Consider the following 144,179-nt stretch of genomic DNA (forward strand, 5'->3'; position numbering starts at 1 on the left):
TAAGGAAATGTGACTCTAGCATTGAAACGGTTTGAAATGGTTTTACAACTTTAGAGTCTTGTACGATTTTAAGCAGATCACTAGGAATGAAGGCTTTTGTCACTTTCTGTCGTTTTTCAATCAAAGCGAAATCAGAATCGCATTGCAAGAAACTGTGGCCGCTGAGAAGGAAACGTTGTTCTATATGCTCAAATGAGCCAATGGCAACTAAAAAGAGACACATGAAAACCATTACACGATTTTTGTTTTCAGCTGCACAGTTATCAGATTCTTCTTGTTTGTTATGTCCATATTCATCAGTTTTAGTACACACGAGGCAATCTCATTGGCACCTCTACTCGCGATGCTTTCGTCCCACATACTGTACACATGTAAGACTGCATTGTATAACATGCACAAACTCCAAAGTTATAACGTGAAAGCTGACATCTGTGAAACATTTCGCTGTGTGTAAGTTTGGGCACAAACATGACCTGTTGAAGATCCATTGGATTCTATGATGCAGCTCAACAGGGCGCTTACCGTCTGAAACTGCATGGTGCTGGCAACGTAACATCTGAATATCTCGCTTAAGAAACACAAGTGGATGTAGCCTCTTTCATACATCATCCTCCTAGGTACATTGCACTTTTCTGCATAATAATTTCGATTTCTATGATTTTGGCACTTTGCACCTTTCTACTTTAAAGTATCCAATTGCTTAGTAAGTTCTTTTGTATCAGTTTTGCATTAAGACCTTATTAAACGACATCTGAAGGTTGTGGACTTGTGAGACATTTGAAATCACTCACTTGTTTATATAAATGAAACGCATTGAAGGCAGAAAATTACACAGAAACAAAAAGCCTATAAACTGACCTATTCATGGTCATAATGTCCATCATCATTATACCGATATGTGACTGAATGCAATTCACAGCATCATTATGTAAGAATTGCATCAAAGATTTCATATCATTAAATTTCTTTTCACTTACAGGAATCTGGCTTTTGTAAGCTTTCTTGGAGGGAATTACAGGTTTTGCATTAGGTTCCAATACCCTGAAATATTATGGCATAATACCACTCGTTGTGGTATCAACATAAACTTCATCAACATGGCCCCTACTGAACCTGAATCGCTTGTATTTTGTTACACTAAACTTGTCTTTATTTTTGGTGACACTGCTCTTAAAAATATATTAGTTAAATTCTGAAAATTAATTATTTTAATATCATTTGCAGTATAAACAGGGAATTTCTCTTCAATTAACTGAATCCACCCACGTAAACAAATCTGCTGATGTTTTACACGAAAAGCTAACGAGTGGAAAAATGATTTAACAACTTTTGTGCGATATCGTGCGTATTTGCTTGGTTTCCGCACAAAACCAATCCGCGGAAAGTCTAAAATTGCCCATTCAGTATTCCCAACCTAACACACATAGCAATTTCCCTCTTCTTACCGCTAAAGTGACATATTGATTTTACTGCTTTAGGCTTTTAATATATTATTTTTAGAGACGTTCAATATAGTAATAATTATAAATTGGAAACTTACCACTGCAATTTCACCTAAATTGCACTGTTAATTATTGCTTTTAAATATTTGCAAAAAATTAAGTAAACTCTACAACTCCACTAAAGTTACTTCATTCGTGATGCAAGTAACATTAAGGAAGCCGTGAAAAAATCAACAAGATTCCAGACTCGTCATAGACTTGGGGAAAAAAAGACAGACGTATATCATGGCTGCTGGAGTATAGTAAATACAGAAAATATTTTAAAGCAACAATGTTGAAGATAGATATTTTTGTTTTGCAAATTTGCCGTCATTGAACAGAAACCAAGATGGAGATTTCATTGCAACTAATTAGAAATTCCTCTTTCAGGTATGTAATAAACGATCTTCGCACAAAATAATGTATGATACAGGAGCGGTATGTTTTCTTTCAATTCTCGGAACTTAAAAAAGCTCAATTACGTTTTGCTTTTTCAAACTTTTCCTCGAACATGAAAACTTCAACATACTGCTCTTGTAACGCATTTTACTATTGTATCCGCTGCAAACAATGGCAATGGGAAAGCTCTTGAAGCGTCTTATCGCGTTAGCTACAGAATTGCTAAAACTGCAGAACCTCATTCAATAGCTGAAGATTTAGTGCGGCCATGTATAAATGATGTAGCAGAGTGAATGCTTGTAGAATCTTTCATAAAAAAGTCAATATGGTACAACAATCTAGTATGCAGGATAATTCAGACCACTCGTAACAGTCATTTATTTCAGAAACTAGTGCATTAAAATTTTCGAGACAAAAATATTTATCACTAAAGCACATGTGAACTTTCACTTGAGCTTGATTTCATCAATGAATCTTGGCAAAAAGTAGGATCAGTGGAGTATCACTTTAAAATTTCAAATGGGAGTAGTGGTCAAATATGGTACCATTTAATAGAGCTCTTCAAAACCAACAACTTTCAGAGGAAACGTTTTTATTAATTCCTACTCTTTCAATGAGAAAACGTACGAAAAGACAATGCCATCAATATTGAGAAATGTTACAATACGAAAATGTAAAAGAGACAATTAATGTTGACAGATGTTACTGAAAACTGGGCAATGCCATTAATTATTACAAATGTTCAAACGTCTGCCGTTCTGAGCAGAACACATCAGTACTCTTGTTCTAACACCGTCAGTGACTCCTAATACTTCGGCGTGGTCAAGTGACTGGCAGGCCTCTCGTACGTTTTCTCATTGAAAGATTAGGAATTAATAAAAACGTTTCCTATGAAAGTTGTTTGTTTTGAAGAGCTCTACCAAATAGTACCAAATTTGACCGGATTCCCATTTGAAATTTTAAAGTGATACGCCACTGACCCTACTTCCTGTTAAGATTGATTGATGAAATCAAGCTGAAGTGAAAGTTCACGTGTGCCTTAGTGATAAATATTTTTGTCTCGAATATTTTAATGCACTAGTTTCCGAAATAAATGACAACGGTGGTCCGAATCACTCATTGGTTTTTTGTACATTTTCTCATTGAAAGACTAGGAATTAATAAAATTGTTTCCTCTGAAAGTTGTTTGTTTTGAAGAGCTCTATCAAATGGTACCATATTTGGCCACTACTGCCGTTTGAAATTTTAAAGGGATACGCCACTGACACTACTTCCTATTAAGATTCTTAGATGAAATCAAGCTCACGTGGAAGTTCACATGTGCTTTTAGTGATAAATATTTTTGTCTCGAAAATGTTAATGCACTGGTTTCCGACATAAATTACTGTTACTGGTGGTCTTAATCACCCTGTATACAGTCGCGAAGCTCAATACGTAGTAAATATGCAAACATTGGATAGTTGCTCACTACTAGGATCGCTAATATCTGCTCATTACAGACAATGCAAAATAGAATCGTCACAGTCTATTGTTTCTAGCACCCTCAAAACTGAAGCTTCGTGACTATATATAGCAGACTGTGACGGTATTATTGTCCGACAATACGATCAACTTTCGAATTAAAAACATAGCAAATTATGTCGAAAATAAAATTTTGGAAAGAGGTCATGCCAGTCCTTCTTTTGCGGTTCAACTTGACGAAACGACTGATGTTGCCAATTTAGTCATTTTTTTACTTTTCGTTTGTTATATTAATGGGGAATCTGTAGAAGAGGAGCTACTATTCTGCAAACCCTTAAAAGACAGTATGTAGTACAGAGCACGCTTGAAGAATCTTACCCAAAAAAATTCAATGTGGTACCATTGTCCGACAATACGATCAACCGCCGGATTAAGGACATGGCAAATTATGTCGAAAATGAAATTTTGGAAAAAGTTCGTGCCAGTTCTTTTTTACCAATCGACAGTATATTACACTAGTAGAAACGATCCTCTTTAATTCAATTACATATTAAATACAAATCAGTAATGGAGATGTTTTATTTGGTTATTTAGCGACGCTATATCAACTACTAGATTATTTAATTGAGAAATTAGACTTATTAGGAATTAAAGGTAATGCTTTAAACTTAATGAAATCGTATCTTAACGACAGAATTCAAACAACGAAAATTGACATTTATTCAAGTGAACCTTCAATTATTAATATAGGTGTTCCGCAAGGCACAGTTCTAGGCCCTATTCTATTTTTAATATATATTAATGACTTATTAAAAATTGACTTACAACAATACAATGGTGTTCACTATTCTTTTGCAGATGACACAGTTTTACTTTTTGGTGGAAAAACCTGGTATGATGCATATAATAATTCAAATAATGGACTTAAATTAATAAAAAATGGTTTGACATAAATTATCTTTCTATCAACGAAAATAAAACCATAATTATTTCATTCTCATTATCTGAAAAATATAACAAACCTCCTACATCTATATTTAGTACTAAATTACATAATTCTTATTGTTGTCTTATACAGTGTAAATGTCCGATTGTTAAAGAGTCCTCTGAAGTTAAGTATTTAGGCATCATTTTCGATATTCATTTAAAATGGAACCAACACATTAATTACCTTTGTAATAAATTACGTAAAATAGTATATTAATTTCTTTTATTGAGGAAATACTTGTCAATAACTTTATTACGTACAATATATTTCACTTTATTGCAATCGGTAATTATGTATGGAATTATAGGATGGCTAGCTCATTTAAATCCAACTTTAATCCACTTTATTTATTACAGAAGAAAATAATTAAAATATCTCTTCATAAACCTATTGATTTTCCGTCTCAAAATTTGTTTCTCGACTTTAATGTACTTAACGTAAGACAAATTTATTATATTTTATTAATAAAATTCATACATAAAAATCGAAATAATTTTGAATTGTATTCTCATAGTTATGAAACAAAATGTATGAATTCTTTAAAATTGTTTGAACCAAAATGCAACACTGTTACAGTATTTAATCATAGTAGTAATTTAGGCCCAAGAATATATAACAAATTTATATTTAAATATCCTAATGTTGTCAATTCTAATAGTTCTAGTATTAAATTTAAAAAGTTATGCATGGATTTTATAAAAATTGAAAAATTATAAATTTAAATTTATATACTATAATTGCATAGTAGACATAAGACAAATTGTATTGTATAATTATTAATTTCAATTCAGGAATCCGCCACTGAGCAGGAGTTCTACTCTTTCAGGGGCGAGCTAAAATTTTTCGGTATATAATATATTTTGTGTTACAATTATTAGCAAAGTAATAAATAAATAAATAAATAAATAAATAAATAAATACATAAATAAATAAATACATAAATAAATAAATAAATAAATAAATAAATAAATAAATAAATAAATAAATAAATAAATAAATAAATAAATAAATAAATAAATAAATAAATAAATAAATAAATAAATAAATAAATGTGGGCGTCAACGGAATTGGTGATAGCGAGATGAGGACTAGGATTCACTACAGATTACTTGACATTCGTCTACGGTTGGGAAAAATCTCTGGAAAGAACCCAACCATATAATTAGTCCAAGCGGGAATCCAACCCACGCCCGAGCGCAGCTCCGGACCGGAAGATAAGCGCCTTAGCCGACTGAGCTACGCCGGTGTCTATTGGAACTTATAACATCGAAGATATTTAGGTTTTGTTAGAAAGTAATGTTTATTTTCTTCATTTCTAACCATACAATTGCCACATTATCTATGATTGTCCACATTTATTATTTTTCGACAACTGATCCACTTATAGTAATTTATTTCGTATTATTAAGAATATAAATCGAAAGTGTATTGAAAATTTTAAACTCCTGTATACAAATGAACTCTGTAAAAACAACAATTATGTGAGCGAGATCATTCCTCTGAATTCTTAAATATTTCTGATCAACGGTTGCAGAACAATATAATTAGACTATTTTAAAATATACGATTGACTAAAATCAGAAACATTAAAATCTCCTACAATAATAACTACCGGTACGAACTGGTTTTGCTTTTATTGTGTTCCACAAAGTATGAACCACCAATAACTTCTTTAAAAACCTGGCTTACGTGTTCTAGTTATAGGCTTAAATGTTGTAACCGGTTTTGTTCAGTGCCCGTTTTATTCCATTCAGAAGATATCTTTTAAATTAGTTATCTATTTCCAAGGATATTTCATTAATTAAAGAATTACACGTGCCGTTCATTTAAATATACAGTAAGGCCACCAGCTTAGAGTTCAGCGACTGGACTCGTGCTTGGCGAGGGTTCAACTCCCGCCTGGACGCGTTGCAAAGTAGGTACTCGTATATTTTAGGTGTTTTCTTCAACTCTAAGGCGATTGCCATAATGGCCTTAGACTCATCTCGTCGAATATCTCCTCGCTATTAATGGTAAACCTCTAAATATGGCCCCGACTCCAAATATAATCGCTCCTTATATATTTCGGCAAATATGTGGTGCAATCTTACGGTAAACGTTGGGACTACTACAGTTGGATACAATGACTATTTTTATTGCGTTGTAGTGGTCTTAATAACCTGTTTACGCCCTTGGTAAAGCATTACATTTTAGAGATATAGGTGAGTTTTTGTATGCATCATACTAATAATATATACATAACACTAGAAAAAATGTCCCAACTCTTTTGGCAGAACCTAAATGCCACACTACAGCTGGATTAAGACACAGTAGGAATTATGGACCAAGACTATACAATTCAGTATTGAAAAATAATCCAGACCTAAGCAAGTTACACATTCTTAAGTTTAAAAATAAAGTGAAAATGTTTGTATGATATTTGGAAAATTGTATTATTATTTTTTAAGTGTTACTAGCATTATATGGTACTAATTTTTATTGTATTTATCTGATGCATGTGATCTATAAGATAAAATATTGTAATAAATACAAATAGATCATTTTCTTAATTAATAACAGTGTATATCTCCAATAAATGATTTCTTAGCATCGCCACAGATACACTTGATTGTACTTGTCACTATCTCTTGTCACTAGAGAGTTATTGAAATTTATATTTTCCCCGTCATTCATAAAATATTTTTATATGATACCTCTTGCACAAAAGGGGAGATCTATAACTGAAACTTGATTAATATATTTCAGTATTATTTGTATTATCCTGGTAATAATGAACAGTTTGACTCGTAGACATTTTGTTTTTGCAGCATTAACTTCCCATGATTGTACGAGAAGATTCGAAGAGAACGGCAGTAACGTAGACTTTCAGCTCCCCACTACTACCAATAATGCACAACACAATGTCAATACGGCGGTTGCTGTCGTCTGCGATACAACGAACTTTTCTGTTGATTTTCGAGTTCGTCATTTTTTCCGGTTATTATATGCTTATTTAAGTTGTGTTAACTCTCGCTAGTGGTTTTATATTTTATTTTATCCGTCTTAGTATTTATTTTATTATTGTAAATATTTTTCTTTTATCGCTATTATCATCATTATTATTATTATTATTAATATTATTATTATTATTATTATTAATGAATTATTTTGTATTACAATCTTTGTATTATTTCCGTCACGATTATGATATTATTATTATTATTATTATTATTATTATTACTACTACTACTACTATTATTATTATTATTAATGAATTATTTTGTATTACAATCTTTGTATCATTTCCGTCACGATTATGATATTATTATTATTATTATTATTATTATTATTATTATTATTATTATTAATGAATTATTTTGTATTACAATCTTTGTATCATTTGCGTCACGATTATATTATTATTATTATTATTATTATTATTATTATTATTATTATTAATGAATTATTTTGCATTACAGTGTTTGTATCATTTCCATCACGATTATGATATTATTATTATTATTATTATTATTATTATTATTATTAATGAATTATTTTGTATTACAATCTTTGTATCATTTCCGTCACGATTGTGATATTATTATTATCATTATTATTATTATTATTATTATTATTATTATTATTAAAGAATTATTTTGTATTACAATCTTTGCATCATTTCCGTCACGATTATGATATTATTATTATTATTATTATTGTTATTATTATTATTATTATTATTAATGAATTATTTTGTATTACAATCTTTGTATCATTTATGTCACGATTATGATATTATTATTATTATTATTATTATTATTATTATTATTATTATTATTATTATTATTATTTCTATCATCAGCATTATTATTTGATCTCTGTAAAATTTATGTAGACTACTGGACTGTACCCGAGCACGAGCATATGCTCATTTCGGGTATCCATACATATGCTTTCATTTCAAATGTAAATTGGAAATAAATTTGAATTTTAAAATTGCATTATATTCATATAAAGTCATTATTTAAAGTAACTACTCGTTCTGTGGGACGGTTTATCACAGCACCTCAATATACAGTTAAGCTGCTTCAGTGTATACAGACCATCGCAGTGAACGCAGAGAACCGCCATATTGACAATAGAGAAGTGGCCCGATTACTTAATATTCATTTTACATTATGATTTCATTTATTTGAGATGTCGAAAAGAAAGTAATGGGATAATATGCTGATGATACTGTTTCACTTTTTAGTGGAAAAACTTGGACTGATTCTTATTATAATGCAAATTACGGCTTAAAATTCATAAAAAAATGGTTCGATTTAAATTCACTTGTAATTAATAAAGATAAAAGAATAGCTATCCCATTTTGTTTAAATAATGAAGGTAATAAACCAATTTCATCTATACTACAAATTAAAATGCATAATTCTGATTGTTCTGATATAAATTGCAATTGTTCAGTTATTAATGAAGTTAATGAGGTTGAATACTTATGTATAATTATTGTTAATCATTTAAAATGGAATAATCATATTCAATATATTTGTAATAAATTACGTAAAATATTATGTTACTTTGTTATTCTAAGAAATATTTTGTCAATTAACTGTTTACGTGTAATTTATTTAGAGTTATTTAAATCTATATTTACTATAGGTTGGGGTGGAACTTATAAATCCAACCTTTATCCGTTAGTTTTACTACAGAAGAAATTATTAAAAATTTGTTTCAAAAAGTAGAAAGATTACCCAACTGAATTGTTGTTTAAACATTTCAAAGTTTTCAACATTAAACAAATGTATTATTTTATTTTGTTAAAATATTTTCATAGAAATTTTAATAACTTTGAAAGGTACATAAATAAATATAGAACTAAAAATATGAATTCTCTGCGTTTGTCTGAACCAAAATGTAAAACCAATGCAGCTTTATATCATAGCGTGAGTCAAGGTCCCAGATTATTAAACAAATTTTATTCCAATAATATGTCAATCACGAATCCTCTCCAAATTAATAAAACAATAAAAAAAAATTGTATTGGATTTATAGTTTGGGTTTAAACATATTAAACACTATTTAATCTGTACTCACTATCAGTTTTAATTTAATTTTTGTCTGTATTGGAATCCCCTCCTTAGCACGAGTCTTACTCATTCAGCAGTGGGCTAGTTTATCTTCATTGTATTTATTAACTTGTATTCATTTCAAACTTACTAGCAATTAAAATAAATAAATAAATAAACAAATAAATAATTAAATAAAAAAGTAAGTAAGAAAGTAAATAAATAAATAAGTAAGTAAATACGAAAATAAATAAGTAAAAAAGTACATAAGTAAATAAGTAGGCCTAAATAAGTAAGTAAGTAAATAAGTAAGTAAGTAAATAAGTAAATAAACAAACAAACAAATAATACGCTTACTGCAGTTTAAAGAGAACTGGAACATGCCAGAATCTAAACAAGTGAAGGAATACTACTTCCAAAGGAAATGGGAATATGATTATTTTGTTGCTGAAGACGAAAAATTGCTTGTTTACTGTGTCCCATCCAATTTATTTCCACTCGTCATTTCAATATTAAACCACATTTCAACAAAGTCCATATTAAGAATTATGGAATGCATAAACTTTCGGGTAAGTTCATTATTACGAACTGTATATTGATTATTTATTTATATACTGTAAAATTAAGGACGTCACTCGTTGTGTTCATTTTGAAATTAATAGTGACTTTCAAGGTTAATTACTTAAATGCTATAAATTTATGTTTCCGTAGGTGATGATAGGAGGAAAGTTTTCTAAAATCTAAAACAGGTTAGGTGAAAAGAAATCTCAAAGAAACTACCGACAGGAAATCTAGAATAATTGTAAACCTCGAAACGAGATAACGCATTATAAATACAATGAATTTATTACAATCCTTTTTAAAAATTATATGCCGCCACTGATGGACCTTTGACGACAAGAGAAGGTAAATAATCTTACGCGGAAATCGATCATCCCCAATAGAAGTGAAGTGAGGCTGACGTCATATTTCCCCTCCTTACGAGTTCTGTAGGTCTGGATAAGTGTAACATGTAGTGCAGCCGTGGCGAGAACGTGACTCGCGAGACATTGTTGCATTGTGATAGCTGTGCATTTCGTTGCTTCTAACCTCCGCCAACCCCCACCCTCTCACTCACTGGAGTCAAACTCCGTTCCATTTGTATTTGTCTCTGCCCTGCGAGTGGCATATATCTCTCTCGAAACCATATACGAAAGTTCCAAGTAGAATGGGAGGACGCATTTTTTTGCTGTCAATATGATGAGAATATTAAATGTATGATTTGTTCACAAGTATTACGAGGAAAAAGGGTTGTGTAACATAAAACGGCATTATACTACATGTTACTCATGAAACATTAAAAGGTTAAGTGTTATTGTTGTTATAATCATCATCATCATCATCATCATCATCATCATCATCATCTCTGTACGTCGACCCTTTTTCAGCAGATGCACGAATAATGCGGTTAGCTCTTCAATTTGAACTCACTGATTTACAATGTGATGTCAAATGAAAGCTAGATGTAAGGACTTGACAAATGTTGAACTTTCAAATCTTTGCCAAAAAAATAAATATCTGAAGCTTCGTTCTTTCGCTTGCTCTGTTGAAGCCATGTTCGCTACAACTTACGTTTGTGAAAAATTATTTTCAGCAACTAAAATAGTAAAAACCAAATTTAGATCACGACTGACAGACAAATACCTTCGTGATCAACTACGACTGGCAGTAAGTGACATAATTCCTGATTTTGAAACTCTGTCGCAGAGACATTCTGAAGGCAGTTAATTTTAGGTTGTGATATTGTTCATTTATTGTTCATTTCTTTCTTCGTTACACGTACTAAACATTAGTTTGTAGTCTTGTACTGTATAAAATTATATGACGTAAGGAAAATGAAAATCCGTTAATAAGTCAGACAGTTGCTTCACTTCCCCTTCGGGTGTCCGCCTCCCTCCATAGGTGCTATGCACGTTGCAGGTTACACAGTGGCTCGGCGGACGATTACATTTTCGCCACGGCAGATGTAGTTAGTCGGCGAGTGTGCAATGGAAGGGAAAAGGAACTGCAATTCTATCCCATTATTTTCTGGCTTAGTTGCCTCATGAGTGGTGTCTTGTTGATATCAGTTGTGAGGTTCAGACTTTCCTTCGGACAGTTCACTAAACAAGAACAGAGGTGTCCGCAGTTAATGATAATTCTGAAATTGTGTCACGTAGACTAGATTGCTCAAGTGTCTGTTCGCTGTAAAAACTTGTATTCGCATGCGAAAAAATGAACTGTAAAACCATGTCGCAGTCATTGTGCTAAATGAGACCAGTATTAACCAACAAGATCCCTGGATACCAATTAACGTGAAGGATTTGTTATGTGCGTGAAACGAAACATTTTTCGATGCATATTCACTGGATAATATACAACCACCCGTAAGTCATTTATTTCGGAAATTACTGCATGAAAATTTTCGAGACAAAAATATTTATAACCAAAGCTCGGAACTTGGGGACTTGTGTCTTTGAACGTGGCTAAGCGACCGGACTTCAATGTCAACTAACTCCCGCTTCCAGCACAGAGGTACTGTCAGGTCTGCTATAAAAGTGGTTCCTGGCTGGAACAACATAATGATAATATTATGGTAGGTTGAAACAAGTAATTTTATATATATATATAAATAAACATGCAAAATACATCAAATTTACAGTTCTGCTCTGTATATTTTATTACAGTGTATGACTACATACATTCGAATATTTTTCTAACCCATACCTTCTTCGTCTGTTAGTTAAACATGATTTGAAACGAAAGAAACTTATTTCCACGTCACATGAAGTGACGAGAGGAAAATTAATTTTCTTATTTTATTTATTTTAACTAGCTACCTACTGAATACAAATTGCATTTATAAAACAAAAATATTTCTAGCCACTACCGTAAGAGTCAGGCTCGTGTACGGTGTGGTCTTAGTCAATAATATAACATAAAATTTACAAGGACAGTTTACTAAATACAGTAAGTAACTTAATTGAAACAAATAAATACAACACAAGAGCAAGAATAAAGAAGAAAGAGATAAAGAGAGAAAAATACACATTTAATATAAATTGACAATCAGACAGAAGCCAGTGATATTCTAATAAAAACAAGAATATAGTAGACAGAAATAAAAGGTAAAAAAATGCATTTGTTAATATTATATGATATCGTGGATAATTTTACAAATTTATTTCTTAAAAGCTTCAATTTAAAAAAATTTCAAATTTGGAAAATGATTTGTAATTGTATTATAAAGTCTTAGGCCGAAATAAAGTATTGAATGTTTTCAGTGTCACTGTTTCCTGTTCGATTTTCAGTAGTTGCTAGCTGATCTCGTATCTGAGAAAGATAAGTATCCTAAATTTGTGTCGAAAACAGTTTTCAATTTCTATGTCACTACTAGGGAAGGTTCCACTACGACTTGATCCATGGCTATGGACAAATTTTCCACCGATTTAAGGGACTGCAATGTATTTCAATGAATGCCCGTTTCCAATCTCTAGTTTGTGTTTGACACAAGTTACAAAATATAAACTCTCCATTCGAAGAAAATAATGTATCTCCTCAGAATTCCTCCACGAAATTCTGTACCTAAATTTTAAGAAATATATTTTCAAACGTATACAATACCCATTCGAGTAATACGTATTTTCTTATTTTCAAACAGACCGTTTACCTCTAATTAATTATCTGAATGTCATTGGCTTCGACACGACACAGTTTCCTCGTCCGTCTTTCTGTCATTCGATGTGACCAATTTCTTAGCACACACGACTGTCCCTGAGCACTTGCAGAGTGAGCTTTGTGTACGTTGTACCTGTAACCTTACTCATGCACACGACACACAAGTCCCCAAGTTCCGAGCTTTGTTTATAACTGAACCACATGTGAACTTTCACTAGAACTTGATTTCATCAATCAGGTCTAACAGGAAATAGGGTCAGTGGCGTATCACTTTAAAATTTCAAATGGAAGTCGGGTCAAATAGGGTACCATTTGATAGAGCTTTTCAAAACAACTTTCATAGGAAACGTTTTTATTAATTCCTACTCTGCCAGTCACTTGACCACGTCGAAGTATTAGGAGTCACTGACAGTGTTAGAAGAAAAGTACGGGTGCGTGCTGCTCAGAACGGCAGACAGTTTGAACATTTGTAAAAAAAAAAAAAATTAATGGAATTCTCCAGCCTTTCAGTAACATGTCAACTTTAATTGTTTTGTTTACATTTTCGTCTTGTAACATTTCTCAATATTGATGGCATTGACTCTTGTACGTTTTGTCATTGAAAGAGCAGGAATTAATAAAAACGTTTCCTATTAAAGTTATTTGTTATGAAGAGCTCTATCAAATGGTACCTCATTTGACCCCGACTCCCATTTGAAATTTTAAAGTGAAACGCCACTGACCCTACTTCCTGTTAGAGCTGATTCATGAAATCAAGCTCAAGTGAAAGTTCACATGTGGTTCAGTTATAAATATTTTTGTCTCGAATATTTTCATGCACTAATTTCCGAAATAAATTACTGTTACGTGTGGTCTGAATCACCCTGTACAGTGGGGAACATAAGTTATCAAACGGAAGCCACATTTAGTGCGGCGTTGTATTTAAGAAAAACGGTGTGGTAGAGGTTGGATAGTGCTTCATCTATATTCATGAATCATAGAATCTATGATATTGTGTAAACGTCTGTAATATGATAATATTAAACTGGAAAACACAAAACAATATTAAAAATTGACCTCTGCTCGCTATGCAGTAAGGATCTTATCATCTAATAGGCGATATAACCACTATTAAAATCATGTAATTCGCACATTTATTCTGTAATGAAATACGAATTAATATTCTGAGGCAATTTGTCTGGAGCTGAAACATATTTTACTTTATAAAAATACGCCTTGGTATTAATGATAAATGTGCATAAAAGAACTTCATGTAGAACGATTTCTAAAAAGGTGGACATTTTGACCTAACTTTTTTGAATAGGCTACATTCTTCCCTAATGTACTTTTATGTTAAAATCAAGATACAGTTCGTTCTAATCAAAATATTCCAATTTTATTACTATATACAAGTCAGATCTACATTTAAACTCTGTTAATCTCAGCAGTTATAAAGGTGAGTTTAATATCTTATTTTAATAATAATAATATTAATAATAATAATAGTAATAATAATAATAATAATAATAATAATACAAATAATAACAACGAAACACTTGAGGTATTTGGTTACTGTAAGCAGTAACATGAGCTGCTGCCAGGAAGTCAAAAAGAGAATAGCTATAGCTAAGGAAACTTTTAATAGAAAAAGGAGCATCTTCTGCGGACCTCTGGAGAAAGAAGGAATAGACTAGAGAAGTGCTTTGTATGGAGTGTAGCATTGTATCGGGCAAAAACATGGACATTACGACGAAACGAATAGAGGCAATTCAAATTTATCTACATTTTTTATATTTATTTATTTAACCTGGTAGAGATAACGCCATCAGGCCTTCTCTTCCCCTCTACGAGGGGATTACAACTAAAATATTAAGAATACAAGTACAATTATAATTATAATTAATATTAAATTTACAAATACAATAGAAATTAAAGCACAGTACTAAAACATTAACTTATTAATAAAAGCTAGACAGTTTATTGTAAAAGTTAAGAAGAGAGAAGCATTTCTTTTATTGATTAAGTAAAAATTAAATCTACTCTACGCAGTAAGAAAATGCTTAATAAGTTTGCTTTTGAACGCTACTAAATTCCGACAGTCTCTGATGTCACTGGGTAGGGTATTCCACAAGCGCGAGAGCGAGATTTTGTATGATGATGAATACGATGATGTCTTATGTGTTGGTATGGCTTGTATGCGGCTATTTTGCGTGCGTGTGAAGAGATGATATGATAACAGGTAACTCAAACGGGAGGCAAGGTAGGTAGGTGTAGAAGTGTGAAGGACTTGGTAGGTATTAGAAAATTTTGATTTTCAGAAATGTACTCCGCACCTCTCATTAGGTTAAAATTTCATAGTTTCATCTAAAGGACAGAAACAAAATTTTAATTTGTTGTCCAGTGTAATAAAAGCTGTTTTCCCTGAAATTTTATAAATTGCATTAAGGTTTTTAAATTATGCGCATGCTCATTGCATCAAATCTGTGGTACACACGAGGTCGCTTTGACTGTTATTGATATTCATTTTACTTCGATTCTTGTAGTAAACCGAAAGGCATTTCAAAGCTGTGTAGATGTGTGAAGGACTTGGAAAAGGAGAACAAGAGAATGAAAATTTATACGTTCGTTAAGCCGTAGCCAGTTTAGAGTTCGGAAGAATTGGGTAATGTGGTCAGCGCGACGGACATCGCAGACGAAGCGAACACAAGAATTATGAACACGTTGTAATTTTTGCGACTGGTTGACATTGAGGTCAGTCAGTAGAAAATCACAATAATCGAAGTGGGGCATTACTAGTGTTTCCACTAGTATTTTCTTGAGTGATAGCGGGAGGAATTTTCGAATGCTGTTTAAGGAATGTAGTATGGAAAGCACTTTTTTGGTAATATGGGTTACTTGGTTATTCCAGTTTAAATGCGTATCAAAATAAACTTCAAGGTTTTTAACACAGGAAGCAAAAGGGATTATTGTGTCGTTTAACTTGACTGAAAGAGCAGGAGTAATATTGCATAATAGACGTTGATTTTCCACTAGGATTGCTTGTGATTTTCTTGCATTGAGAGTCAAACCAAACTTTCTGGCCCTTAAAGATATAGATTCAAGGTCCTCGTTCAGATTGCGAATTGCTTCATTTAGTGAGTTAGGGGTTGTATGAATATAGATTTGAAAATCATCTGCGTAGAGGTGATGCTTACAGTTCTGTAGAGTCGAGGGGATTTCATTTACGTAAATAGTGAATAGTAATGGTGATAGAACAGATCCCTGTGGGAATCCAGAATCAACGATACGCCAACAGGAATCCGACTCTCACTCCAAACACACTGCTGACGTTCGCTGAGATAAGAGGAGAACCAAGAAAGTGTGCTTTCTGATAGTTGGAGTGATCGTAATTTTCTCGTCAGTAAGTCGATATTTACAGTGTCAAACGCTTTACTGAAATCTAGTAGTGTCAGTATTGTAATTTTACGTTCGTCCATACCCTTTCAGATGCCTTCCGTTACTTCGTTGACAGTAAGATAGAAAATTATTACGTGATATAACAGGTTTAGAATAAAGTAATGAATAATCGGATTTATTTAAATATGTGAAGATGTAAATGAATACTGCGTTCTCATGTTCCTGTTTCTGTCGGAAACATATCACTGCTTTACGAGCCAATTCCATACCGAATTGTTTCACAGGTTAATTCACGAGAATTTATGGCCATTTACGGAATATGTCCAAAGATATTTTGACCAAAAAATTTCATATAAACATGTATCTTATTCACGATATATTCAGAGTTACACTAATTTGAAATTCTTTGTAAAATACCCTCATTCTTTAGTTCTAAGGTTAAAAGAATCTTAAAGATAAATAATGAAGTATTCAGGAGTAGCATTGCCTTAATTAGCTAGTATTGTGAAGCTAAAAATGTGTTTGGATTCTACAGCTGCTTTTTACAGATTTTTTTCGATTTTTAAATACAAATTTATATTTTTCTTACGCACATATCGCAACAATTTTTACATATCACGTCACTCTTGTAAATTACTTAAGATTGTACATTAGGATGCATAATTAAACTGTAAAGGATCAAATTCTAAAATTTGTAACAATAGTTGTGATAAGTGCGGAAAAATGATGTAATTTTTAATTAAAAATTGAAAAACAAAATCTGTACAAAGCAATTAACAAAACATATTTAGTTTCAGAATACTAGCTAATTAATAAAAATGACACTTCTTAATAGTTAATTTTCTGTTTGTAATATTCTTTTACCCTTAAAACTAAGGAATAAAGGTATTTTACTAACAACTTGACATTAGTGTACCCTGAAAATGTTGAGATTAGGACAAATGTTTATATGATATCTTTTTCTCAGAATGTCTTCGAAAATAAACTCCGGGCCACCGGTGTGGCTCAGTCGGTTAAGGCGCTTGCCTGCCGGCCTGAAGTTGCGCTCGGGCGCGGGTTGGATCCCTACTTGGGCTGATTACCTGGTTGGTTTTTTCCGAGGTTTTCCCCAACCGTAAGATGAATGCCAGGTAATCTATGGCGAATCCTCGGTCTCATCTCGCCAAATACCATCTCGCTATCACCAATCTTATCAGCGCCAAATAACCTCGTATTTTTTTCTTATTTAATTTAATTTATTTAATTTATTTATTTACATTTAAATATACAGAATAAAGAATAAAATTACAAACGAACAAGAGAAATAGAAATACAATAATACTAACAATATAAACCAGGAGATACAGTAGTATTAACAAAATTTGAGACCGAATGAGCAGCGCTCGTGTTCGGTCGCAGTTCAGATATAATATTAATAGGCCTATAAGACAATATAAAATAAAATAAAATAAAATAGGAAATAAAATTAAAATTACAGTTACTGAAATTATATAATACAATATTAATATAAGAGAAATATAGAAAAAAATAAAAATAAATAAGTAAAATACAATCGGAACTAAAATTTAAATAACAGCGGCAATGGAATTATATAATATAATATTAACACTAGAGAAGAAATATATATATATATATACAGGGTGTTTAAAAATACGGGGCATAATTTCAGGTATGTATTTCCCACATGTAGACAATAAAAATAGTTCATTACAACATGTGTCCGGAAATGCTTCATTTCCGAGTTATGGCCTTCACAACATTGAAATTCACAAGAACGTTTTTCTTTCCGCAGGTCGTTGTCATTACAGAAGATGTTCAAAATGTCCACCTCGTGCTTGAATGCAGACCTCACATCGATGTCTCAATGACCTTGCGAACACGATCCCAAACTCTAGGAGTAGCTATTGCGCATGTCCTTAGAACATGCCACAATTCGATTCCAAAGGGATTCCAAATCAGGCACCGGAGACGAATAAAGCAATGATTTTAAATGGCCCCACAAGTAGAAATCGAGAGGGTTCAGATCAGGTGAGCGTGGAAGCCAAGCAATTGGGCCACCTCTACCTATCCATCGATCAGGAAACCTCCGATCCAAGTACCGGCGAGCCGTACGACTGAAGTGTGCAGGAGCGCCATCATGCAAGAAGTGAATGTGTTGATGATTGATCAGTGGAGTGTCTTCTAAAACATGAGGTATGGTTCCGGTGAATTTCAATGTTATGAAGGCCATAACTCGGAAATAAAGCATTTCCGGACACATGTTGTAATGAACTATTTTGATTGTCTACATGTGGGAAATACATACGTGAAATTATGCCCCGTATTTTTTAAACATTCTGTAAATATATTTCAAAATTATAAAATACGGATATAATATAGGTTGATTAATTCATACACATAGGCTATAAATTTATATAATCAAATTGAAGATATTAACACGTTTCTAATTTTCTTGTTATATGTTAGTGGGTTACATGTTAGAAGTTCTGGGTGTAATTTAGTTAAAGTATTGTACAACCGAGGGCCAAAATTAATGCTATGCTTTAGACCAGCAGATGTGAGACATTTAGGTTCTACTAATGTTGAATTAATATTTCGTCTTGTGTCAAAATTATGTGTCTGTAATACAAACTTATTACGATTTTTATGATAAAATTTTAACAGCGTATACTTATAAATTTGTTCAATATTAAATACATTAAATTCAGAATAAATTAATTTAGTTGGATAATCAAAACGTTTCAAACGTTTGATACAGTGTCTTTAAATAACCAACTAAAAAGACTCTATAAAAGGCGGTAAATCCTCGTGAATCACCCTGTATATTAGGACTACTTTTGCGCGTTTGGATCTTTAGAAAATATGACAACTTCCTCTGAAGCTGTGAGTGATACTGACTGCTCAGTACCATTCTGAATACAAACACGATTACGTAATGAAGTTTTCCAAGTCTGTTATTGCTTATGAAGTACCTGCGCTATTTATTGCCTTACATCTACGTGTAATCAAGTTTATCACATTTTCATATCTGGAGTTTGCCTTGAAAATTACAAGCAATACACGTTTATAAAATCCAAGAAAACCTTCCCAATGAGCTTAATTTGCATAATACACGTCACTGTTCGTAACAGAAAACCACAATTTAAAGTCACACAGAGTTAGTGTGCACTCAAATGTTGGTTGCTTGACGGTTTGTCAGCCCACTTTGAGGTCTGTGGATATAGAGGGAAAAATTGGATCGGTGTCGGGTAGAGTTCCCGGGTAGCTCAGTGGGAGAGCGTTGGTACGTTTAACCAAAGGTCCCGGGTTCGATACCCGGCCCCGGAACAATTTTTCCCCCGAAATTATTCAAATTAACTTTACAGGGAGTTATTTCTGAAAGCTTAATTTGCATAATACACGTCACTGTACGTAACAGAAAACCACAATTTAAAGTCACACAGAGTTAGTGTGCACTCAAATCTTGGTTGCTTGACGGTTTATCAGCCCACTTTGAGGTCTGTGGATATAGAGGGAAAAATTGGATCGGTGTCGGGTAGAGTTCCCGGGTAGCTCAGTGCGAGAGCGTTGGTACGTATAACCAAAGGTCCCGGGTTCGATATCCGGCCCCGGAACAATTTTTCCCTCGAAATTATTCAGATTAACTTTACAGGGAGTTATTCCTGAAAGCTTAACTTGCAATATATGAAGAGTTCGCGGTAAAAACGATGAATGTCACTGTTTCTTTAAGGTTGATGTCATTATCTAATTCAATGGAAACACTACGAAATATAGTGCTGTTGTTATGAAAAATGGTAAAAAGGAGAATTATCACCACGAATACAATAACCCTTTCCTTTATTTTCTATAGAAACAGCACTACATCTTGCAGTTATAGACTCAATTAGATCATTATCTAATCCTTAACAGAAATGTGACATTCGTTTTTCCCGCGAAGTCTTCATATATAATCAACTATGTTCATCCTATCACCTATTGCGACGTTCTTGTATTCATAACAAGTATATAGGCCTACATCGTAATGTCGCTGCACATTACATATCTTACAGATAATGTGATTGCGGCTTGAAAGTTTTAATAACCAACCTTCACGCTAAGATTGAATAACACTAAGTTATTGCTGATTCTAGAACTAGTAGTGCGATTTAAGTGTCAGTTAATAGCCTTCATATTTACACTGATATCGCTAAAGTAATATGGATCAACTTCCCATAAATAAACATATATATACAGGGTGTATCTAAATTGGTGTCAGATATTTCAGGGACGTGTTCTTAACATCAAAACAATTAATAAGTTAATAAGAACATGGGTCTGAAAACCATTTGTTAGGGAGTTATTACAGAATTTGTCCCTTCATTGACCGCTGATTAATGGTTTCATGTTTGTTTATATTTTGTAGACCGAAGAAATCAGAAGAAAATGTATTCTGTGAGTGAACAGAACGAAATGATTTGAATCATTTAATTGATGATGTGCTTCTGGACGTCATCCAACGAATGTGTTTTAACACGATGCTGCTTCAGCTCATTTCAGTCTGATAGTTCGTAACTTTTTTTAATGATCGATTTCCCCAAAGATGTATTGGTCGAAGGGGATTCATTGCATGGCCTGCTCAATCGCCTGATTTGAATCCAATGGATTTCTTCGTCTGGGGACATTTAAAGTCCCTGATTTTGCGACGCATGTACTTAATGTTCTTATTCTGAGGGCGTATCCAAACTGGATTTCACGATATACGAAACACTCCAGGAATTTTCAACAGAGTACGCCAGAGCATGTAACGCAGGTTTAGGGGACACATCGAAGCAGGAGGAAGCCATCCGAGCAATTTTTGTAACATTAAATTTTGTCTTGTAACTCTGAAATAAATTACTTTGAGACCAATGTTCATATGAACTTTTTGTAATGTTTTGGTGTTAGGAACATGTCCCCGAAATATTTGACACCAATTTAGATACACCCTGTATATATATATATATATATATATATATATATATATATATATATATATATATATATATATCTAAAAGTGTTGACTAATTCTTCCCATCACTTCAACTAAATAAATTACACAAGCCATCATGTTGTAATCGGCAGGTACTGTGAAGCAAGCAATCCTGTATTACCAGTGTAAACCTACTTATTCGTTCCTGCCTGCCCTCTTGTAGCGAAAGAGGGAAAAAGTGTAGGCGCCCAATTGCACGAGTGCCCGGAAGTACACGACGAGCTACTGCTGACATGACTTGCACAATATTAACCATCATGAAACAGACTCTCTTTGTGTTGGTTGATTCTTTGCCCTCACATTCCAGGTCTCACCTTCTCAGCCATGCGTTAATTTTCAAAGTACCTGTTGTACACTTCCAAAAAAATATTTTCCATTATTCACTCAGTAAAGCGACTGAAGCACTTTCTTCCTGATAAATTAAAACTAATCCATGTACAGCTGTCAAAAGAAAAAGTGGCCGCTCTCCTGGAACACAGTTCCCTTCGGGTATCTTCGCTATAATTCGGAAACAGGCGATGTTACATGTTGTTGGACCACGTTGCCTGATATCTACAGTTATAATTGAAGTATTCTCTCTGTGATTCGGTAGCGTAATGGTAGCGTTCAGGCCTCTTATTCATGAGGTCCTGCGTTCGACTACAACCTCGTGCTTTTTATGTTCTTTTTTGTTATGTTTTTGAGAGAGACAAACTATACATAATGGCTCCTTTCTCTTTTACGATTATTTTAGTAATTAACATCAGGTTCATTAATATATTATGCCATGACTTTATCATTATGATATTGTGGCTGCAAATGGAAAGAAAAAAGATTTTATTCTCAATAAAAATATCTTTCGTGGCATAAACAAAACAAATTTACTGGCGTCGGCCTTAAAACATTCAAACAATTAAGCGTTCAAAAAATAAAACAAAAAGCCACAATTCAATATTTAGTCTATCTTCCTCTTATCTCGATCATCTTGCAGTCGAGTGGGCATGGAATCAACTAGTCTTTGCAAATAGCGACTGTTCTTAGACACGATATTCCAGGCATTCTGAACATACCCACATACATAAGTGTTCTGCCCATGGGCAGGTCTTTCATTGCAAACCCAACAATCTCCAATCTTTCCTATTTTCTGCCTTCCTCTTAGTCTCCGCATATGATCCACATATCCTAATGTCTTCTATTATTCTTTTCAACCAGAGACCCAACCAATTCCTTTTTCTCTTTCTAATCAGTTTCAGCATCATTCTTTCTTCACTCACTTTTTCAAACACAATTTTATTTCTTATTCTGTCTGTCCACTTCACACGTACCGTTCTTCACCACAGCCACATTTCAAATGCTTCAATTCGTTTCTCTTCATTTCGTCGTAATGTCCATGTTCCTTCCCCATACAATGCCACACTCCACACAAAGCACTTCACTAGTCTCTTCCTTAGTTCTTTTTCCAGAGGTCCGCAGAAGATCCTTCTTCTTCTATTAAAAGCTTCCTTTGTTCATGTTTGCAGCTTTTCTTGGGAAGGATAGGCCTAAATGCGGTAACATCCAGTTGCTTTCCGCACACCACTATCTCTTTCGCATCGTATTAAATTCCAGGGGACCCAAGCATGGAGATGAGGAGAGTGGATTTGACTAATTGGGCCCTCCGGACTTCACCGAAAGTCACGGCAAGGGTTAAATATTAATTCTATCAGGATGTTTGACCCGATCAGAGACCGGGAAATCTCAATTAGCCTTTGCCCCCCGCATCCTGGACTAGCTTCTACGAATCATCAGAAAATCTTAGAGTGTGATTGGGCCAATTTTTCCGAAAATGTTTCCACACTTTTACCCTCGTAGCTCAGCGGACGAACGTCGAAATTTAGATGTCAACGTCTCAGGTTCAATTCCTCGTTACTCCTTTTCATTTTATTGTGGTTCAAGATAGTATAATGTAACAATACAAGAAGAAAAACTAATACCAGTATTATGCAACTGGATTTTTCCAAACCTAATATTAAATTTATGTTATTTATATAGCTAAAGAACGATTGCAATATAAATAACTTGAATATTATTTATACAGTATCACTAAACAACGATAACAGAATATAAATGATAAATATCGGTTTGTTTAATTAATATAAGATATTATATAATACTTATTTAATTATCTAAATAAAATAACCTATTGTACAAAGAAAGATGGTTATTTGTGTTATAATAATTACTTACATCAAATACAGATTATTTATATTGCGAAAGATCAATAACAATATAAATAACTTGAATATTATTTTATAATGCTAATGAAGGAAAACAGAATATAAATGATAACTTGAATATTATCTATATCGCTAAAGAACGATAACAATATAAAAAACGTGAATATTATTCATATCGGAATTTCACAGATTTATTACAGATATATTTAAGAAATTGTAGAAGAATAGTAATTAGTAACAGTGTCCTATTTATTCTTCTTGGAGCCAAATTTGTAACTTTTAAAAGTGTGGTTATTATGTTGAAGTGTATGTGTTGTAACGGATGCTTGATTTGTTATGTATGTGAGTCAGTTATGGGATGCTTGATGTCGTCGCAATGTCGTAATTATAGTTTGATTTTGTTTGTGTGATTATTGTGTATTAATTTATGATGTATGGTACGGAAGGCTGCGTATTTGTGTTATAGAAGTGTTACGTATGTGTGTTGTTAATGTTTTTCTATGTTTCAAATTGATACCTGATATTTATTTTGCAATCGCAATGCCTAATTTACGGTTTGTTTATGTTTTGTTTACATCGCGTAAGCTAATTTAATTTTCTTTTCTATTTCTCTTTATGCTTATCTTTTTTGTGTATGAAACTATGGCCCTAACATACATATGTAAAATAAGGCTAACCCCCATTGGAGATACAATAATAATAAGTGTTATTCATATCGTTATAAAACGATAACAAAATACAAATGATGACTTGAATTTTATTCATATCTCTTAAGAAAGATAACAAAATATAAATAACGTGATATCCATAAAGAACGATAACTGAATATAAATGATAATTTGAATAGCATTTACATCGCTAAAGAACGATTAAAAAATAAAATGAAAACTTGAAGAAGGCCCGAACCCACAACCTTTCAATCATTAAACAATCACTCTACCGCTGGCCTACGAGGCGCAGACATGGAACACTTTCATAGCTCGGGAACTGCTTGTACAAGCACATGCATCGTGTAACATCGCCGCGACCCGAAGTGGACTTTGAAAATGTTCGCTGTTCACGAGTGCGGCCACTTTTTTTTTTGACAGCTGTACAAACACTCGTGATGCACACTTTGACTACTGCTTTATGATATTAAGTAACCTAAATGCAAAATTGAGCAACAGGCTACAACGTGTGCATAATGCGTGCGTCCGTTATATTTGTAATATTCGTAAGTATGATCATGTTTCCCCGTCTTTCCAAACTCTGTCTTGGCTAAGGCTAAGCGATCGACGGGACCTGCATTCTCTTGTTCTCCCTTTTCAAATTCTGCGCACCGCTACCCCAATCTATTTGGCTTCTCGTTTTCAAAATTTATCCGCATATCATCAGCTAAGTACAAGATCTCATCATAACAATTTACTCATTATACCCTACCACAAGACATCTTTATATTCTTCATCCTATACAGTTTCAGTTGCTAGAAATTGGAACTCGCTTCCGAGTGATATAAGGGGTTGTTGGACAATAACTTCATTTAGGTCAAAATTAAATAAATTCTTACTTAACATATGAATTGCTGATTAATATTTGTTACTTATAATGAAACTAACATCTGTTCATTCTTATTTTATTATAATTAATTCCTCTAAATAGATTTGCAAAACCTCTAATGGCAAATACATTAATATTCTCATTATAGAAATATATTTTAGATTTATATATATTTTTTTCTCCATGTAACATAGTCCTAGCAAGCTTATATTAATTAATTTCCATCATTTTACTAGCTATCTCAAATCTCAAATTAATTATAATTCATTGAATTAAATTAGCTCATAAATTAAGGTACTACTTTACCTTATAGATTTATCTAAATTTAAATAAATGTGTAGTGAAGAATATTGCTGGAGAACCTTTTAAGTGTAGTGTAAATATTTGTAATTTAAATTTATGTATTGTACTGATTAAGGCTGGTTGAGTGGAAGAGAAGGCCTTATGGCCTTAACTCTGCCAGCGAAATTAAAACATTATTATTATTATTATTATTATTATTATTATTATTATTATTGTAGATCCTTGAAACGCTAAATATGATATAATTTATTGGAACAGATGCATTATAGGACCCACCCTAAATATAAATAGTACATTATGAAAGGAGCCTATAATGATAGTAATTAAAAATCGAGTATGGATATTTATGAAACGAGCGCAAGCGAGTTTCATAATTTTCATACGAGCTTCTTAATTACCATTATAGGCGAGTTTCTTACGACTTTTTATGCTCGACCATATTTCTAACTTGAAATTACCGGTATTCATATGTATACATATTATTTGTATCTGACAAGATCGGAAGTGACCTTGTTCTAGGTCGCGAATTGTGAGATGTGCGCAGACACGAAAGTATTGATTTTTTCCGAGGAACAATAATGTCATTGACCTTGACGTAGTCCCGTTAAACTTGATAATATTATAATATTATAACCTTGATTATTGAATTCGACATTGAAAAACGAGATGACAAATTGAATTTATTTGAATATTATTTACAATTAACGCTAACTATTATAGTAACAGAACATAACCTTCTGCGACAGTATTGGATTTCCAGCCTCCGTGACTTTTCGCTAATTCTCTTTCGATTGCATATCCGAGAATAATAGATACTTGCGATTTTATAACGGTACAAAGCTGGCTTGTCATTGGCTGAACACATGTAAGCTGAGTTATCATTGGCTGAAAACCTGAACTTTAATGAGTAGGTGTATTTTAATGACATGCATTAAAGGACTGCTACCAGGTGTATAATTACTACATTTCGGCAAGGTCGAGCATAAAATATGCAAAGCTACAATAAAAACGTCAACGGAAGTTGCGTTTCGATCAATTAAATGATCGATATATATTGTTTTCATTATGTTGTCAACCAATCAATATTGTTGTAAATTAGTTTGATCATAATCATGGCGGAAATTTCGAATTCTATATTTAAATATAAAAAAGAAGTGGATCAAATTCTCCCTCTTGATTTAAAATGTAGGACTCGAAATGGAAATTATGGAATTATAAATAAGCTGTAAACTTTTTAGAGCTTTATCCATGAATAAAGACATGTAGGCTATGTCTATGGTTTTTTTACTTAGGAGTGAAATGTTTTGCGAAACATGCAATCCTGGGATGAGACTGAAGAAATTTAAAAGTAAACAAGATGAACTGCTGTGGAGACGTCATTGGAAATTACAAGGTCTTAAATGATAAACACAGGAACGCCGTATCGTAGCACTTCGTGAAATCACTCGGATAACGGAGAAGATGAAACGGAACATCTCCAGTGAAGTCGATGGTAAAATGCTACTTTCACACCAATTTTGTTTTTAATATTTTGGTCCAGGTAAAACACTAGTAAAAATGTATTTCTGTGAAAGGCTAGTATTTTCCCTGGACCAAAAATACAGTATAAATAGAGTAGAATTAGTATTTTATAATAGCCTACATTATAACGATAACTAATATGAACTTAATTTTATCATTGCATTAATACCAATGTTATATTGTTTGAAAGTTTAATTTTACTGTTTTTAAGTTTAGCTTTGGTTTGTTTGTTTAACTGTACTTTGAATACAATTTAATATATTGTATAACAAAGGTGACTAATATGAGCTTAATTTCATTGTTGTCGGTTTCATTAAATTATACATGTTTATAGTACTATGTTTTTAGTTTTGTTAAGATGGCATACTTGATATAATAAACGAAAATATACAATATATAATCGATACTATGGAATACCCGGGGTGGGTCCTATAATGCATATGTTCTAATTTATTCTTATACATTAATGCTATACACAGGAGTTCAAGACTATCAGTCTGATATCGCACTCGACGAATATTCTCCTTGGAATACTGAATCGACGTTTATTTTCTGAAGAGGAAGGACAGTTGGAAGAAGAGCAGTTTGGCTTCAGAAAAAGCAAAGATACAAGGGATGCAATTGGGCTACTACGAACAATCGGCGAAAGATACCTAGAGAAGAGTAAAAAGTGTATATACTATTTGTAGACCTAGAAAAAAGCGTTTGACAGAGTGGCTTGGAACGAACTGACCGACATCCCAAAGAAAATAAGTGTGAATTGCAAAGACAGAAACATGAAACAAGTCAAAGTCAAGACAGGAGAAAAAAATGTCTGAAGGACGTGCAATATGCAAAGGAATACGACAAGGATGCCCTTTAGTGAGGAACTGTTTCAGAACATGGGAGTCAGAGTGCTGCATTGGAGTTAAATCGCTCGCTTGAACTCGGTCGAGTGTCGCACCCTCGAGTGAGATACGATCGGTCATGATACGCTCGTAATAAATAGAAGCACAGTACAAGGTCATCTCATCGACATGTCTTATCTTGTATGGAAGGCGACAGATAAGATACACATATGTTTTGCTCACACGGTAAAAATAAGGCTTTATTTTCTGCGTTTATGACAAACGTTTAATGGAACAGTCAATGGAACGTACCAAAACAGGAACATGAAGTTATAAATAAAATAGTATGAAAAACTACGATATACAGTTATTATTCATAATTAATAATTATTCAATATTTGATATACCACATATATCATATAATAGGTCCATACATAATGTTCCGTCTATATACTGCGACAATGTAGAAATGTTTTACAAAATATTATTGATATAGCAGTAGATTAAGGGAACGAAAAGGTGAAAAATGTGGAAAAATGGAAAAAAATACAAATTTTTGTTTTTATGTTCATAATTTTATTTAAACCTTCTACTTTCATAATATGGCCTCATTTTTTATTTGCGAGCCCTTTAAACCGTGTCACATGACGTTTAAATGTCTGCTTGCACATGCTTCGTTGCCATTTAAACGAGCTGTCAGCTCTAAAGTTTATGTTGAGCTTTGTAATTTGAATAAAGCGGGCTAGTTTTTTTTCTGGTGTGTATCTAGTGAAATTAAGTTTGTTGTCACTCCTGAATACACTATCAGCTTGCCTGTCAGCCCTGCAAATACTTTGTTTTGAAACTGTGAACGGCAAAAATATTGTTTGTGGATCGTTTCTTCTCGAGTTTGTGCGTTTGTACGTGAATATTCATACTTGTTTTGCTGATTTCGTGTTATTTAGGATGTTATTAAAGTTTTACACTAATTTTGTATTCAATTAGTTGTATATATTAGTGTGAATAAGTTAGTATAAGTGCATTAGGTTAGGAATCGTCACAATAACATTCAAGACCAAGTGTATAACTCAACATTTAGCATTTTAGGCATAGTTTTAGTTTCCTAACATGAATATACTAAGTGACATTCATAATAAGGGCAAGAAACGATCAAAATATGCTAATAGGGCTAAAAATTTAGCAAATATAAGGTGGAAGAATGCCAAAACTATTGTGGAATGTGTGCAACAAGAAAATGTGTTAGGCCTAGTTGGTGATAATGAAGATCAAGTGTCAAAAGAACCAAATAATAAACAAAGTGCTAGTGAGATAAAGTTGATAAAATATGGCAACTTGCAGGAGAATTCAAATATAAGTGCCCCCCAGTGTAGTGAAGACTACACATTAGTGCATGTAAATTTGTGGAGTGAACTGTATAAAGGAGTAAAATGTGGTGAATGTGGAATGGATAGTGCAAAAGCTGAGCTTACTGAACCATCAGGCTTTGCATTTAAAGTGATAGTGAAGTGTTATAATTGCAACACAGTGTTGAATGAAATGTATACAAGCCCTAAGGTAGGTAACACTGAGTCAACTCGACCTCCCTTCGATGTAAATAGGAGAATGGTCAATGCCTTTGTTACCATGGGAAAAGGACACTCTGCTATGGAACAACATTGTATGGCTATGGGTATGGCAGGTTTGAGCTCACCATCCTTCAACTCTCACCTGATAAAACTGACGGAAGAAAACAAACTTGTTAGACAACATGTGTTGAGAAATGCTCACTCTGCAGTTAGACGAGCTCACATGGAAGTGGACAGTTCTATTAGTGATAGTGATGTTATAAATATTGGTGTGTCATACGATGGCACATGGATGAAGCGTGGACATACATCAAAGTATGGTTTAGGTTTAGTCATATATATTTTAACAGGGCTAGTGTTAGATTTTGAAATAATGTCAAAATATTGCAGTACTTGTGAAAAGACAGAAAAAAAAAATGGATGTTGCAAGTGACGAATATAAACAGTGGTATCAAAGTCACAAATATGCTGGTGTTTGTGAGAAAAATTTTGATGGATCTTCAAATGCCATGGAGATGAAAGCTGCAGAAATTCTTTGGACCCGGTCCATTAGGTTGTGTAATATGAGGTACACAACCTTATTGTCTGACGGGGATGCAAAAACACACCATCACCTTCAGCAGCTTTAAGTTTATGGTGAAGGCATTGACATTAGAAAAGAAGAATGTGTGAACCACGTTGCTAAGAGAGTAGGTAAAGGTCTACAGAATATTGTTAGGGAATGGAGAGGGACAGATTCCTCAATCGGAGGCAAAAAAAAGGGAAGTCTGACTGCAGAAATGATACCTCGACTGCAAAATTACTACAGAAAGGCCATTATTGATAATATCCCCGATGTAAACAAGATGAAGAAAGCCATCTATGCAACACTTGACCATGCAATGTCCACGGATGACAAGCCCCTGCAGTCAAGATGCCCTAGTGGTGAAAAGTCATGGTGCTTCTTCAACCGGGCCATTGCGAAGCAAGAAGCTGTTCCGAAGCATGACTTGAAAACCATGAAGACAGTGTTGCGACCTGATGTTGTGGCTAAAATCATGCCAGTGTACTGTAGACTAGCTAGTGATGAACTTCTTAGCAAGTGCACTGCAGGAAAAACTCAAAATGTGAATGAAAGTGTTCATAGTGTGATATGGCGGAAGTGCCCAAAAGAAATTTTTGTATAAAAAAAAAAACTTGAAGTGGCTGTTACTTCTGCTGTGACTGAATTTAACATGGGTTGTACAGCAAACATTTCCATGAGAGATTTAGTGTCAACAGTGAAATTATCTCCTGCAGCATACAAAATTGGCAATAGGAGAGACAAGCGTCGACTGCAGCAAGCGGCTACTTCAACCAGTGAGAACTTCAAAACAAGCAGGAAGAAGCTACGTTTGTCAAAAAGTGTCACTGAAAGTAGGAAAAAGCAGCAGGAGGGGTCAACATATCAGGCAGGAGGGTTTTAAGCAATTTCCATAACATGTAAGTACTCAAACATAGTGTTGTACTTTAAAACTTGATTTTCTCCCTTTTAAACTTTATTACATTTTAACATGTTCAAATTGCTCCATATGATGCATTTCTTAATCAATTGTGATGAAATTTTTACCACAAGCCCACATTACCTAAAGGAAAAAGACTGTCACATAGATTTTTAAAATATTTATTATTTGCCAAGATATAAATTGATTAAGATGCATGAAATTAATTTTTTTCTTTAAATTTGGCACTCACCCAGTTTTGAATTTTTTTCTCAGAAACTAAGAAGTGCTAATTAAAAATCATGTGATAGATGTTTTATTATTGTTAGAGGAACTGTTCCATATTTTTTTTAAATTCATAATGTTAAGCGTTCATCATGCAGCATTTTTTAAATATTAATTAGTATTAATTGGTAAATAATTAATTTCTTCAAAACTAATTAAGATACATTGATGAAATTTATAGGGATGTTTTAAATACATATCAGCACCCTGTGGTAAAAATTTCAGTCCATTAGCATCACAAATGCATAATTTGAATATTTCACCTGTTCATTCCCTTAATAACAATATTAGTTCAGAGATAACGTCACAGAAAATATAATAAAACGAATAATCATGCTGCACAATTGTTACAGACGCAAATATTGATACACTAATTATTAGATACTATTATTATTATTATTATTACTAGAAAACTTGATACAGTTCTTGCATTATCGTGATTGTGTTCTCCGTTTATAATAATTACATTTACATCCAATAACATCTATCAGATGTGGCAAAAACAAAATCACTCCTGTGTGGGGAAAAAAAAATCATTTACCTACAACATTTATATTACATTTTAAAGGTAGTTTTTTTAGTTGTACTATGGAGAGGTTAGTTAAACACTGCAAAGTTTTGAAATGATAAACATCTATGATGTTACTACAAAGTTTGAAAAATCCTCAATTTTTTCTGGTCATGAAGTCATGGAATAGGGGAGACAGCCTCCAGATATGGACGGTAGATACGAAGATATTGAATAAGCAGTCTCGGGCAGCCTATAAGGGGCGGTCCTCCAGCTTGGGCGAAGGGCTAACAACTCATCACCATAAAAACAGCTTGTTACGAATCCTTCAAATAAGCCTCGGAATGGGACTGATTCACTTGCACGACCACAGCATTACACAGATTAAGGGTGTTTGAGAATAAGGTTCTTAGGAAAATATTTGGGGCTAAAAGGGATGAAGTTACAGGAGACTGGAGAAAGTTACACAACGCAGAGCTGCACGCATTGTATTCTTCACCTGACATAATTAGGAACATTGAATCCAAACGTTTGAGATGGACAGGGCATGTAGCACGTATGGGCGAATCCAGAAATGCATGTAGAATGTTAGTTGGGAGGCCGGAGGGAATAAGACCTTCGGAGAGACCGAGATGTAGATGGGAGGAAAACATTAAAATGAATTTGACGAACAGGGATATGATGGTAAAGACTGAATTAATCTTGCTCAGGATAGGGACCGATAGCGGGCTTATGTGAGGGCGGCAATGAACCTCCGGGTTCCTTAAAAGCCATAAGTAGGCCAAAGTAATTAATTATACATGTTGAATCTTTCGTAAACTACTTTTAACACTTGAATATTAATAATTCATTAAATGGCGATCTAACTCGTGTTAATTATGTAAGCATGTGCGCCTTACAGCTGTTTCGGTGTTTCTTCACACCATCCTCAGAGCCTACTCTTAGGCGCCCCCATTGTCGTTTTATTTGCTCGGTTTATAGACAAATTTTCTGAACCATAGGTTAATAGTGAGACAGCTAACGTATGAAATTTTAGTTGTGTTGAACGTTGTGTTTTATTTTTTAAGGTCCTTCGTATTGTTCCACACATCTGTTTAAATTTACTCATTTTATTTTTAATTTTTTTTAAGTACGATATATTGCAGCCTAAATGGTTAAATGAGGATACCAGTTCCATGATATCATGATTTAAAACTATTTTGTGCGAGATCGTGTGTATTTGCTTGTTTTCAGCACAGAACCAATAAGCGATAAATTGTGAAATACCACATTCAGTATTCCCAACGTAACACACATAACAATTTCCCTCTTCTTACCGCTTATGCGCGACATTCATTTTACTGCTTTAGGCTTTTAACATATTATTTTATAGAGACGTTTAACATAGTAATAATTATAAATTGGAAACTTACCACTGCAATTTCACCTAAATTGCAATGTTAATTATTGTTTTTAAATATTTGCAAAAATTAAGTAAAGTCTACTACTCCACGAAACTTATTGCATTCCTGATACAAATAACATTAAGGAAGCCGTGAAAAAACGAACAAGATTCCAGATGCGGATGTTATTACTGCAATATGTTACATAAATAAAATTGTTAAAATATTAAAATTAAAAATAAATTATTACATAACCTTACCGTTTGCTTTAAGTTCGCATTTATAGACTGGGGGGAAAAAAAAGACAGACGCATATCACGGCCTGCTGGAGTATACTAAGCACATAAAACATTTTATAGCAACAATGTTGAAGAAATATATTTTGGTTTTCCAGAGTTGCCGTCATTAAACAGTAACCAACATGGAGATTTCATTGCAACTAATTAGAAATTCGTCTTTCAGGTATGTAATAAACGATCTTCGCACAAAATAATGTACGATACACGAGCGGTATGTTTGCTTTTATGTTCTCGGAAATTAAAAAAGCTCAACTACGTTTCGCTTTATCAATCTTTTCCTCGACCATGAAACCGTCAACATACCGCTCTTGTAACGTATATTACTATTACATCTTCTGTGATCAACTCCTTCAAAGGCCATTGTTTTTCTTTTATGATTAGAAATTTTAAGGTTACATTTTTTAATTATTAATTGTAGTTGATAAGCTGCCACCTGTAAGTCATCCTCCGATTCTGCCATCAAGATCGGATCGTCAGCGAAAGCGTGGACTTCAATAATGTCGTGCCTATATTTATGCCGGTTGTTATTTTATTTTGCAACTCTGTCTATATGTTTATTTATTTATTGAATAATGTGGCAGATAGTGGGCAGTCTTGTTTAACACTTTGATTTAACTTGTCTTATTTCCTATCCTTACTGATATCCTTGTCTCGTATAAGATTTTAACAGTTTTCACTAGATGTGTTGGATATCCTTCCTTGTACAATATATTCCATAACTTATTTCTTAAAAACTTATCAAAGGATTTTTCGTAATCCACGAACATTATTATGTTGGGAGATTAAATTCTCTTCTTTTCTGGATTATTTGTTGAATCACAAACACACAATCGGCACAGGAACGTCCATTCCTAAGTCGACATGGAATTTCATCTAATTTTGTTTCTCTAATGTTGTTCAAACGACGAGTAATCATTTTAGCGTAGAGCAGTGTTGTCAACTGATGCCCATAGGAGCAAGCGCGCGCTTTAGAGCCCAGGAGAGCCTGAGCGCTTTACAGCGGAAAGGAAAGAGACAGACGAAAGAGGTAGTATATGCCGCTTGGTCGAGCTATATTCAGGGATGGCCAGCACAGATTCAATGGATAAAGGGAAAAGAACTTATTAAAACTGTATCCATGGTAATTTTTAGATTTGTCTGAGAAAGTTTTCAGATATAGTTGTACCTTACAGGTACTAATACAATGTTTTCGTAAATCTGATATATCGTAAATACGTATTACTGAAGACAGTGTATTAAAATGTTTGAAAATATTCGCATGGAAAATGTTTCTAAGGAAATTAATTAACAAAGCAAATACTGTTACATCACAAACAAACGATATGTGTCTATATGTTGGTAAAACTTCAGCTCTATAGCTTCAGCAGATTTCGAGATAATTTAATATTCTGATAACAGAAAGTTGCGCACCAATATCACCTAAAAGCATAATGCGATAAGAGTTTTATTATGTAATATTAATTACAGTTAAAACATATACCTAGACAACATTGATTTGTACTATAATATTGTTTTCATTACTTTTATAAGGCTAAGGATACCATCAATATCAATTTCAACTTATGTCATATTCAGTGTCTTTCCTTATGAATGATGTGTTTAATTCACTTAGTACAGTATAGTTGTAGTTATTATGGAATTTGTGTGAATATTTCTTCTGTACTCTTTATTATGTTATTAACGTTTAAAACACAACTGCAATATTAGGGTAAGAAATAGGTATTAGTGCTTTTGTTTTACAGACAATATAGAAAATAACAAACAGAAAGAAGCCATATAAAAATAACGACATAAAATGTCACGTTCCGTTTGAAGTTTGTGCACCACTGTTTTCTTAATCCAACAGGCTGCTTATTCCTCCTAGCATACCTAGCGCTTGATGCCCGCGCACGACGTCAAGGTAAGAAAAACGCGCTTGCTTTGACATAACTGGCGTAGAGTTTGTAAGTGGAGTTCAATAGACTAATGCCTCGATAATTATTGGAATTTCCGCGGTCACATTTTTTATATATTGGGATTACTATTGCTTTTGTCCATTCTTCTGGTTTTTTTAAATGTTAACGAACAGATGTTTAATATATACAGTAAGCGTTGTTTTATTCCCACTGGGGTATATTTCAAAAGTTCTATATCCAAATCGTCGCTACCTAGAGATTTATCATCAGATAAGGATTTCAGAATTAGTTCCATTTCTTCATATTTTATAAGATCAATATCACTTACAGGTACAGTAGTATCTTTTTCCTGTAAATGATATAATATTGTGTCGGAATGAAATACTGATCAATGTGACAAACAATCATGGCCTTGATTCGGTCCTGGACATTTGACGTCAATCGCAGTACAATTAAGTGTGGCGCAGATTGCAACAAAGTTGTGTGCGGCACTGAAGGAGAACAACATATCTCATTATGTCCAGTTTTTCTAAAGTTATTCCGCTCGATATGCTAATTTTTTTCTCGTACGCTCATTGATTTATATACTTCATTTATATTACAAGTTCGTCATTTACTTACTTACAAAAAGTAGCGGGAAAGTACCGCAAAACTGTTTTAAACAAAAATATCTACCTTAAGAACTTAAAGGGAAAACACATTTTTAATATATACCATACGAAATTATCCTTCAAACACGCGATTCTTCTGTGCATGTGCTAACAGACATTTATCCTCACCTACCACAAGCATTCGTGGTTTCAGAATTAATGCAAACACCTGTATTAAGATAAATAATACAATACAATATGAAATCTATACTAATAATAAATCTGTAGCCAAAATTTTTCTGGTAATTTTCGATTTTCCAAAAATAATTGGAGTTAACATGTATAATTAATCATCCTGAAACCGAAAATCGCTTTTTTGAAATTTTTGTTTGTATGTCTGTCTGTCTGTCGGTCTGGATGTTTGTTACCTTTTCACGCGATAATGGCTGAACCGATTTACATGAAAATCGGAATATAAATTAAGTTCGTTGTAACTTAGATTTTAGGCTATATAACTTTCAAAATACTTTATTTTAAAGGGGGGTTATAAGGGGGGGCCTGAATTAAATAAATCGTAATATCTCGCTTATTATTGATTTTTGTGGAAAATGTTACATACCAAAGTTTCTCTAAAAATCACATCCGATACGTTTTATTCCTTGAAAAAGTTTGATAGGACTGATATTTAATGAGATAAATGAGTTTTAAAATTAAAATAAGTGCCATCTAAGGCCGTGTAATGAAATAAAAAAATGACTTCGTCTATAAGGGGCCTTGGACAACAACAATCGAAAGCTATGAAAGATAGCCTACAGAGAATGTTTCTGTGTTTGTATGAAGTAATATCGGAAGCTAAATTAACCGATTTGTATAATTAATTATTATTTCACTATTGGAAAGTGTAGCTTATCTATAATGTTATTGCAGTAACTTCTGAGTGAATCGAGGACAGGTAAGATTAAAATAGCTTCTTATGCACAGAAAACTTGATACGCTATTCTGTATATTCGTTTCCTGGATTTCCTAAAATAATTTTTATGAGCAAATGAGTGGTCTCTGGACCAAAATGATCGCATTTTAATTATTTAAATACAATTTAAATTAAGTAACATATTAAACGAGTTATCCTTCTATCAAACACGAATGTTCCCTGGACCAAACGTCCTACTTTAATTATGTAATTACTTTATATTTATTTCTAACGGGTGCAGCGGAGCACACGGGTACGGCTAGTAAAATAATATAATATACAAGGCATATCAAAAGTCCGGTAACACTTTCAATATTTTATTACATAAAAACTAGTAATGATAGCACTTTCTAACAAACGTCAGTTTAAAGTCAAATTCCCAAAGTTCTGTTTACATCTTACAGAGATGCAATGTGTGAACCACGAGTGACTCGGCAGATGTCCAAACGATAATCAAACTCTTCCCATACCCTTTTCAAATATCCTCTGTGACCGTGGCGGCAGCTTCTCGAATTCTGGTTTTTAGTTCCTCTAAATCACGTGGCAAAGGCGGTACAAACACACGGCCCTTTAGTACCCCCATAGAAAAAAATCACATGGAGTCATATCGGGTGACCTTGGTGGCCATGTCATGAAACATCTGTCCCTTACTCCAGCACGTCCTATCCAACGACCAGACATCTCCGTATTCAGGTAAGCACGAACTGCATTGTGGAAATGTGGCGGAGCCCCATCTTGCTGAAAGATGAAATCGTCATCGAGATCTTGTCTAAGTTGAGGCACCAACCATTGCTCCAAAATGTCCAGATATGAATGTCCAGTCACAGTAGCCTCAATGAAGAAGAAAGGTCCGTACAGTTTTCGTTGTGACAACGCGCACAAACATTCACCTTTGGTGAATCACGCTCATGTTCAATGATTCTGTGTACCCCAAACACGACAGTTGTGCTTGTTAATTTTCCCACTCGTATGGAATGTCGCTTCGTCGCTGAAAATTAAGCGGCTGAATAACTTTGAGAGTTTGACTTTAAACTGACGTGTGTTTGAAAGTGCTATCATTAGTAGTTTTCGTGTAATAAAATATTGAAAGTGTTACCGAACTTTTGATATGCCCTGTACTATTCATTCATTCATAGTGTTCGGCTCGAGGGCAGGTATTCACTGCAAACCCAGCATTCTCCAGTCTTTGCTAGTTTCTACCTTCTTCTTCGTCTCCTCATGATCCATATATCTTAATGTCGTCTATCATCTGATATCTTCTTCTGCCCGAACTCTTCTCCCGTTCACCATTCCTTCCAGTGCATCCTTCAGTCGGCAGTTTCTTCTCAACCAGTGACCCAGCCAATTCCCTTTCCCCTTTCCGATCAGTTTCCTCACCGTTCTTTCTTCATCCACTTTTTCCAACAAAGCTTCGCTTCTTATTCTGTCTGTCCATTTCACGAGATCCATCCTTCTCCGTATACACATTTCAAATCCTTCTATTCGCTTCTCTTCACTTCGTCGTAATGTCCAGGTTTCTGTCCCCGTATAGTGCTACACTCCACACAAAGCACTTCGCTAGACTCTTCCGTAGTTCCTTCTACAGAGGTCCACAGAAGATGGTCCTTTTTATTTTAAAAGTTTCCTTTGTATTGCTATTCTCCTTTTGACTTCCTGGCAGCAGCTCATGTTACTGCTTATAGTACACCCTAAGTATTTGAAGCTGTCCACTTATTCCTATGATGAAAGGTAATGTAATATAACATAACATGCTATATCATCATCATCATCATCATCATCATCTTTAATACATTCTGGTATGATGCATATAATAATTCAAATAATAGACTTAAATTAATAAAAAAATGGTTTGACATAAAGTACCTTTCTATCAACGAAAATAAAACCATAATATTCCATTCTCATTATCTGAACAATGTAAAAAATAGTCACTTGATAGTATTGTGCCCAAAGGCAGGTTTTTCACTGACAACCATACATTCTTTTATATTCCCTATTTCTCCATTCGTCTTAGGAGGGCTGCAGACTAGGGCGATACGATGCATTTCTAAAGGTTGTAAGCAATACGCTATACTAATCTTAGACAAAAGGCATCGCTTGTGATAGTTAAAGCTGTCCTAAAGTAACTAAAAGGTGCACCAGTACGATGACAACATCTATCGTATCTTTGTACATCAGTAAGGCATCATCTATCGTACCGCTGTGAATCAGTACGATGACAACATCTATCGTATCTTTGTACATCAGTAAGACATCATCTATCGTACAGCTGTGAATGAGTACCATGACAACATCTATCGTATCTTTGTACATCAGTAAGACATCATCTATCGTACCGCTGTGAATCAGTACGATGACAACATCTATCGTATCTTTGTACATCAGTAAGACATCATCTATCGTACCGCTGTGAATCAGTACGATGACAACATCTATCGTATCTTTGTGCATCAGTAAGACATCATCTATCGTACAGCTGTGAATGAGTACCATGACAACATCTATCGTATCTTTGTACATCAGTAAGACATCATCTATCGTACCGCTGTGAATCAGTACGATGACAACATCTATCGTATCTTTGTACATCAGTAAGACAACATCTATCGTACCGCTGTGAATCAGTACGATGACAACATCTATCGTATCTTTGTGCATCAGTAAGACAACATCTATCGTACAGCTGTGAATCTGTACGATGACAACATCTATCGTATCTTTGTGCATCAGTAAGACAACATCTATCGTACCGCTGTGAATCAGTACGATGACAAAATCTATCGTATATTTGTGCATCAGTAAGACAACATCTATCGTACCGCTGTGAATCAGTACGATGACAACATCTATCGTATCTTTGTGCATCAGTAAGACAACATCTATCGTACAGCTGTGAATCTGTACGATGACAACATCTATCGTATCTTTGTGCATCAGTAAGACAACATCTATCGTACCGCTGTGAATCAGTACGATGACAACATCTATCGTATCTTTGTGCATCAGTAAGACAACATCTATCGTACAGCTGTGAATCTGTACGATGACAACATCTATCGTATCTTTGTGCATCAATAAGACAACATCTATCGTACCGCTGTGAATCAGTACGATGACAACATCTATCGTATCTTTGTGCTTCAGTAAGACAACATCTATCGTACCGCTGTGAATCAATACGATGACAACATCTATCGTATCTTTGTGCATCAGTACGACATCTATCGTACAGCTGTGAATCAGTACGATGACAACATCTATCGTATCTTTGTGCATCAATACGACATCTATCGTACAGCTGTGAATCAGTACGATGACAACATCTATCGTATCTTTGTGCTTCAGTAAGACAACATCTATCGTACCGCTGTGAATCAGTACGATGACAACATCTATCGGATCTTTGTGCATCAGTAAGACAACATCTATCGTACCGCTGTGAATCAGTACGATGACAACATCTATCGTATCTTTGTGCATCAGTAAGACAACATCTATCGTACCGCTGTGAATCAGTACGATGACAACATCTATCGTATCTTTGTACATCAGTAAGACATCATCTATCGTACCGCTGTGAATGAGTAGGATGACAACATCTATCGTATCTTTGTACATCAGTAAGACATCATCTATCGTACCGCTGTGAATCAGTACGATGACAACATCTATCGTATCTTTGTGCATCAGTAAGACAACATCTATCGTACCGCTGTGAATCAGTACGATGACAACATCTATCGTATCTTTGTGCATCAGTAAGACAACATCTATCGTACAGCTGTGAATCTGTACGATGACAACATCTATCGTATCTTTGTGCATCAATAAGACAACATCTATCGTACCGCTGTGAATCAGTACGATGACAACATCTATCGTATCTTTGTGCTTCAGTAAGACAACATCTATCGTACCGCTGTGAATCAATACGATGACAACATCTATCGTATCTTTGTGCATCAGTACGACATCTATCGTACAGCTGTGAATCAGTACGATGACAACATCTATCGTATCTTTGTGCATCAATACGACATCTATCGTACAGCTGTGAATCAGTACGATGACAACATCTATCGTATCTTTGTGCTTCAGTAAGACAACATCTATCGTACCGCTGTGAATCAGTACGATGACAACATCTATCGGATCTTTGTGCATCAGTAAGACAACATCTATCGTACCGCTGTGAATCAGTACGATGACAACATCTATCGTATCTTTGTGCATCAGTAAGACAACATCTATCGTACCGCTGTGAATCAGTACGATGACAAGATCTATCGTATCTTTGTACATCAGTAAGACATCATCTATCGTACCGCTGTGAATGAGTAGGATGACAACATCTATCGTATCTTTGTACATCAGTAAGACATCATCTATCGTACCGCTGTGAATCAGTACGATGACAACATCTATCGTATCTTTGTACATCAGTAAGACATCATCTATCGTACAGCTGTGAATGAGTACCATGACAACATCTATCGTATCTTTGTGCTTCAGTAAGACAACATCTATCGTACCGCTGTGAATCAATACGATGACAACATCTATCGTATCTTTGTGCATCAGTACGACATCTATCGTACAGCTGTGAATCAGTACGATGACAACATCTATCGTATCTTTGTGCATCAATACGACATCTATCGTACAGCTGTGAATCAGTACGATGACAACATCTATCGTATCTTTGTGCTTCAGTAAGACAACATCTATCGTACCGCTGTGAATCAATACGATGACAACATCTATCGTATCTTTGTGCATCAGTACGACATCTATCGTACAGCTGTGAATCAGTACGATGACAACATCTATCGTATCTTTGTACATCAGTAAGACATCATCTATCGTACCGCTGTGAATCAGTACGATGACAACATCTATCGTATCTTTGTGCTTCAGTAAGACAACATCTATCGTACCGCTGTGAATCAGTACGATGACAACATCTATCGGATCTTTGTGCATCAGTAAGACAACATCTATCGTACCGCTGTGAATCAGTACGATGACAACATCTATCGTATCTTTGTGCATCAGTAAGACAACATCTATCGTACCGCTGTGAATCAGTACGATGACAACATCTATTGTATCTTTGTGCATCAGTAAGACAACATCTATCGTACCGCTGTGAATCAGTACCATGACAACATCTATCGTATCTTTGTACATCAGTAAGACATCATCTATCGTACCGCTGTGAATCAGTACGATGACAACATCTATCGTATCTTTGTACATCAGTAAGACATCATCTATCGTACCGCTGTGAATCAGTACGATGACAACATCTATCGTATCTTTGTACATCAGTAAGACAACATCTATCGTACCGCTGTGAATCAGTACGATGACAACATCTATTGTATCTTTGTGCATCAGTAAGACATCATCTATCGTACCGCTGTGAATCAGTACGATGACAACATCTATCGTATCTTTGTGCATCAGTAAGACAACATCTATCGTACCGCTGTGAATCAGTACGATGACAACATCTATCGTATCTTTGTACATCAGTAAGACATCATCTATCGTACCGCTGTGAATGAGTAGGATGACAACATCTATCGTATCTTTGTACATCAGTAAGACATCATCTATCGTACCGCTGTGAATCAGTACGATGACAACATCTATCGTATCTTTGTACATCAGTAAGACATCATCTATCGTACAGCTGTGAATGAGTACCATGACAACATCTATCGTATCTTTGTACATCAGTAAGACATCATCTATCGTACCGCTGTGAATCAGTACGATGACAACATCTATCGTATCTTTGTACATCAGTAAGACATCATCTATCGTACCGCTGTGAATCAGTACGATGACAACATCTATCGTATCTTTGCACATCAGTAAGACATCATCTATCGTACAGCTGTGAATGAGTACCATGACAACATCTATCGTATCTTTGTACATCAGTAAGACATCATCTATCGTACCGCTGTGAATCAGTACGATGACAACATCTATCGTATCTTTGTGCATCAGTAAGACATCATCTATCGTACAGCTGTGAATCAGTACGATGACAACATCTATCGTATCTTTGTGCATCAGTAAGACAACATCTATCGTACCGCTGTGAATCAGTACGATGACAACATCTATCGGATCTTTGTGCATCAGTAAGACATCATCTATCGTACAGCTGTGAATGAGTACGATGACAACATCTATCGTATCTTTGTGCATCAGTAAGACAACATCTATCATACCGCTATGCTTCAGTAGAATGACATCTTCGCAGGCCTGAGCATAAATAAGTATCCTGTTCCTATTTGGTGATTATTGTTTCCTTCCCCATAATAAAACAAGTAATCTCCTATAATAATAATAATAACAATAATAATAATAATAATAATAATAATAATAATAATAATAATAATAATAATAATGAGAAAAATTGAAAGAAAATATTTAAATTGATTTGGGCAGTTTTGAGAACGGCAGAACATAGATGGCCAAATATCTATATATTTAATTTGAGTTGTGGCGGAAAATTTTATGAAAACTATACATCCTGTGCTATTGTGTAATGTCTCAATCGGGAGCTAATAATATTAATATTGCGGGAAATTCTAAATGGTTTTTAGCGAAGTTCATAAGAAGCTTTAAATTAAAAAAAAATATGTGTGCGCTCGTCTCAGCAAAGCGTATACCGTAAGACATCTTGCAGTTCATTTCGTGGTGTTGTGCAGAGGGCCGTGGTTCACGTACTGGCTTTAAATGTACTTTATCTTCATTTGAGTTATTAATACATCTGTGTTAGGTTTCTTGGCAGCCATGAATAGTATCTGTAATGTGGGACTTTGTGTGTAGGAAAGGCTATATTTAGGTCAAATAATGAAATTTCAAACAATGGAACAACGAGATTCCTTAAAAAGATATATGGTTATCGAAGCCTTCTGTACATGCGAGAATTTGACTTCACAATATCACGCTTTTCGAGATCTCGATAATAATTGTTTGTTCATCTTTCAACTATCACGTATTTTTTTCGTGTTTCAATATACGTTTCTTTCTTTTATCTGGTGTTACTAAAAAGTAATAGTGTTCTGACATTGTGAATTTAGTTCTGCTTTATTAGTTCATTATTATGACTCTAGCTGGTAGAGCAAGAGAACGTGGTAGAATTTTTAGAAATGTGACTGCATCAAGAACTCATAAACGAGTATGTAGAAATAATGTTATTTGTAACGTTTCAAGAAATGAAATTATGCACGAAGAGAGTATTACATATTACGATGTCGGTCCAATGAACGAAAAATATAGTATTTGTCAAGCCCTTAATATTAAGGAAGAGATCGTTAATGGGCATTATATTTCATGCTGTCACAATGGTCTAATTTCCTTCCCTGAGCCGTGTACAAATAATGAACTCAAAGAACTCATGTCAAATCATAAAAATTTCATTAATAACATTACGGAATACAACAGTGCAATGGCATTTGCATCATTTTCTGTAAATAAAATTCAAATTACTGGAATAGGACCCTACTGTTTTAAAACCCAAGGGCAAATCTATAGATACACATCGGATTTATTGCCTCATGATAATTGCTTACTACCTTATGGTTAGCTTTCCATTATAGATTCAGCCCCAGCTAATCGCATGAGAGGTGAACTTCCCAGAAATTCTACTGTAATATTATAAGCATTACAATAACTATCTAAGATTTAAAGTACCAATACATAATATGCTATATCTTATAAAACAGCCCGAAGTACAGGGCTATTCAAAAAGAAGGAGCAGATTTCAAATATTTATTTCTTCTAAACTACAAAAGATAGAACATCAATTCCAACGTTCCTGGACAGACGAAAGTTTAAATTTTGAACAGTCCGGGTAGAAGTTCCAATCTCGGCCGCATTGGCGCTGTTTATTGTCTGTAGTAAAATGGCGACACAACAAGAAAAAGCATTTTCTGTGCTGTAATTAGCAAAACTAGAGTCCATTATTGAAGTTCAACGCGCTTTTCGCCGTCAGTTTAATGAACAACCGCCTCGTCATAAGCAGGTTTACCAGAGGCATCGAAAATTCGTAGAAGATGGTTGCATCTGCAAACAGAAAAGCACGGGACGTTCACGCACATAGATGAAAATGTCGAGCGTATTCGTACATCAGTTATTGAACATGAAAGAGATTCACCGAAGATTAACGTCTTCTGTGCCATATCTGTAAACAAAGTTTATGGACCTTTCTTCTTCATGCAGAAAACTGTGACAGGAATAACCTATCTAGACATGCTTCAAAACTGGTTATTTCCTCAACTTGAAGATGATTCAGATGACTTCATCTTCATGGAAGATGGTGATCCGCCTCATTTCTCTAACCACGTCCGATGTTACCTGAATGACACCATTCCAGGACGTTGGATTGGAAGAGGAGGACGAGAAGATCAACTTCATCGCCGGTGGCCTCCCAGGTCTCTATACCTCACTCCTTGTGATTTTTATCTGTGGGGGGTATGTAAAAGACCGTGTTTTTATCCCCCCTATGCCTGACATTGGCCTTAACAATGCAATCAACAGCGCCAATGCGGCCGTGATTGGAACTTCTACCCGGACTGTTCAAAATTTAAACTTTCGTTTGTCCAGGAACGTTGGAATTGTGTTTCTATCTTTTGTGGCTTGGAAGAAATAAATATTTGAAATCCGCTCCTTCTTTTTGAATATTCCAGCAAAAATTATCTTAAAGTAGGCCGCGTTCAGTTGACTTAGCTACGCTATCTGCACCTTAAGAATAACTCGGGAAAGCTAGAGACTGTTGTGACCTTGTATTCAAGGTGCGTGTGTTATTTATTTAGTACCATTATTATTATCATATTCTTTTTCTTCTTCATCGTAAGTAGCATCATTTCATTGTGGTTTTCATCTCTATCAAGCAGCAATTGCTGCTATAAGCCACTAGTCTATATATATATAATTTGAAGTGGTAATGGAAATTACGGCAAAACGGCTGAACAGATTTTAATGAATGACCCGTCATTTTTAAGCTTGGCATCCAAGGATTTTCAGAAAAATAGTAACTTTCAGTGAAGCGTTAGTTTTCCTACATAACTTTCTTATTTTCCAAAATCCATCTTTCGTCAGTTTTGAGAATAATTGTATTTCAGAATAAAACAAAATACACACTACAATAAACAATAGGCTATTACACGAAGGCCATGACCTGCAGGTTTGCTGACACATTTAGAGCTTAAATTCAATTGGTTATTAAAAACTTCAAGACTTACTAAAATTATTTACAGATCTGATTCTGCAGTGTGTAATTTTCTGAGTGCAGAGTATTAAAATCTACAAAAATTGAGGTGGTTTGATGACATTATTACCATTAGAAATGAAATATTATTATAGTTAATCCCATGATGTAACTATTTTTAATTAATTATATATATTTTTAATTGGGTTATTTTACGACGCTGTATCAACATCTAGGTTATTTAGCGTCTGAATGATTTGAAGGTGATAATGCCGGTGAAATGAGTCCGGTGTCCATCACCGAAAGTTACCCAGTATTTGCTCATATTTAAGTTGAAGGAACACCACGGAAAAAACCTCAACCAGGTAACTTGCCCCGACCGGGATTCGAACCCGGGCTACCAGACGCGATGACCGTTACTCCACAGGTGTGGACTATAAATATATATAGCGTGTTTCAAAAATACGGGGCATAATTTCAGGTATGTATTTCCCACATGTAGACAATCAAAATAGTTCATTACAACATGTGTCCGGAAATGCTTCATTTCCGAGTTATGGCCTTCACAACATTGAAATTCACCGGAACGTTTTTCTTTCCGCAGGTCGTTGTCATTACAGAACATGTTCAAAATGTCCACCTCCTGCTTGAATACAGACTCACATCGATGTCTCATTGACCTGCGAACACGATCCCAAAGTCCAGGAGTATTGCGTATGTCCTCAGAACATGCCACAATTCGATTCCGAAGGGATTCCAAATCAGGCACCGTAGACGAATAAACCAATGATTTTAAATGGCCCCACACGTAGAAATCGAGAGGGTTCAGATCAGGTGAGCGTGGAGGCCAAGCAATTGGGGCACCTCTACCTATCCATCGATCAGGAAACCTTCGATCCAAGTACCGTACCGGCGAGCCTTACGACTCAAGTGTGCAGGAGCGCCATCATGCAAGAAGTGAATGTGTTGACGATTGATCAGTGGAGTGTCTTCTAAAACATGAGGTATGGTGCTTTCCAGGCAGTTTGTGTACGCCTGCCCCGTAAGTCTGTTTACAAGTACATGGGGTCCAACTAATCGATCACCAATGATACCGGCCCACAAGTTGAGGCAGAACCGCACCTGGTGATGAGATGGAACAGTTGCACGTGGGTTTTCATACGCCCATACATGCTGATTGTGGAAATTTGTTATGCCATCTCGTGTGAACTGTGCTTCATCTGTAAATAATACTAAGGCAGGAAAGTTCGGATTTACACCACACTGCTGCAAGAACCACTGACAGAACCTAACTCGTGCAGGGTAATCTGCTGGAGACAGGGCCTGTACACGTTGCAAATGATAAGGATACAATTGATACTCTTTCAACAGTCTCCAGACAGTCGTATGAGGAACATTGACTTGCAACGCTACCCTTCGTGTGCTGATAGAAGGAGTCATGTTCACAGCCTCCAGAATCTCCTCCTGTACTTCTGGAGTTGTAGATGTTGTTCGTCCCCTTCCCAAACCAGGAGAGTTAAATTTTCCATACTCGCACAGACGGTAATGGAGACGTACAAATGTCTTCCGGTCTGGACATTGTCGCTGTGGGTACCTCTCCTGGTACAAACGACGAGCCAGCGCAGCATTGCCGTCCGCCTTACCGTACATGAAGTGTATCTCTGCCAGCTCTTGATTTGAATACATGTCGCACAGTCTAACGCCTACACAACACTGAATGTAACCTTCGCCTCGGAATGAACTGTCAGAGTGCCCTCTTAATGTCTCCTTTGACGGCAACGACCTGCGGAAAGAAAAACGTTCCGGTGAATTTCAATGTTGTGAAGGCCATAACTCGGAAATAAAGTATTTCCGGACACATGTTGTATTGAACTATTTTGATTGTCCACTTGTGGGAAATACATACGTGAAATTATGCCCCGCTATATTGATGATATGGAAGTGAAATGTTTTGAGGTTACCTAAGTAGATGTAGAGAATATGTTAAATTAGATCTTCATTTCTATAATTTACTGAGTAGCGGCTGTACTGTATATAACTGCAAAACTTACGTAAGATAATAATATTGTTTTTAAGAATCAAATATGTTTGTAGTTATTAATCAAGTGGAGTTGGGTCTTTTTCATATACTTACTGGCGGTGTGGTGTAGATATTTATATGTGTCATTCTCTTCAGTATTGGCTCGAGAAAGCGCAAAAATTACAGTTCCTAAGGAAAGACCAAAAGGTATTAGTTACTGATAAAATAAGAGGCCTGCTTAATTTTGTAGTTTCTCGATCATTTCAGCAAGATCTCTTAGCAGGATATATTTCAAGGTAGTTCACGAAACATGCAGCAGCTAAGCAAATATGCTATATCTATTGTTCGAAAGCATAGCAAACTTTCACCTACAATGCACAATTACCTGAAGTAGCTATTGCTTTACTCCCACATGAAAAACCCACTGATCGTTCTGACATTGTTACTTGCGTTTTCGCGTTGAAACTCAAAAACTGAAGGTGTATAGGTTCAAGAAAAATATTTTGTATAAAAAAACATTCAGAGGGAGTATGTTTCATTATTATGGAAGCATATAACTTTCAAAATGTCTGGTATTCTTCATTGAAATTAAATCTGAAAAAAATGTTACTTGAACGTCTGATCAAGTTAGTTTGCAGCATTTGCTGCACAAGCCACTAGTTTATTATATAAAAGGGAGAGGCGCTAAGGATTGCGAAAAATAAATATGTAGGGAAGGATGTTCAAGAGTACGGCAACTAGAGATCTGAAAATTCAAGACACACAAAAAAAGGATTTAGAAAGTGGTCACGAATCAAGGCTGAAGGCTTTATGATACGATACGTCATGTCATTTGCAAATAAATAGACGCGTAGATACAACATATTTGCAACAGAAAAACTGCATCCAGTATGAAGCAATAATTTTAGAACTTTAAAACCTCCTATTACTTGCAATCAGACTGCATTTTACGAAACTGGTTTACCTAACGCAAACTAAGTTAACATCGATGCAGTCAGTTGTTCGTCAGTTCTACGTAGTACTGCAGAGTCAGGATCGTGTGTGAAGTTGCTGTCCGTCAATGACAAATCAAGTGAGTCTACTAGTGTTCTGTTAACTCTGTATATCCTGCGAAGTAACTCTCAACAAGATGGTCACTTATTATTTAGATTTATATTTTCCTTATTATGCACAGCTACCATTGATCTCAGAATTATCGGAATAGATAATATATTTTTGAACATGAAAGAGAAAATATCCTTCTCGATACCAAGTGCGCCGTTAAACACTAGCAAGCTTAATAGCCTAACTTAGTCAAATTTCTGATAACAGTGAAAATTAGACGTGAAAAAAGATAAAAGAACTAGTTGAACGGAGATTATAATGTGAGCGAATCCTTCACTCTTCAAAAGTTATTAGTTAAGGAGTAACCAGATTAGTAAACAAGTGAAATGATGATATAGAATAATAACATTGAAACATTTAGGAATGGTAACTTTAGTGAAGTGAGTTTATTATGATATATTATTATTATCTTTATCATTACCATTATTATTATAATAATTATTATTACTATTATTATTATTATTATTATTATTATTATTATTGTTTAGTCAAATGTCCGAAGACAGGTTTGAACCTCATAAGTAACACCAATAAGGCATCACTCATGAGGCAACTAGGTAGGAAGATAATGGGGTAGAGTGGCAAGTTCCTTTCTCCCTGCAATGCATACATCGCCGATTAGCTACATATTCCACTAATCAGACTTCAAATGCGTACAAACAATTGTTCTTCCAATGACACATATCGTCAAGTGAGATGTACTATCTGATAATATACATATCATCCAGAACCTGAATGAGATTATTATAATTATTATTATTATTATTATTATTAATGTTTTCGTGTTATGTTGTATAATATGGTATGGTAGGTATGCAATGTATAAAATAGTACTATACTCTTATTAGCAGGGCTAGATAATTAAGAAGTAGTTCATAGGATAGTACTGGTGAAAATGTTATATTTACTTTCTATTTGATATGGGAATGATTTGAACTGTAATCCATCAAATCCGGCATGTTCAGACAAGAGTCATGTGAAAATTAAACAGACAGAGACAGATAAGTAAATAAATAAACAAATAAAAAAATAAATAAATACATACATAAACAAATAGACAAACAAACTAACAAAAAACAAATATATAAATGAATGAATAAATAAAAAAATATGCTCAGCCATTTATATCCGAACCGACACTTTCTGAAGTCGAAATTGCGATAGAAAATTTGAAAAATTATAAGTCTTCATGTATCAAATAATTCCAGCAGAATTAATACAAGAGAGTGGAAGGGCATTACCTAACGAAATTTATAAGCTTGTACTTCCTATTTGGAAAAAGGAAATTGTACCAGAACAATGGAAGGAGTTCATAATCGCACCTATCTTTAAGAAGGGGGGACAAGACTAACTGTAGTAACTTTCGAGGAATATCACTTCTGTTGATGTACATAATTTTGTCCAATATTCCTCTGAGAAGATTAACTCCATATGTAGATGAAGTTATTGGGTATCATCAGTGTGGTCTTAGGCGTAATAGATCAATTTTTCTCCATTGTCTATCGAATACAAAATATCTGATCAATAGTTGATCTATTACGCCTAAGACCACACTGATGATACCCAATAACAGTGCATCTGTTATTCATAGGTTTCAAAAAGGCATATGACTCGGTTAAGAGAGAGGTTTTATATGATATTCTTATTGAATTTGGTATTCCCAAGAAACTAGTTCGATTAATTAAAATGTGTCTCAGTGAAACGTACAGCAGATTCCGTATAGGTCAGTTTCTGTCAGATGCGTTTCCAATTCACTGTGGGGTAAAGCAAGGAGATGCCCTATCACCTTTACTTTTTAATTTTGTTCTAGAGTATGCCATTAAGGAAGTCCAGGATAACAGAGAGGGTTTGGAATTGAACGGGTTACATAAGGTGCTCGTCTATGCGGATGACGTGAATATGTTAGGAGAAAATCCACAAACAGTTAGGGAAAATACAGGAATTTTGCTTGAAGCAAGTAAATAGATAGATTTGGAAGTAAATCCCGAAAAGACAAAGTACCGTAGTTTCCCCTAACTATGGTCCGTCCACATTTGTCATATTTTTCTTTGTATATTCAATACTATTCATCCAGATTGAGTGAAATTTTTGCTTCGGACTCTTGTAAGTGTATATTAAATAAATATTGACACATGTGTTTGAAATTATTTAATTACAAGTGTTAAAAAAATAATAAGCATTGGTACATAGTTGTATTCTGAGTTGCCCAACTATGGTCCACTCATATATTCATGCTTGAAAGCATGAATGGACTATATATGGAGCTGTAATTATTCGTAAATAAATAAATTGAGTTTCTAATTTAAGGGTAGAAACATAATCTAGCACACAAATATTAAAAATAAATGAAAAGTACTTGGATTCTTTTTATTAGTACACATTGCATAAACACACAATAAACAAGTGAAATCTGAAAGTCATTTTCCTGCAATAATGAACAACTACACTTACGGGCAAAAATACAGGGCCACCTAAAGTTTCTCAATTTTTTTTATGAGGTGAGAATCAGAAAACCCATTATGAAATGAATAAAACATTGCTTCCCAGAAAAAAACTCTTTTTATTAATACTTGCGGTATTATTTTCAACGCGAAAAATGGATATAATTAAAAGGTGTTAAAACTTACAAATTGTTTCAATTTTCTTCCAAATGTACAACTGATTTTGTGGCCACCCAGATGTTACTAATAGCGGATATTGCCTCCCCTCAGTAATTGTCGCTTCTTACTATACATGAAACAACAGCTCCATTGTTCTTCACTTCCAAAACTTTCCCTGGCCACAATTCCTCCTCATAAGTAACTACCATATAACTATGTGTCTTTAGCATTATTTTAACAGATTTCGTCTTCTTTTCCACATCTGACTCACTGTCTGTAAATATGGAGAGTACAGCGGAAACATTATAATCTGTATCCAATTCAATTTCATCGCTTTCATAGTCACTTACAGGGACGGTTGTGATCCTTCTACCCTGAAGTTTTCGTTTTACCGGACCATTATTCGTGCTAGTACCATTGATGCTAGAACAGCCTGTTTCTTTATTTACTGGACTATAATGTTAAATGGTGTTTTAGAATATACTGAGATACAATATTTGCAGAAGTAAGTAATCAAATTGTTCACATTTCATTAAAACAAATATTTCAAAATGAAATACAACTATGGTCCACGAAAAATTGTGGTACATAGTTGAGGACTGACTTCTAGCCTTGAGGTTAAACATTTTTCACGCAGAGTCCTTAACATCTGCCACTGTAATTATTACGTGAAAGTAAACACTATATAGCCAGGTTTAATTGTACAAACAATCATTTCTCTACAATTTACCAGTTCTACAGAGGAGAGCTTAATAAAACAGACAAACACAAATTGAACGATTTCTTGTCTTCACACATTCAATAGAACGATGCACACTGACCTTGTTAGGCATCCATATCATTGCCACGTGTAATGGTAGATAGAAGCATCTATAGGGAACACAATTCCATCACAGTGGCGCCTTAAATGGCAAACACCGAACTCTTGGGGGACTAAGTAGTACATAATGCGTTTTGGACCATAGTTGGGTGCCTGGACCATAGTTATGGGAAATTACGATATATGATTATGTCTCGTGACCTGATTATTGTACGAAATGGAAATATAAAAATTGGAAATTTGTCCTTTGAAGACGTGGAAAAATTCAAATACCTGGGAGCAACAGTAACAAATATAAAATAATGATACTCGGGAGGAAATGAAACATGGAATAAATATGGTAAATGCCTGTTATTATTCGGTTGAGAAGCTTTTGTCATCCAGTCTGCTGTCAAAAATTCTGAATGTTAGAATTTATAAAACAGATATGAAAATATTTTGGGCTAAGAGGGATGAAGTTACAGGAGAATTGAGAAAGTTACACAATACAAAACTGCACGCATTGTATTCTTCACCTGACGTAATTAGGAACATTGAATCCAGACGTTTGAGATGGGCAGGGCATGTAGAACATATGGGCGAATCCAGAAATGGATATAGAGTGTTAGTTGGGAGGCCGGAGGGAAAAAGACCTTTAGGGAGGCCGAGACGTAGATGGGTGATAAATATTAAAATGAATTTAAAGGAGGTGGAGTATAATGGTAGACACTGGATTAATCTTGCTCATTACAGGGGTCGATGACGGGTTTATGTGGGGCCGTCAATGAACCTCCGTGTTCTGTAAAAGATCTTTGTAAGAGCATTAATAATAATAATAATAATAATAATAATAATAATAAAAATAATATCGAGCAGAATTAAAAGAAAAGAATTAAATTGATTTGGGCAGTTTTGACAACGCCAGAGCATATATGACCAACATTTATTACATACAAGGAAAAGGAGCTAAACATTGCCGAAAATAAATATGGAGGGAAGGATACTGAAGAATATAGCAACTAGAGATCCGAAAATTCAAGACAAGCAAAGAAGGATTTAGAAAGCGGGCACGAATCAACGGCTGAAGGTTTTATAATATGATACTTACTTACTGGCTCTTAAAGAACCCGGAGGTTCATTGCCGCCCTCACATAAGCCCGTTATTGGTCCCTATCCTGAGCAAGATTAATCCATTCTCTATCATCATATCCCACCTCCCTCAAATCCATTTTAATATTATCTTCTCATCTACGTCTCGGCCTCCCCAAAGGTCTTTCCCCCTCTGGCCTCCCAACTAACACTCTACATGCATTTCTGGATTCGCCCATACGTGCTACATGCCCTGCCCATCTCAAACGTCTGGATTTAATGTTCCTAATTATGTCAGGTGAAGGACACAATGTGTGCAGCTCTGCGTTGTGTAACTTTCTCCATTCTCCTGTAACTTCATCCCTTTTAGCCCCAAATATTTTCCTAAGAACCTTATTCTCAAAAACCCTCAATCTCTGTTCCTCTCTCAAAGTGAGAGTCCAAGTTTCACAGCCATACAGAACAACTGGTAGTATAACTGTTTTATAAATTCTAATTTTCAGATTTTTTGATATCACACTAGATGACAAAAGCTTCTCAACCGAATAATAATAGGCATTTCCCATATTTATTCTGCGTTTAATTTCCTCCCGAGTGTCATTTATATTTGTTACTGTTGCTCCAAGATATTTGGATTTTTCCACCTTTTCGAAGGATAAATCTCCAACTGTTACAGTTCCATTTCGTACAATATTCTGATCACGAGACATAATCATATACTTAGTCTTTTCGGGATTTACTTCCAACCCTATCTCTTTACTTGCTTCAAGTAGAATTTCAGCGTTTTCCCTAATCGTTTGAGGATTTTCTCCTAACATATTCACGTCATCCGCATAGACAAGAAGCTGATGTAATCCGTTGAATTCCAAACTCTCTCTGTTATCCTGAACTTTCCTAATGGCATATTCTAGAGCGAAGTTAAAAAATAAAGGTGATAGTGCATCTCCCTGCTTTAGCCCACAGTGAATTGGAAAAGCATCAGATAGAAACTGGCCTATACGGACTCTGCTGTAAGTTTCACTAAGACACATTTTAATTAACCGAAGTAGTTTCTTGGGAGTACCAAGTTCTATAAGAATGTTATATAAAACTACGCTCTTAACCGAGTCATACGCTTTTTTGAAATCTATGAATAACTAATGTACTGTATCCTTATACTTCCAATTTTCTCCAATATCTGTCGAATACAAAAAATCTGATCAATAGTCGATCTACGTTATAATATGATACATGTCATTATCGAATAAATAAACGCGTAGATACTCCATATTTGCAACAAAAAAAACTGATAGAGTATGAAGCAATAATATTAGAACTTTAAAACCTGCTTTTAATTGGAACCAGACTACATTTTGCGAAACTCGTTTGCCTAACGCAGAGTAAGTTAACATCGTTGCTGTCAGTTGTTTGTGATTTCTTCGTAGTAGCCTATTATAGAGGACAAGGTCCTGTGTGAAGCTGCTGTCGACGAACGGCAAGTAAAGTGAGTGTACTAGTATTCTGGTATCTCAGTATATCCTGCGAAATAACTCTCAACAAGGTGGTAACTTATTATTTAGAATTATATTTTGCTTATTATGCACAGCGACCATTGAAATCAGAATCAGCAGAATAGATAATATACTTTTGAACATGAAAGAGAAAATGGTTTTCACGAAACTAAGTGGGCCGTTAAACATTAACGAGCTTAATAACTCAGGTAAATTTCTGTTCAGAGTCAAAATTAGATGTGAAAAAAGGTAAAAGACTGAGTTCAATAGAGATTATAATGTGAGGGGCCCCTGCACTCTGCAAAAGATATTAGTTAAGGAGTAACCAGATTAACAACTTCTTACCGTAACAGTTCAATAAACAAGTGGAATGATGACATAGAATAATAATATTGAAACGTTTAGGAATGGTAAATATAGTGAAGTGAGTTTATTATGATACATAATAATAATAATAATAATAATTATTATTATTATTATTATTTAGTCAAATGTCCGAAGACGGGTTTGAACCTCATAAGCAACAGCAATAATTCATCACTCATTAGGCAACTAGGTAGGGAGATATTGGGGTAGAGTGGCCAGTTCCTTTCCCCCTACAAAGCATACATCGCCGATTAGCTACATATTCCACTAATCAGACTTCAAATTCGTACAAACAACTGTTCTTCCAATGACACATATCAAGTGAGATGTACTATCTGATAATATACATATCAGCCAGTACCTGAATAAAATTATTATTATTTTTATTGTTGTTATTTTTATTATTATTATTATTATTATTATTACTAGCTGTACCCCGTGCGCTTCGCTGCACCGGTTAGGAATAAATATAAAGTAATTTCATAATTAAAATAGGACGTTTGATCCAGGGAACATTTGTGTTTGATAGAAGGATAAATCGTTTAATATGTTACTTAATTTAAATTGTATTTAAGTAATTAAAATGCGGTCATTTTGGTCCAGAGAGCAATCATTTGTTGCAATGACAATTCCTTTAACATGTTTCTTAATAGTTATTACATGCAACCATAGTTTAATGAAGATTGACATATCATTTAGTTTTAATGTGTATACTTTATATTACTTGCTATATGTTTCAGAAGTTACTGTAATAACACTGTAAAATTATGTCCATCTACAGAAACTACACTTTCTAATGGTGAAATAATAATTAAGCAATTAATTTAGCTTCCGACATTACTTCATACAAACACAGAAACATTCTCTTACGCTATGTTTAATAGCTTTCGATTGTTTTTGTCCAAGGCCTCTTATAGACGAAGTATTTTTTTTTATCTCATTACACCGCCATAGATGGCGTTGTTATTGTAATTTTGAATCTCATTTATCTCATTAAATATCAGTCCTATCAAAATTTTGCATGGAATAAAACTTATCGGAAATTCGTTTTAAAAAAACGTTTGTTATATAATATGTTTCATGAAAATTAATAATAAGGGAGATATATCGATTTATTTAATTCAAGCCCCCTTATAACCCCCCTTTTAAATAAAAATTATGAATGACATATAGCCTAAATTCTAAGTCACAACGAACTTAATTTATATTCTAATTTTCATATAAATCGGTTCAGCCATTATCGCGTGAAAAGGTAACAAACATCCAGACAGACAGACAGACAGACAGACAGACAGACAGACAGACAGTCAGACAGACATACAAACAAAAATAAAAAAAAAAAAAACGATCTTCGGTTTCAGGGCGGTTAATTATATAGGTTAGGGCCAATTATTTTTGGAAAAACGAAAATTACCAGAAAAATTTCGGCTACAGATTTATTACTAGTATACAGATTATGCACAGCGACCATTGACTTCTGAATCAGCGGAATCTATACAAATAATAAACCTGTAGCAGAAATTTTTCTGGTAATTTTAGATTTTTCAAAAATAATTGATCCTAACATGTATATTAACCACCCTCAAACTGAAGATCGCTTTTTTGAAATTTTTGTTTGTATGTCTGTCTGTCTGTCTGGATGTTAGTTACCTTTACAAGTGATAATGGCTGAACGGATTTCGATGAAAATCGGGATATAAATTAAGTTCGTTATAAGTTAGATTTTAGGCTATATGGCATTCAAAATACATTATTTAAAAGGGGGCTCATAAGGGGTCCTGAATTAAATAAATCGAAATATCTCGCTTATTATTGATTTTTGTGAAAATGTTACTTAACAAAAGTTTCTTTAAAAATCACTTCCGATAAGTGTTAGTCTTTGAAAACTTTTGATAGGACTGATATTTAATGAGATAAATGAGTTTTAAAATTAAAATAACTGCCATCTAAGGCCGTGTAATGAAATAAAAGAAAATGATAAGAAGCTATTTTAATATTACCGACCTGGATTCACTCAGAAGTTACTGTAATAATATTATAGCATTATGTCCATCTAGAGAAACTACACTTTTCAGTGGTGAATTAATAATTAATTATACAAATCGGTTAATTTAGCTTCCGATATTACTTCATACAAACACAGAAACATTCTCTGTAGGCTCTGTTTCATAGCTTTCGATTGTTGTTGTCCAAGGCCCCTTATAGACGAAGTCATTTGTTTTTTATTTCATTACACCGCCTTAGATGGCGTTGTTATTGTAATTTTAAAACTCATTTATCTGATTAAATATCAGTCCTATCAAAATTTTTCAAAGAATAAAACTTATCGGAAATCATTGTTAAAGAAACTTATGTTATGTAATACTCGTATTTTTCATGAAAATTAATAAAAAGGGAGATATTTCGATTTATTTAATTCGAGCCGCCTTATAACCCCCCTTTCAAATAAACTATGTTGAATGCCATATGGCCTAAATTCTAAGTTACGACGAACTTAATTTATATTCCAATTTTCATATAAATTGGTTCAGCCATTATCGCGTGAAAAGGTAACAAACAACCAGACAGACATACAAAGAAAAATTTCAAAAAAGCGATTTTCGGTTTCAGGGTGTTTAATAGTATATGTTAGAAGCAATTATTTTTAGAAAATCGAAAATTACCAGAAAAATTACGGCTACAGATTTATTATTAGTATAGATTATTATTATTATTATTATTATTAATATTGTTATTAATATTATTATTATTATTGTTGTTGTTGTTTAGTCAAATGTCCGAAGACAGGTTTGAACCTCATAAGTAACACCAGTAAAACATCACTCATGAGGCAACTAGGTAGGGAGATAATGGGGTAGAGTGGCAAGTTCCTTTCTCCCTGCAATGCATACATCGCCGATTAGCTACATATTCCACTAATCAGACTTCAAATTCGAACAAACAACTCTTCTTCCAATGACACATATCGTCAAGTGAGATGTAGTATCTGATAATATACATATCATCCAGAACCTGAATGAGATTATTATTATTATTATTATTATTATTATTATTATTATTAATGTTTTCGTGTTATGTTGTTTAATATGGTATGGTAGATATGCAATATATAAAATAGTACTATAGGGTTATTAGCAGGGCTAGATAATTAAGAAGTAGTTCATAGGCTAGTACTGGTGAAAATGTTATATTTACTTTCTATTTGATATGGGAATGATTTGAACTGAAATCCATCAAATCCGGCATGTTCAGACAAGAGTCATGTGAAAATCAACTGACAGAGACAGTTAAGTAAATAAATAAACAAATAAATAAATAAATAAATAAATAAATAAATAAGGAAATAAATAAGTAAGTAAATAAACAAACAAATAAAATAAATAAATAAAAAGATAAAAAATAAGTAAATAAACAAACAGATATATAAATAAAAAACGAATAAAAGAAATAAATAAAAAATAAACAAATTAGTAAATAAACAAACAAGTATATTAATAAACAAACAAATAAAATAAATAACTAAGTAAATAAAGAAATAAATACATACATAAATAAATAAGTAAACAAACAAATGTATAAATAAAAAACGAATAAAATAAATAAATAAAAAATAAACAAATAAATAAATAAGTAAATGAACAAACAAATATAGAAATAAACGAGCAAATAAAATAAGTAATTAAATAAATAAAGAAATAAGTAAATAAACAAATAAATAAATAAATAATCAAATAAATAAAGAAACAAATATATAAATAAAGAAATAAAAGAAATAAATACATAAATAAGTAAATATGTAAATAAATAAACAAATATATAAATAAACAAACAAATAAAATAAATAAATAATTAACTAAGTAAAAAACAAACAAATATATAAACAAACAAACGAATAAAGTAAAAAAATTAATAAATAAGTAAAGAAATAAATAAATAAACAATTAGGTAAATAAACAAACAATTATATAAATAAACAAACTAAATAAATAAATAAACAAATAAATAAATATATGAATAATTAAATGTATAATAAATAAATAAACAATTAGTTAAATAAAGAAATATATAAATAAACAAACTAAATAAATAAATAAACAAATACATAAATACATAAATAAGTAAATAAATAAAAAGTTAATAAATAAGTAAATAAATAAATAAAAGCATTTTCCTCATTATGCGAGATACGTAGGAAGTATAATTTTAGTATTGTAACAGGAGCTGTTCACAACCCCATCGAATTATATTTTTATACGGGTTGCATTGATATTTCTGTTCATTCATTTGTGCCCTTGTATCAATCTCACCTGAATGTCCAAAGATTCTGCTCTGGCGATACTCCAGTTATATCCAGTTGTAAGCGGATTTGCTTCCTTGGGTTGTGTGCCAACCTTGTTACCATTCATGGTGACAAATATTTCTCCTTTTTTTTTTTTTTTTAATTGCACCGTCATACATAGTCTACACCGGTCTTGCGATGGTGACTAATAATTGCGAGCGAGAGCTATTTTATGCCCGCTGCGCGTGCGCGGAGCTCTTTTACCTGTAAACATTGCTAAAGGATGTACAGATCTTAGAACACAGCGCATCACGACGGAACGGAAGCGCTTAAAGCTTTCAAGGAAGAGTGGAAGACACAATATTTATGCTTCGAACATGGTGATGAAGTCCAGTGTATGTTGTGTAAAAAATATATCATTTGCAAAAAAAGCAACATAAAACGGCATTATGAGTCGCAACATGAAAAGAAAATATAGGCATTATTCAGGGGAAGAGAGAAATAAATTCATTTCGGAATTGACATCGAAGGTAAATTAATATACATTTGGGTCAGCAGATAGTATCTAGATTCCTTTTATTTCTTTATTTTAAATGTATTGTTGATGTTGTATTTGTTCCTTGTTTCTGGATATTTACTTTTATTAGACTACGCGTTTCTTTAATTTAGAAATAATATTTTATCTTTGATTGCACTTTAACTCATACCATTACTAAGCTCAAAATGCTAATTCACTTTTATTCCAAAAACTATTTAAGGATTTTGAGCAAATATGAACTAAACATTTTGAAAACTTTGATGCAAGGAGCTTTTTAGTAACGTCAACATAATAGTACATTATGCAACGAGCCTATAACGATAGCAATTAAGAAGCGAGTATGGATGTTTATGAAACGAGCGCAAGCGAGTTTCATAATTTTCATACGAGCTTCTTAATTACCATTATAGGCGAGTTTCATACGACTTTTTATCCTCGACCATATTTCTAACTTGAAATTACTGGTATTCAGATGTATACATTTTATTTGTATCTGACAAGATCGGAAGTGACCTTGTTCTAGGTCGTGAATTGTGAGATGTGCGCAGACGCGAAAGTATTGATTTTTTCCGAGGAACAATAATGTCATTGACCTTGATGTAATCCCGTTAAACTTGGTATAACCTTCATTATTATTGAATTCGACATTGAAAAACGAGATGACAAATTGAATTTATTTCAATATTATTTACAATTAACGCTAATTATTATAGTAACAGAACATAACCTTCTGCGACAGTATTGGATTTCCAGCCTTCGTGCCCTTTCGCTAATTGTCTTTCGATTGCATATCCGAGAATAATCGATACTTGCGGTTTTATAACGGTACAAAGCTGACTTGACATTGGCTGAACAACTGTAAGCTGAGTTCTCACTGGCTGAAAACACCTGTACTTTAATGAGTAGGTGTACTTTAATGGCATGCATTAAAGGACTGCTACCAGGTGTATAATTACTACATTTCGGCGTGGTCGAGCATAAAATATACTTAAAAATATAATTTGAATACTATTAGACTTAATTGCACCAAATTTTCTACAGATGATATTATTATATATCTGTTTATATAGTTTAAATTTCACAAATTTTAGCCGAAATTCTGGAAGTTTTAAAAGCCATACATATCCCCTTAAATGATTGACCCCAAAAATTACGATGGCTCTCAATATCTTAATTTAATCAATTTGTTTTTTTCGTGTTACGTGCATCTCACAAATCACTCTAAGAAAACTCATTAAATAATCACGACTGAGAGTAAGGACTACATTTTCAAAATCACACAATCAATATACTCTATTTCAATCAATATTGTCATCATTATTTTTTCAACAATACTCAAAAGTACTTAGAGATCACACACGTCGAGTAGGTAGACCCTATTAGTTTCTCCTAACCAATGAAGTGAAGTATTTACATAATAAATATTTGCTTTTAACAAGAAAATGGTTTGCATACAATTAACATTTCCTATTTCTCTTTTTGTTCCTAAAAACCCTTCTTTTTGCGATTTCTTTATATATGTACAGGAACATCATTTTATTTTTACTAACATTTTAAATATTAACTTGCCTATACCTCTGGATCAACGCCGTTTGCTACTCCCTTCCACGACTGGAGTTCGATGATACTGGCGTAATATACAAACAAATCACTTTACTAGGTATAGGAGGGAAGAAAAGTAGTTCATCCATTTACGTAAACTAGGAAATATTGCGCTTTTGAGTTTGATCATTTTCATTAGGTTTTTGTTTAATCAAAATACAGTACAGTATTAACAATGAGTGTTTTTACTCACGAACTGAGCTGTCCATGTGGACGTATTCATTATGCAGTGTATATTATACTGTCTACAGCACATTAGCGTACAATATAGAGAATGAAGTTCAATTGAAAAATAATCATTATATGGATATTTAAACATTTTTATTAAATGGTGGCCGTTCATTTCGATACAGGCTTCAGTTCTAATGTGCATTTTATCGCATTGTAGACTATTGTACCTAATTCCAATTACCAGTTTCGTCCTTCGTACTAGTAACTCATGTTGAAATAATTCTATACCTACTCTATAAAAGAGTACCTTACGTACTGTAAATTCAGTCTTCACTTCTGCCCGATCCGAAAAGATAAAATTACTCAGACATACTATCGACTGTCCGCCAAGTGGTTATGTCGTAGGGTCGTAGAAAGGGAGGAAATCACGTGACAGTTAATTACTTAACGAGGCCCTTTTATTTAAGTTATTTTAAACACTTGTATAATATTACGTAGACGTCCAAGTCCTAACAGAAATTAATGTTCTCAGAAAAAAGCTAAGACAGCCCAGCCACTAGCTGGCGAATGAAAGCTGGTGGGGGAAACCGGGATACGACGTAGGCATATGGACGACAGTACCTGTGCGAAAATGATTCAATATTGAAAGCTCTTTCGTCACTGGAAAACGCGAACATATTTTTGGAACGTTCTGTTTACCATGACCGTAAGGCTACTGTGACTGTATATGCGGTCTTGGATCTGTGTGGAGGATGATTGAACTTCATTAATCAAAGGGGTGGGAGTGAAGTACATTAAAAAACTCAGGTACAATAAAAATTGAAGTAAAAATAAAATGATGTCCCTGTATATTATATAACTGAGTAATTAGCCCTATTACATAGCCAGAAATTTAGTAACGGAAGTCATTGTAATAATTGCTGCCTATATTCCCTGCATGTGTACGTACATCCCTGATGTCTACGTTACAGTGGATGCGCTATGCGCTCGTGATCAAGGTCGAGCTCTTCTACCGTGATTGGGAGCTAATATCGCCTAGTCTCTGGTTTACATCATCTTATATTCTTCTCAAAGTTAATTTCTTACTATCTTTTTTTGTATAGAGCATTATTTTTTTTGCACACACTGTGTCAGGTTTGAAACGCATGTCGTGAAATTACGAATTCTTTATAGATTTTTAATAAATTTCATCTCGTATAATTGTTAAATACCAAAAATTTGCAGATTCTGTGAATAGTGCATACGAAGTTTACATTGATGTTGATGATGGTAAGTACAGTCTTAGAAGAAGGTTCTGAGGTACAGATACTTTTAAGTCCCAGAAATGAGGCAGTGCACATGATCAGACATACAACGAAACAAAACTAATTTTATTACCTCAACTAATCCTTCCCTTGTGAACCAAGACGCTCGTCCTCTGATAATGCGGGCTGCCTCCTTTCTGGAACTTATAAATTATCAGTGCGACAAAACTTTTTTCTAAGACTGTTCAGTCGGACACTAAAGTCTACATACACCCCCATTTTTAGCATATTTTGTACAACCCTGAATGCACAGATGTTAACGTGAAACTCTATGTCTGCGTCCACTTCCATAACAACAAAAACCAAGGTATTCAGACCAGTATCTTGCACTACAAGCTTGTTAGGTGCAACTGTTTGAGTTTACTGAAGTACACAAGTCAACATACACTGCGATTCTTTCGTCAGTTGTAGGAGAGACGTTGCAGTGAACACAGTAAAATTGGTGCAGTTTGTTAAAACAGTAGATGTGTATTACAATACATAATTTGATCGCGTATCATGGATCCAAAAAGAACTGAAATATCAGTGGAGGTAAGAAAACATAAAATTGAGCTCAATAAAAAGGGCTTTTCACTGCGTAAAATTGGGGAAATTGTTAGAAGGAGGCATGCAAGTGTCCAAACCGTAATAAGAAACAACAATGATCGAGGAAGTGTACAAAACAAAGCCAGATGTGGAAGACCAACAAAATTATCTAACAGGGAGCAACGACACATCATTAGAAAAGTGAATTCAGATCCCATAATTACAGCTACGGAGTTGGCGGTAGATGTCGCAAATACTAGTGGAAATATTGTTCATCCCATCACAGTACGAAGACTTCTGAAAAAGCATGAGTTTCAAAGTAGAACAGCAAGGAAAAAACCATTCATAAGCATAAATGAACAGAAGCGCCTAGAATTTGCAACTCTGCATCGAAGTAAAGATCCCACATACTGCAATACAGTGCTTTTCACGGATGAGAGTAAATTCAGCATATTTCAATGTGATGGAAAGCAAAAGGTGTGGCGAAAAAAGAATGAAAGTTTGAAAAAGCAAAATCTTGTCCCATCAGTGAAGCATGGTGGTGGAAATATTCTTGTATGGGGTTGCATATCTGGAGCTGGAGTTGGTAATTTAGTATTTATTGAGGACATTATGGATAAATGGAAGTATCTCACCATATTAAAGGAGAATTTGAAACAATCTGTTGAGAAACTGGGACTAGGAACAGACTGGATGTTTCAGCAAGACAATGACCCCAAGCATACGGCCATTGTCGTAAAAGAATGGCTACTTTACAATGTACCAAAACAGTTGCATTCGCCTCCCCAGTCACCAGACATCAACTCAATTGAACATCTTTGGGGCGAACTAATGCAGAGGTTAAAAAAATACAAAAGCAAGAAGGATTTGAAAGCTGCCTTAGTGAAAGAGTGGAATAAATTTACATCAGCGGACACAAAAAAATTAGTGGAATCTATGCCTCGACGTTTGGAAGCTGTGATAGAAGCAAAAGGTGGAAATACAAAATATTAAATGGTGCCTGAAAGTGAAAATAATCAAAATGTATGTTGACTTTTGTACCTGAACGGTTTTTCTTTTGTGTTATTATATGGAACTGTTAATAATAATGCAGTATATATGTTGTTTTTCATCTCCTAAAATGTCTGTTTATGTCACAGAAAGTGAATACATAATATTTTCTTTATTGACTTTGAATTTAAGTGTTATTTTTAGGGTGTATGTAGACTTTTGTGTCCGACTGTATATTGTAAATGATAACGCGTAGAATGGGAAAATAATATATTGTCCTCACAGTTTGCTATTCATGACAAAAATAATCATGTGTCATCCATGACTAAAAGGGGAAATAAATGATAATTTTCTCAACAATGCAAACTGTTCCGGATGTAAATGAGGAAACAAAGGGACCAGTAATGACTGAATTTTATAATGATGCGAAAGGAGGTGTTGATACGTTTGACGAAATGTTACATGATTGTACCATTTCAAGATACACGCGCCGTTGACCAGTCCGTACCTATGTTTCTTTGAAGTCTCAGTCTAGCTGTTCTAATTACATTGGTCCTATGTAAGTACGTCAACACAGGCATCACAAAATCAGAAAACCAAGAAATCTTTTAAGAACTTGTATCGTCTCGCATGAAACGACGTTTAGACAATAATTTGCTCGTGACCTCTTTGTGAGCATTACTTTATTGAAACGAGGCAGGGATCCCGAAGAGGCCGAACGCAGACCCATCAAGCTACAAATACATTTTAACTGTTATTTCTCCTCCCGAGGAAAAGGCAGAAAAATATTCTAAGTATGGGAGGCCAGGTTGTAGTGGTCACAAAGTAAATCAGTATTGGCCGTTTTTCGGCACCTTAAAAATAAATTATTGTTTATCCTTTTATGATAAATATGTCACTTTTTGTGTGTAGGAAAGCCTTAATTTAATACTGAAAATGGTTCCATAAATATATCTGCATGTTCAATGCCTGGGATGTCATACTGTACAATTCATGTAACCAGTAGAGGATGAAAATGGTTTATTTTAGTATTGTGAAGAAAATGTTTATAAATATTACTATCTGTATAAGGCTATTATAAGCAAAACTCGTCTCATCCAAAATTTAAAGAAATGAGTAAGGCACGGCATCGCATACTTCAAGTTATTCCCTACCGTATGGAATTTGTTTGTACAGTTTCATGAGATCTAGAAAATCGTAATTAAATGCATAACTCGTCTAATTCATTACAAAATTAGATGCAAAACTTGCATGAACCTTCCATTAATTTCGGAGAAAATTCGTTTTAGTCCCTGGGTTTATGCAACTTTAATGAAGAGGCTGAAGCAAAGGCTGTCTAGTACTGCAGACATATATTTTTTTCAAACTATTGCATATTTCATCTGTTTTATTCCAATAAAAATTTCAAATAATAATAATAATAATAATAATAATAATAATAATAATAATAATAATAATACTTTATTGCAAAAACAAAGATACATAGTGATTTTTTTTATATAAAAACACTGTAGCACCCCCTGAAAGAGTAAGTTATTTACAGGTACCTAGGAGGCATTCCACATAATGTTAAGATATTTTATTAAATAAGAGAGTAAAAATTAAAAAAAGAAGAATAAAAAACACAGATGTTACAATAACTGAACTTTAAATTTTCGGAATATGTATTATAAGTCTTTCTCATGTTAAATTCTATCGTAATTGGTTAACATGTTTCGGCCTTGAATGGGCCTTCTTCAGAACTGGTTGCTGTTTGTCTTGGTCTACAAAAACATCTCAACACACAAACAACACAATGAAACAAATACAACCACACAGGTGTATACGAACTCAAATGTAACACCTGCAACAACTTCTACATAGGACAGACAGGCAGATCATTTCAAACACGTTACAAAGAACACATCACAGCCATAACAAAATTAAAAAACACCTCCACATATGCAGAACACGTCACAAGTGCTAACCACACCAACAGAGACATCAACACAGACATGGAAATACTGCACATGCAACCAAAAAGCCAGAAACTAAACACACTAGAACGATACGAAATACACAGATACACAAAAACACATCCAAATGAAATTCTCAACACACAACTCAATTTCAGAACACACACACTTTGACTCCACATTGCACTACACAAACACACCCCCCACAGGAAACAAAACAAAAGGCGCCAAGACCAGCAACAACCAGTTCTGAAGAAGGCCAAGAGCAGGCCGAAACATGTTAACCAAATACGATAGAATTCAACACGAGAAAGGCATATAATACACATTCCGAAGTGATATAGTGTTAAAAGTTGTGTAATCAAGATGTATGTTTAAATTTTCTCTGTTAACAGCAATTTTTAATAGATTGCTTTTAAATAAGGAGCATTAGAAAATTGTGTGTTTGGGAATTTAGCTATTATCATGTTGAGAAGCCTTGGACCGAAGTTGCTACTGTGATTATATGCTACAGCTGTAGTACATTTAGATACTGTCAAGCATATGCTGTCTGATATTTTGGTTTTATATTTACACTGGTGGCCATAATTCTGGAAACTTTTTGTTTTTGTACTGAATTATTATAACATCTGCATTGATTCACAGATTTATACAATTGAAAATGTTACTCGTGTCTGATTCGTTAATTATGGGGTTATAATAAAGGGATTATATTAAATCCTGAATATTTTAACAATAAATAACCATTACTGTGTGGGAAATTTTATTCTTGTCGTTTAAGATCTAAATATTAATTTCAGATTGCATTATAATTTCCCAATGTTTACTGTAATAAAAACTAGTCCTTTGTTGATTTTAAGATTATTGTTGATCGGTAGAAGCATTGTTGAGCACTGGTAGCATAAAATATGTACATTATTAATTTGTTTCTATCATTAGTCTGACTTAAGATTTCGTTATGTGAACAACTGATTGCTTTACAACAAACTTTATTGATCATTTTATCACAATGGATCCACCAAAGAACTGAACACCTTGTAGGGCAGTCACACTTCGACAAGAAGGCTACACAATCAAGAAAATTGCAAGAAAACTTGGTAATGGTGCTACATTGTCTGGCGTCCAGAAGGTATGGCAGAAGTACAAATCCACAAAATCTTGTAAAACAACACTTAGGACCGGTAGAAAGCCTGAAGTAAGTCCAAGAGATGTGAGGCAGATTTGTCGAATAGCATTGAAAGATCGAAGGAAATCTTCTAAAGAGATATAGGAAGTTCTACACAGCAATTGACTTAGTATTTTATATATTATTTTAATGTACCGAAGTACATATGATATTTCCATGCAGATATTCTGCGTCATCATATGATGAAAGAGTAATGGAACGGAGAAAAATTCTCTCCGGCGCCGGGATTTGAATCCGGGTTTTCAGCTCTACGTGCTGATGCTTTATCCACTAAGCCACACCGGATACAACTCCGACGCCGGTTAGAATCGTCTCAGATTAAGCTCCAACTCTTGGGTTCCCTCTAGTGGCCGCCCTCTGCACTACGTCATAGATATCTATGAACGCAGGAAGGAAGTCCACACATGTGCTGAGGTGCACTTGATATCATATGTACTTCGGTACATTAAAATAATATATATGATATGCGTAATCACTTCGTGATTTAAGACGGCGCTTATTCCGTCGGATCCCGGCCAACTAGTCACTCATATCAAGTGCACCTCAGCACATGTGTGGACTTCGTTCCTGCGTTCATAGACATCTATGACGTAGTGCAGAGGGCGGCCACTAGAGGGAACCCAAGAGTTGGAGCTTAATCTGAGACGATTCTAACCGGCGTCGGAGTTGTATCCGGTGTGGCTTAGTGGATAAAGCATCAGCACGTAGAGCTGAAAACCCGGGTTCAAATCCCGGCGCCGGTGAGAATTTTTCTCCGTTCCATTACTCTTTCATCATTAGTATTTTATGCTACCAGTGCTCAACAATACTTCTGCTGATCAACAATAATCTTAAATTCAAGAATGGACCAGTTTTATTACAGTAAATAATGGGAAATTATAATGAAATCTGAAATTAATATTTAGATCTTAAAGGACAAGAACATAATTTCCCACATAGTAATGATAATTTATTGTTAAAATATTCAGGATTTAATATAATACTTTTATTACAACCTCATAAGTAACGGGTCAGTCACGAATAACATTTTCAATTGTATAAATATGTGAATTAATACAAATGTTATAATAATTCAGTACAAAAACAAAAAGTTTCCAGAATTATGGCCACCAGTGTATGTGGATATACAGTAAATTAAATACATTTCGGGTTTTATGTACGAAATTCAGTAATACATTGTTATAAATTTGATGGAAGTCGAATACTTTAAATTCTGAATACAGCAGCTCTGAAAGATAATCAAGAGGTTTATGAAGGCATATTTTTATTATTCTTTTCTGTAGCAGAGTTATTGGCATGAGGGAGGTACTATAAGCACTACCCCATCCTATAATGCCGTATTGTAGTATAGCTTGTACTAATGCGGGGTAAATCAGTCCTAAAGTGTGGACAGTCAAGTAATTTCGTAGGGTGACAAAATATTGAATAATTTTTCTTAATCTAATGCACAAAAAAGAACAAGTTTATCCCAAAAGTTAATGTAAGTCGATTATTATTCTGAGGACTTTAACTTCAGGAGATTCATTCAGAATGGGACAACTATTAGAACAATAATTTATTCTTAATGAATTACGTACTCCCAAGAAACTAGTTCGATTAATTAAAATGTGTCTCAGTGAAACGTACAGCAAAGTTCGTATAGGTCAGTTTCTGTCAGATGCGTTTCCAATTCACTGTGGGCTAAAGCAAGGAGATGCACTATCACCTTTACTTTTTAACTTTGCTCCAGAGTATGCCATTAGGAAAGTCCAGGAAAACAGAGAGGGCTTGGAACTGAACGGGTTACATCAGCTTCTTGTCTATGCGGATGACGTGAATATGTTGGGAGAAAATCCACAAACGATTAGGGAAAACACGGAAATTCTACTTGAAGCAAGTAAAGAGATAGGGTTGCAAGTAAATCCCGAAAAGACTAAGTATATGATTATGTCTCGTGACCAGAATATTGTACGAAATGGAACTATAAAAGTTGAAGTTTTATACTTCGAAGAGGTGGAAAAATTCAAATATTTGGAGCAACAGTAATAAATATAAATGACACTCGGGAGGAAATTAAACGCAGACTAAATATGGGAAATACCTATTATTATTCGGTTGAGAAGCTTTTGTCATCTAGTCTGCTCTCAAAAAATTTGAAAGTTAGAATTTATAAAACAGTTATATTACCGGTTGTTCTGTTTGGTTGTGAAACTTGGACTCTTACTTTGAGAAAGGAGCAGAGATTGAGGGTTTTTGAGAATAAGGTTCTTAGGAAAATATTTGGAGCTAAAAGGGATGAAGTTACAGGAGAAAGGAGAAAGTTGCACAACGCAGAGCTGCACGCATTGTACTCTTCACCTGACATTTAGGAGCATTAAATCCAGACGTTTTAGATGGGCAGGGAATCTAGCAGTTATGGGCGAATCCATAAATGCATATAGAGTGTTAGTTGGGAGACCAGAGGGGAAAAGACCTTTGGGGAGGCCGAGACGTAGATGGGAAGATAATATTAAAATGGATTTGAGGGAGGTGGGATATGTTGATAGAGACTGGATTAATCTTGCTCAGGATAGGGACCACTGGCGGGCTTATGTGAGGGCGGCAATGAACCTCCGGGTTCCTTAAAAGCCAGTAAGTAAGTAAGTTTCTTGGGAATACTAAGTTCAATAAAAGTATACACTGAACTATTCATTTTCTAAAGATTAACATTACCACTATAAAACTTGTAACACAAGTTATGAAATTATCAGTCCGTTCTGTTAGCAAATGCGGGCTACATACGTTGGAGCCTGAAATGAATTTATAACACTATTTATTACCTGTAATTACTAATGAATATAAGAAGTTCCTTACGTAAGAGTTTTAATCTTGTTGACCTCAAAACTTCAACAAATAATATAACTGACATGAGTTTAAACGTAAACAGATCTGGGTTTTAATGTTGTTTTTATTTTTAACATACAAATAAAAATTGTCCTTGATTATGAAATATCATTATTTTGATACAAATTGTCTTATTTTACATTAAATTATAATCATTTAACTCTTGGAATTATATGTAACTAGTGGCTTGTGCAGCAAATGCTGCTGCAAACTAAGTTCGTTAGACGTTCAAATATAAAATTTCCAGATTTATTTTCAATGAAGAATACTTGTCATTTTGATAGTTATTTGCTTCCATAATAATGAAACATACTCCATCTGAATGGATTTTTTTAGATCAAATAATTTTTCTTGAAATTATCCAACTTTAGTTTTTGAGTTTCAGCGCGAAAACGCAAGTATCAATGTCAGGACGATAGCAATAGCTATTTCAAGCCATTGTGGAATGTAGGCAAAAGTTAAAAAAAATGTCAGGTTTGCTAAGCTTTCGAACAATAGCATTTTCCTATAGCTGCTGCATGTAGAACTTGAAATGTAGAGCTTAAAATCATTTTATCCTACTACGAGATCATGCTGAAATGATCTGGAGACTACAAAATTTTCTAGGCCTCTTATTTTATCAGTAAGTAATACCTTATTATCTGTCCTTAGGAACTGTAATTTTTGCGCTCTCTCGAGCCAATACTGAAGACGACAAATACTGTATCAATATCTACACTACACCGCCATTGAGTATATGAAAAAGACCCAACGCCACTGTGTTAAAAAGTATAAAATTTTTGATTTTTAATAACAATATTATTATCTTACTTAAGTTTTGTAGTTATATAGAATATAGCAGTCACTCAGTAAATTATAGAAATTAAGATCGAAATTAAGATATTCTCTACATTTACTTACATAACCTCAAAACGTTTCACTTTCATGTCATCAACATAGCATCAATATTATGTACAATTAATGAAAAATAGACGCATCATGATATTAACTATAATAATATTTAATTTCTAATGGTAATAATGTCATCAAACCACCTCAAGTTTCGTAGATTTGAATATCCAATACACAGCTGTACTCAGAAAATTATACACTGCAGAATCAGTTTTTAATAACAAATTGAATTGAGCTCTAAATATGTCGGCAATCCTGCAGGTCATGGCCTTCGTGTAATAGCCTATTGTTTACTGTAGTGTGTTTTTTGTTCTGAAATTCAATCAAGTCGGCCGTGATTCAATAAAATTAGTTCTCAAATCAGACAACAGATGGATTTTGGAAAATAGGAAAATTATGTAGGAAAACTGACATTTCACTGAAAACTACTATTTTTCCGAAAAACTTTGGATGCCAGGCATGAAAATGAGGTGTCACTCATTAAAATCTGTTCAGCCGTTTTCCCGTAATTTCCATTACCAGTTCAAATTATATATATATATATATATATATATATATATATATATATAGATGAAACACATCTACATTTTGCTATTATTATTATTATTATTATTATTATTATTATTATTATTATCAGTGATCGCCAAAAGCTGTGTCGCGACACATGCCCCTGCCTCCACTCAAGCGTAACCATGACATCATACCCCCACCCTCTGTTTACAGCCATCACTTCGATATAAGTAAAGACATTTATCAGCAGCGGACGTACGCATGTTATGTTACAAGTGTGTAGGGTAATATATTTCGATGTCTTTTCCATAACAGATAGTAAGTAAAAACTTAATTTTAAGGAGCATGGGAGCAAAAGTATTTATTTTGTGCAGATGGCAAAAATATGAGATACTTAATTTGTTGTGAAATTTTAAATCAAGTATGAAAGAAGAATGCACGTTGTCATTATTCTTCTTGATATGAAGACTACCACGCCCTTACTTGTAATTTGAATATTTCATTAATAAATAAACAATAAAAAGTATCGGCTTCTATGTCTTAATTGGAGTAAAATACTTCCAGGTTTTTTTTCAAGTATATAGTGTAATTTACAGACTTCGAGACTTCGGACCCAATAGAGCAGTTCAGTGGGAAATCCGCATAACGGCGTACTGAGTATAGTGGTAAAGCGTACAGTGGGTGGGGGTACTGTAGAATGAATGCCAACAAATACGCAAAGAAAAAGCTCTGGATTTGAAGGTTGTGACTAATAATTTGGTTTTCACATAAACTCATTTTCAAACTGTGTCTGAAACTATTACAGGGTTAGAAAAGTCAGAGCAAGAGATGCCGGAAGCCCTCACATTAATTTAGAAAATGACGCAGGGAATTAATGAGACACCAAGTACACCGGTTACTGAACGTGTAAAACAGAAGTGGAAATGAATTTTATACAAAAATTACGGATATGGAACATTGTGTAACATAAACAGTATATTAGTGGGCATAGAATCACCCCAGAATAAAGGACTGTCTCTTAGAGACTGCAATGATGTTAGGTTTTATCGTTTTGCTCCAATCACGTCATGCGACGTAGATCGCAGCTTTCCACAGTACAAACTTTGGCAGATAACCGAAAAAGATTTACGTTTGAGACACTGAGAATGTATCTTGTAGTAGGTACATTGCAATTCGGTACTGTAACTGCACTTCCTAAAGACGACCAATAGGATAAATGAATAAATTAAAATTGCTACATGTTTATTTCCACCATTAACACTGTGTATAATTAAACACAAATGCTTATAAAAGACAGGAGAATAAATGCTTTTCACATTCTTTTGACACTGTTATTGTGTAAATGTACATTTACTTTCAGAATGTACATATGTGCGTGTTTCCCCATACTACCGTACTCTACTCTAAATAGCAACGTTGTTACCTCAACACATCTCTACCTACCTGCAGCGAGTCAACAACCTATAGTGCATGCACAGCAAACTTATTGAATCGGGTCCAAAGTCTCGAAGCCTGGTAATTTACAACTTCGTAATCAGCCTGGTACTTTTTTCTAATTTCAAATGTCTGCTAGTAAGTAAGAAATTAGATTTCTTTTATTTTATTAATAATACAAAAATAATGACTAGGAGGATAAGAAATTAACATGGACAATAGTGTGTATAGTTGATAATTAGAAGAATATTATATTGCTTTCGTTTTTTGGTCACAGTTCGTCTCTGCACTGTTATTCACTGCATTACCTGAGGAGATACCCACTCCACCCCTCTCCCTGCGATAATGGTGTGCGGGTTGCATTTCTACTACGTCACAATTTCGTGGTGTTTGGCAAACATTGTTATTATTATGATTATTATTATTATTATTATTCCATTGTTTTCTGTGTCGCTGTTATATTTTCTCTGCATTTTTATACTGATTAAGTGGAAGAGAAGGTCTTCTGGTCTTAAATCTGCCAGTGATAATAAATGAATTAAATAAATGAACAAATAAATTAAATTGTATGAAAGATCATCGTGGCACATCAGTCTTTATCACTATAGTGCATTGTAAACAGTCTATGAGGTGTAGTTTTGTATCATGAATAGAAGGTCAACTTCAGCACAAACAATATGCTGTGGCACGGGTCAAATATGACGTCACGTCAATATAGTCCATGAAGAGCTAACCTTATTTCCGTACGTCCTGGGACAATATACGGTCCCTATTAATGACTGTATTTCTTAATGTTACACAATAATATTTCTTTACAAAAGTGAATACATTCTACACTCTAGGATACTTATGTTGGATATCGTAAAATAACTACAATATGTATCTGAAGATACCACACAGACGAAAAACTTTATACTTTCATTTCTATTAACATGCTTTAGTAAATATTAATTTGTAACAAGAATGATAAGTCATATGACTGAAAATTTTAAATAAGTATATTTCTTAACGAGTAAGAGTATTGGGCTAGAAAATATTTAGCCTATATTTCAGGAACAAAATTTGTGTTGTATATGTGGGATTTTAAAGTATTTCCGATATTTCTCAGTCTATGTCAAAATTTTTAATTTAATTTAATTTATTTATTTAATCTGGCAGAGCTAAGGCCAGTAGGTCTTCTCTTCCGCCCAGCCAGACTCTAATTCTAATTGAATACAATTGCTTACATAGTTATTACATTCATATCTAGACCAAAAAACAACATGAAAGTAAATAATGAAAGCTGGATAAGTAATGTTAGTGTGACAATAATAAATATTGGTAAGAAATAGTTACAATAATAATAATAATAATAATAATAATAATAATAATAATAATAATAATAATAATAATAATAACAGTAGTAGTAGTGGTAGTAATAGCAGTAATAATAATAATAATAATAATAATAATAATAATAATAATAACAATAACTTACAAATGGCTTTTAAGGAACCCGAAGGTTCATTGCCGCCCTCACATAAGCCCGCCATCGGTCCCTATCCTGTGCAAGATTAATCCAGTCTCTATCATCATACCCCACCTCCCTCAAATCCATTTTAATATTATCCTCCCATCTACGTCTCGGCCTCCCTAAAGGTCTTTTTCCCTCCGGTCTCCCAACTAACACTCTATATGCATTTCTGGATTCGCCCATACGTGCTACAATAATAATAATAATAATAATAATAATAATAATAATAATAATAATACTATTAATAATAATAATGAGATAATTTAGATATTTATCTGTGATATATATAACCATTAAACATTGAGAAATCTGAAACAATTATTATTGTTAACAAGAATTGTTAGAAAAATATTTCGTTAGCCTATTCTTAAATTGGTTTGATGTCTGACATTCCCTGACATTACTCGGTAGGGAATTCCAAAGCCGAGGAACAGCCACAGTGAAAGAAGATGAATATGAGGATGTTCGGTGGGAGGGAATGGATAATATTGAGGAGTGTTGTGATCGTGTGTCTAGGTTATGATGGGTGAATAAATTTAGAATGCGAGACGCAAGATAGACTGGAGTGGAGAAATGCAGTACTGTATGTGAAAGAGAAGGGAAAGACAGTGGATTTTCCTACGATCTTCTGGACGGAGCCAGGATAACATTTCGAGGGATGGTGTTACATGATCAGCCCGGCGAATTGCACAGCCCGGCGAAAATCTCCCCCATAATGGGAGAAATCGAAGTTAGGCTATTATTGTATTTTCTTAAATAAAGAAGTATAAATTTCCACCATTTATAAAATGTACGGAAAACATATCCCTACAATACATATTAGGGGAAAAAAATATAATACAATTTGCATAAATTGGTCCCTAAATTAACATTTTTTCTTAGCGTGTCGGGATGTTCTAAACAACTGTGTATATTAGCATTTAGCTTTTCTCTAAAGAAGGACTGACCAATGATATCACCAACTATACCAGCCCTAACGTTAAGATTTTGTGGATATTGCGTTTGGTTCTTCTCTATCCATTGTGGATCAGTATTGGCAGTTGTGTCTGTTGACAGATCCATTAAGGCAGAATGTGGCTTCATCTAAGAATACAACTGTCTAAGAAAAACTGGATTGTTGTTAATGCGCTCCATCATTAATTCGCAAAACTGCATTCTTCTATCGGAATCGTTCTCTAAAAGTTCCTGCAAAGGTTGAATTTTATAAGGATGTTGCTTGACACTATTAAGGATTTTCATCGCGGAACATAAAATTTGTAATGGAATGCATTGGATTTTCTTGCACACGGAGGAGAACATCCAATGAAGTATTCTCGTAAGTTGCACTTTTCAGGCGACCTGATATTGGTAAGTCCTTTACGCTTCAAATTTCAGTAAATTTCCTTACGATTCTTGTCAATGTTGTATGTGGAAATGGATTGCGATCTGGATGCATACCGTATCATTGAATAAATTCGCCACACCTCTGTCTCCATAGCCAAGCGTAATTAAAATTAGAATTATTTCCCTTTCACTCAACATCAGATAGAATTATTTAACGCACTAGATGACAGATTCAATCTCTTAAATAAGATGTTTCCGTGGCAATAAACATGATTTCACGGATATAAATAAAAGACAGTCAAATCACGGTAAATAAATGAAACGTTTTACCCATATTCCATGAATATAAACAAAGGACAGTCAAATCACGGTAAACAAAAGAAGCGTTTTACCATATTCCATGAATATAAACAAAGGAGAGTCAAATCACGATAAAAAAAATAAGCGTTTAACTCATATTCCATGAATATAAACAAGGGACAGTCAAATCGCGATGAACAAAAGAAGCGTTTTACCATATTCCATGAATATAAACAAAGGAGAGTCAAATCACGATAAAAAAATAAGCGTTTAACTCATATTCCATGAATATAAACAAGGGACAGTCAAATCGCGATGAACAAAAGAAGCGTTTTACCATATTCCATGAATATAAACAAAGGACAGTCAAATCACGGTAAACAAAAGAAGCGTTTTACCATATTCCATGAATATAAACAAGGGACAGTGAAATCACGGTAAACAAAAGAAGCGTTTTACCATATTCCATGAATATAAACAAAGGACAATCAAATCACGGTAAACAAAAGAAGCGTTTTACCATATTCCATGAATATAAACAAAGGAGAGTCAAATCACGATAAAAAATATAAGCGTTTAACTTATATTCCATGAATATAAACAAAGGACAGTCAAATCACGGTAAACAAAATAAAGCGTTTTACCCATATTCCATGAAGATAAACAAAGGACAGTCAAATCACGGTAAACAAAAGAAGCGTTTTACCCATATTCCATGAATATAAACAAAGGACAGTCAAATCACGGTAAACAAAAGAAGCGTTTTACCCATATTCCATGAATATAAACAAAGGACAGTCAAATCACGGTAATCAAAAGAAGAGTTTTATCCATATTCCATGAATATAAACACAGGGAAGTCAAACCACAGTAAACAAAAGAAGCGTTTTACTCGTATTTTTCGTTAGCCTACATTTTTTTCTGTTTTCCTGATTTAGCAACAATATATTTGTACAGTAGTATGGAGTGTGGAAACTTTTTGAAAAGCTCTTACTAACTGTGAGCATTATTCGAAAATATAAACATATATTGGGTAATCCATTTAAAATAGGGGAGTTAGAGTTATTTCCGGTTAAACCGGAAATTGAAAACTAGGTAATACCATTATCAAGTTCTTAGTGTACCGCTATCCCCACTCCGAGTTTCATGTCACTCGACCACATGCTTCAAAAGTTATAAAGATGGTGCGAGACTTTTTACTAACTGTGTATAGTCATTATTCTTTAATTTATGGAATTTTATATTGAAATGTATGAAGACTTAGATTAATATAATTATTTTTATATAATTTGTTTATTATAAATTTCACAGAACATTTCTACGGGTTTTGACTTTTGAAGCAGAAATCGAACAACGTAGACCCTATCTCCTGGCAAATTTTTTGTTATGGATGATCTTTACATTGTATATCATCTTTGACTCTATTCTGTAATTTTTCGTAAAGCATGTATTTTTTTATTGGGTTATTTTAAGACGCTGTATCAACATCTAGGTTATATAGCGTCTGAATGATATGAAGGTGATAATGCCGGTGAAATGAGTCCGGGACCAGCACCGAAAGTTACCCAGCATTTGCTCGTATTGGGTTGAGGGAAAACCCCGAAAAAAACCTCAACCAGTAACTTGCCCCGACCGGGATTCGAACCCGGCTCACCTGGATTCGCAGCCAGACGCGCTGACCGTTACTCCACAGGTGTGGACGCAAAGCATGTAAAATATAATGCATCCGATTAGCACGGTTTTATCAGTTAGATTTTCTTCTTTCTCCAGATGAAAATCGCAGTCTTGCCTCCTGCATCCAGGGAAGAAATTAAAGAATTATGGAAATTATATTATTCAGATGAAAGCAACGCCATAGATGCCGTTAATCAACTGAAAGAATGGCTATGGTCACAGCCTCATCTACCAAAAGTTCTTGGTAAGTATTCAACAGTATCTGTTTTAATATTACTTCAGGTAGGATATGTTATTAATTTTTAGTACAATATTCTAACATTTTTCATGTGTTGCATTTTGTTTAAAATACGTATCTCTATCATCAAAATCATCCTTTTATTTTAAGGTTTACATCTTGAATCTGTTTTGCTTTCATATTTTCTTTCTACCACTTCCTAAATTATTCAACATTGCGGTATCCCTCGAGTTGATAATCTATTTTAGTTTATGGTACGTTCAATTTTATATTTTGTCAATAAGATTTATCCACTTGTTTCTGTAAAGTGTTAATTTTAATTTAGTTCGTCTCTTATGTTTCCTTTCGGGATCTAGTCTATTACACTACATCCTTTCATAGTTCCAAAGAATCTCATCTCTGTTCTATAAAACGAAAATATCCGACGGTATGATCACATATCACCGTCCTTCGCAAGTCTCTCGTGGCTCCGACTTAAAGAACGTAGAACTTTACACTCTTTGTCTTTACTCTTTCGAATTCTGCACACTTCAACACCAAATTACCTTTCGTCTCGTTTCTCTTATCTATACTCTAACCACGACGTAAATACCAGATCACTTATCTGTGGCACGCTAAGTATACTTCTTCATAGAACATCTTGTTATTCATCATCTTTTACAATATCCACCTCGCGTCAATGGAATTCCTTGTCACAAAGTATTAGGGGCTGCAAGACAATAAACACCTTTAAGAACAGCTTAAAAGATAACCTTATTAGCATTTCACTCCAATCATACTGATTCAAACTATCACTGACTACATTGTTACTTTTTTCTTTAGACATCATCCTGATTGTGCTGTATTTTAATTGTCTCGTAATAATCTCTTTCTATTATCTAATATTATTTGAAATATATTAACATTCTATGTATTTTAGTTTAATTCTGCTACACAGTTTATTTCAGTGTTTAATTAATAGTTCATAATATTTTGTTGTTTAATTTTTAAATACCTTTTGTATACATGTAACTCTCATCTAAATCAAATTGTTGGATTCTTTGTAAGTTCATGCATATGTATATACACTTTTTGCTGGTTGAGTGGAAGAGAAGGCCTTACGGCCTTAACTCTGCGAGCTAAAATAAATCATTATTATTATTATTATTATTATTATTATTATTATTATTATTATTATTATTATTATAAATTGAATCAGTTATTTGGAAAATGCCAAATTATTTACAGGAATAATAACATAAAACTGTAAGTGATATTGGGCAACGTCTTGTACTTCTTTAATTAAAATTTATTTTAAACTTTCCATAAAGATAGTGTTAATTTTTTAGGAAAAACATATTTTTATTAAGTGGGGATATGTTGTGATGGAGGAAATAAATTAAATACCGATATATTGATATTGCAATATATTCCAAACCTAATTTCGATAAACGATATATATCGCAGAAAATATATCGATATATCGAACGATTATCGATATATCGCTATTCCGTAAGCAAATTGCATTTCAAGGCATACATTTAGTGTGTTACAATAAAATTACTTAAATTTTAATATTCCTTTTTACCACTGAAATTAACATCATAACAGTCAAAAGCATAAATGTAAAATTGTAACAATAAACAATACATTTTCAATAACATATGATGTAGGTCCTAACCTAAATCTAAATTATGGTGGAGGCAAGGGAGATTAAATAATGACATAGTGGGAAAAAGTTAAGTGAACTTTACAACGTAACAATTTTTAAATGTAAGTAAACAGAACTTGTAATTATTTTTTAATGTAAGTAAACCGTACTTAGAATGTTACAAGTTTTAACAAACTTCACAGTTGATTTGATACAATTCTTTTATAGTAAGTTCCCATTGCAATTTATAGTTACACTCCAACATTCCAAACAACAATGGTGATGATTATAGGGATAGAATTTTTATGCAGTAAAAGATATAATAAGAAAACAATGTCACCACTAGGTTGTGCATAGAAATCAAAGACGTAAACAAATGTCACATCGGTATTAAATCCTTGTTTCTCTTTCCAATTCAGAATCTATACTAATAATAAATCTGTAGCCGAAATACCATCTCGCTATCAGAATTACATCGGCGCTAAATAAACCAGTAATTGATAAAGCTTCGTTAAATAAATAAGTAAAAAAATATATAAAAAACGGCCAAACAAGTCACTCAGTTGAGTGCGCTCCTAGTATAATGACAGTTGACATTTGACATACACGTCAACGTATATGCCTAACTTGGAGTCAGGCCACAAAGGGAAACATTGAAGGAGGAAGGTTCGATCCGATGCTGTGGATTGAATTCGGCGTAGCTCAGTGCTCAGAGCGCTTGGTACGTAGAACCAAGGACCCGGGTTCGATCCCCGGCGCCGGAGCGAATTTTTGTCCTCAAATATTAATTAATAAAGTATGCTTTACAAACCACTGCTTTGTAAATTATAACTGAGTAGTCTAATGTTTCTTGTGTTACAATTGTGAAATACAGATACTGACAATAATTGTTTTTTTTTCCCCTTCTGCTAAGTGTGTTTATAATGTCCAAGTGTCAATTTAATCCAACACTATAAGCGCAGATTAGATTCTTGTACACCCCTCCGGCTAGGAACTGGCAAGAGCATAGATGGGCATCGTGCCTCACTTGAGAAATAATGCCTCACTGGCCTCCACACAGGTTATCGCTGTGAGTGACATCATCTACACAGTCCCCGTTCCTCCCTCACGTATCTCCTATGCGTGGGCAGGTTCTATATCAGTTTCATAAGCAATATCAGTGGTGGCATAATGGCATTATCAAAGCAGAATGTACGCGTTAGAAAACGATATTTCATGAGAAATGGGAGGAAGAGTTTTTTTTGCTGTTTAGAAGGGGAGAACATACGATATATGTTATGCTCGAAAATCCTATTAGGCATTAATAAATTTAATATACAACGACATTACTCCTTATGTCATAAAGAACATGCTGAATTAGAAGGTAAGACAAATTAAATGTTATTTTTCGTACTATTCCGAAGAAAATTTATGATCTTAACATTTGCATAGTATACTAAATACAACATTATACTTTAAACACGGTGCATTAAAAGATACGAGGAATTAAATGTTGTTTGTACGTATTATTTCCAAAAGGAATTTATAAAAAAAATATCAAATGTGCGTTGAAAACGAAATATGATTTTCTGAAATGTTTTTAGGTCGAGAACGTGCAAATCTATTAAGTAATCTTGAGAAACGCCAGAATATTCAAGAAAATAAACTTATACAACGTGATGGAATATTATTGGCTAGTTACGCAATTTCTCGCCTGTGATTTAAATCAATTCAATGATGAAGAAGCAGTAAAGATGTTTATGATTACAGCTGCCGAATTCATTTGCCAAATTGATTAAAAGTTTTCGAGTCTCTGACGTTAAACAAGCGCTTTCCTAATAATTCGCCACTGACCGCCTTAGCGATTACGATAAGGTGACGCAGGTCACAGCAGTTTATATTTCCCATCCTACTCTGCAGTCTCCTCTCCTAGTAAACAAACTATTTCAAATCGAGTGCTCCACGTAACCGAAAATTGTGCCCATGTATGGGTAAGAGCAACGCGTGAATGACGCAATCTGCACAGAACGGAGATCCCGCGCACATACACTGCACATTCAGTGTCTCACTTCTGGCATACCTTCTCTACAGGGTGTTTAAAAATACGGGGCATAATTTCAGGTATGTATTTCCCACATGTACATAATCAAAATAGTTCATTACAACATGTGTCCGGAAATGCTTCATTTCCGAGTTATGGCCTTCACAACATTAAAATTCACCGGGACGTTTTTCTTTCCGCAGGTCGTTGTCACTACAGAAGATGTTCAAAATGTCCACCTCCTGCTTGAATACAGACCTCAATACTAAGGCAGGAAAGTTCGGATTTACACCACACTGCTGCAAGAACCACTGACAGAACCTAACTCGTGCAGGGTAATCTGCTGGTGACAGGGCCTGTACACGTTGCAAATGTTAAGGATACAATTGATACTCTTTCAACAGTCTCCAGACAGTCGTATGAGGAACATTGACTTGCAACGCTACCCTTCGTGTGCTGATAGAAGGAGTCATGTTCACGGCCTCCAGAATCTCCTCCTGTACTTCTGGAGTTGTAGATCTTGGTCGTTCCCTTCCCAAACCAGGAGAGTTAAATTATCCATACTCGCACAGACGGTAATGGAGACGTACAAATGTCTTCCGATCTGGACATTGTCTCTGTGGATACCTCTCCTGGTACAAACGACGAGCCAGCGCAGCATTGCCGTCTGCCTTACCGTACATGAAGTGTATCTCTGCCAGCTCTTGATTTGAATACATGTCGCAAAGTCTAACACCTACATAACACTGAATGTAACCTTCGCCTCGGAATGAACTGTCAGTGTACCCTCTTAATGTCTCCTTTGACGGCAACGACCTGCGGAAAGAAAAACTTTCCGGTGAATTTCAATGTTGTGAAGGCCATAACTCGGAAATAAAGCATTTCCGGACACATGTTGTAATGAACTATTTTGATTGTCTACATGTGGGAAATACATACCTGAAATTATGCCCCGTATTTTTTAAACACCCTGTATACATATATTTCTTCGGGGAATTACGGAGTTATAAGATTTTTGCTGTCCAATTTCGCATGGTATGACACAAATACCTTGTTACAAAGGTACCTAGCTAGTAATAATTTCACACAACAGATGTATTTCAATTACACATACTATGAACTTTGCAGATGATGGTCAATTGGAGCGCTGGCTTATCAGGTGCAAAAACAGCCAACAGAGGGCCAGGCAGTCAATTGACATGTATTACACATTGAAGGCGGTTTCTCCAGAATATGTCGTTGACAGGAATACTCATTCGCAGTGGTTTCAGGATTTAATGCGTTGTGTGTGAGTATTTAAAAAAAAAAATGTTTAGTTTTATGTAAGATTTTGTTGCAACTTTCATTGAGATTGACAGTACAATACAATATATTTTTATACAGCGACATCATTTTATTTTTACTTGCATTTTTATTATACCTGCATTTCTGAATGTACTTCACTCTCACCCCTTCACTAATGTCCTTGCTCCCTCAGACACACAAACTTACGGTCGCTGTTGCATTCGAAGTCTTCAAGCACTGAAGTAAACACTGCAGTGTATAGTGTGTTTCATAAATATGATTGCGTTTTCTATAGAGGAAAGAACCTATATTAATAATACCGTACTAAAAAATTATATTGAAGAAACGATAAATTCAATTTCAGAGAATATGCTTCAAAATGTTTTTAATAATATGCGTACTGATTTCAAGCTTGCATTGTAATGAACGACAACCATTTTCATCAACTTGTTTAAAAATTCAGATTAGCTTTTTTTTTAATTGAGGTGGCTAGAAGCAAAGGAATGCTAGTGACATTTGTAATAACATGAGTTAAGTGCATCCAGTGTAAGCAAAAGTATCAAAAATGTTAGTGGCAAAGGGATATTTTAATCGCATCACGCATTAAAATTTAAATAAATACTTTCACCGATTTTACGAAAGCTTAAATATTTAAACCCCATTTTCTCAAAAGTAACTTAAGTGCACTTACAGCCCTTTACTTATGACCCCCTCAATTTAAATGCACTCTCTATATTGTATGATAACATCAATAATTAATATGCTAAATAAAGTAGACATTACATAACGAACATAGCCGCCTGAAAAGTTGAGTTTTGAGAAAAAAAATGTTACTAATCTACTGTATTTTGATAAATTCCGTAAAAGTGGTGATAAAACTGAAAATCGTAATATCGTATTTCCCTGCAACATAAATGGATACACTACTTTTCTCTCCTCCTATACCTAGTAAAATGACTTATTTACATATTGCACTAGTAACATCAAACTCCTGTAATGGAAGGGGGCAACAGTGTTTCCGAGTATAGCCAGGTTAATGTTAAAAATGTTGGTAAAAATAAAGTGATGTCCCTGTACATCTTGATTACACAATTTTTAACACTGTATCACTTCGAAATATGTCTGATAAGATTTCTTGTGTTAAATTCTAACGCACCTTGTTTACATGTTTCGACCTATTATGGGTCATCCTCAGAACTGGTCGTTGTTGATCTTGGAGCCTCTTGTTTTGTTCCCTGTGAGGGTGTGTTCATGTGGTGTAATGTAGAGTCAAAGAGTGTGTCTACTGAAATTGAGTTGTGTGTTGAGAATTTCATTGGGGTGTGTTTTCGTGTGTCTATATATTTCATATTGTTCTAGTGTGTTTAGTTTCACAGCCATAACAAAATTACAAAACACCTCCACATATGTAGAACACATCACAAATGCTAATCACAACCACAGAAACATCAACACAGACATGGAAATCCTACACATCTAACCAAAAAGCCGGAAACGTACTAAGTTACGTATAATGACAGTTACTCAATATATGTTAACAAACATATCGAACTTGGAATCGAAAAATCGAAAAATCGAAGGAGAATTGGGAGGAAAATTTAAAAGGTGCGCAAAACGCGTCCTTGCAAGGGGTTGGGGACTGTACAAAACTAAATATGTGAGCTCCAAGCCTGTTGGCCACTAGTCTCACTCCGGGTTACGCTGCTCCCCTGAAGGAGCTCTAGAAAATTTTGAAGGGGAAGCCGAAATTGGACGTAACCTCTTAGGTACCACATACGCGAGGGGGGCTGTCGAATTTGGAGTATGGCCACAAATAAATAGAACTTAACAGGTGTATACAAACTATCATGCAATAGTTGCAACGACCTCTACAATGGACATGTTAAAAGGTATTAAATATACATGTAAGAAGGCATTCTCTATTCTCCATTCACTAAAAAGATTGTATCATTATCCATCTAAATTAAAACAGACGCTGGTACAGACACTCATTCTACCTCACTTCGATTATTGCGACGTTTTGTTCAGTGATCTCAGGATTGATTCCGCTCAGAAACTACAGCGTGTTCATAACGCGTGCGTCCGCTTCATTTGTAATGTTCGATACTATGATCATATCTCACCTTCTTTCGAGAAGTTATCATGGCTTAGGTTACATGAGAGGAGAAATCTGCACTCACTTTCTCTCTTATATCGAATTATGCACACTTCATCCCCCTATTATTTATTCGCTCGTTTTCATACTCTCTCTCGCTATCATAATATTAATACTCGATCACAACGCGATAACACGCTAGAAATTCCACTTCACGCATCGTCTCTGTATTCCTCATCCTTCACTGTTGCTACCTCTCGTCACTGGAACTCTCTGCCGCCTGAAGTCAAGGGCTGCCGAACATTGAATTCTTTCAAATCCAAGTTAGAAAATTATCTTATGACGAGTTGCCAAACTAACTTACTATTATAACAAGTGTTGTATTGCATGTTTCCACGTATTCACATTTTTTTATGTTCTAATGATATTCAACTTATTTTATATTTTTGTTTTCATATTTTCCGATAATGTTATATCTCTAATGTGTAAGTTGAGGTATATATAATCTTAATTTTTCTTATTGTGTGTACTTAGAAATATTGTATTCACTGTATACTTTGCACTGCACTATTTTATTACTACTATTAGTATTATTATCATTATTACTATTCATATTTATTATTATTATTATTATTATTATTATTATTATGAATAATTGTCTTTTTTTTGTATGCCTCATTTATTTTGACCTGCTGTTCACATATTATTATGCTTTTTTCTTTCTTTCTGTATGTTATATATTATGTCTGATTTCTTCTTATTTGTTGTTTATATTTTATTATTATTATTATTATTATTATTATTATTATTATCTTATTCAGTTTTGTGTGTAAAATTGTAGTGAATTTGTAAATTTGTAGTGTTTTTGTAACGCAGTCTTTACTCCTGGTTGAGTGTTAGAGAAGGCCGTATGGCCTTAACTCTGCCAGGTTAAATAAATCATTATTATTATTATTATTATTATTATTATTATATTACAGCCATAGCCAAACCATGCAGAAGACATCACAAACCCAACCACAATTATAGCAACATAGACACAGACATGAAAATACTACACATTCAACAAAAAAACAAGAACTTAACATCCTAGAACGATATGAAATGTATAAACCTACAAAAACACACCCATATCACATCCTGAACACTCAACTGAATTTCAAAACAATCATGAACACACCTCACCACAACAGGAAAAGAGAAGACAAGCGCGGGATTTTCACTAGGCTTCGAACAATGAAAGATATCACTTGTGAACTAGTCAGCCCGGCAAATTTAAACAGTTGCCACAGTAAAGATACAGTAAAGTTATTCAGTGATTGTAAGTATTAAGAGACTGTATCGAACAAAGAATAATAATTGTCTAGTGATTATTTTTTAAATCGCTGTTGTGTAATCACTAGGGAGCGGATTTTGATGTGCTAAAAAGTACGGAAAGATTTGCTAAAAATAAAAAAATATATATTTTTTCAATATGACAAAAATACCTTAATTAACTTCAAAAAGATATGTTAGTAGGTACTCACCAGCCACACTTGGGTGCTAGTAATTGGCCGAGAATTGCAATGAACAACAAAGGTCATCTCCAAATTCTCCATCACAAATGGATGCCGATTATCTCTGAACAACGACTTACACTGCGAAAACGATCTTTCCACATCACAGGACGTCAGACGTGCATATTTAAAGAGAGGAATGTCACAAACACAAACACCGTCAATTTCACCTACAGGCACACCCTCGAATACTTGAGCAACTTTACACATTTTTTTTATATCCACTGTTTTTCCCAAACACATTCTGGAATTTGTCCCTTAGTATTTGTACTTCTGAACCTGGTAGCGAGTCTAGTTTAATTTCCACGGCACGCACCTCCCTGTTTCAGACAACAGCTTTTTGGATGTTTCGAGTTTTTTTATGGTGTCACACAAAAAGTTTAGATTTGCTAATAGTAAAGCCAAATAATTTTTTAAACAACCATCTTTCAGTAAATCTTGAAGGATGTCGAGTGATGAAGCCCGATAACAGGCAATCACAACAAGATATATTGCCTTACTTGATAGACATGAGCGAGAGACGAGAGATTTGTTTAAATTAAATAATGTTCATACCCGAGCTCTTATCTGTTGTGTTTCACAAACAAAGCGTGGAATGAAATCATCTTCAGCAACAATAAACTTTCCTAATTATGTGTTGCAAGATCTCTCCTCCTTGTCCATGTTAATTTATTCTCTAATAATAACACTGATATGCTGCCTAGCAGTTCTCAGAACTTGAGACGATACTATTACAAAAATGGATCATGGATACACCACACAGCGCTTAGAAATACGAAGCAACCAAGAATTCTTAAAAAGATAACTTACTTCTGAGTGATATAATTGATTTAGTTTTAAAATATTTAAAAGTTCTTTTAAAAAATTATTTAAGTAAAAAATCTCCCAAGAATAATGTATTTATAATACATTTCCTGAAAATACGTATTCACTTAATTTTTTTTGTGAAAATATGTGTTTTTACGTGAAATAAAATTCGGGTTTTAAACTAGAGACTTCATGTTCGGAATGTTTAACTTTGTTAATTGTTTATATTAAAATCGAGATTTTATTCAGTCAATCACTTATCAGTTATCAACGACAGAAAATTCTGTTACATTGAAAAGTACAATTGGTGAAAGATATCACGAATATTTTCGACCTGTCTAGAGGCCATCTTCAGGCGATATCTTTAGCATACAATATTTAAAAACTAGGTGAGTTTTAAATACATTTGAACACTTATAAGCATGTTAGATTGACATAAATTAGTCGTAACATACATTGAATGACATATAGATTAAATCTTCCATAGATCATTTTGCAATACGAACATTAAAGCACACGCAATGTGTTTAAAACATAAATTCAGTTAAATTTGTTAAATAAATTGTTGAATGTTTTATGACTAAAAAACCTGTTCAGAATGCTGTTGGAAGACTGTGGATTATTCTCAACCTGTACAGCGAAATCTTTAGTTGTAATTAAGCAGACATTATTTAAAACTAGATGAATGTTTAAAACATATTTAGCACAATAATAACCTTCTGTCACTTCAATATTTTATGCCAAGCACACATGGTTATAAGCGTTCAAATGTATTTAAAATTCACCTACTTTTTAAATATTGTATGCTAAAGATATCACCTGAAGATGACCTCTAGATAGGTCAAAAATATTCGTGATAACTTTTACCAATTGTGCTTTTCAATGTAACAGAATTTTCTGTCATTGATAACTGATAAGTGATTGACTGAATAAACTCTTGATTTTAATATAATCTCATAAAACTTATCTGACATTCAACATGACCATTAAATTTGTTAATTGTGTTTTATCACACGCAAAAAGAATATTTAATTTCCATATGAATCCGCTCCTTAGTAATCACATTATTTACTTCAGGAACGTCGAATATATTTTTACATCCTCTATTTCCAAACATAATTTTGTTATCTTTTTATATACATTATTAGTCTAATTAATGTATGGCATTAATAATATTAACATACATAACAGCTCTTAATGGAGCATTTTTCTAGTCTTAAAGACTGTTTATTTTGACTATTACACTCTTACTACGTCATACTACTTTTGACCAATAAAACGGGACGAAAGGACGTATTTCAACCAATCATGGCTGCTTATCGCACAATTTTATCGCGTACCTAGCATTTGTTTAATTTTATCGCGTCCCTAGCATTTGTTTAATTTTATCGCGTCCCTAGCATTTGTTTAATTTTATCGCGTCCCTAACATTTGTTTCTTTGTTTGCCAACATTTGAAACTGCGCTGGTCTGGACGTCAAAAAAATATATATAAAATTACAAACCACTCCAGTCGATGCACAGCAGTTTCAAATATGACTCGCATTGGCCTTCAAGTACAAGAATTAATAAAAATCACTGATCATACCTATGCATCTTCTGAAATCCGATATACAAATAAATGAAGAGCACCATTCGGAAATCCTGAATAAATTCAATACACCATGTAGGCCTAAATCAACGAGTTCCACTTCTATTACGCACACGTCCAATATACCATCAATTGAAGCACCAACCACATTCAAATTTGAAAATTGTACATTCAATAATTATTCCTTTTAAAATTATTCATGTTTATTTTTTATGTCATCGTCTTTAATTAAAACTTTTCTAACACTTGTGTGCAGTATATTAGTTAGGTTATGTTATAGCTTCTGCTATATGATATTATGGATAGTCACGTATCAGAGATTGTTTAATATTAAGATTTATTGAAAATCATCTGTCAAGTGACGTCGATTACTGGGATTCGGATAATTGAAGTGGAATGCAACTGTGTTAATAATAAAAATGAAACTGAATCATCAAAGTCTTCTTGACTAGTAACATTGCCATCGTGTATAACTATAGATCGAGAACTTCTCGACGAGAAGGCATTGCTCACTATTGCCATCTAGCATGCATCTAGCGTAATATTTGTAATGTTGAGATGGTACAATAATACATTTGAAGACAGTTGTGTTTTCGTAAGTCATTTAATATTTTATTGTATTGGAGTACTTCGTTACTTCTAATCTTTATATACAGGGACATCATTTTATTTTTACTTCAATTTTTATTGTACCTGAGTTTTTGAATGTACTTCACTCCCACCCCTTCTACTAATGAAGTTTCAACTGTCTTCCAGACAGAATCAAGGCTGCATATAGTAAACAGCAATGAGTTATTGACTATAGTATGTTCCAGAAATATGTTCGCGTTTTCCAGTGACGAAAGAACTTTCAATATTGAATCATATTTTCGCACAGGTACTGTCCGTTTGCCTACGTCGCATCCCGATTTCCCCCACCTGCTTCTGCACGCCCTCCTGTAATAGCTGGGCTGTCTTAGCTCTTTTCTGAAAACATTAATTACTGTTAGGAATTGGACGTTTACGTAATATTATACAACTGTTTAAAATACCGTAAAGTGGGGTGACTTTGAACGCCGAGGTGACTTTGAACAGTAATTTAGCGCCTTTCTAAATTAAATGCGGTACCCAATTGCGATACAACTGTTTAAGTTGTCAATAAACTAGTTCAGTTCTTTCGCAATAGGGTACAGCATTTAATTTAGAAAGGCGCTAAATTACTGTTCACAGTCACCCCGCTTTACGGTAACTTAAATGAAAGGGCCTCGTTAAGTAATTAACTGTCACGTGATTTCTCTCCTTTCTACGATCCTGCGGCATAACCACTTGGACGGACAGTAGATAGCATGTCTGAGTAATTTTATCTGTGCGGGTCGGGCAGAAGTGAAGACTGAATTTACAGTACGTAAGGTACTCTTTTATGGAGTAGGTACAGAATTATTTCAACATGAGTTACTAGTACGAAGGACGAAACTGGCAATTGGAATTAGATGCAATAGTCTATAGCGCGATAATATGCACAAAATAATTGAAGCGTGTATCGAAATGAACGACCACCATTTTCAAAAATGTGTTTAAATATCCATATTACGATTATTTTTCAATTTAACTTCATTCTCTATATTGTATGCTAATGGGCTGTAGACAGTATAATATACACTGCATAATGAATACGTTCGCATGGATAGCTCAGTTCGTGAGTAAAAACACTTATTCTTAATACAGTACTGCATTTTGATTAAACAAAAACCTAATGAAAATTATCGAACTCAAAATCGCGATATTTTCTAGTTTACGTAAATGGATGAAGTACTTTTCTACCCTCCTATACCCAGTAAAGTGATTTGTTTGTGTTTTACGCCAGTATCATCGAACTCCAGTCGTGGAAGAAGGTAGCGAACGGTGTTTCCGGTTCTCTAAAGGTATAGCCAGGTTAATATTAAAAATATTAGTAAAAATAAAATGATGTTCCTGTACTTTCTTTTAATCGTGTAATAGTCAATTAAATCCCACTCGAGTTTTGATTTTCTCTAGATAAATCAAAACGTCTAGTGAGATTACTGTTGAAGAAATTCTGCTTGAAATATTTATTATTATGGTAAAAAAAATACTGTACAATTTGTGAGGTACATTTTCATAGTAGAAAAGCACTTAAAAATTCGCCCTCACCAAATTGTCACAGATAACTATACAAATATTGTTAGCTTTATTCTACGGCTTTTATTTTGATGTGAAGATGACGTAAAACGGCAAGGAATAAAAATTTATCAATTTATCTATGTAATTTTCCAGGTACTGTGTGCATATGCCACAACTGACAGAAAATAAAGACCGACTATCGATAGTTGGATTTCAAGATTACGACCCTGGATGTTTTAATGCAGACGACGCAATAAAGGCCCAGCTGATGGTTATGGATATGAGACTATGCGAAGACTATCATGATTCAAATATTATAATAATAGATATGAAGAATTATACCTTAGGGCACGTGGGAAAGATCAATATATCACACATACTTAAGTCTGTGACATGGTCACTGGTAAGAAAATCCTATAAGTAGAATAACGTAATTTATTGTGAACTGTATTAATATTTCATTGAATTATCGATTATATACTTATGAAATATGAAAATCCAGAAATCCCATAAAGGCAACGGCCTCTTACAATAGTGTAGGGGATTCTGAAGATCTCCTACACTTGGGGAGCTAATCCAAGCGACCTCGCACTATACAGTAGCGTGAAAATTAATCCGAACAACGTAATTACTTATGCAAAAACACTCAAACGGGATAAAAAAAGGATCTAAGACGTACCTCAGTAATCTAGTGGCCTCCCTTGTTCCTAATAACAGCTCTGAGACGATTTGGCATGGATTCCACTAATTTCCCACAAATATTCTTCATTTCTTCATCGCGAAACCATACACCAATGAGGGCAGAAATCATCTTCTCCTTTGTAGAACAATTCATTTTTCGCATTCTTCTTTTGCAAATTGACCACAAGTTCTCAATTGGGTTGATGTCGGGTGAGTTGCCTGGCCAGGGGAGTACCTGAATATTCTTCTTCTTGAAGAATTCTGTAGTTTTTCGAGACGTATGGCATGGTGCCAGGTCTTGTTGGAACACACCTCTGCCATCCGGAAATGATTTTTACAGCTGGGGTACGATTCTGGTTTCCAATAAGTGAATATATTTGTCAGAATTCATCATTCCCTTGATAGGTATTAATGCTCCAGGCCCTTCATGTGTAAAACAACCCCAAAACATTACTTTAGGGGGGTATTTGGGTGCTTGTTGGAGATGAGCTGCTGTTACTTTTTCGGAAACTTTCCGTACCTAATAAACACGGTGGCCGTGGACCTCGAAATGAGACTCATCGGAAAAAGTGCATTCTTCCAGTCATTCACTGTCCAGTGGTGATGTAATTTTTCCCACATTAAGCGTTTTTTGCACATAACAGGGGTTAGCAGTTGCTTCTTAATAGGCTTACGAGCCCTTCGTCCAGCTTCCAAAAGCCTACGCCGCACTCTTGTGACGTGAATATTCGCCCCAGTGGTAGCCATTAACTCGCGGGTTAAGACGACACCAGTTAGTCTAGGATTTAATTTACTTTTCCTGACAATTAAACGTTCATCTGCAGGTGAAGTCTTTCTTTTCCGGCCACAGTTTCCTTTTTTCTGGGGTGTGATGGATCCAGTCTCCCTGTATCGTTTTATGATCGAATTAACAGTAGCCAAACCGATGTGACATTCTGCAGCAATTTGCCTCTGTGTCATAGAAGAATGCTCTGCTAATGTTATAATTTTAGACCATTTTCGTGGAGTTGTATCCATTTGTGAAGACGACAGAATGTACACAGGATTGCAGTATTAAGTCTTCAACACAACTGAAATGCTTATAAGTACAAAACGACAGGCAAAATGTCACATATTATAAAAAAAATAATAACGACAGACCTTCAACAATGGAATTACACGTACTACAGATGTCATTTAAAGTGGTATGAGCAGCTGTGAGGCCAACAGTGACAGAAAATGTAAAAATATGTCGTGTTCGGATTAATTTGCACACTACTGTACATGGTTATTCAGACCACCAGTAACAGTCACTTATTTTGGAAACTAGTGCATGACAATTTTCGAGACAAAAATGTTATGTTTTATTTAACGACGCTCGCAACTGCAAAGGTTATATCAGCGTCGCCGGATGTGCCGGAATTTTATCCCGCAGGAGTTCTTTTACATGCCAGTAAATTTACTGACATGAGCCTGTCGCATTTAAGCACACTTAAATGCCATCGACCTGGCCCGGGATCGAACCCGCAACCTTGGGCACAGAAGGCCAGCGCTATACCAACTCACCAACCAGGTCGACTCGAGACAAAAAATATTTATAATTAAATCACATGTGAACTTTCACTTGAGCTTGATTTCATCAATCAGCTCTAACAGGAAGTAGAGTCAGTGGCGTATCTCTTTAAAATTTCAAATTGGAGTCGGGTAAAATAGGGTACAATATGATAGAGCTTTTCAAAACAAACAACTTTCATCGGAAACCACACCACAGAATCGAACCTGTAAATTATTTGTAATGAGTTAAGTTTTTAATAACCAATTTAATTTGAGCTCTAAATATGTCAGCATTCTTGCAGATCATGGCCTTCGTGTAATATTGTTTACTGTAGTATGTGTTTTGTTTTATTCTGAAATGCAACTCGGCCGACTTGATGGTCGCTTCGCTTCTCCTTTACAAAAAAGCGAAGGGTATATCAAGTCGGCCGTGAATGCCATTAGTTAGTTCTCAAAACTGATGACAGATGGATTTTGGAAAATAGGAAAATTATGTTAAAAAATTGACATTTCACTGAAAACTACTATTTTTCCGAATAACTTTGAGTTCCAAGCTTCAAAATGAGGGGTCATTTATTAAAATCCATCCAGCCGTTTTCCTGTAATTTCCATTACCAGTTAAAATAATTATATATATATATATATATATATATATATATATATTAAAACCACTATTATATACAATTAATTTGTGTTTCATGCAGGGTGTTTTTCCTACAAAACTGAAACTTGCTATCGTAATTCCCTTATTAATATACATGTATCTTAATTTGTATCCATTGTATGATATCATGTATTTTAAATTTTATATGACGATGCCATACATGTATCTATCTATCTATCTATCTATCTATCTATCTATCTATCTATCTATCTATCTATCTATCTATCTATCTATCTATCTATCTATCTATCTATCTATCTATCTATCTATCTATCTATCTATCTATCTATCTATCTATCTATCTATCTATCTATCTATCTATCTATCTATCTATCTATCTATCTATCTATCTATCTATCTATCTATCTATCTATCTATCTATCTATCTATCTATCTATCTATCTATCTATCTATCTATCTATCTACCTACCTACCTACCTACCTAACTACCTACCTACCTACCAACCTACCTACCTACCTACCTACCTACCTACCTACCTATCTATCTATCTAACTGCCTGCCTGCCTGCTTCCCTACCTACATATCTTTCTATCCATCCATCTATCTATAAGTCAGGAGATTGAACTGATCTAAACAATTATAGGCCTATTTCTCTGTTGCCATCTCTTGCTAAACTACTAGAAAGATGTTTTTAAAAAAAGGTTAGTAAACTACCTAGAAAAAACACTTAGAGCGAATTTGAATTTTAATTTCGTACATCTAAAGGGGCAAATGTTGCTATTCTAGCTGTTACATGGAATATTATGACAAAATTAGATATGGGAAATAAATGTTTAGGAATATTTCTTGATTTGGAAAAAGCGTTTGATACATTAATCACGACATCTTTCTTTCAAAATTAGAAAACATTGGTTTTAGAGAAGTTGTACTCAAACTTTTTCGTTCATATTTAGAAAACAGATATAAGAAAGTCAAAATTGGCAATTATAATAGCAATTGCAAATTGATCGATACTGGAATTCCACTAGGTACAGTATTATGAATGTAGTTATTTCAATTTAATAATATTCCAAAAAAAGCCTTGTACCTATAGAATAGTACTGTAGATAATGAAATAGTTCTTCGTGCTTACAGAAAGGCTGCAGTTTTCGAGTCAGAAAGATACATATAATCAACATGCCCAAATACGCTGAATACTTACTAGAACTTGTAAAAACTACACTTCCCAAGAAACAAAGCGACAAAGTGAGTATGGAATAATTAAGGGTTTGAGAATAATTCACTTTGAGTAATATTTTAACCGTTCAATAACTTGAAACAGATTCTAATCAATGAAGTTTACACACACTTTTCACTTAAAAATGGATGCAACACATTTTACAATAAATTGCACTATTATTCTATTCAATTAATGATCATCTATGCTATTATAAAGTAAGAACAGAAAGTCTTTATAGCGTTCTATACCTCCATTTTGAATAATATTTATTTTAATTGTTCCATTAAATTATCATTGAAGTTTATTGCTCACATCTTCCATGCATCACCAACAAACGTTTGATGCATAATTAATACTAATAACCAGTCTTACAGACCAAATAACTGAAAACGTCAAAACAGTTGATTTGAATTGAAGGGCTCCCTGCAAAAACGAGGTAGCCTCACTTTTACAAAGTTGCGGAAAACTATGAAAATATTCTAAAAAATTCAAATTTTAACCGAGCTTACATATGTCAGACTTTGTCCTAGCTACCAGGAGTTTCATTTTATTACTCAACCATTTATTATAATCAACAATTAGGGGGGAGTAAATATAAACAATCAATGGAGCTACGCTCTTTTTTGCAATACAATTAGATATAATTAGTCACGTTTTGTTACTGTTGCCTAAAGATAATTCAATTTTTCCACCTCTTCAAAGAATAAATTTCCAATTCATGTATTTCCACTTCATACAATTTACTGGTCACGAGACATAATCGTAAAATTTGCTTCCCTCCCTAGATACGTTTTCACTTGTTGCTAGCTGACTAACTCCAATCATAAGTTTCTTGCTATAATCCACGTTGCAAGCATTCATTTCTTTTCACGAGGTAACGAATTACCTGTACTGTAATGCATAATGTCGAAATTAATATTATTAATTGAAGTGAGAGCTAAATTTTGCAAATTTGCCTCAGATTAAAATTGCTGTTACAAATTAGTCAATTAAATGTGGTTTATATCTTCTGTAAGCAGTGCTATTTAGAAATCTCTTATGTCTTTGTGACAATATATATACAGAGTGTTTAAAAAATACGGGGCATAATTTCAGGTATGTATTTCCCACATGTTGACAAACAAAATAGTTCATTACAACATGTGTCCGGAAATGCTTTATTTCCGAGTTATGGCCTTCACAACATTGAAATTCACCGGAACGTTTTTCTTTCCGCAAAGGAGACATTAAGAGGGCACTCTGACAGTTCATTCCGAGGCGAAGGTTACATTCAGTGTTGTGTAGGCGTTAGACGTGCGACATGTATTCATATCAAGAGCTGGCAGAGATACACTTCATGTACGGTAAGGCGGACGGCAATGCTGCGCTGGCTCGTCGTTTGTACCAGGAGAGGTACCCACAGCGACAATGTCCAGATCGGAAGACATTTGTACGTCTCCATTACCGTCTGTGCGAGTATGGAAATTTAACTCTCCTGGTTTGGGAAGGGGACGACCAAGATCTACAACTCCAGAAGTACAGGAGGAGATTCTGGAGGCTGTGAACATGACACCTTCTATCAGCACACGAAGGGTAGCGTTGCAAGTCAATGTTCCTCATACGACTGTCTGGAGACCGTCCGTCCGCCTTACCGTACATGAAGTGTATCTCTGCCAGCTCTTGATTTGAATACATGTCGCACAGTCTAACGCCTACACAACACTGAATGTAACCTTCGCCTCGGAATGAACTGTCAGAGTGCCCTCTTAATGTCTCCTTTGACGGCAACGACCTGCAGAAAGAAAAACGTTCCGGTGAATTTAAATGTTGTGAAGGCCATAACTCGGAAATGAAGCATTTCCGGACACATGTTGTAATGAACTATTTTGATTGTCTACATGTGGGAAATAAACACCTGAAATTATGCCCAGTATTTTTGAAACACAATATATATATTTTTTTTTCAGATTATTATCCACGGCAATGGTCTCTCGAAATTACACAAAGAAGTTCCGAAAAATTTACTGCCTGACGAATATGGTGGCAGTGCTGGACCACTAGAAGCGTACTGGGGTAAGGGGAAACTAATACTACATAATATGAATTTAATTTAACAAGACGTCAGTAGCATGAATGTATATGTTTAGTAACAAAAATATCTCAATGCTCTCCATAGCAGTGAGTAGCTGTCAGTAAGCAGCTGTGCATGCAATGTGCACGTGTTTTATCATTACTAGAACTCGGAGTTAGCTGTCAGTAAGCAGCTGTGCATGCAATGTCCACGTGCTTTATCATTACTAGAGCTCGGAGTTAGCTGTCAGTAAGCAGCTGCGCATGCAATGTGCACGTGTTTAATCATTACTAGAGCTCGGAGTTAGCTGTCAGTAAGCATCTGTGCATGCAATGTGCACGTGTTTTATCATTACTAGAGCTCGGAGTTAGCTGTCAGTAAGCAGCTGTGCATGCAATGTGCACGTGTTTTATCATTACCAGAACTCGGAGTTAGCTGTCAGTAAGCAGCTGTGCATGCAACGTGCTCGTGTTTTATCATTACTAGAACTCGGAGTTAGCTGTCAGTAAGCAGCTGTGCATGCAATGTGCACGTGTTTTATCATTACTAGACCTCGGAGTTAGCTGTCAGTAAGCAGCTGTGCATGCAATGTGCACGTGTTTTATCATTACCAGAACTCGGAGTTAGCCGTCAGTAAGCAGCTGTGCATGCAACGTGCTCGTGTTTTATCATTACTAGAACTCGGAGTTAGCTGTCAGTAAGCAGCTGTGCATGCAATGTGCACGTGTTTTATCATTACTAGAACTCGGAGTTAGCTGTCAGTAAGCAGCTGTGCATGCAATGTGCACGTGTTTTATCATTACCAGAACTCGGAGTTAGCTGTCAGTAAGCAGCTGTGCATGCAATGTGCACGTGTTTTATCATTACTAGAACTCGGAGTTAGCTGTCAGTAAGCAGCTGTGCATGCAATGTGGACGTGTTTTATCATTACTAGAACTCGGAGTTAGCTGTCAGTAAGCAGCTGTGCATGCAATGTGCACGTGTTTTATCATTACCAGAACTCGGAGTTAGCTGTCAGTAAGCAGCTGTGCATGCAACGTGCTCGTGTTTTATCATTACTAGAACTCGGAGTTAGCTGTCAGTAAGCAGCTGTGCATGCAATGTGCACGTGTTTTATCATTACTAGAACTCGGAGTTAGCTGTCAGTAAGCAGCTGTGCATGCAATGTGGACGTGTTTTATCATTACTAGAACTCGGAGTTAGCTGTCAGTAAGCAGCTGTGCATGCAATGTGCACGTGTTTTATCATTACCAGAACTCGGAGTTAGCTGTCAGTAAGCAGCTGTGCATGCAACGTGCTCGTGTTTTATCATTACTAGAACTCGGAGTTAGCTGTCAGTAAGCAGCTGTGCATGCAATGTGCACGTGTTTTATCATTACTAGAACTCGGAGTTAGCTGTCAGTAAGCAGCTGTGCATGCAATGTGCACGTGTTTTATCATTACCAGAACTCGGAGTTAGCTGTCAGTAAGCAGCTGTGCATGCAATGTGCACGTGTTTTATCATTACTAGAACTCGGAGTTAGCTGTCAGTAAGCTGCTGTGCATGCAATGTGGACGTGTTTTATCATTACTAGAACTCGGAGTTAGCTGTCAGTAAGCTGCTGTGCATGCAATGTGCACGTGTTTTATCATTACTAGACCTCGGAGTTAGCTGTCAGTAAGCAGCTGTGCATGCAATGTGCACGTGTTTTATCATTACTAGACCTCGGAGTTAGCTGTCAGTAAGCAGCTGTGCATGCAATGTGCACGTGTTTTATGATTACTAGACCTCGGAGTTAGCAGTCAGTAATCAGCTGTGCATGCAATGTGCACGTGTTTTATCATTACTAGAGCTCGGAGTTAGCTGTCAGTAAGCAGCTGTGCATGCAATGTGCACGTGTTTTATCATTACTAGAGCTCGGAGTTAGCTGTCAGTAAGCAGCTGTGCATGCAATGTGCACGTGTTTTATCATTACTAGAACTCGGAGTTAGCTGTCAGTAAGCTGCTGTGCATGCAATGTGCACGTGTTTTATGATTACTAGACCTCGGAGTTAGCTGTCAGTAAGCAGCTGTGCATGCAATGTGCACGTGTTTTATCATTACTAGAGCTCGGAGTTAGCTGTATGTAAGCAGCTGTGCATGCAATGTGCACGTGTTTTATCATTACTAGACCTCGGAGTTAGCAGTCAGTAATCAGCTGTGCATGCAATGTGCACGTGTTTTATCATTACTAGAGCTCGGAGTTAGCAGTCAGTAATCAGCTGTGCATGCAATGTGCACGTGCTTTATCATTACTAGACCTCGGAGTTAGCTGTCAGTAAGCAGCTGTGCATGCAATGTGCACATGCTTTATCATTAGTGCAACACAGATTTAGGCAATGTCCTATTTTTTTGAGTATGTATATAGTATATACATATTTAAGACATAAAGCTTTAAAATAGCTAAAAATTGGGCAGATATACATTTAAGGCAGCATAAAACGTGATTCAATAAATTCACATTTCACCTGAAACTTGATGTTTAACAACGAGTAGTTTATATATATATATATATATATATATATATATATATATATATATATATATATATATATATATATAATTTATTGGCTTAAAAATCGATGTGTTAAATTGGAAATATCGTATTAAAGAAATTACCCCCAAACTAAATTCACCTTGTTTGCTATTAGATCTATGCATAAGATACTAAATATCAATACCTTAAAAACAATATACTTTGCATACTTCCACTCGGTAATGAGTTTTGGAATAATATTCTGGGGAAATTCCACAGATAATAACTGTATATTTCTATTACAAAAAAAGAGTAATTAGAATAATAGTAGGTGCCAAATCTAGGGAAGCTTGTAGGAATATTTAAAAAAAAACTACAAATAATGCCCTTGACTTCTCAGTATATCTTTTCATTAATAATTTTCCTCGTATGTAATCGTGAAAACTTTGTACTAATTTAACAGTTCACAGCATAAATACACGTCAAAAAATGACTTTCAGACTCCATCGGCAAGTCTATCGTGCTATCAAAAAGAGTGCCTTATATGGCAGTAAAAATTTATCATAGCCTCCCTATCGATATAAAAAATTAAACTCAAAACATAAAATTATTTAGGGCCAAATTGAAGAAGTACCTAATTTCCCACGCCTTCTATTCAGTAGGTGAATTCATGACATTCAATAACACTTCATCAAATTGATACTAAAACTTTGTGTTGTACTAGTAGACTATATTGTAAACCTCGTCTGTATATATTTCATCTAGTCTGTGACTATGAATGAAGATTTCATAATAGTATTATTTTTTTTGACTTGTTCCATATTCTAGCTGTAAGCAATGTATGAATACCATGGAATGTTAACAAATGCAATACAAAACAACAGTACAATACAATGCAAAACATTTTTTGATATATTATAGTATATACTAAAATTAGCTTAACATCATGTTTTATGTGAACTTGAGTATATTGATTCAGTTTATTCTGTCTAAAATATCTATTTGGCCCATTATGATATATTTTAGTGCTTTAGAACCTAAAATTCCTACTTGTATTGTGTTAATATTATATATGTTTTTAATTTTCGTTTCATGTGGCAATGAGAGAGGAACTTTGAGTTTGTTCAAAGACCTCATAATAGTTTGGATGTAGGATCTGAGCAATTCCTGGGAAGTCACTGCTTGTGTTGAACCCTCGAGCAGGCACTAGGAATATGATCAATGTAGAGGATATACAGTACTGTACTTCTCCTAAAGTTTTCAGCATGCCAAAAGTTGTTAAATTTAAATATGCATCCATTACTTTTTATAATTCGAATTATCTTTCTCCGTTTCTAATAAAATGCTTCTATGTAAGAAAAAGGAGTGTCACAACATAACCTATTTAAGAAAAAAGAACTTAGTTTTAGTATGAACACTTATAGATCAGTAGCTATACAGCAATGAGACACAAATATTCATTCATAATTTTTCGTAATAGTTTACGAAGTAACAAAAATATAGTTCGTAAATACGATATTTTCTTTTTAACTTTTTGTTGCTATTTAGGCCTACCGTAAAAGCTCATTCACAATTAAAATTAAACATAACGTAAGCGTTAACTTAACGTTACAGTAAAATCAAGAAGTCATATCATCATTCACGATGGGAACATAAACATAACGGCAAACATACTTGGTAACCATGGAAACATAACAACGACGCCATTTCCTCATATTCTGTCGTATACTTCGGCGCTCTACGATTGTGTTCTGTTTGCAAATCACGTAAGCATAAGCATGAAAGTTTGGAGTTCGCAAACTTTCATGTTAACGTCTTAAGGTAATGTTTATGTGAGTCATTGTGAATGATCCCATTTGGTAGCCTGGGCGCAAACTTCTATGTTTCTGTTACGGTTATGTTTAATTTTCATTGTGAATGGGACTTAATGCTTAACGCTCACCAATCAATTCCATTTTTATGGTTACTGTAGTTTCAGTGGATATAAACAAATTGTAAGCGAGCAAAGCCATACTTTTAGCTGCCTGAATTTATATTATTAGGTGCCTAAACCTGTATCTTTACTTCCCATTATGAAAAATTTACTGCCTAATTTAGATGCATAAAAGTTGTTTTTTTACGATTCTAAATGCCAACGTCTACTCATTACACTCAATATTCCGATTATGCCAGTCAATGACTAGAAGAGTTTGCATGTGTGAGGATGTGGAATTTCCCACGTTAGGAAAAATACTGAATCCAATAAGTTAATCACCATTAATTTTCAATACGACAAATCACTTAAATAACATTAAGATATGTAACAATGAATAGCTAGGGGAGACTAGGGCAAAGTGGAATGGATTTTGATATCATCTAATCCTGTCTTTGTGTGTAGTTGTATCAGAAAGTTTTTATACACAAACTAAACGTTAGATATCTGTCAACATTCAAACACAAAAATAATCTTATAATGAATGAAGACAACAAAGTAATTAGAAAAATAAGAGGACCCTTTAATTTTCTACTTTACCCTCACCAAGAGGGCATAGTGGAAACTCGGAGAGGGCAAAGTGGAAATTACATAACACACTATATAAATGAAAATATTGTTTAAGATACCTGAAACATAAAATAATTGTTCATATTTAAAACATTTTCAAGCACTGCAGTTGTCACATAGGCTAGCCTACATAGTCTGGAGATTAATATCACCACAAAGTTAATGAGTCCAGTCTTTGCATTTACAACACATGATCTAGTCTTCCGATGGTGAGTCAGAATATTGCTCTCCACAGCCCACAGAAAACATCTTGCTAGGCGTGTGGTTTAGTGTACTGGCGGCATCTTCTTACCGGCTTTCGTTTTCACTCCTTTGCCGCCAGGTTTCCCACCTGCTTCTCGCGGACTGCCTTCTTAAATGGAAATGTCAGTATTTCAGTTTTCTGACAACGTCGTTTTCGGCTTGTTTCACCAGTCTGAAGCAGTACGCCTAGGCTTACTTTGGGGAGTGAAGCAATATCTACATGAGGCTGCACATTCGATGTTCCACAATTTACTGGGTTGAAAGGCATCTATCTATGTATTCTCCTGCTTCATTGGGAGACCTATCTTCGCAAAGAATAGCTTATCAATGGAACTACTAGGCTGTACTGGCAATAGTGGCCAGAAGACGGAGCAAAATCATCTTCTGTGAATATGTTGCGTCCATATGGAAAAATTTCAGTCCTTGAGAATCCGATAGTGATTTTCGGAAGCACGAACGATTTCTCAAAGTCTTCACGGATCAGACCTGCCACATCATATTCACCGGTGTGTCTTCCTGGACAGTTCTTCTGGAATTTGTCTACTGCAACTTAAAAATGCGTCTTGAATGGCTTGTGAACTGCAACATCGACATGCTGCAGCTTGTGTGCTGTGTGTGAAGGAACCGACAAGATTATGATCCCAATTTCTGAATCGAATTCAAGAGCTTGCAATGACTGGTGAGAAGTATGGCTTTTCTTCGACAGGTCTGACAATTTCTGCAAAAGTTTAACCAGTGCAAAAAATTATCTGCATTGATCCAGCCAGACTCGGAGCACCAATTGAAGCAGAATTGCTGGGTAACTTTCGGCGTTGGACCTCAAACTCATTTCTCCATCATAATTGACATATCAATGATATCATCATTATTGATACCATATCCCGGGTTCAGTTTATGGTGCAGTGTGCTGTACTTGTACAATACGGCCGTTCGGCTACCCAATCATTCACAGAATAGGAGTGGTAGGCACAATAAGCCTCAGGCAGCATTGTAAGCCTTCGGATCCCTCCTCCGTAGAACAGGAAAAAAACGTAAACTATAAGCCAAATGCATTAACTATCTTGCAATTGCATATTAGAAGGAAATCGAGACTCTATGAGTGAATTCCAAACTACATGGGCAAAGTGGAAAGTTCACTCTTTCAGTTTCCACTTTGCCCTCCACGTGAGTTGCAGGTTAGATGTGGTTGTATCTTGCCAAATGAATTTTTAGAAAAAAATTAGCCATCACAACTTCTTCCCAACACTTGTAACTGTGCTTTAAACATTAATAATAAAATCAGATGTTATATATATGACGATGCCTACAGATTACTTACCATAAACAAATAATTTCTTGCAGCTCGTTTCATTGTAATCACAATTCCACCATGTACAGCGATACTAGCGTTGTGCGGCTAAGTAGAAACATACATACTACCATAAGCTTTCAATATTATAGTGAATAATGCTACTCTCTGTTGTTGTAAGAGCATAACAATGATTTTCCACTTTGCCCTCCCCTTCCACTTTGCCCTCCCCTTCCACTTTGCCCTCGGCTCCCCTATGTTATTAGCAGTACAACTCGTATATTTTTTATTCTATTAATGATGATCGCGAAATTTTAGTTTGATCAATTCCCCTGCTGTATCTTATCCAAATATGCAATGATATCAAGTTTTGAAACCTCCAAATATAGCGAAATGGACAGTATTATAAACAAGTGACGAAATATGCAAAACAATATTGTCCCGAAATTAAGTCTCTTCCAGTTTTCACAGAAAAAATTTATTTAATTTATCCCGTAAACACTCCTCAATATTATCCATTCCCTCCCACCGAACATCCTCATATTCATCTTCTTTCACTGTGGCTGTTCCTCGGCTTTGGAATTCCCTACCGAGTAATGTCAGGGACTGTCAGACATCAAACCAATTTAAGAATAGACTAACGAAATATTTTTCTAACAATTCTTGTTAACAATAATAGCTGTTTTAGGTCTCTCAATGTTTAATGGTTATATATATATCACAGATAAATATATAAATTATCTCATTATTATTATTACTATTATTAATATTATCATTATTATTATTATTATTATTATTATTATTATTATTATTATTATCACCACTATTTCTTACCAATGTTTATTATTGTCACACTAACATTACTTATCCAACTTTCATTATTTACTTTCATGTTGTTTTATGGTCTAGATATTAATGTAATAACTATGTAAGCAATTGTATTCAATTAGAATTAGAGTCTGGCTGGGCGGAAGAGAAGGTCTACTGGCCTTAGCTCTGCTAGATTAAATAAATAAATTATTATTATTATTATTATTATTATTATTATTAAATCTCTTTTCATTCCACAAGTGCTGGTGGCGATACTCAAGAGGGTGGAGGAAATAATGAAGTCAAATAGCACAGACAATCGGCGCTAGTGATAAGTCAAAGATGAAACAATTTCTTTTTAATAGTAACAAATAATAATAATTAAAATCATAATAATAATAATAATAATTTATAATAACATGTCTAAATATTTCAATATTTCTGAACTTGTAGGCTTCGGGCAAATGTTCGAATTCTCAATTCCACGCCTCTGGAACTCTCTCCCTGATCATGTCAGAGACTGTCGGACACTATCAAAATTCAAATTTAAATTAAAGAATCACGTTCTAGTTGAAAGAATTCCTTGTTTAACACCTGCCAGATTGCGCAACTTCGGCTTAACCCTTCAGATATAATAAATATTCTAATTATGCTGTTGTAAAATTGACAATTAATATGTATTGTATTAATTATTATTACTATTATTATTATTACTATTATTATTATTATTATTATTATTATTATTATTATTATTATCACAATCATCATTGTTAACTCTGGTTTTCTTTCTTTTTCCTCTTGCAGTAGTTCAATGAGAGCTTCATAGTGCCCTTTGTACCTTGTAGACCCTCTACAGGGCTTTAATTTAATTTGTATTCTTTTCATCAGAGTTTGTATTTCTTTTTTTGCATTTATATGTGCTATCTGGTAGGATGGAAGAGAAGATCAAATCGCCTTAATCCTGTCAGATTAGGTAGGTAGGTAGGTAGGTAGGTAGGTAGGTAGGTAGGTAGGTAGGTAGGTAGATAGATAGATAGATAGATAGATAGATAGATAGATAGATAGATAGATAGATAGATAGATAGATAGATAGATAGATAGATAGATAGATAGATAGATAGATAGACAGACAGACAGACAGACAGACAGACAGACAGACAGACAGACAGACAGACAGACAGACAGACAGACAGACAGACAGACAGACAGACAGACAGACAGACAGACAGACAGATAGATAGATAGATAGATAGATAGATAGATAGATAGATAGATAGATAGATAGATGGATAATTTTTGTATTATTACTGTACCATTTCAGTGTCACTTCGAATGTTTTTTTTACTAATCCTAAATGCATTTGCATCTTTGTTTTTTCTGTAGTATAATTTTTGAAAAGAAAATCAATGGTTCAATTAACTTGTAATCATATTTATATGCTTGAAGTACTCTTTGTCCTCAATGGCAGCTCACAAATGCAGGGAAGATATCTAAACAATGAATTGCTTGATGTTAATTCAGCTTGTTTTGTTAATGTTTCAGCTGCTTGGAAGCAGAAGGCGGAAACTTACAACGATTGGTTCAAGGAACAGGAGAGCATAAAGTCTGATGAGTCCAAGAGACAAGGGCGGGCTGTAACGCACGGAGACTTGTTCGGATTCGAAGGCTCCTTCAGAAAACTGACCCTCGATTAGAGAAGATGGAGGGCAAAGACTCAATGATGTTTTTTGGTAGAAAGATTAATTTGTTCTCAATAATTAACACACATGGCGTGATCCCTAAGTGTGTAATGTATCTGAGTAACTTTGACAAAATATAAGGGAGGAAGAGACAGTGCGATGATGATGTAACAAAACTATTCTGATATTTTAAGAAAAATGTTGTGATGTGTTTTCCACATGCTGCATATCTGTATAGCGAATTTTCATTAGCCGATGAACTTATCAAGTTAATATGAGATAATGCAAACTCTAACAAGGGAACCTTGTATCATGGTGAATTGAAAAGGCGGTAATGCCGTATATTTTTGGAAAGAGGAGGCAAAAGTAAGTCAGCAGGTGAAATTTTTCCGCCTGAGCTCCATAGGGATAAAAGTTATGGGACTTTAAATTTAACATGACTCTCTGTGGGAAGAGACTCAATGTGCAAACTTAAAAGTTGAAATGAAGTTGTTTTTGGAGTCATTGCATTGCAAACGAGATATTCAGCTGTTGTGCATCTGAATTGCAAACATTTTGGATATCGATCTTCATGCAATGAAGAAATTCTGGGTGAAAATACTCGCGAAAACATATCCTTCATATCTGCCTTCCGCATATTCGCTGAATCAGAAGCATATGATTAGATGTTATACAGCTAGTTTATTTTTAGGGAACATTTTCTGTGAATCGGCTGACAAAGATACATTGAGGAGGAGATTTGTCCATCCATGGAAATGACTGGCATAATCATGTAGGAGTACGTCGTCGCAGCCTCTGATACTACTGTAGGATAAAATTTCTTCCCTCCTTTGAAACGCAGGGTTCTTCCGGAGTGAATCTCTTTTTTCAAATCGACTTTGATCAGTGTTGAGGATCTAGCGAAGAGTGAAGCCACGATCGACGAACAACTGCTTCATCTCAGAGACGAAGCTGTGTGATTTCTGGTTCACCTCTGTCTCTTTGCTGCGACGTTTCTACTCACTTTATGCGCCAAAGAACGAGAAACGGTACGATTCCGCTGCTTGAATCTCCATACCCACGAGTCAGAAGCTCTGAAGTTAAGACGGTCGTCAGGATCAATTTGAGCCTTCACTTGTATGCCCCAAAACCTGATAGTTCTGTCATGTGTGAAGCGTTCGTACTTGACATTTCTTTGAAATGTTGCAGAACCATGGCATTATTATCTGCCATTCCAGGTATATGTTTCTTCTTCTTCTTCTTCTTCACTTTTGCATCGTAATCGTAAAGGATCTTCCGTGTCATGAGAAGGAATCGATTTTTATTACAGAGGTGAAGGATCGTCTCATTCCGCTGACTGTATCGTTCGTATAGTCGAGCGATTTCTGATTATAATCGTCGTCGACTACATTTTAATTCTTTTAGGAGAGGGACGTAAGAAGACGTGCTGATGTGCGATGTCTCCGTCTCTTGAGCGTCCTCCACTTTCTGGCGTCTCGTCATTAGTTCGTCTTCTACTGGGTGTTCAGTTCAAAATGTGTCATGGCTGCTGTATGCCGTCATGTGGCTAGCCGATGAGCCTAGAGAATTCAATCTTCCTACACTTCCGCAGAGGCTTATTACTTATGAGGCAGAGAAGTTGCCTAGCAAGTACGGCGTTCATTCTGAAGAGTACGTACCGATACGTACGGTAACGCCGGTAGTGGCAGGAATGCGAACTGTTTGGAAATACGTACTGTCGGGATATGGGGAGAGGGTTAAGACGATTACTTACGTATTTGTTGACATTAACTTCGACGGTCAACATGGACACGGAGCATTTGATTTGTGTTGTGGAATGTTACCGTACGCAACCGATGATAACAAATACCCTGCGTACGACTTGCCGGCGCAAAACACAGTTCGAAAGAGGTTATGGTAGCACACAGACCGTACAGACCGCCATCTGTTGCTACGAAGTTCAAGTTATACCGTACACGTTCTCAAGTTCAGATTGAAGAACACCTTAAATAATAGGCAACTTCTGTAACATATAAGCTGAAACTCGCTTCCAATCGGTGACCCAACAACAGTGACGTCATGACACACTTTGAAATGAACACACCATAATCTTGCTGCTCATCTTCCACGTCCAAATCTGGTGTTTCATCAATAAGAGCGACGTGTACGTTTCCACGGCCTCCTGTTCGTCCTTTAACTCATTCTTGAACTGATGAAACATCCGGATGAATACGACTGACGGTTTAGCGTCACTGGTGCCAAACTCGCGCACCGGCATCTGAACCACAACTTTCGGATCCATTCTGTATATGGCACAAGTGAAACGCAAGAGTAGCTCTAGCAACAGAATTACTCGAGAAAGACTTGCCTTCCCGTAATAAAAGTAGGTGATCGCATCCTAGCGATAATACCCAGAATTATTTAAAACGCACAACAGCTGCAGTACCTCGTTTGCAACGCAGTGACTTAAAAACAACTTCATTTTAACCTTTAAGTTTGTACATTGAGTCACTTCACACAGACTATCATGTTAAATTTAAAGTCCCATAATTTTCATCCCTATGGACCTCAGGCGGAAAAATTTCACCTGCTGACTTACTTCTGCCTCCTCTTTCTAAAAAATATACGGCATTACCGCCTTTTCAATTCACCATGATAGAAGGCTCCCTTGTGAGAGTTCTCAATTGAAAAGAAAAGAAAATGATTTTCGCGAAATTCGCCTTAATTATTATGTTTCTCAAATAAGATAAAGTCATCAATAAATTACCCTAAAATACTACATTGTCCTACTGAATCACACTATGTATGAGACTGTACACCCTTTGACATGGAAACTGGTCGCTGTTCAGAAATTAAGAGAAAGAGAAGAAAGAGATCTATTGCTAAGCTATAAAGGCTTCATAGGGAATATGTCGTTTCGTGACACACAGATTCTTCGCTGCTACGACTTGATTTCATCCTCGGAATTTTTTATGTTTTTTTTTTCTATTTCGGTACAGCCTCGGAAACAAAATTTGGGCCACCTGAATTCTCCAAGTTTCAGTTAAAACATAATGCGCATACTAAGTAAGAACTGGGCATGCGCAGTATGTTGGAAAATTCAAGTGGCCTAAATTTTGTTTTCGGATCTGCATTGCAATCCTTAACAATAGGCCTACTGTATTATTTGAGTCTCTACTTACCATATTTACACCTTACTATACGTAATTTTAGGTTTCTGGAATAGATGAAATAGGTTTTTTTTAAGTTTTATATCCAACCAGTGAAAGGGGGCGCAAAATCTGCCCTATAGTCAAAAATGTATCCTTACAGTTATTATTGAAAATATATTTATTTACTTATTAAGGCCACATTGACCACCAAACTAGGGCTGGGGACGGAGCGGTTCGGTTCGGAACAGTTACTGTGACGTCATTACTCGGTTGAACCGAGTGCAGTACCGAGTATAAATTAGTGGCGGCAGATTTAAAATTTAGATAGATTGAGTCGATTTTAGAACATACTTTGAAAGTGAAAACAAGCTGTTTTAAAAGCGTTGTAGCAAAGCGATTTCGCTTTGCCAATTGACGAGAAAAAAGTGCTTCTCTTCATTGCAAAATGGCGGTTGCAAATTTCATTAGAGTGATTACAACTATTTGCGGATTATTTTGTATGAAAGGCCTATTTAACTTTCAGTGTTGTTATATATGACAGACGAAATAAAATTGATAAAATAATTTATAATACCAACAGCTAATAAATTAACATGAGAGGTAAACGTTAAACGCTGCGGCTAAGTAAAAAAGAAGATAGAAAGAAACGGGCTCCACAAAGCGCTGCCTAAAACACTTGAAAATAACACACAGAATTATTTACTATGACGGAAAGTGGATAAAATAATCAATAAAACGTGGAATCTTAAACTGAAGAATATAATGTTTATTTATTTTATGCTCGACCATGCGGAAATGTAGTAATTATACACCTGGTAGCAGTCCTTTAATGCATGTCATTAAAGTGCACCTACTCATTAAAGTACAGGTGTTCAGCCAATGACAACTCAGCTTACAGGTGTTCAGCCAATGACAAGTCAGCTTTGTACCGTTATAAAACCGCAAGTATCGATTATTCTCGGATATGCAATCGAAAGAGATTTAACGACAAGTCCCGGAGACTGGATATCCAATACTGTCGCAGAAGGTTATGTTCTGTTACTATAATAATTAGCGTTAATTGTAAATAATATTCAAATAAATTCAATTTGTCATCTCGTTTTTCAGTTCTAAATCAATTTTCAGGTTATACCAGAGAAATGTTCATCTTATTCTGTGCCAAGGTAAATGAAATTGTCCACACCTGTGGAGTAACGGTCAGCACGTCTGGCTGCGAAACCAGGTGGCCCGGGTTCGAATCCCGGTCGGGGCAAGTTACCTGGTTGAGGTTTTTTCCGGGGTTTTCCCTCAACCCAATACGAGCAAATGCTGGGTGACTTTCGGTGCTGGACCCCGGACTCACTTCACCGGCATTATCACCTTCATTTCATTCAGACGCTAAATAACCTAGATGTTGATACAGTGTCGTAAAATAACCCAATAAAATAAACAATAAATGAAATTCGGCCTCGGAAAAAATCAATACTTTCGCTTCTGCGCATATCTCACAATTCAGGTCAGTTCGCACATAACTATAATTTTGAATACTTTCAAGTTAGAAATGTGGTCGAGAATAAAAAGTCGTATGAAACTTGCCTATAATGGTAATTAAGACGCTGGTATGAAAATTATGAAACTCGCTTGCGCTCGTTTCATAAACAATCATAATTGCGTCTTAATTACTACCATTATAGGCTCGTTGCATAATGTACTATTATAACATTACTAGCCTTCAATATAACCATGTTCCCTTTGGTGAAGAGTAATATTATTGATAAATTAAAGTAATTAGGTAACATAATTCGTAGAAATAAATACAAATAAAATTATGACTGATGAGGTAACACAAATCCAATACACACAAATAGAAGAAAAATATAATTCACTTCCTTTTTTAACATTATTTTAATATTAATCAAACACTCTAATATGATGATAATGAAAATAATAATTAAAAAAAATAATAATAATATCATTATTACTAGTATAGTATGTATACTAATATGTTCAGACTGTCAGAGTTCATTAGGCCCACTTGACAGGTCATATAATAGGTCAATACTAGAGGCCTTTCAGCCCGCCTTGGGGATAAGGAAATAATTTGTCCTGCAGCAGAAAATATTTAAATACAACAATAGCTACGTTGTTGTCTGCTAGAATTAAGTAAAACACGTGAACTCTCTTTGAACTGACCGGTAACGGCTACGGTTAACCGGCTAACTTCGGTGCTCCGCTGCCAAGCACATAAACCGATACAACCGAGTAAACTCAACAGTTCTACTCGCTCCGTCCCCAGCTCTACACCAAATTGACTTTTCAAGATCCAAACTATTATTCAAAATTTATAAGATTCGAAATTTTTGCTCCTTCCCCTTTAACATTATTTATGCTCGACCATGCCGAAATGTAGTAATTATACACTTGGTAGCAGACCTTTAATGCATGTCATTAAAGTACACCTACTCATTAAAGGTTAGGTCTTTCAGCCAATGACGACTCAGGTTAAAACTCTTCAGCCAATGACAGGTCAGCTTTCTACCGTTATAAAACCGTAAGTATCGATTATTCTCGGATATGCAATCGAAAGAGAATTAGCGAAAAGTCACGGGGGCTGGAAATCCAATACTGTCGCGGAAGGTTATGTTCTGTTACTATAATAATTAGCGTTAATTGTAAATAATATTCAAATAAATTCAATTTGTCATCTCGTTTTTCAATGTCAAATTCAATAATCAAGGTCATAATATTATAATATTATCAAGTTTAACGATGACTACGTCAAGGTCAATGACATTATTGTTCCTCGGAAAAAGTCAATACTTTCGCGTTTGCGCACATCTCACAATTCACGACCTAGAACAAGGTCACTTCCGATCTTGTCAGATACAAATAAAATGTATACTTCTGAATACCGGTAATTTCAAGTTAGAAATATGGTCGAGCATAAAAAGTCGTATGAAACTCGCCTATAATGGTAATTAAGAAGCTCGTATGAAAATTCATACTCGATTCTTAATTACTATCATTATAGGCTCGTTGCATAATGTACTATTATACTTTGAATAGATTATTGTAACAATTAATATTTCATTAATATAATTTGCCTTGATATAACTGTATAAATTTCAATTTTCAATAGATAAAAGGTACAGTAAACACACAACTTTTGAATTAAATTTGTTCAAGCTTGATTAATAATTTTTTTTAAAGAAAGAAAGAAACGAACAAACAAACAAACATTATTTACTGGTACTGTTCCTGGTTTCAATATATGACCAAATACTTTACAAGATTATTGACTGAAGTTTTTTCTATTGGCTCTTAATACATTTGGCATTTCATCGCTGCCACTCTAGCAGGTACCCAAGGTAACTGACAATTGAAGCTTTCACCCTGGAGGATATTTCTGTAGAAGCGAGTCAATGACATCAATTGCATCTTTCAGTAGTAGCGACGGAGATTCCAAGTACTCAATATATTTTGGAATGTCACTGAAATGCAAGGGAGCGTAGATGTCACTGCTAGTACAGATTTTGCGTTAGGCATTGAGGCAGCCTCCACGTTGAGACAGATTTTTCCTCTCTCTCGAAATGTATTGATATGTCTCTCAAAATAAAGAAAAATCTCAATATATAACGCAGTAAATACAGGATAACGCTTATCAACAATGGTTTAGGTGTTTTAGGTACTAAGGTTCAATTTAGGTTTTCTTAGATTCAACAGAATTCACACATACGACTAATACGATCATGATTGGAAAAAGTATTGAAGAAATTAGGAGTTCAGAATCAATGATAAAAATAGGTAAAAGCCTACAAATCCGGTCCCCAATTATTATATTATTATTTATATTGAACACTGTAAAATGTTTAACTATTTAATTTGGTTACAAACTTTTCATGTATGGTTAAAAGACATACTGTATTGCACGATTAATATTTATGTTTTATTTTTTGAGAATATGAGTTAAACTGAATGGATTATAATTATGAAAGTTATGAAGCCTATCGATATCACTTTTTTGGCAATCAATTTATGACGTAGCTGTTTTCATTTAACAAATATAATGATTTACAGTATATGCAGTCATTCTGTATAAAAATAACATTTTTTAAATTTTTTTAACATATACAGTACGTGTTCTCTAATTTTTTCAGGTTGTAGTAAGGATGATTCTGTTGATAGAATTAGCTGGCACACCAATTAACAATGTCATAAAATAACAGGAGCGCAATTAACTTCATATAATAATATAGTATACAGGGTTAGTTAAAAGTCCTGCACCACCTAAATAACTTTTGAAGCATGTGGTTCAGTGACATGAAACTTGGTATGTGGGGACAACCATACACTAAGAAATCAATAATGGTATTACCGAGTTTTTTCTACTTCCGGTTTAACCGGAAGTAACTACAACTCTCTTATTTTAAATGGAAAACCAATATATTATCTTCATTTTTCAATAAAGCTCATTAAGATAAAAAAATTACTCACACTTGATACTTCTGTACAAATTCAGTGTTGCTAAGTCAAGAAAACAGAAAAGTGTATCGAATATTAAAAGAATAAATGCACTACCTAAATAACTTTTGAAGCATACGGTTCAGTGACATGAAACTTGGTATGTGAGGATAACCATATACTAAGAACTCAATAATGGTATTACCGAGTTTTTCTTCTTCCGGTTTAACCGGAAGTAACTCCAACACTCTTATTTTAAATGGAATACCCAATATATATTTTTTATTTTTGAATGAAGCTCATTAAGAGCTTTTCAAAACGGACCCACACTTGATACTTCTGTACAAATTCAGTGTTACTAAATAAAAATGGAAGTGGTGCAAGATATTCCTAACGCCTGGTTAAATCATTCCTTAATGGTTTCTATGATCGAGTGACACATTGTAAAGCAGCTGAGGCCTACCAATTTGAACACATAATTTAGAAGGTGAGCTAGCTTTGTTTTGTTTTTGTTAAGGAAGGAGTATTTTATTATTTTAATGTTCGATACACTTTTCTGTTTTCTTAACTTAGCAACACTGAATTTGTACAGAAGTATCAAGTGTGGGTAATTTTTGGAAGCTCTTAATGAGTACTATTCAGAAATAAAATAATATATTGGGTGTTCCATTTAAGGTAAGAGAGTTGGAGTTACTTCCTTTTAAACCGGAAGCAGAAAAAAGTCTGCAATACCATTATTGAGTTTTTAGCATATGGTTATCACCACATACCAAGTTTCATATCACTGAACCGTATGCTTCAAAAGTTATTTAGGTGGTGCCGGACTTTTAACTAACCCTGTATATTTCAACCCAACACCACAAAGATTTAACCAAATTAAAAAGTCAAGCATTATACAGTGTTCAATATAAATAATAGTAAAATTAATAGAACCTGAAGATACTTTATACAAAAGCGAAGACATTAGTGTAATTATAGATATGTACAATGAGGTGTGAAACTAATGCATGCATCTAATATGATAAATGAAGAATGAAATATATAGAATTTTTTCATCCTCGGATTCGATGCGTAGTATTTCCCGATGTGAATCTCGCTTTATCCCAACGATAGACAAATCCACGCTACAGAGAGCGACTGTTTTCCGTGTCAAATGGTGTACTTACGTATACTGCATATTGTACATGGGAATTCAATACAGCTCTCACAAACTCGTACGATGAATTTTTGTGCCAATTCAATGGTACCTACTGAAATAGGGATGTCACTGTTGGACACACGTTTTTGAGGTATTTTAATAAGTAAATTCCTCCTGCAGCTACACATATCTGGTGACACATCTGCATGTGAACGATAATCGTAGGTCAACAGTTACAACAATCATTAATCGAACTTTCCACATAAAAGTTAGAATAGAACAACATGACGAAAAATGCTAGAAATGGTAGATTTTCGCAATTAAAATACTTGCGAAATGTGCCCAAATGCTGTCAAAATAAATTATTTAGTATTTAAAAGCGTGTTAACTACATTGGCGAAGTATTTATTCAGCGATACAATGCAAAATTGAACACAAAATGCGAAATGTATTTGTTTCTGAGAAATATAGACGAAATTATTATTTATGTTTTGTAAAAAAACAATCAGAATTTGTCTAAACGATCCGCCCCTTACAGGTTATTACATTTTTTTTAATAATTTGATCTTGCACCATGTTAGTATTTACAAGAATGAATAGCATAGGAATGTGACGTATACCCTTCGTATTGTCGTATGTACCTTTATCTCAAGTTTCCAATTAATATATCTGGTTATAAATTTATTTAAAGTTTCTCAATCATATGATTTATCATGTGTTGCAAATTAATATTTGCTAATGGATATTACCAAAGAAAATGTATGAATGCTTTCGTCTGAGTCTTTTATGTTTGCTGATGATTTAGCAGTTAATACTATTCATAAAAAAATAGTGACATATTGTCTATGGAACTTGCTGATGTATCAAGTAGGGTTGTTGATTGGTGTAGTGCAAATAACCTTTTCTAACAAAACTATTAAATTAAACTTTGGTATTAATCGTCTTGCTACTCTTAGTAATACTGCTGTTAGGTTTCTGGGCATCTTTCTTGAGCCTAGAATGGGATGGAAAACTCATGTTGACTATGTTGCTAAGAAATTAAGTAAAGGCCTATATATGTTAAGGTTGTTAAGGAATAATTTACCTAACAAGGTGTTGTTTACAATATTTCATAGCCATATACAAAGTCATTTAAATTATGGTATTATTCTTTGGGGTCACCATACTTCTGCTCAAGCTCTTTTCATATTACAAAAGAAAGCTTTAAGATTAATTTATGGAGTACCAAATACGACTCATTGTAAACCTCTTTTTATAAGGTCACAAATCTTGACATTGCCGTCTATGTATGTATTGGCCTGTCTTCTTTACATTCGGAATAACATTAATAATTACATAGCATGTACTTCTGTTCATAAATATTCTACAAGAAATAATACAAATTTATATATTGACAAATGTAAATACAGTATTACTCAAAATAGCTTTCTATTCTTTGCTTTTAAATTATTTAACAGTCTACCTGTTGATATAAGGAATCTTCCATTCCGAGTGTTTAGGACACGAATTAGGACTATATTATTGGCAAATCCATGGTATGATGTCGATGAGTTTTTTAATATTCATGTATCTTAATTTGTATCCATTGTATGATATCATGTATTGTAAATTGTATATGACGATGCCATACATGTTCCACATGTTTTTGCAAAATAAACCATCCATCCATCCATCTATATGGCATCATCAGACATTCAACACCCAGTAACAACGAGAACACATCATCATACGCTTCAATGCACACATAAATGTAATAAAATCACGTCAAACTTTTCATCTCTTCAAATATTAACATGAGTCTATCTTCACATAAGTTCACTGCATATACACACTGAATACGGAACCAAAAGGGCAACATCAAACCTGGCATACTTTAAAACATGTCAATATGAATGAATACTGAACTCATCCCACACGTATACAGGGTATTTCCGAGGTGGTGTTACAAACTTTCAGGGATGATGGCGAAGGACACATGTATCAATTTGAGATAAGGAACCCTGGTCCGGAAATGACCGAGTCGAAAGTTACAAGCAAAAATAGTTGTGTGGAAATGAAATAATTGTATTCCTCTGTACACCTTATTTATGTGTATTTATCTGTACATCCTACACATACTGTATCCATCTGACGTTGTTTACGTTGTCTACTTACAGTATTCCATTCAGTGCGCTGTCTGAGGGATGGGGACAGGAAACTACACTAAAGCAATGCAGATAGCGTAATGTGTAACGGACATGGTCGGTCCTGATATGCACGTCTGTAGACAGCAGTGTATGTGTACAAGTTGCAGTGTCCAGTCGATCAGTCCTAGTGAAATGGAGGAGTACACGAGAGCGGAATAAGCAGACCTGATTTTCGAAAACGGATGAGCCAATGGGAACAGTAGACAAGCTCACAGATTGTATCGGTGCAAGTACCCACGTAGGAGACATCCGGCCCATATTATTTTTCCACGACTGTTCCAAAAGTTAAGGGAAGGAGGGCACGTGGTGGGAAATTACAATTCCATTTCCACAGAACTATTTTTGCTTATAACTTTCGACTCAGTCATTTCCGGACCAGGGTTCCTTATCTCAAATTGATACATGTGCCCTTCACCATTATCCCTGAAAGTTTGTAACACCATCTCGGAATCATTCTGTATGATACAGTCAAAAATCATCTGACGAACATAGAAGATTCCTACAAAACAAATTGTATTACACACAAAACATGCATTATTACAACATTGTGAATATCAATTACATCATTAACTTTTGTATAAAATTCAGGTAAAAACTGTATCACATACACATAAGTACAAACATTTTACGTATTTTATCAATTTTATATACTAATAGTGCTATTCAAGAAACATAAAAATATGTAAGATGAGTTTTATATACTTTATAATTTTATTCTTACATATTACATTTTTGGCAAGTCAGCAAATCATATACAAATTAGTTAAATAGAACATATACCTGACAACGATATTAGACACTTACTACATATAACTCATGATTAGTTATTTATTGTTATATTTATCACAGTGAATACTATATTGGACTTACGTCTTAAATATCGTTATAACATTTTGAATATCTGATGATGCTGTATAGACGAAAACGTTCATATATTTTCTTTAGTAATACGTAATAGCAAATATTAATTTACAACAAATGATAAATCATATTTTATTTATTTTTTATTGCTAGTAAGTTTGAAATGAATACAAGTTAATAAATACAATGAAAGATAAACTAGCCCACTGCTGAATGAGTAAGACTCGTGCTCAGGAGGGGATTCCAATACAGACAAAAATAAAATTAAAATTGAGAGAGAATACAGATTAACTAGTGTTTAATATGTTTAAACCCAAACTATAAAACAAATACAATTTTTTTTATTTTTTTTTATTAATTTGGAGAGGATTCGTGTTTAAAATAATATTAGAATAAAATGTGTTTAATAATCTGGCATCTTGACTCATGCTATGATAAAAAGCTGCATTGGTTTTATCTTTAGGTTCAGACAAACGCAGAGAATTCGTATTTTTAATTCTATATGTATGTATATACGTTTCAAAGTTATTAAGATTTCTGTGTCAATATTTTAATAAAATAAAAGAATAAATTTGTTTAATGTTGAACAATTTTAAATGTTTAAACAACAATTCAGTTGAGTAATTTTTCTGCTTTTTTTAAACAAATTTTTAATGCTTTTTTCTGTAGTAAAGTTAACGGATATAGGTTGGATTTATAAGTTCAACCCCAACCTATAATACCATACATAATTATATATTGAAATTATGCTAAATAAATTATACGTGAACAGTTAATTGACAAAATATTACTTACAACAACAAAGTAATATGTTTTACGTCATTTATTACAAACATAATGAATATGATTATTCATTTTAAATAATTATCAATAATTATTATACCTCCTTAACTTCATTAATAACTGAAAAATTGCAATTTATATATGAGAGCAATTGAAATTATGCATTTTAATTTGTAGAGTAAAGGAAATTGGTTTATTACCTTTATTATTTAAAGAAAATGGAATAGCTATTGTTTTTCATTTATTAATTAGATTAGATTAGATTTAATAATAACATATACATAAAAACGTTACATTAAAATACCCCGAAAGAGCAAAGCTCGTGTTTGGGGACAGTTCCTTTACATAGATATACATGCTTTGTAGACAAAACACTTAATAAAAAAGCTCACATAAAGATGATAATAAAATTAGTAAATAATAATACTAGTAATAACTGAGTGAAAAAAGAGACGATGTTGATATTGATGGATTAATATTAAATTTTTATTAGTAGTATAATTAGTACAGGTCATGTTGATATAGTAACCAAGATAAGATAGAAAAATACACTTAGGATAGAAATAAACTTGTTTTACAATACATGGTACATAATATAATACAGGGAAGCCTGTCATATAAATTTTTTTTAATTCTGGATCTGAAAATTTCATTGCTTAAAGTAGTCAATTCTGGATGAAATTTTATTATCGAATTATATAGACGTGGACCATAATTTGTACTGTGTAGTAGAGCAGCAGATGTGAAACATTCAGGTTCAACTAAATTAAGAATTTCATTTCGTCTTACAAGCGAATTTAAATCGAAACTTTTTTCATTAATTTTAAGCCGCAATTTACAATATAATGAGCATCAGTACAAATTTTTCCACTAAAAATAAAACAGTATCATCAGCATACGAATATAAATCACCTATCATTAAAAGGTCATTAATATATATTACAAATAAAACTCGGTCCAAGGACTGTTCCTTGCGGAACACCTATTTTAAATTTAATAAATTAACTTAATTCATTATCAATTTTAGTAGCCTGAACTCTATAATTTACATAAGATTTTAAAATATCATTGAGAAACTTTAAATAAATTTATAATCTTGAACTGACTTATCTGAAAATCAAAATGAATTGCAAGATAATATATTTGGTACTGGTTGTGGAATATTGGCTACATATGCGATATCTTTAGGTCAAGTATTTACTCACAAACAAGTTGTATGTGGTGGTGGATGATTGTGATAGAGTGATAAGATAGGTAGGCATAAAATCACGTGACATGTTTCTTAATGTTCACCATTTCACTGTAATTTTATATTTTACTTAATTTATTTATTACTTTCAAACATTCTCTACAAAATCTAAAAAAATCTTCTGTTAACACATTGATGACATTGGATCTCTCTCACCAAACTTTCCATAAATATATCTCATCCAAAACGCTACAAATAGTTATTTACGTAACTGGGACAGAAAGTTACATTTTTGTAACGAGTGAGACTTTTATGGAGGAGGCATTATACGAGTCCGGAATTTCGAGACAACTGCGCGAAAGACACTTTTGTACTAGTTACGTACAATATTTTAGCACAACTAAATGGAAATTACATGTGAATTAATTAATCACAGGCTATTGAGATTTTTGTACGCTAGCAGTCACAGCCTTCTAATGCTGCATTGTCTTAATAGTACGTCTAATTATAACTCTATTATTATACTATGACAACTTTGCGGTATTCATAAGGAAAAATTAATCTAACAATGTTTTTGCCGTACGCTTAAAGCAAAGAAAACTTTCTAACCAATAATGTGTTACGAAAAACAACAGTTTCCATGTGGGTGTGCCAGAAATGCTGATTTATAAAGAGCTACATTTTGTCAATTTGCTAAAACCTACCATCCCTAAAAATTTATTGTATGTGACTATTACACTCTTACTACGTCATACTACTTTTGACCAATAAAACGGTACGAAAGGACGTATTTCAACCAATCACGGCTGCTTATCGCACAATTTTATCGCGTCCCTAGCATTTGTTAAATTTTATCGCGTCCCTAGCATTTGTTTCTCTGTTTGCAAACATTTGAAACTCCGCTGGTCTGGACGTCAATATATATATATATATATATATATATATATATATATATATATATATATATATATATATATATACATAATTACAAACCACTCTAGTCGATGCACAGCAGTTTCAAATATGACTCGCATTGGCATTCAAGAATAATAATTAATAAAAATCACTGATCATACCTATGCATCTTCTGAAATCCTATTTACAAATAAATTAAGAGCACCATTCGGAAATCCTGAATAAGTTGAATACACCATGTTTGCCTAAATCAACGAGTTCCACTTCCATTACGCACACGTCCAATATAAAATCAATTGAACCACCAACCACATTCAAATTTGAAAATTGTACATTCAATAATTATTCCTTTTAAAATTATTCATTCGGAAATTCTGAATAAGTTGAATACACCATGTAGGCCTAAATCAACGAGTTCCACTTCTATTACGCACACGTCCAATGTAACATCAAATTTGAAAATTGCACATTCAATAATTATTCCTTTTAAAATTATTCATGTATATTTTTATGTCATCGTCATTAATAAAAAACTTTTCTAACGCTTGTGTATATTAGTTAGGTTATGTTATAGCTCTGCTATATGATATTATGGATAGTCACGTATCAGAGATTTTTTAATATTAAGATTTATTGAAAATTATCTGTTAAGTGACGTTGATTACTGGGATTCGGATAATTGAAGTGGAATGCAACTGTTTTAATAAAAATGAAACTGAATCAACAAAGCCTTCTTGACTAGTAACATTGCCATCGTGTATAGATTGGTATAGATCGAGAACTTATCGACGAGAAGGCCTACTACTGCCATCTAGCATGCATCTAGCGTAATATTGCCATCGTGTATAGATTGGTATAGATCGAGAACTTATCGACGAGAAGGCCTACTACTGCCATCTAGCATGCATCTAGCGTAATATTTGTAATGTTGAGATAGTACAATGATACATTTGAAGACAGTTGTATTTTTGTAAGTCATTTAATATTTTATTGTATTGGAGTACTTCGTTACTTCTAATCTTTATATACTTTCTTCTAATCGTGTAATAGTCAATTAAATCCCACTCGAGTTTTGATTTTCTCTAGATAAATCAAAACGTCTAGTGAGATTACTGTTGATAAAACGTGTCACACTTTTATTTCGAGGAATTCTTATGTCAGTAGACATAATAGTTTACCTATAGCATCGTTACTGAATATCAATGCTGGGTTAAAGTTTTCTAGCTTCAAGTTATTTTCTTTATGATAACGATGAAACATATAAATTTGCATCAACTCTTTTATCTTATAACTTAGATTACTTATACGTTAGACGAACTTGAAGGATGAATTCAGCGCTTAGAAGTAATGAATTTAGTTTATGTGAACTTAAGGTACACGTTCAATTTAGTGTTGTGTTTTGTAGCTTATCTTCATAGGAAATGATGAAACTGAGTAAGTCACTTTTTCTGTGAAGTAGATTTATTACTATTTTCAAATGAATTACAGCCATATATTTCTTTTTTTTTTCTAAAAACATTGCTATAAAATTTGATGCAACTTTTCAGTGTAATGGATACAAGTTTTCACGAAACGATAGTTATTGTTTCGATGAGAGATCATACAGCATAAACCAATGACTGAGTTCAAGAACAAAACAGGTGAAAAAAAATGTGACTTCTGTGACCTGTTCAATTGTTAGGAAGTTGGGTATTCAAAATGTTACTAGCTACTCCAATGACACGAGGAGTAATACATCTCCCATATTATTCGCAAGAGACTACTCACTTGGGATACGTAGTTCTGTTGTTAAGGTAAGGAACTTACAGATCTCAGAAAGATGCGACGCAGGTAACACGGAGTTGGTATTAAGGGGACACTCCACTAAAAATGACAACTTTCTTTCTAATCATTTTTTGCAACCAAAATTTGAGAGTATGTTTACTACGTAAAGGATTAACAAAATCCGAATTTCAACTCCCAAATGTTTTTGGCTTTTCATTTTTTTCTATTTTTGCTATTTTTTATACTTTCCAAACTCAAATTTTTAGTAGAAGATCTCAATTTGTAAGCTTCTCTTTTTTGGTTACATTCACAAGACAGAGAAAAATTTCGATCCATTCATTTTGTGAAATATCTCATTTATTTATTTTCAATATTTTTTTAAATGTTAAAAATGTTGTGTTTCTAGTGTTCATGAAAAAAATAAATAAATTAGCAGCATTTCTTGCAAAATAAATGCATAGAAACAAGTAGCTACCTCATAAATACTTGCAGTAAAAATGTTATCCATATTGCTTAATAGTTAGCATAAAAAATTTGTGTTGAATCAAGGAAAATACATTTCCAGAAAAATGGGTTTGAAAGTAAAATTAACACCTATTAAAGTTCTCCTCCGCTACATTTATCTAGTAACTTCAAGGAGCCAACTTTAGAATCAAATTTTCCTAGATTTGTAATCATAAATTAGTAAGAAAGAATTTTTTCATGAAACAAATTATATTTACGGCCCTTTAAATGCTGCGTCTCCTTATAGTATTAATTTAAAAAATTTCAACATATTATTTTTTTATCAGAATTGAACTAAATCCATTTGGGGTAAGAAAATATACATTATAGAGAAGTGAAATAGCCAATAAATTTTTTTGTAAAATGTTCATGATTTTCAGTGGAGTCACTCCTTAAGACGACTCTAAATTAAAAACGGTTGAATAGTTTTGTTACACCATCTGGACTTTTAAGTAGAATTAATAGAACACAAAATTGACTGTTACCAAAAATTGAAAAAGAAAGAGGTATTTGTATATGAACTTATTGTATGGGTTTCGAGTGCTGAATTAATTTTTAATTTTTGTGACACATTTTAAGGATGTAGGTACAGCTTTGAGGATTGGAAAATCATTGATATTCAAATTTTTTTTATAGATACAACTGGTAGGAAAATTCAATTTGTATCATTATCACACGAATTTCTTGAATATTAGGAGTCTCTTTTAAATTCATTAAAATTTAATTCAAGGGCAAATTTAAATGTTCAATTTGGTGGTTACTCGCTATACTAAAATTAAGTTTTTCTCTAATAAACTGAATAATTTGGAAGATGTTTCAATTCTGTTTGCATTCTTTTTAAGTTAAACGTTAGTTACAGGAAACTGAACACAATCAGATTTTGAGGCGAATATATAAATTAATAATAATATCGTCAATTTACCTTTATATTTGCATTATGGTTTTTACTAGGAAAATCAGCCACAAAAATTTGTTGTGACAAAATATCAAGTAGAATATCATAATTCTGATAATATTCCTAGATTATTTATATGTTAATATCCATAAAAATTTCATTAAAATCTCTTCAATGAATGTAGTTATGGAAAACGAGCTTCAGGAAGATTACATTTTTTGTAGTAAACTGGCTAATGTTGAACATATTTCAATTCTGTTTCCTTTATTTTCAAGTTAAAAGTTAGTTACAGGAAACTGACTACAATCAGATTTTTAGGGGAATAAATCACATTTTGTATTTACTTTTATGCTCGACCATGCCGAAATGTAGTAATTATACACCTGGTAGCAGCCCTTTAATGGACTTCATTAAAGCACACCTATTCATTAAAGTTCAGGTGTTCCACCAATCAGAAAATACCATTATAGCAATATGAAAGCGCAAGTATCGATTATTCTCGGATATTCAATCGAAAGACTAGTTCCGTTACTATAATAATTAGCGTTAATTGTAAATAATATTCAAATAAATTCAATTTGTCATCTCGTTTTCCAATGTCTAATTCAATTTCAAGGTTATATCAAGATTAATGTCTACTTTACTCTCTAGATTATATCAAGGTCAATGTCGATATTTATTTCTCGAAAAAAAAAATGAATACTTTCGCGTCTGCGCACATCTCACAATTTACGAGGTATTGCACAAGGTCAGTTGTGCTCGTCAGTCAGATAAGAATAACATGAATACTTATGAATAATTTCAAGTTAGAAATATGGTCGAACATAAAAAGTCGCATCAAACTTGCCTATAATGGTAATTAAGACGCTCGTATGAAAATTATGAAACTCCCTTTCGCTCGTTTTATAAACACACTCGCGTCTTAATTACTACCATTATAGGCTCGTTGCATAATGTTCTATCATATTTACATTATGAGTTTTACTAGGAACGTTAGCCATACAATTTTTTGTGACAAAATATCAAGTAGAGGATCATAATTCTGGTAATATTCCTAGATTATTTATATGTTAATATGCACAAAAAAGTCATTAAAATCCGTTCAACAGTTATTTAATTATCACGGAAAAAATTTTAAAGAATGTAGTTATGGGAAATGACCTATAGAAACATACCATATATTGTTACCTTTCTTTCCATTGCGAATAAATAAATTCTCCAGGGGAATAAGATGTTCCTTCCTTTGCTGTAGCATCTAATTAAAACTTTTCCTGAATTATCGTGCCTTTTGGTACGCGATACTGCCTTTTCTTCTGCAGATTTTATACAGCTTGTGTCCCCTATATTAATCGCACACCCACAAAACATAGCATGTAGAATCCCTATTTCCCTCAGCACTTCCAGTCTGACTTTCATGCCATCAGTGAACGTTATGACCTCATTTGTGGCAATTTTGACTACTGTCCTTCCACAAAATCCTGATTTAGAGTAAACTTTTCAGATTTTGTGTTTGAGTAACTCGTTGGATACAACTACTATGCTTGTATGAGAATATTGGCTTTCAAACATGTTCAAACCTAAAAATTATTTTAAAATATTGTAATATACGTACGGTACACATTTGAGAGTGGGAGTGCAGCTCACAACTGACAGCTGCTGTAGCCAGGTGCAGAATTTTGGCATTTAAATCATAACTTCGAAACTCATGCAAATATTCAAATAATTCTTCCACAAAAATTAACTTCAATAATAGTTGCATCAAACAAAAATGTTCAAAAATAGACTTTTTCATCCTCTTAAGTTGTACTTGCATTCCTAATTATTCTAATTTAGCCTACACTCTTTATACAAATGAGTAAATAAAATTATTGTAATAAATAGGGTAGACAAGGGTGAAACGGGTCACCAGATGAATCGGGTCAGTTTTGAAAACACCGCTCTGTAAGCCAAACAGCAAAGAATACTGGATTGTGCGCTAGCTAGCGTTGAAGTTGGGAACTTCTTCAATGCAGAAAGGCGGGAAAGCACTGTAACTGTATTGTTTTCGGAGCGGTGTTTGAGGTAGAAAGTTGCTATTGTAACGATAAGTAGCAATATTTTGTTTAGTTTCTTAAATTGTAGTTTTTATATAACCTGCGTTTTACCAGTTATTACTGTGATACTTTTATGATTTAGTAATTAAGTTGAAAGTGGACTCTTAAATGATTGGTTACCCATATGTTGAGCTTCTAAGACCAATCAGTATGGCAAACCTTACGATGCAAAATATTACTGCTCTTTGGGTGATTCGGGTCACTATTTTAAGGGTGAAAAGGGTCAGAATATTTTAAACTGATTTCACTGAAATATGGTTTATATTTGTTCTAAATGGGGAAATACAGAAAAAGACGCAGTCTTCATGATTGGAGGAGTATATGGAGAGGGCAATAAAAGCTTATCGTGAAGTACGAAGCTCTTCAATGTACCACATTCCTGCCTACAAAGACGTCTGGAAAGTGAGGTCAACTAACAGGAAAAGAATAGGGGAGGATAAACCGTGTTCTCAGTTGACCAATAAAAGCAGTTTGCAAATAGAATACTTAGGCCTAAACTTTCAGCTTGTGGGTTTGAGCTGAATGTTCGATGTTTCTAAAGGTGCCCATCATCATCATCATCATTATCATCATCATCATCGGCAGGAGATAAATCATCAGGTGAATGTAAATTTTCATGTGGTTTATGTAATGTTAAATAGAGTGATTCTGTTTCTTTAAAGCTCGGAAACAGGGTACAATGCATGGGAAAGGGGAATGAGTGATACCATGAAAATTGTGTTAGAGCTGAGAGTAAGAAGAGATTTATTTGTGGAAGATGTTCATTGAATAATTAAAACAGTACGTTTGTTGCTTGTGATGAATAATTGATATTAAATATTCAAGGTGAGCCATTAGTATGGTATGAAAACGTATGAGCGTGCTCTTGGATAAAAAATAAGAACAATTCCTTATATGAAAATTTGACGGAATAGTGATTTTCGTTTTCATAAGCATCTGATCATAGTGTTGTTTTTGTTTTGATTTTGTACCAGTATTTGTTTATAAACAACACGGTAACAATACAGTAGTACATTGTTTTTTGTTTTGATTGGACGCGGTGGTCCAGTGCCTTGGCCACCCAGGTCACCCGACTTAACCCTATTAGATTTTTTCTTTTGGGGTCACTTGAAGGCTGTTGTCTATTCAACAGCAGTGAATAATGCAGAGGAGCTATTGCAACGTGTTGAAAATGCATGCTAATTGATCAGTGATGACAACATGGCGTTTGAGCGAACTCGCCAGTCGTGTGTACTTCGTCCTCAGGCATGTGAAATAATGGAGCGGGACACACTGAGCGTCTTTTGTAAACGTTAAATGACAAGTTTCTCAACATGTACTTGTGACACAACAAATAAAGAACAAAAAGAAAGTATGACCATTTCACCAATAAATAAGCATTTTCCTTCAAATTTTCATGTAAGGAATTGTTCTTATTTTTGACCCAAGAGCACGCTCACGCATTTTCCAAACATACTTATGACTTACTCTGTATAATTTGTGTGGATCTGAATCTTCATAAGCATTTTAAATTGTACAAGTTTACGAATAAAAATGAAAAGTAAGAATGCTTCCATTCACCCTTCCTGATGACCCTATTCACCCTGGCTGCTTAGGGTGAAAAGGGTCATGCAGTACTTTAATTTCTAAATAAGCTAAGTTGTTGCAAAGTTAAATCTAATATAGACATTTAAACGTGTAGCTAAAACTCCAATCTTTCTGACGAAGTATCACACTTTAGCTTTGATGTTAAGTTATGCGAGTTATTAGAGTAAATATGAATGTTGACCCTATTCACCCTTGCTTACCCTAAATAAAGTGTTCCAAATATAGAATAGTCCTGCAGGAAGTAAGGAATATGAAATAAGTTTTAATCTATACCTACATGAATATACACAAAAGTCCGGTAACACTTAATATTTTATTACACAAAAAACTACTAATGATAGCACTTTCAAACACACGTCAGTTTAAAGTGAAACTCTCAAAGTTATTTAGTCGCTTAATTTTCAGCGACGAAGCGACATTCCATACGAGTGGGAAAATTAACAAGCACAACTGTAGTGTTTGGGTTGCACAGAAACCTCACAGAATCATTGAACATGAGCGTGATTCACCAAAGGTGAATGTTTTCTGCGCGTTGTCACAACGAAAACTGTCTTCTTTCTTCTTCATTGAGGCTACTGTGACTGGACATTCATATCTGGACATGTTGGAGCAATGGTTGGTGCCTCAACTTAGACAAGATCTCGATGACGATTTCATCTTTCAGCAAGATGGGGCTCCGCCACATTTCCACAATGCAGTTCGTGCTTACCGGAATACGGAGATGTCTGATCGTTGGATAGGACGTGCTGGAGTAAGGGACAGATGTTTCATGACATGGCCATCAAGGTCACCCGATATGACTGCATGCCACTTTTTTCTATGTGGGTAGCTAAAGGACCGTGTGTCTGTACCGCCTTTGCCATGTGATTTAGAGGAACTAAAAACCAGAATTCGAGAAGCTGCCGCCACGGTCACAGAGGATATGTTGAAAAGGGTATGGGAAGAGTTTGATTATCGTTCGAACATCTGCGGAGTCACTCGTGGTTCACACATTGAATCTCTGTAAGGTGTAAACAGAACTTTGAGAGTTTGACTTTAAACTGACGTGTGTTTGAAAGTGCTATCATTACTAGTTTTTGGGTAATAAAATATTGAAAGTGTTACCGGACTTTTGATATGCCCTGTGTATCTTTATGTTGTCAAATATGTGGTTATAATTTCAATAAAGATTCTGTTTCTGTATAATTGCGTTCAATTTTTTCAAGTCATGACCTGCCCGCTTTATTCGTGCTTCTCTATCTCGTAAATGATTTTAGAGTTTATTTAAGTCTATGATATTTCGTATTTCCTGTAATTATTACATTGGAGAAAGAAGTACCGTAGTGCTGGATGTGTGGAAGTTTCAACAAACATATCTTGACGTACGACTTCCATTAAGGTATATGTACATGCATAAAACGCAAAAAATGATGAAAAATTAGAATTTTCAAAATATAACTATTTTAATGGAGAGTTTTCTCTTCATTAATTTGATATAAAAATTTTCGATTTATACCTTATGGTTTTTCAGATAAGTCCCATTTTCCAAAATGCTGCATCATCAGCCACGGTCACTTACTTTTGGAGTGCATTACTTTTGAGTGCTCTTCGTAGCAGTCAATCCCCTCGTCCAGCATTGCTTGTAAAATAAACTTCTTTCTAGTCCCGAAATAGATGCATAGATATAAGGACATGATCATTAGATTGAAAACACTTTATTACATAATGAAGTAATTTATAATATTTTACTGTTAGTCATAAAACTGCAAATTTGTGTCAGTGATGTTGTACGTCATTTTAATAAGAGTCCAAAAGTAGAAATTACAATTCTGAGGAGGATGGGCATAAACCCTGGGACAAACACCTTCGCAGGATTTGTTGCATCAATGGAAATAGGGACAAAAATGCCAAAAAAAAAAAACATTCAACACTGAAGTTAAAACAAGGCGGAGGTATTTGAGAGGCAGAAAGAAGCTGAAACTGGACCGACATGAAGCTGCTTAAGGGGTGACATAATATGTTGATGGAGTCTTCTAGGCTCTGAAATTTTGTGGCTCATTTCCTGTAAATAGTAATTTTAGAATATTTAATTCTTTCAATTCAAACATGATATCTCAGCCAAATATGGTCATACCAAGAAGATATTGGTGTCATTTTGAAGCTTGAAATGTCCCCCAGTGCCTGACAATGAGTAAAATAACATTAATATAATTAATAATTATCTATGGATTTTTACATGATTTATGCAACATAAAATATTATTGTAAGTTACATATATGGTAATATTTAATTAATGTAAATAAAAATAAAAAATAGCTCTATGTCAGGCACTAACGAATAATTTTAGCTATAAAACAGTGAAAAAACTGTGGCTCTATCTTAAAAACTGCATGAGCTATCATGTTTCAAGTTGCATGTCAAATTTATAAAGAAAATAATTTCTAAAAACAATTTAAACATAATTTCAAGGGATTTGTTCACTTCATTCTCTTTCTGATACCATTCTCAATTGTATAAAAATTTTACAGAGCAAAGTTATGCAAAACAAAATTTTTTGTCTCTAAAGGTGTACATATACCTTAAGACACAAGAATAGGCCAAGACTTTCAGTAATACCCTAATTTAAAAATAGGTGACGCTATGTCCAGTGATAAAAAACAACAATATTATATTGGAGAAACCTCACTACAGTGGTCACGGAGAAAGAATCGACTTCTGGCTCTCTAGTATTACAGGTGGAAGGTAGAGGGCCAGGCAACGATGCTGCTACTAACAGTACTGCCTAGAGATGAACAAAACTAACTACCGCTCTCGCTCGCTGTGTTCGCTGCACTTCTCTTTCGAGTCTCGTCTCGTCATTCTCAAAATAGCATTTGGTCGGCGTGGAAAGATTTCGTAACTTAAATAACATACATAATTGAAATGAAATTAAAAATGTTTAACTAATAAAAAGGACAAAAGAAAGCAATGTCACAATTATCAAAATGTTCTTGTTCTACTACGAGATATTACCTCTGGTTATATAAATCAAACAAAATTGCCAAATAAGTTTGAATTTCTTACTCACTTGCTTACTGCCTTTTTAAGGAACCCGGAGGTTCATTGCCGCCCTCACATAAGCCCGCCATCGGTCCCTATCCTGAGCAAGATTAATTCACCTCCCTCAAATCCATTTTAATATTATCTTCCCATCTACGTCTCGGCCTCCCCAAAGTTCTTCCCTACGGTCCCCAACTAACGCTCTATATGCATTTCTGGATTCGCCCATACGTTCTACATGCCCTGCCCATCTCAAATTGTCTCGATTTAATGTTCCTAATTATGTCAGATGAAGAATACAATGCGTGCATTTCTGTGTTATGTAAGTTTCTCCATTCTCCTGTAACTTCATCCCTCTTAGCCTCAAATATTTTCCTAAGCACCTTATTCTCAAACACCCTTAACCTATGTTCCTCTCTCAAAATGAGAGTCCAAGTTTCACAGCCATAAAGAACAAATGGTACCGTAATATAACTGTTTTATAAATTCTAACTTTCACATATTTTGACAGCAGACTGGATGATAAAATTTTCTCAACCGAATAATAACAGGCATTTTCCATATTTATGCTGTGTTTAATTTCCTCCCGAGTATCATTTATATTTGTTCCTGTTGCTCCCAGGTATTTGAATTTTTCCACCTCCTCAAGGGATAAATTTCGAATTTTTATATTTCCATTTCGTACAATATTCTGGTCACGAGACATAATCATATATTTTATCTATCCGGGATTTACTTCCAAACCTATCTCTTTACTTACTTCAAATACAATTCCCGTCTTTTCCCTAATCATTTGTGGATTTTCTCCTAACCTGAATCTGTTTTTAGACAGTTATGTTCAATTGGCTGAAATTCCAAAGAATATTAAGGAAAGACTAATTGAAATACGCCTAGTGATGGAATGTCGAAACTGCATATTTTGGCAGAGGTTAGACCAGTTCTGCATCAAAGAAATGCGAGAACTAATCCAGCTTGCAAAAGAATCTCATAAATTAATATCTGATATTATTTGCAAACTCGTATTTATGCAAAATAATTTTCTCGTCTATGATTACCACCATAACAAAAGCATGAAATCTGATTGAAATTGAAAATCTCAGAGAATCAGAGGAAGAGAGAGAGAGAGAGAGAGTTTGGGTTTGTGTGTGCATGCGTGATTTCTTTCTTTACACTTTTAGGATTTGAAAAGCTACTTCTTGGAAAACACGGGCATTATTTTCGCTTTAATTATATTGAGAACTAGCCGTACCCGTGCGCTCCGCTGCACCCGTTAGAAATAAATATAAAGTAACTACATAATTAAAATAGGACATTTGATCCAGGGAACATTCGTGTTTGATAGAAGGATAAATCGTTTAATATGTTACTTAATTTAAATTTCATCCAAATAATTAAAATGCGATCATTTTGGTCCAGAGACACTCATTTGGTGCAATGACAATTCCTTTAACCTGTTTCTTAATTTTTATTACATACAACCTTAGCTTATTGAAGATTGACATCATTTAAATTTAATGTGTATATTTTATTTTACTTGTTATAGATTTCCACTGAATTACGGTAATAACTTAATTTTAACCCTTGTCTTCTACGTATTCAGTAAATGGCGCTTGGTCCCCTATGATTCTGAACCCTTCAAATAAATTAAATTATATTATATAATATTACATTACATAACATATTATATTATATTATATCAGAAGTTACTGTAATAACATTATAGCATTATGTCCATCTAGAGAACCTACACTTTCCAATGGTGAAATAATAATTAATTATACAAATCGTTTAATTTAGCTTCCGATATTACTTCATACAAACACATAAACATTATCTGTAGGCTATCTTTCATAGCTTTCGATTGTTGCTGTCCAAGGCCCCTGATAGACGAAGTCATTTGTTTTTTAATTCATTACACGGCCTTACATGGCAGTTATTTTAATTTTAAAACTCATTTATCTCATTAAATATCAGTCCTATCAAATGTTTCAGGGAATAAAACGTATCGAAAATTATTTTCAAAGAAACTTTTGTTAGGTAACATTTTTCACAAAAATCAATAATAAGCGAGATATTTCGATTTATTTAATTCAGGCCCCCTTATAACCCCCCTTTTAAATAATGTATTTTGAATTCCATATAGCCTATAATCTAAGTTACAACGAACTTAATTTATATTCCAATTTTCATCGAAATCCGTTCTGCCATTATCGCGTGAAAAGGTAACAAACATCCAGACAGTCAGACAGACAGACATACAAAGAAAAGTTTCAAAAAAAGCGGTTTTCGGTTTCAGTGTGGTTAATTATATATGTTAGGAGCAATTATTTTTGGAAAATCGAAAATTACCAGAAAAATTTCGGCTACAGATTTATTATTAGTGTAGATATCATCGAAATATAGCCGTCCAAGTCTTGGATTTAAAATATCGGCATCCTAATCAATTCAAATGAACAAAAAAGAAAATGTAAATTAATGTTAAAAAATACATAATGAAATTATAAAAAAGAATATTCTGCGACAAGATTTGGTGGCTATCAAAACGATAAAAAGTATTGAAAATAAATAATATACATTGAATATTATAAAGATGAATAGAGATGGTGATTGATGATGTTCAATGAAGATTTTAAAATGGTTGATGCAATTGTCTGAAGAGTCTTATCAGGAACCTTTAAGTTCCTGAGGATCTCCAATGTAAATTTGGGAATTGTTCCTCGCGCACCAAACATAAGTCCAATGACATTCCAATCTTGAATATTATATTTATGGCTGAGATCATCACAGCATGGAAGGTAAATAGCGCGTTTCTCTTCATGTACCTGCTTTGGTTGATCTTCATTAATTTCGAACCTTACAGTGGGGTCAAGAATGAGACCAGTTTTTTATCTCGGTCAATTATTATTATGTCAGCACGCCGTGTAGATCCTTCCATTGCACTTCCTCATATACTTCGTATTCACCATGTCCCATTAATCTGTTAGCAATTATTGAGCGGACTGTGTTATGTCTGTCAATTCACAGTAATTCGCCCTGAGGGCAGAAACCTAGCACGTGGGGTAACGTTTCATGCTCATTGCATCTCCTACAATGGGTATTGCTAGGCTTCTACCGGGGAGGGATCTAACTGCGATGACATTGGTGCTCATTTTAATGGTCTCGGTCCATTGGCCACAAGATGGACCTTTCTTATTGTTAATCCAGGTGTTACCTTTTTTCCAATGAGAGTAGAATGTAATTCCTTTACCTTTCCCAGATATTGCGCTCCACTGATTATAACTTTGTACTATATAACTTATAAAAATTATTACTTTTATATTCAACGTTATTTATGGTTATGTTTCAAATTACAACATAACTATATGTTAATAAGATGTTTCCTGTTTTATTTTGAAAATCATCTCGCAACACCTGTCACCTCTTTACACGACCCCCACTTTGGGAACCACTGCTCTAAAGAAAGGAATTTTTCCTCCATGAAAAGTTCTCTTCATGATAATTATGTTTTAGTTAAATATATGTAATAAGAAAGTCGACATTAAAATTGTGAGTGAAGTCTTAAAATTCGTATACTATTAAGAGTTGTTGACCTCTATTAGATGTCCATCGTTCACTAAAAGTATTAATTATATTTAATATGTAATTTACGAACAAATTATCTCTCACTTATTAAATATAAACAAAATACTGCAATATATGTATAGGCCTATATGTCTTATAGCTGCTGAGAAAGTAAGAACTGGATTTTAAATTTTATTTTTAACTAGCCATACCCGTGCGCTCCGCTGCACTTGTTAGAAATAAATATAAAGTAATTACATAATTAAAATAGGACGTTTGATCCAGGGAACATTCGTGTTTGACAAAAGGATAAATAGTTTAATATGTGACTTAATTTAAATTGTACTTAAATAATTAAAATGCGATCATTTTGCTCCAGAGCTCACTCTTTTAGTCAATGACAATTCCTTTAACATGTTTCTTAATTGCTATTACATACAAATAATTAAAATATGATCATTTTGTTCAGAGAACATCCGTTTTTGATGCACTTTGGTCCCATCAAAATTTTGCTTGGAATGAAACATATCGGAAATCAGTTTTAAAGAAACTTTGTTATGTAACATTTTTCACAAAAATCAATAATAAGCGAGATATTTTTGGTTTATTTAATTCAGGCCCCCTTATAACCTCCCTTTTAAATAAAGTATTTTGAATGCCATATAGCCTATAGACAGAGAGACATACAATGAAAAATGTCAAAAAAGCTATTTTTGGTCTCAGGATGAATAATCATACATGTTAAGACCAATCGTTAATTCTCTGAGATGAAAATGAATGTGTTCATAAACATTATTTTAAGAAATATAGGAAATGAATATACAGAATAGCCTAACAAGTTTTCTATGCATAAGAAGCTATTTTAATCTTACCTGTCCTCGATTCACTCAGAAGTTACTGTAATAACATCACAGCATTATGTCCATCCAGAGAAACTACACTTTCCAATGGTGAAATAATAATTAATTATACAAATCGGTTAATTTATCTTCCGATATTACTTCATATAAACACAGGAACATTCTCTGTAGGCTATGTTTAATAGCTTTCGATTGTTGTTGTTCAAGGCCCCTTATAGACGAAGTCATTTTTTATTTGTAATTGCAGCACCATAGATGGCGTTATTTTAATTTTAAAACTCATTTATCTCATTAAATATCAGCCCTATCAAAAGTTGCCATAGGATAAACCTTATCGGAAATCTCCTTTAAAAAAACTTTTGTTGCACAACATTTTCCACAAAAATTAATGATAAGGGAGATATTTCGATTTATTTAATGCAAGCCCTCTTATAACCCCCTTTTAAATAAATTATTTTGAATGCCATATAGCCTAAAATCTAAGTTACAACGAACTTAATTTATATTCCAATTTTCATATAAATCGGTTCAGCCATTATCGCGTGAAAAGGTAACAAACATGTATGTATGTATGTATTTATTTACACTGCAAGTGGGCAAGCACCCGGTGGCAGTGGTATATACAATATTAACAATACACAGTTAAAATGATAAGCAATACACAATAAAATTTACAATACATAATAAAATTTACAACACATATACAATTTTACACACAATACAATAAGAATACACAATACAATTTAACACAATAATAATAAAACATAAAATAAAACACCTAATTTTACAACACAACCTACATAATTATGTATAGGTCCTACATAATTTTCAATAGTCTTTCACTTTACTCTCATCTCATTCCCTGTAGTGGCACTATGACGCATTTCACTGACACTTTAGTACACATTTCACTGACACTCTGTAACACATTTCACTGACACTATAGAACACATTTCATTGACGCTATAAATTATCACTGATCGGAACTGTTCACTGCACTGTAAAACCATAACTTCACTGACTCACCTCGCTTCACTGATACAACAGTTCAAATAAGTCAAATAATTGCTACAGACAGACAAACATACAAACAAAAATATAAAAAGCTATTTTCGGTTTCAGGATGGTTAATTATACATGTTAACTTCAATTATTTTTGGAAAATCAAAAATTACCAGAAAAATTTTGGCTACAGATTTATTATTAGTATAGATATAGGGCCTACATGTAATTTACCGATAAATTAGCTCGCACTTATCAAACATAAACAAAATACTGTATATATTTCTTATAGCTGAGAAAGTAAGAAATGGATGTTAAATTTTATTTTTAATGAGCATGAAATCAACGTATAAAGTGCAATGCTTCAGGGCTTGTGATAGTAATGAATTTAATTACAGTATAGAACTCGAATTGTGGCGATCTGGTCCAATCTAGGTTGCAATCAGGAGTAACGAAAGTAAATAAAAATGAGTACGGAAGACAAGTTGCTTGGAACAGAACAACCTCCAAGAAACCTGTTTTCTGCTCCATACTTTTTTAGCTGGTTATTTACCAACGTTATAGCAATGGTGATAGTGATGTGCTATTTGGCGAGATGAGACCGAGGATTCGCCATTGATTACCTGGCATTCGCCTTACAGTTGAGGGTAACCTTGGAAAAACCCCAACCAAGTGATAGCCGAAACGGGAAACGAACCCACGTCCAAGCGCAACTTCAAATCGAGAAACAAGCACCTCAGCCGACTTAGCTACGCCGGTAGCCTTCATATTTTCAGGACATTGACATTTGCTCATGCAGTAGCAGAATGCACACACTTTCGTAGATTTTAAGTGCACACAGTACATACTGAATCATTAGCAACGATTTCCAATATTCTACGGAGTAAAATTATCTTCAGTCATTCGTGTAGGTAATTACACCAATTTTATTCTTTTTTAAATGCAGTTTTCTATGAATATTCTTTTTTATTTATCGTCGCAAAACTATACCTAATATAGTTGATTAAATGGCGATCTTACTCGTGTTAATTGTGTAAGCATGTGTGGCTTACAGCTGTTTCGGTGCTTCTTCACACCATCCTCAGAGCCTACTAGATGTCGGCGTCAGCTCGAACTTCGCTGCCTGTTGTGTGGGTGCGTTCGATTGTTGAAAAGTGTTGAAATGTGGTGTCAAATAGTGTGTGTGTTCTGAAATTGATCTGTGTGTTGAGAATTTGATCCGGGTGTGTTTTAGTGTGTCTGTATATTTCATATTGTTCTAGTGTGTTGAGTTTTTGGTTTTTGGGTTGCATGTGTAGGATTTCCATGTCTGTATTTATGTTATTGTATGTGTAGTTAGCATTGGTTGTGTGTTCGGCATATGTAGATGTATTGTGTCCTCTGGTTATTGCTTTAATGACGTGTTTTAATCAATTATATTCAAGTGTTAAAAGTAGTGTACGAAATATTCAACATGGATATACCTAATATATTTTAACTCACCTCCAGTTTTTCAGTGTTGGATTACTTTTCATCTCAAGACGAGGAAAGTAAGAGACGCCTGGAAGAAAAATACACTCGCTTTAGGTTCCTTACAAAAGATCATGACCATACCACTGACCAACGATTAAGTTAAGAATTGAAGACTGGATACAAAAAAGACTGTCAGTGCCAAACAGAGAAATCGTAGAGAACAGAGCTTTTTTGTGCGACAATTAATGTAAAATCATAAGTTTTGGACTTCTATTGGAAAAGCTAGGGCCTGAATAAAATTACAATGCAACTTATAATTTTTCTTATTGGACAAAAACTTTCTAAACTAAATTTTACTTCAATTGACATTTACACAATTTTTTATGATGAGTCTTCAACTAGAGTTATCTAATAAACATACAGAAAACGTAACAGGGTTATATGACAGCTATACAAAAAGGTACTTAATTGTAATGTACAAATTTAATTATGAATGAAAATGGGTGAGAGAATGTAACGAATTTAAAAACAGAAGAAATTAGAGTTAAGTGTAATTTGAATGCAACGCAGGATTTCAAGAGTGGTGAGAAAGAAGATAGAACATGTTGCCATCTAGCGGATCGAGGAAGAATTACCAACAGTACATATTCCTTGAGGCTTACTGTATAATAATTTGTTAATTATTAAGCGTTGGAAAATTACCTTATATATAATTAAATTATGAGTTAATAATTTAATGGATATAGATTGTTAGTTGGGAGACCGGAGGGAAAAAGACCTTTGAGGAGGCCGAGACGTAGATGGGAGGATTATAATAAAATGGATTAGAGGGAGGTGGTATACGATGATAGAGATTGGATTAATCTTGCTCAGGACAGGGACTAATGGTGGGCTTATGTGAGGGCAGCAATGAACCTGTGGGTTCCTTAAAAGCCATTTGTAAGTAAGTAAGTTTGTTAACTTTTAATATACTTGACGGGCGAAGTTTCACAATGATCATAGCTCCAGTAATGGTTATCTGTGATATGCAGGCTATATTCAAAGTATCATAATGTTTAGAAGACATGCCAAGGAATTTAAGAACGGATATCAGGCAAGGTAAACGTAATGAAGGATGACAATGGGGACTTGTTTGCAGACTCTCATTCAATTCTGAATAGATGGAAAAACTATTTTGGGCAAGTACTAAATAAACATAGGCCAAATAGAAATGATCGGGACGAAATTCAAATACAAACTGCAGAACTATTTACACCCCAACCCACACTTTCTGAAGACGAAATTGCGATAGAAAAGCTGAAAAAGTACAATCACGAGTACTTGTTAGAGATGGCCGATATTTCACAAACCGATATTTTGTCACAGGTATTTTTTTGTCACAGATAAATCTGTGACTTATGACGCGAAATATCTGTGACAAAATATCGCTATCGAAATCTGCTCCGTATTCTGTACTCTGTGATTAATATTTTCTCCTCTACGTCGTAGGTTTGCGCGTGCGCATGATACAAAACAGCAATCGGGCGGTAGTTTCTCCATCTTATTATAAATGATGTAGTTATTACACGATTTAAATAATATCATTGGTTACCAGTACTTAATCTTGTGTAAAATCCTGTCTGAACAACTGTTTTGTTTTGTAATTATTTTCCAATGTTTTTCCGAATACTTATGTTTCATTAATTTTTATTCTATGACTCAATATTATGTTAATGCACGACTTAAAATAATTTATCCATTATATTATATACAATAAAAAGGATCAATTTATAAAACGATTAGGATATTCACATAACCTCAATTTCTCCATACCCAACTACATTTAAAAATGATCAACTGGTTCAATATCTATAATATAACCCCTTGGTACATGAAGTTAACTTTTGACATGTTACTGTACAGTTAGGTAAGTATTTATTTGTTAATGGTACATGTACATAATTTCTTTGTTGGATTTTCCCATATAAATCACTGATGTGTGGCGTGTATAGAGAAATCGTATTCATATTTCACTACTCTTCAATATTTCCTGCTAATTTTTATAGGTGTGACAAAATATCGGTGTAATTTAAGCATATTGTGCTTACTTATCGATATAAAATATCGATGTGACAAAATCACCTATAAAAGTCACAGATATTTAATTGCTACAGTCACAGTTGTCACAGTTTTATCCTCTGTTACTATTTTGGTTAAACTTATCTCTAGTACTTGTTTTTTATAACCCCTTGTTGCATATGCGTCTAGTAATCTGCACAGTCATTGTAGCCTGCTATCAAACAACAAGTTCCGGACGCACAGAACAATATGATGAAAACACTGGAATACGTAGAAATCTTTGTCTATTTTGACGGTTGAATACTTCCCTTATCTGCTGAAGATTAGGAATTGTAGGACGTGTAATTAATTATTTTGGAACAGAAACGGAGGTCAAATGAGAGAACAGATATAGGCGAAGTTCAGACGACTGGATCTCATTATGAATTAATTAAGACATATTCCTATCATGGCCTACATGAACTTGTCGATAACTTATATGACGACAGTTAATTGCTTAGCGTCTAATTAATATGATCGCGCTGACGTCATATCAAACAGAAGAATAACGAGTCACTATTTTACAAGAAGTTACTCATTATATGAATTCGCACTTAAATTAGATGGGTGGGTGGGTAGACAGACAGACAGACAGACAGACAGACAGACAGACAGACAGACAGACAGACAGACAGACAGACAGACAGACAGACAGACAGACAGACAGACAGACAGACAGACAGACAGACAGACAGACAGACAGACAGACAGACAGACAGACAGACAGACAGACAGACAGACAGACAGACAGACAGACAGACAGACAGACAGACAGACAGACAGACAGACAGACAGACAGACAGACAGACAGACAGACAGACAGACAGACAGACAGACAGACAGACAGACAGACAGACAGACAGACAGACAGACAGACAGACAGACAGACAGACAGACAGACAGACAGACAGACAGACAGACAGACAGACAGACAGACAGACAGACAGACAGACAGACAGACAGACAGACAGACAGACAGACAGACAGACAGACAGACAGACAGACAGACAGACAGACAGACAGACAGACAGACAGACAGACAGACAGACAGACAGACAGACAGACAGACAGACAGACAGACAGACAGACAGACAGACAGACAGACAGACAGACAGACAGACAGACAGACAGACAGACAGACAGACAGACAGACAGACAGACAGACAGACAGACAGACAGACAGACAGACAGACAGACAGACAGACAGACAGACAGACAGACAGACAGACAGACAGACAGACAGACAGACAGACAGACAGACAGACAGACAGACAGACAGACAGACAGACACATACATACATACATACATACATACATACATACATACATACATACATACATAGATAGATAGATAGATAGATAGATAGATAGATAGATAGATAGATAGATAGATAGATAGATAGATAGATAGATAGATAGATAGATAGATAGATAGATAGATAGATAGATAGATAGATAGATAGATAGATAGATAGATAGATAGATAGATAGATAGATAGATAGATAGATAGATAGATAGATAGATAGATAGATACATACATACATAGATAGATAGATAGATAGATAGATAGATAGATAGATAGATAGATAGATAGATAGATAGATAGATAGATAGATAGATAGATAGATAGATAGATAGATAGATAGATAGATAGATAGATAGATAGATAGATAGATACATACATACATAGATAGATAGATAGATAGATAGATAGATAGATAGATAGATAGATAGATAGATAGATACATAGATAGATACATAGATAGATACATAGATAGATAGATAGATAGATAAATAGATAGATAGATAGATAGATAGATAGATAGATAGATAGATAGATAGATAGATAGATAGATAGATAGATAGATAGATAGATAGATAGATAGATAGATAGATAGATAGATAGATAGATAGATAGATAGATAGATACATACATACATACATAGATAGATAGATAGATAGATAGATAGATAGATAGATAGATAGATAGATAGATAGATAGATAGATAGATAGATAGATAGATAGATAGATAGATAGATAGATAGATAGATAGATAGATAGATAGATAGATAGATAGATAGATATAGATAAAATGTATTTGTTGATGCACAATAAATTATACAAACTCATGTACACAAGAGCCTTCGCATGAGCCCGTACGGCCATTCGTGCTGTAACTATGAATCTTCAAAACGAAAATAATACCTACTAATAATAAAATAGTAAAATAACAGCTATTATTATTACTACCGTTATCATTAATTATCACAATTACAACTAATCTAACTTCGAACCAAATTTCTCAAAAATAATAAAAATAAAATAAATATAAGATATGAAAAGAGAAATAAACACAGTGAATTATATAAACAATTGAATTCCTTATTGAAACTGCACGAATTTATACCTATTCTAGCCGTACCCGTGCGCTCCGCTGCACCCGTTAGAAATGAATATAAAGTAATTACATAATTAAAATAGGACATTTGATCCAGGGAACATTCGTGTTTCATAGAAGGATAAATCGTTTATTATGTTACTTAATTTAAATTGCATCCAAATAATTAAAATACGATTATTTTGGTCTAGGGAGCACTCATTTAGTGCAATGATAATTCCTTTAACATGTTTCTTAATTGTTATTAGATGCAAATAATTAAAATAGAATCATTTGGTTCAGTGTACTCCGTTTTTGGTGCAAGAATAATTCGTTTAACATTTTTCTAAATTAGTCTTCAATGCATCCTTTTATAAATCACTCCAAATTAATGTAATTAAGATAATTTTTATGTCGGTGTCACGTGCATATTTTTGTCTTTATACACACTTTAACATCTGTGGTCATGTCGCGTGTTTAGATTGTGTGGGTATATCAACAGCCCGCTTTTACTCTTGTTGAGTTCCTGTTTCTGTAGTGTGTTGTGTCAAGCAAAGCAAATAATGTCTCTCGTTTTCAAAAGACTCAAAAGACATTTTTTTTTCTGGGATAATCTTCACAGTTACAGGAAACTGTCAACGAATTTTTTTTGATAAGCTTTTTATGCTCTACAACTACTATTGTTTTTGGGAGTTTATATTGTTTACACCCTGTATTTCATCCTGGGTGGTTTATAACAATCTCTTCGCTAGTTCCTGTATCTCACTCCCCGTTCATTTGTAAGTAAGGATTAATTTGATTTCAGGTATGTAATTTTTTTCTATAGTGAATGGGCTATAGAATTTTGTTTTCGTTGTGTATCAATTTTAAGCGCTAATGAATTCTTTATTACCGATTCTTTTTGAAGAGCTCTTAAAGAGCATTATTCGAACACATAAAATATATATTTAATGTTCTTAGACCTGGCATAACTTCTGGTTTAATTGGAGCAGCAGAAACGTTGACTTTCCAGTAGGCCTGTAAGGCCAGAACCAAATACAGAGTTCCATGTCATTAAATCACGTGCTTGGAAAGTTATTAGGGTGGTGCGGAACATAAATCCAGTCCTGTACATCGTCACCCAAATTCAAGGGTAATATATATTGCAATTAATAATTATTATTTATTTATTTAATCTGACAGGATTAAGGCCATAAGGCCTTCTCTTCCATCCTACCAGATAACACATATAAATACAAAAAAGAAATACAAACACTGATGAAAATGATACA

General features: G+C 34.1%; 1 protein-coding gene across 2 annotated transcripts; it reads left to right on the forward strand.

Annotated features, from left to right (window-relative positions):
• The first annotated feature begins 49,015 nt into the window (after positions 1 to 49,015).
• On the forward strand, positions 49,016 to 107,421 carry LOC138711541 (retinol-binding protein pinta-like). Of its 2 annotated transcripts, none has more exons than XM_069842722.1 (7): positions 49,016 to 49,116; positions 78,646 to 78,793; positions 83,566 to 83,725; positions 92,041 to 92,290; positions 95,862 to 95,972; positions 97,893 to 97,998; positions 106,917 to 107,421. In XM_069842722.1, exons 1-7 carry the CDS (start codon positions 49,105 to 49,107, stop codon positions 107,066 to 107,068), a joined length of 939 nt encoding a protein of 312 aa, XP_069698823.1. In that variant the 5' UTR covers positions 49,016 to 49,104; the 3' UTR covers positions 107,069 to 107,421. The 2 variants fall into 2 exon arrangements, with proteins under 2 accessions (XP_069698823.1, XP_069698824.1); XM_069842723.1 differs by lacking the exon at positions 49,016 to 49,116 and adding an exon at positions 55,006 to 55,119.
• Positions 107,422 to 144,179: the final 36,758 nt, after the last annotated feature.

Source organism: Periplaneta americana, chromosome 13 (genome assembly GCF_040183065.1).
Source record: "Periplaneta americana isolate PAMFEO1 chromosome 13, P.americana_PAMFEO1_priV1, whole genome shotgun sequence".
NCBI classification, from domain to species: Eukaryota; Metazoa; Arthropoda; class Insecta; order Blattodea; family Blattidae; genus Periplaneta; species Periplaneta americana.

Excerpts from the sequence above, each read along its gene's own strand:
- LOC138711541 (XM_069842722.1), top strand. Across the intron at positions 83,726-92,040 it reads CAGGATTTAATGCGTTGTGT|GTACTGTGTGCATATGCCAC; the intron begins GTGAGTATTTAA and ends GTAATTTTCCAG. Across the intron at positions 95,973-97,892 it reads CCAAGAAACAAAGCGACAAA|ATTATTATCCACGGCAATGG; the intron begins GTGAGTATGGAA and ends TTTTTTTTTCAG.